The 141,706-nt window shown below is 37.5% G+C and overlaps 3 protein-coding genes across 6 annotated transcripts; 1 reads left to right on the forward strand and 2 right to left on the reverse strand.

Moving 5' to 3' along the window:
* Positions 1–19,188: 19,188 nt before the first annotated feature.
* On the reverse strand, positions 19,189–97,627 carry UMAD1 (UBAP1-MVB12-associated (UMA) domain containing 1). 4 transcript variants are annotated; one of them, XM_032703396.1, is made up of 6 exons: positions 97,477–97,627; positions 97,221–97,310; positions 95,692–95,796; positions 90,111–90,229; positions 38,166–38,251; positions 19,189–21,307 (listed from the first exon to the last, which is right to left on the reverse strand). In XM_032703396.1, the coding sequence occupies exons 4-6, from the start codon at positions 90,190–90,192 to the stop codon at positions 21,065–21,067; spliced, it is 411 nt and encodes a 136-aa protein (XP_032559287.1). In that variant the 5' UTR covers positions 90,193–90,229; positions 95,692–95,796; positions 97,221–97,310; positions 97,477–97,627; the 3' UTR covers positions 19,189–21,064. The 4 variants fall into 4 exon arrangements, with proteins under 4 accessions (XP_032559287.1, XP_032559294.1, XP_032559279.1 ...); XM_032703403.1 differs by lacking the exon at positions 95,692–95,796 and having other exon boundaries at positions 97,477–97,544; XM_032703388.1 differs by lacking the exon at positions 97,477–97,627 and having other exon boundaries at positions 97,221–97,448.
* RPA3 (replication protein A3) lies at positions 97,498–100,690 on the forward strand. The gene is made up of 4 exons (XM_032703424.1): positions 97,498–97,684; positions 97,957–98,031; positions 99,564–99,672; positions 100,167–100,690. Exons 1-4 carry the CDS (start codon positions 97,586–97,588, stop codon positions 100,247–100,249), a joined length of 366 nt encoding a protein of 121 aa, XP_032559315.1. The 5' UTR covers positions 97,498–97,585; the 3' UTR covers positions 100,250–100,690.
* Positions 100,691–103,150: 2,460 nt separating this feature from the next.
* Positions 103,151–116,552, reverse strand: MIOS (meiosis regulator for oocyte development). The gene is made up of 11 exons (XM_032700582.1): positions 116,425–116,552; positions 114,159–115,525; positions 113,856–113,954; positions 112,672–112,929; positions 111,301–111,470; positions 109,382–109,447; positions 108,605–108,763; positions 107,733–107,885; positions 106,353–106,557; positions 105,168–105,297; positions 103,151–104,952 (listed from the first exon to the last, which is right to left on the reverse strand). Exons 2-11 carry the CDS (start codon positions 115,453–115,455, stop codon positions 104,856–104,858), a joined length of 2,634 nt encoding a protein of 877 aa, XP_032556473.1. The 5' UTR covers positions 115,456–115,525; positions 116,425–116,552; the 3' UTR covers positions 103,151–104,855.
* Between the last annotated feature and the right edge of the window lie 25,154 nt (positions 116,553–141,706).

Below are 141,706 nucleotides of genomic sequence, written 5' to 3' on the forward strand. Positions count from 1 at the left end.
GGGAAAAACCCAAAACAAATAGAAAATTACAAGATTACTGGTAAAGGAGGAGGACTAAACTGAAAATCTTACAGGAATTGCCAGAAAAAGGGATTGGGAGTGAGAGAAAACAGTGTGAGAGTGAATGAAAGGCAAAAGAACATGGATTTGTTGATTAGATCTTCTCTTGAAAATGAAAGAACTGATAACATGGATAAGAAGAGGCAGAGGTGTGTGAAGCTGATTTCAGGAGAGCGTTATTTAAATTAAGTGTTTGTGTTTACGGATTAAATATCTTTTTGGCTTATAAACATGGAGAACCCATTACATAATTTGAATCAATGTTACAGATACGTAAAAAAAAAAATTTAAATATTTTCTTCAATTTGTGTGGGAACTGATTATTTTTCAAGCAAGCATCAGAGAGTCAATTTTTGTCTTCTGCCACTCAGGAAACAGGTGTAGATGTGTAGATGAAAACAAGAAGACATTTTCAAAATTGTTACTCCCTAGTAGTCTCTTTCAAGCGGCAAACTTTCCAAAGCAGAGTTCTTATTTACAAGCTCCGCTCAAACATTTCATTACATTTAAATTTCTGTATTTTGTTGCTATTTAGCATATATAGCTGTAGCATATATTTAGCATATCTGTAACAAACGTGGATAGAGCCTTCCTAAATCTTCGTTCGTGAAGCCTAGCCATGATATTTAGCATATATAGCATAGCATATATTTCACTATGCTAAATAACACTAAAAATATCCCACTTTAATATATGCAAATAAAGAATTTTAATTGGCATTAGTTTCATAGAAACATTCAACAACTTGAATAGGTGTACAGGAGGGATGAGACATTATGTAAAGAATAACTGTAAAGTTTGAGAGCAAAGATCCCATTGGCTGAGCTTTTGCAGTAGGGTTTCAAGTAATTAGAAACTATAATACTTACACCAGTGTGATCACTTTGATCCTTTGATCCACACATTGGATTTGGTACATGGAATGGACATAGCTGTGACATCTGAGCACCATGTTAATACACTCCTCTCACTTTCAAACGTTTACAGTAGGCAGGTAGGCTCTTGGTATTGGTGTATCGGCTTTAAGTGTGCCCATTGTCCAACACCAATTTTATGAGGATGTCTTAGTGTTTGGAAAATCCCCAGTTTTCCCAGAGCTAGCACAACCCTTGGCAGCCCAGCTGTATCCCCCAGCTTGCGTGGGCTCTTGGAGCCGCTGGCATGCAGCTCCACAGCCACAGAAATAAAATATCACTTTGCTTCCCTCCCACTGCCTTTCTACTCTGGTGCAGGGGGAAGATATTTAGTATTGAAACTAGAGAGAGTTCAGGTAATAATAGCATTTTAGGAATAAATTATGAAGATACACGTATTTCAGGCAGTTCCAACCTGCTCCTAAATTACAGCCTGTAGTGCATCACTCCCCTACACACTTAGTAGAAATGTACTGGGCTGAGCCTATGTATAAACTAAAATGTAACATGTTCAAAGAGTAGCATAAATTAAAAGTACAGAACAAGCTGTTAAAGCCATTTAAGTTTAACTTGAAACCACCATTTTCTTTCACGATGTGCAGCATACTCACAAGCATGAAGCAGCAGCTCCAAAAAACATCGTTCTCCAACATTCCAGCGTTTATGGGTGTGCCTTAATTAAAAGGATTCTGCAGGAAAAGGAAACCTGAATCTTTAGGAGAAAAGCATTGATTATATAAGGACACTATTCCAAATTCATACAGATTCAGAAAGAAAGGGAGTTGCTTATTGTAATTACATGACAGACTTTGAAGAAAATCAAGGAAGTTAGTTGATATGCCAAATTCTGTTATATATCAGTAGTTTGGAAAGAGAAACCTTGATTTCAATCAACTGTTATCCTATCTCTAAATATTAATGGTACATCAAAAGTCTGATACAGTCCATGGTTTATTTGAGGAACAAACTTCTACAAGAAATGAATTAGATGATGAGAGTCAGAATTATGAGTTAAGTTTTATATTCACATTTCTTAATTTCATCCTGAGTTACTTGAGCGTATGACATACACAGAGAAATTGTGTAACTATTTGCACCAATAAAACATGCCGATGGATTTCTATGAGATGCTTTTTCATGCTTTCCCAAATCAATCCTAAATGGCTCAAATTCTATATGATTTCTTTGAACATGTCTTTCGTACTGGTTACAGCACATTTACTCTGGAAAGGCAAACAAGCCCTATCTAAGGCAGTTCTGCCCTTTGAAGTGTTTATTTGTGAGCATCCTTGTTGCTAATAGTACATACATCAGTCCTTTTGCCAGTTTTTCTTCTGAACAGATATTTCCTGTCTCTCAGTCTATATTGAGATTATCTTGCGCTTCTTGTGCAGGACTAATACTGCTCTACACACAGTGGACCTGCATGGATTATCAATGGAAAAGTGTCTGCTGCACCTTGAATAAGTCATCTCTCACTTCATTGGTCTTTTAAAATCACATCTAGAAGATCACAGAGAGCTTTCAGCATGGTCCCTTTCTTGCCTTGGAACAAATCCTTCGGAGGTCCACCCACCTGGCCTCACTCCTATACTACTTGTCCTGGAATAGTTTTTCAGTCTTGAAATAAAACACTTTGCACAAAATTATTTGCTTACAACACACATGGCATATGGGGGTTGACACACTTGGAGCCACAGCTGCAAGATGAGATTAGACCTCATTGCATGGAAACTATCAAGGTTGATTTCAAAGGAGTGTTGCTAGAGGCAAAAGTTTGCTTTTCTAGTATAGGAAAATCAGAACAAAATTCATCTTTACAATGGGGCTTACTCCATAAACACTTGTTAAAATTGAGATGGCCTTTTTCTAAGGAATTTCTTGATGAAGTTGCATCTCCTCTTCACAATTAAGTGTCTCTCAAATAAGTTGGTTAGATCATAAATACAGAATCTATACATTGTAAGTGACAAAATAATCTATGACACTACCTGAATAACAGTGAAACCGAAGGATTAACCTGCTCCTTAGTTTTGGTAAATGCATCATGGGTGTGAAATTCAAGCACAGCATGAACCCTTTGCACAGCACATAACACACAGTGGTCCAGCTCACTGCTTGATCATCAGGATGGATTCCTGGAGGACAGGCATAGGGATCAAGTGCTTGGGCTTCTCCCTCTCCCTACTGGAGAATTTGGTTCCCCCTCACCAACTAAAGAACTGTCTGGGCTGGTACATAAGGGCAGACTGCAATGGAAAGGACTATTTCTGGAAAGAGGAGGAAGCCAGAAAGGATTCCTCCGAGCAGTACAGCTCACCCAGCCAATGCAGCGCCAATCTGCCACCTTTCGCAATGGGATTCAACCCAAAAATTCTTTCCTACCTCTCTGGCAGTACCTTTTACCCGAGAGGAACAGCTGCATATCACCTGTTATCAAGAGAGTTGTTGCTGGCCAGGAGACGTGTTACTCCTTTCTGGTTTTCAGTTTTAATTTTCACCTGCTGCAGAGAGATAAAATGAATTCCAGTTTAGCTTGACAGTCCTGCCTGCACAGGTGTGCTGTAAGAACACCACTGTGGTGTTCAGCTGGGTGAATGTTTTAGATGACTACAGTAATTATCAAAAGTACCGGGTTTAGTTTCCCCCCACTTTAATCAACATCAGATTTGCCAAATAGTTTCAGCTGGCTCTTTTCCCCCTGGATAAATAAAGCTGGAAGAGGAACCAAAAAGGCTCATTTGATGTAATACCTGGTAGTTGAATGATGCAGAACATGGGAGCTGTACAGCCAAGACCTTCCTTTTCATGAGATTTTTTTGAACTGAAATTGTTAATTTCCTACCTAAACTAGTCCTCTAACTACTATGTTATATTCCTTTTCTAGGTGAGGTCCTCAGTACCTGCTCCTGATACTGATGTATTTTGTATATGTAAGTAAATATCCAGGGTGGAGCAGCACCTCTACAGGCAGGGCAGGGTGAAGGCCATCACCTTGAAGGTGTCCATCTGCACACTTCTCTGTCCTCCTCACTGGGGAAGGGAGGCAAGAGCCAGTGCCTCTCCTTCTCTGTCATCCTTCTTTCCATCCCTTTGTTCCTTCAGCAGAGAGAAAAAAAAAACAAACCACGTGAGGACCAGAAGTATGGAGTTTGTGTCTTACAGGGTTGGGCTCTGACTGACTCACTCACGCATTTTATGTAGAGGGAGGATGGAAGAGTTGCAGCAGGGGAGACTGAGGGAGATTCAGCTCTAAATATCCCATCTTCTGAGACTGGAGGATCCCTCCAAATTTAACCCAGGTTCTCACATCTCAGTGGGTGAAGCAGCACAACCATGCAGCTGTTTAGCAGGGGGAACACCCAGCTCCAGATTTCTGTGAGCTGAGTGCTTTGATTCCTCTTGTTCTAGCTACTTCTAAATGAAATAAGCAATTTCCTGTCAAAAGGATCAACTTATTCAAATTGGGATTTCTCCAGGTTTTTTTCATCACAAAAAAAAGAGAAAAGGAAATATTTTGGGTCAGTCTAAACAAATTTAATCTACTTTTTCTGTTTGGCAACTGATAAAAAAAATTGCACAGTTCTAGTTCCACTGATATCACTCAACAATTTTTATAAATATAGCATTTAATTTGAACTCTAGAAAGCATTAGCACAGAAAAAAAAAATCCCTAAGATACAAAAGTATGCCTAGATGTTTTCTCTCTGTTAGTACCAGCTGTGTCAGTCAAATTAGGCCATCTGTAACGTCCTTGTAACCTACAATTTCTAAATTCCCATCCAGCTACACCTAAGCCACTCCTTTGTTTCCAGTAGCATTAGATAGGATTAGATGAAGAAGGAATCAAGTCTTCAAAGTTAATTAAAATATTGTTGATGATGACTAGAAAGGCATACTTTGAAACTGTAGGTAAAGAGATTTAGGTGCTCAGTGTGGGGCAGTGGTGCTCTGGCTTTCAAGCTGCTGACCTATGGAAGAAAAATGCCTCGGGTTTCTCATGGCAGTGAACCTGTGAGCTAAACAGAGAGTGAAGTATGGTTGCTTCAGCTTCCCCTGGAGACTCTCAGCCTCTCTTTTCTCTGGAGGCCCCATCTTCTCAGTCTGGTGCTGTTACATCTTTAATAAGATCAATAATCTTTCTCGGCTTTAGCAGCTTCATGAATTCTGATTAAGCCCTGGGACAGTGGCTGTGTATTAAGAATAATAGGCAAGAAGAAGACACTAGTGTCTCAGTCCATGAGACATGATAGTTTCTTCTTTAGGCAAACTGTTATTGATGTGATCTTGGGTTTTCTCAGCATGGCCTCTGTAAATAAAGTGCTAGCACACAGTACACTTACTGTTTGGCTCCTTTTCCCTGCAGACCAATTTTTTCTGTGGAAGATTTACTCTAATTGTTCCATGACTACTAATGTGTTTAATTAAGGCTCACGTGGTTAAGTCTTCAATGAGAAAATTAGACGTGCTTACAAGAATTAATATAGTAAGAAATCACAAAGCTACAGTCAGGAACAAAAAATTGGACTGGTCTCTAGCACTGCTTTTCAACCATAAAACCAGTGTGTGAGCTTCTGCATGTAATTAAAATTCAATTAAGTATTTTGGAGAAAAAAGCCTGGCACTGACAGGATACGTCATCTGACCACAGGAAGCTGTGCTGACAAAAATTCATAAAGTGGAAATTGGAAACCCATACTCTGAAGCTTTCCTATATTAACAGTTTAATGTCCAACTATGTAATATATAATTTATGAGAATTCTCTATTGTGATCTAGACTTCCATATTTTGCAATTTATTATTCTTATTTAGGAAGAAGTGAAGACCAAACTATTCTCTCTGATTTCTGAAGCCATTTTTTCTCATTTTTAATATATACATCTCGTGGTAATTTTCCAAAAACCCCACTTTGCAAAACCCAATTTTCAGTTCTCACTAGTGGGTTCACTCGGGCTCAATTCTTGGCCACAGTTTTCCTTTTGAAGTAGATAGAATTATATTGTTGCTTCACTGTTTTTTGAGAAACTGTCATCTAACTACAGTTCTGGAATGATTCCTATTGTCAACTTTTGAGATTTTATGTAGCCAAAAACATCCACAAATCTTGTTTCCATATGCCGAATGTTTTGTTTTCTACAGGGTCATATATACTTCGTGTCCTTCTGTGACTACAGTAGTACTTAAGCATCTTCGTTTAACAACTTTATGGGGTTTATGTATTTAAACACTTTCATTTCTGCTACTTTTTCTGAAATGGGCTATGTGGAAGAATATTCTTTGTAAATCCCGCTTTAGTTTTCTAATATCTACAACTAGCTGTAAGTATCCTCTCCACTAGGAGCCTTGAGAGATATAATACATGCCCAAAATACTATATTTGGGAGTAAACCTATGATGGAACAAGAATAAAAAAAATCTTTATTTGGGTAGGAATCTGTGCCTTTTAAGAAATAGAAAGGAAGGAGAGTGGCCAGAGAGTATTAAAGCATTGACTAGGCTAACAGGCAGTACCTTACTGTTTGAAAATATGCAGGAATGCAAGGAGAAGGAGCAGCCAGTGAGCCCTCTGGTAGCTGCCATGGAGAAGGTGACCGTGTCCTTCAAAGCAGTTACCTCTACAGTTAGATTGGAAAGCAGATATCCACAGCCTTGGGGAATAGCTTGCAGCAGGATAAATATTCCACAGAGATGAAGCTAAGGGAAATTGAATTCAGAAACAGGGGAACTAAAAGTAGATGGAGAAGAGTCTGATAAGGAAAGGTGAAAGAATAATCAGTGTGTAGTGACTAATAAAGATATTTGTTTTCAAGTTATTTCAATCAAGATGCAAAACCTTCCTCCGTTAATTTCTATTTGCATTTTAAAGTAGTTAGGCAGCTTGGACTCTAGGTATCTGGAAGAGGACTAACCTGCTTCTGGTCAGTTCAAAGGTGACACAGAAGTGTATTCAAAACACGTTTGTTAAAAAAGTAAACTCCATTGAAATTTACTTTAAACTTTTCTGCACTGTTTTTCCAAGAACTGTCTGAGTTTTCTGTAACTGAAAAATAGAGGTTGGTGGTGTGGGAAAGCTGAATTTTAGGGTACTTAGTATTTTATATGTAAGTGTTTTTATGTTGCCTTTTTTTTCTTTTAATAATAACAATAACACTCCTATTGATTGTCTGGGTCTTTCATACAGCAAGAAGAAAAAAAAATGTTTAAAAACTTCATTGTACAAGCCTGAGTGCTTACCACTACTTTAAAGTCACATTAGAAGAGAATGACTCTTGAGCTGGTGGTATTCTTACAGATCCCAGTATGACAACAGGTGAGAAGTACCAGAAAGGTTTATAACAACACCAAGGACAAAGATGAGGACCTAAATCTGACCAGCACACCATTAACTTCAGTGGACTCTTACCTCTTACTTGCAAGAATTCAGTTTATGGTGTTTGAGCACAGCTGCTTTTTTCTCACCAGTTCCACACACAGAGACAAAACAACTTTGCCAGTGGTACAAAATAAAGGAAGTTTCCCTCTTTGTCCTTTGTAAAGATTCCTGTTTCCAGCTTAATTTAGCTTATGCTGCTTTACATGTGCAACAAGGTTTAATTACATAGAAGCCAAGATGAAACGAGGAGCCCAGTAACCATGGAGATTAGAGATCAATAATATAATACAATACTATTTGTTTATAAATTATCCATAGCCTGCATATGCTTTTGTAAAAGGGGAATAGGGAAGTGAGATCCAGGCAGCATGCTCAATTTATTATTTTTTTCTAAAATGAAATGTGATTATGCTTTCGGGGGTTGACCACCTTCCCATTAATAATGTTATTTTCAAATTGTTCAATACAGTATGGATTAGGGGAGATGACTGTTTAGAGGAGAAATATAAAGCTCCTCAATATAGAAGCCATATAAATATATGAGTCATACAAAGCTACATCTGAAGGCTGTATAGTGAAAAGTGCTTCTTCTTTGGACCTTAGTAGGCACTAGCAGGCTGTGTTATGTCTCATGGTGTGATTAGGGAAAAGTTATGAAAGCATGTGTACAAGATACAAAACACAATTCACAGTCCTGATTCTTTTCTCATCTTGAAGCTCACAAATGGTGGCAGTCATAATTTAAAGGCTATCTCAGATAGTGATGGTGAAGAACCTGGAGGAGATTTCAAAAGTTTATAGTTACTTTTCCTTTTAGATAGCTAAGACATTTTTTGACTAAATATTGCTTATCTTCCTCCTTGCTTTAAATGAAGCAACTAATCAGTTTTACTGAGAATATTTTCCACTGGTAATTCAATAGTCATCAAAATTTAAACTCTTCACAAGCTTTACTATTCTGGTAACTTTCAACTTGTAGAGAAAAAAATTGTTTGTCATTAAAATAGCTTTCAGTGTTTTGTTGTAGTTTGTTTTCAAAATTACTTTGCCAAAAATGAATATTAAAAGTGGAAAAGACATTTTACATTATTTTACAGTTTTAAGTAATGCAAGCCCAGAAGTGTTTCACTCCATGTTGAGTTTGTTTTCTTTCAATTTGGAATAGTAATTTTAAAAAATCTTCCAAAAATGCAACATCTCTCTCCACAACATTTACACGTATAAAAGGCAAAGTCTGGAGAAATAAGAGCAATTTCAGAATAATTTATTTTAGTGTTTCAGTATACCCAGAGAGCAAATGAATGTAGGAAACTAGATAATTCTTGAATAGAAGTATTGTTATCTGATCTGCATCAAGAAGCTAAGAGGATAACTGATTTTATGACAAATCCCACTTTTGTAGCAATTATATAATTATTATGTAATTGCTATAACAAATCCCTGGTTTATGATTTCACAAGAATATTCAGCATCTCCTCACCTCGAGTCTGTGCTTGCTGTGCTCTTGCGGTGAAGTCCTATTTAGACACAAGGGGTACATGTTAGCATTTCAACTCAGGACTCTGTCTCTAGAAAATTCCAGCGTACCGTGTTTCCATCTGAATCACAAAGCCATCTCAGAGCATGCAAACTGGTTTCCCATTGAAGGAAACTAAACCAGAATACGTGCTGTGGAATTCAAGGGACATTCAGCCTGTAGGGTTAGAGCAACAGCAGTCTTAAGCAGAAATGCATGTAAGAGCAAGTGTTAAGCCTTCAGCCTTGCTTTTTTTCACTCTACAGATCCACTTCACTTGGCAGCATTACTTGCTGTAGTGTGGACATGGCTAATTAGAAGCGTTACTACTCTTACGTATGAACAAAGCATAGTGCTATATGACCCTGAGTGTCATCTTAAACTGATGTCCATTTAAGAGGGTGGATAGGGCTCAGGATTTTCTGAAAACCTCCCATCCTCCAAAGATGGAACCATCCTATGTGAATTTCAAACCCAGCTATTCCATTGCTTGCTGCTCCCTCTGCATGCTTGCTCACCATGTTAAGAAACTGCCATTACACTATGTCCACCCTGAGACAGCTTACATGCTCCCTTAGTAAGCAGCAGATTGATTTTAAGTTGGCTCTATTGGATATCAAAGTGCCTAAAGGCATTGGTCCTAGTGGGATGTGAATGTTTGCCCAAGGACCTCCGGCCAAGGAGAGGTACTTCCATCACATGCAGGGATTGCACTGCTCTGCCTGAGGCGTGGAGGGAACTGCAGTGTTGCTGTGGTGAACCCAAGCGTGTAGAACTTGTTTGCCCATGCCATCAGGCTTATTTCATCCTTCACTCTGAGCCAACACCTGGAAACATTGTTTTTCAATGGTATTTGATGATGAACAGACTGTACTCGAATGATCTTTCTCAGGGTGTTTTTTTTTCTTAAAACCATTATAACCAGCCTCTAAAGGTAGAATACGTACTCTTTTGCTTCAAACAGAGGAGGAGGGCAAGGATTTAAGCCTGAGTAAGAAGATCTTTCATTGATAGCCATCAAACTTCTGCTGAATGTGAACTTTGGGAAGAGATGCTCTGGGATACAGAAAGCTGTGTCCTGAAGGCATGGACCTCTGATGGTCCAGGGGGGGATTTGCTGAAATGCAGCACAGCTCCTCCTCTACCTGCCCAAATTCTTTTCAATTGAAGGCGAAATGGGGTAAAAAACAGCAGATGCCTTGACCTTATCTTGATGTGCACTCAGGATACAATTTGAGTGTGTATTGGAGGCAGGAAGTAAGTCTTTCTGACCCCTGAATTAGATGTATAATTTCTAGCAACTGTGAGGTAGGAGTCCGTGTCCATGAGAAGCAGAGTTCAGATCTGGCAGGAGCTTGGAAATGCGAGCAACAACCAGTCATGGGAGCAAAGTTTTGCCTTCATAATAAAAAAAAGCTCCTGTCTCCCAGTTGATCTCCTTGCTTCCACTGAGATCAGTGATCACTCTGTCTCCAGGATCAGCAGGTGAACCCAGTGAGGGGCTGCAGGCTCCTGTGGCAGCAAAGCAGGCAGCTGGTGAAACATGCTGGCCTACAAAGCACAGCTCCTACATTGGCTACCTTTTAGGAACAGCCACTTTGCTGAGCTTCTGGAAGTACTCCAGGTGTAGACTATTCCCCTCCAAAGCAGCAGAACTCCCATGCGATGCTTAGCATTGTGATCTTAATCCTCTTTTAGATTAGAATGAAATGGATTTAATTGTCTAGATTTAAAAAAGAACCTTAGGACAACGTGAATCCAGCTCTTGCCCCAAAATTCATTATGTCGGCTTGATCTGCAGCCCCACCTTGGCTATCAACAGCACAGGGGTTCAGCTGCCCCAGCAGTCTGAGAGCTGAAACCATTGTGAAAAAGGTACAGATGATTGTACCAGCATAATTCTCAGATATTTGCTAAGAGCAGAGAAAAGGTGAGACGGAGTTGCCCAAAAATGGAGATGAGATACAATTGCAGGGCATGCACTGTTGACTGGAACACACAAGATGCAGACGGACTCTTTGGCAGGCATTGCACACATAAACAGCACATTTTTAAGAAGCATGGAAGGCAGCCACATTTTAATAGACTTTCTCCCTGTCCTTTTTTAAATCCCACTTCAAAGAAGAGGTCAGCACAATTCCTTTTGCCTGAGCCTTGTTCTTGGAAATATCTAAGTAATTTAGACTAAAAAAAAAAGTAGGAAAATGTAGACTACAAAAAAAGACCTGGATGTGATCCCCTACTAAGAGAGATCACTGTTTTTGACTAGATTTTGCCAGCAATTTCATTATGACAATTTTCTCCTCATTCGACACTTGAAGTCAGTCACAGGCAGAGGGATAGAGAAGGGGAGTGAAGAAAAGACAGTGATCAAAATAATAAAAAATTTGGTACCACCAGTGCCTCTCTTAAATGACAAGAAAAAGATAGTAATATGTTTTCACACTAAGTCAGTACTGACATTTTAAGAAAGCTTTAAAACATACAATCAGGTTTTGTAGTTAAGATGGGAAAACATTTTAAATTGGAAATGTGAATTTAATCCCCTCAATTAAATATAAAATATTTAAATACTTAACCTGATTGCTGCCAACTGCAATTTCCTATAATAAGAAATTATGAGGATAAAGAGCAGTTCTTAAAGGCACATGCTTCACCTGAAACCAGCAAAGATTCAGGTCTGGAAACTGCAGCTTTGTTTGTGTATATAGCCTCTTCCTCCCTTCACACAAATTACAATTGGGAAAAGTTCAAGTACTATTTTTTTTACATGGCATTAAAAAACAAAACCAAAACCAACCCACTCTTTTTTTAATTCATGTGGACTGTCTGGTAGCTGTATTATTAACAGCAGATATGGCAAAATGACAGAGATTTTCAGCAGTAGAGTCATATGAAGCATCTGACATTTGAATTAAAGTACATGAGAAAATTCTTCTGCTGAAGACCAATCTCACTCAATGTAGAATTCACTCTTTGTGAATAATCACCTTATGTATCTATCTATATCTACATATATACACACATATATAATATGCATCCACATTCCCTGTCTATGTACCTTTCACATCAATTTCAGTATAATCTTTAGGACAAATCCTGTTCTTAGTTGTGGTGGTGTAAAATATAACTTTGCTGAAATACAAGTTCATGCAAACATCTCTTTTTCCTTTCACAACTCTTTTCTTGTCTGTGCATAAAATATCTCTGTGCTGAGGACAAGATGTAGGCACCAACTGGCAACTGAGCAGTTATATGAACTCAGAAGTCTATTTTCTTACACATTTGGAGAAAGCAGCAGATTGAAAGGCTCTGGTTGCTGGCCTACAACTGAGCACTATATTCTGAATTCCACCTCAATCCATTCAAGGATATGTGGTCATTATAAATTAACTTCCTCTACATCTCTCTTCTGTGAACTGCAGTTCAATTCATGAGTAAAACTGTATTGACAGAATTAAGTTTTATTTTTATCTGACTTTTTCCTTAAATGCTGCATATTCTAATTTCCTCCTCCTCCCTCCTCCATGGTTGGCAACAGACCAGCTCTTTCATTATATTTGGAGCGAAGAAACAGCCCACTGAATCTTCCCCAGACCACATCATCAGGTCTTAAAACACTTTTAACAAATCAAAATACTTATTGAAAAATAAATGAATTCCCATTTGTAATACAGCTTTCCACTGCTAATGACAGGTCTGATCTCTGCAGACTGAATTCATCGGGAGAGAAGAAGGACAGAAAAGCTGAGATAGATAACTTTGGCCTGTTCCAGACATGTTGCTGGAGCTGTCTCTGGCAGCAGCTGGCTCCCTGCATAGACAGCCAAAGAAAGAGAGGACAAACCAGAGGGTTATTCTCATCTTAATATTGGACAAAGAGCTCCTCTTTCCCTTCTCTCCTCCCAGCAGATGGAAACTAAGATGACTGGGATTGTAATTAAGCATATCAGCATGGAGGAAACAGAGAAGAGAGATTTGTGTCTGAGAAATTCCCCACTCAGACTTTCTGGCCTGAGCCACCATACCATCAGGCACTTAGGAAAGGCACCTATGAGGCCAGATTGGATGTATCTGGGACAAAAGGCCCAAGGTAGGAAATCCTCAGATAAGAATCATCCCTCTTCTCTGTTTACCTCAAATTTCATCACCTTCATAATGTAATAAACACTGTGGAAGAGGCTTTCTCTAGGTCAGAGGAGTTTAAGATCAATAGATATATATAAGGGGAAAAGGTAAACAGGGCAAGCCAAGTGTTTGCTGAATTACTGTGCTCTCAAAAACATTTCTCTCAGCTATTGCAAAGTAGACCCTCAGTATTTTTAAAAATAAGAGCAGAGTGCCAAACTGCCACCTTTTTTCTTTTTCCTGATGAAAAGCATAGGACATTTCCAAAAGCATAAACATTTCAATGTCACCAGTGCTCTACATTAAATCTCACTGTGGGCATTTTCTATTGCTCTGGCAATGCCAACACTGATCTGGTTTGCTGAGAGAGTTTTGCACAGATCACCTGTTCTGATACCAGATTCGGAGTAAGTTCTATAAGAGAGTGGACTGTTCTCTTGGAGACTGACAAATTACTGGGTCATGATCTCCAGACTACAGTGATATATCAGAAATGGATGGTATTTCACAGGATAACTTTTTCAGTGTTATCTTCATAGTTTGTTTCTTCGGGGAAGCAGAATATTAGTTTGTGTATGAGCCAAAATAACTCTTTGAAGCAAGATGAGGCAGTAGGTGCCAGAAAAGCCCTGTTCACTTAATTGCAATTTATCTAAAAACAAAATAACCTATTTGCAAATTTCCAAGTAAGATTTTATCCTTTGCTTGAATTAGCTCAACTGTTTAAGAAGGGTGGCTTTTATTCTTCCTAACAATTATTTTTATATTGGAGAAAATAATCTTTGTACAGCTAAATTGCTGTTGCCAAGGACACAGTGGGAACACTTTCCCTGCTCTATGCCATGAAGACAAGACTATATAAACCAATCTAATACCAAAAAGAGACACTGTGCATGTATTCTTATAAAGAGCCAGAGACTTCCATTGCTACAAGAGATCCTTGCAGAGCAAGTCTTATCTGATTTCTTTTTGATGTCTGTGGTGAACAAATCAGTCTTGGGATGACTTCTTCTTCTAGGAAGTAACCTTTAGCATCATGTCTGAAATCTCCCCTTTTGGTTTAGCAGGGTGAAATGGCACAGGCAACCTCCTAATACTGGCAGATCACCAGAAGATGAATTTGCTCAGATTAAAAAAAGGCAAGTTTTTTCCCAAGAAGACAGAGCAGGACTTCAGCACCACCGTGCATGCTTAGAGGAGCTGTGTCAGGTATTTGTCATCATGTGGCTGGTCATGTAGGAGATAGGAGTGGAAGTCAGTCAAGTCTGCATTGTTTTTACCCACAGGGTATTTATTTACAACATCCTTTTTTTTTTTTAAAAGCTACCACCCTGGAGATGCTCGTCTACCAGGATATGCCCCATGCCAGAAACCATCTGTCCTCCCAGTTGGATGGAGCAGAGTATCTCCCAGGAGGCAATGAACTGATGTTTCTAAAATAGGACACAGCTTTCATCTGAAGAAGAGGCAGCCATTGGAGGTGGCAGTGAAGAGGGCTAGTTTGAAGAATCAGAAGTCGTAAATATGAAGGTGAACAGTTTTGGACAAACATGGTATCACAGAAAATGGCTTTTTCTTAGAATTTCTCTCAGATTTGTACAAATCAATAGCTAGAACAACAGTCTGCTACACAAAATTTCTTACGGGATTAACTGTAATATGCAATAACTTATCTAGCTGGCCTCTAAGTAAACAAAACTACATCAACCATCTTTGTTCATTTGCTCACTCTATTTTTTAGAGCTGTCCTAAGATTTAAAATTTGCCTTCAATTTAATTTATGGCATTAAGATTCAAGATGAATTGAATCTTGAAGATTTAAGATGAAAATACTGATGAATCTTAATACTGATTTCTACCTTAAAGCATTTGAGAGATCTACAGCAAAACACTACATTTCCATTTCTCAATCAACAGCCTCTTAATTGATGCAATTTAAAAACCTGATGGCAACTTCTAGCTTTGGAGCAGTTACTTTAACTTGATCACTGTGTGGATGCATATATTGCAAACTACATGTGGTAAAAAGGAAGTATATATAAAAAAGAAGTAATTTTGAACCCCTCTATTAATTAAATATCAGTTGCCAATGGGACAACTTCTTACTTTGTCTACCCCCAAAATACAAGTTAAATTACAACATGAGTTGAACTACTTAAAAAAATAGAGAACATTAACTCTTTGTGTCCAATTTTAGCCATAATTATACTATGACTGATATGTAATATCTGGAAGTACTGTAATGCTACTTGAGATAAAATTTGACAGTCCTTTCTGGGAAAAATTTAATTCACATTCTATTCCACCCTATCAAGTAGAGGGAGAAGTGTAAATGTTTTTTATTTGAGAAACAACTGAAGGAGAACTAGCCAAACTATAGAAGACATAAAAGTCAAATAATAACAAGATGATACTTTGAATCAATTGGTAAGACAAATATTAAGTCTTTGACACAATCCCTATTTAAACATAACATAGACAAAATTGGAGTTGCAGTAATCTAAAAATATCTTTAAGAGCAGAATAAGCCAAGCAGATGCACCAGTAGTTTCTAAAAACAGCTGAGAAAGGAAATTACACTACAGTTCTCAAAACATCATGCGTTACTTCATTTCTTAAGGAAAATAGATTAATAGCAGAATGCTTCATAAAAAGGCTGACACACAGGTCAGATTGAAGTTCTAACAAGTATCAGTTGCTTTAAATAAGTAATTCCCTTCTCACTGTGATGGGCTATTTCACCTGAGTCTTTGTTTTCTGAGTCCATTTGCTTCTTCTTCAGTGAGATTTAGATGGATGCCCAAAGCTGACCTCCCAGAACAGTTACATGAACATTCGGATGCACGTGGCTACTCTAACCATAATGCTGATAGCCACAAAGAGCTGGATGAAGGATGTATATAATCAAGGCTCATCTTTTTTTTTGTTTGCTTGTGAGCAGTTTCTTTCATGCTCTGTTATTGAAGTACATGTGTCAACTGACGAGAGGACAGCCTTGTAAATTAGATCTTTGATCTCAAGAGTTTATTTTATCTTTGCAGCAAGGAAAAGTGAATTGAATTGGCTGACAGAACTAAGCCCTCTCTTGTCTCTGCTCTACAGCTGCTGCATCGTTCTGGGGTCACCATAACTTCCACTTCCATCACTAGATACTCTCTTTTGCTACAGAATTAAAAAAAGGCTTCTTCAATATCTCATCATAACCTGCTGAAAGCTTTACAACTTCTGGTTTATTTTATGAACCATGCAGCTGGCTCAGACTTTTGCTTCTGCAGAAGGGATGCATTTGACAAAACACTGAGCTGTGATACAGCAAAGCTCTTCAAGCTACTCTGATACTGTGTCAGAAAATAAACTTTAATGAAATATTCACTGACTGGTTTTTGGAGTACAACACTGTTTAGAAAGGCTATTACGTGGAAAGCTGCAGACTAAAAAGAAGTATTTTCTCTGAAATGTTGAAAAGAGTATGTGATCTATCATTACTCTCCCATTACTTTTATTAATGAACAGAGGCTTCAAGCATTAGGGACCACTGTGCTGTCTACTACATGTACACAAAAAAGACTAAGGGGCATAATACTGATTTACGTCCAGGATTAGTCAAGGTCTATTGCAATCCCCCAAAATGTAGAAAAACTCTCCATTAATATGCTTCAGAAAACAAAGTTTAAAGCGTTTGTTTTTTAGGAGCTGTTAATGCTTAAAAATATTTATACATGGAGGAAAAAAATTCTCCACACAGAGGTCAAAGTAGTGCTTTGGATCTTACTCCTTTTTAGATCATTCAGCCAGCCCGGCAGCACATGCTGGAGAATTAGACCAGTCTTACTCACTAGCATCAGGTAGTGTCAAGAAAAACTTCATGTGCCTGTACGTAGAATCTAAATTGTGTGCTCCAGAACTAAACAGACAGCAAGATGCCATGCCTAGAAGATCAAGTTTACTTCTTACACTCTTGGTATCTGAAATTACTGAAATTATGAATTGACAGAAATCTCAGTTTCTTTCTATGGGCAGTAATGCTTCCAAGTTAACTGACTGTCAGCATAACAGGAACAAGGGAGCGATTTTTCTCTCCTTCCAATAAGCATGAATACTTACACTTCTTCTTCTGGATAGCTGTGATTCCGACAGGAGAGGTAAGAAACTGTCTGTGGGAATTCATCTCTCAGAAGAAGGATGCTGAAAAGAAAGAGGTAGTTCTCTAGGAGACTCAAAGAACATAAATATCTATCTCTGGTAGAGAAAGAACATGGTCTCAGTGGAGCATACAGGCAGATCAACAATTTTGCTTAGTTTAAGGAATTTGCCATATTGATGGGAAGAAATCAGGCCTAACATACTTGCTTTCTAAGTTTGCAAGCTTGTTACAGAATGCCAAGCTTAATGCTGATGAAGAGTTGCAGCATAGCAGGTGGCCTGAATGAACTTGGCTACTAAACCTTTGTCTTCTACAGCACCAAACGGGAGTGTACCTTTGGAATTTTAGGAGGATACTCTGCCTCTTTCTTGCTGTACGGAAAGTCTCTGTCTTCAAAAATGAATCTGGTTAATCTGGAATTGCCCTGTCATCCGCAGAAGAGTTGCAGTTACTTACCTCTAGGAGTTGCATTTCTGGTTCCTCTCCATACTCACTAGGCTGAGCAGAGAAAACACAAAGCAAGATGAATTACTGTGTCATAAAAAAGGGTGGTTGTGGGGATGAGGACAGTTTCTCAAGCTCAAGTTTTATGCTATTGTTCAGAACAACTTGCTCATCTTGCCCAAGAGGCTGCTATAGTGCTTTTGTGAACATAACAGGTTCTCCAGCTAAAAATGCAAAAACCTGTGTGTTATTTTGAGATACTGTAATTGCTGTGGTGAATGTGCTCTTTGCCTTTTTCCTTTAGTTGCTTTAGGTCAAAGCCTCTCCTCTGTGACCGCGCAAGTGTATATTTGCTGACTGTCATATCAGGGTTTGGATCATACTTTAGAGAAAAGAGCAGAAACTGGATCTGTAATCACTGCCTGACCTGCCAGACATGGCATTGTCTGGTTCCATTGCTGCATTTGTCACTGGGGAGTTCTCTGTAGGGACCAGCTCCCACTAAGCCTTCTGTCAGGCTGTTCTGGATGCAATTATTCTTTGATTTACCTTTGAACATGTGAGCTTCACTCCCCTTTTTCTACATTTCAAATTACACTTTTCCAGAGCCTGTATTTACAACTTTTCCAGAGAAAATAATAAGAGTCTTTTTAGATTTGACTTATTAAAAAGTTCAATAAGAAAACTATCACACAACACAGAGTACATCTTTTGCAAGGAAAATGTAGAGAATGGCAAATGAAGCTCAAATTCTCCCATGAACTAAAGTAACTCTAAATATTTAACAAAGGAGGCACAGGAACACACCTCAATTTTTCATTATTAGTCCTAGAGTTGGCAGTCTGTTGTAATTCTGATGTTAATGACATTAGCTATTAAATTTCTTTCTGTTCTGTCAAAAAAATTTACATATATATGCATAACACAAAGCAAAGAGTTCTATTCATGTTCTGATTATTATATACAGGACATACAGAAAGGAGAGCCAAGGTGGTTTACTGTTTTGATATAGATTTTATTAATAGTTTTTAATTATTTTTTAAAATTAACTATATTCCTTCATCAGTAGTCAACGGTTTGAATAACAATACAAAGAACCATCCAGTATTTGTTGGTAGTGAGAGATAAATATTCACACATATGCTATGCAATAATCAGAGTATGATGTCAAACATATCCTACACAAGCAATTAACATCTTTTGTGAACTGAGACTCTTTGAAATCTTTAATGTTTTGAAGATTTTGTGCCATCTTCACGTTATTAGTGAACAAATAGTAGTAGCCACAAATCTTACTAATTTATAACAGTTTAAATGTATTCTTTTTCTTGTCCCAGTGGGAAGAAATTCACCTTCACTGTCTGGATGCAATAAGACTTCAATTGACTTTTAGGGATGATCTCAGGCAAGGGAGGTGTTTGAGCCTCAGCTCTTGCTAAAGAGCAGTCAGAAGACACATTCCCAGTACCCTTGGCCATTACTGGTGCCCTTGCTACTCTTACCCTTTATGGAAGATGATGAAGGGTGAAGGCCAAGTTTTAATCTACTGCCCACATTTCTCCTCCTGCTGAATACAACCTTCTACTACTCTCCTTTGTCTCTCTTTTCCTTTTGAAGGGGTACTTGTGAGTGTAACAGAGCTCAAATCTGACAAGTTGTAATTATTTAGATAAATCATCTAACTTTAGGCAAACAAAAAATTACATGCCAAGTCAGCTAGCAAAGAAAGAACAAGTATTGTGAGTTTGTTTGGTCTTCAACAGTGCTTTACAATTCTGCTTCTAGACCAGCTGTGCTGCATAAACATTTCAGATTCAAAATAGATAACTTGAATGGAAACATGCTATTTGCAGAATGAGCCATTTTTTAACTATTAGATATAAAATAATAATTAAAATTAGTGCTTCAGGTATGCATTAACTAGAAAATTGAGCACACAAGACAGTTCTGAATAACAATCCGTCAGATGAAAGTGTGACATAATTTATTAGAAGGACCCCAATTTTTAAATGACACTGAAAAGATTTTCAAGAATTTTCAAGTTCAAGTTCCCATGAAAGCTGAATGGTCATGGCTGTAGTAAACAATACAGATGAAACCACATGGTAACTCTCGCACATAAAAAATAACTCACTATTTTTTAGCATCTTTTTATTGTAGTGCAGCACAGATACACTCCCGGAAACAATATCTTCAAAACATTTAAGAACATAGCTGTCAAAAATATTAAATACATACATTAAAAAAAATCTAAACCATGAATATTTAACAACCTAAGATATATTCACAATGTAATTTCTTCATCATTTACAGTACTTATCTCAAATACTGTAAGAGGATGCAAGTCTGAAAATATATGTACTTTAAGCTACCACAAAGCATAGAAAATATAAGAAAATATCCACTAACATTTGGCACAATATAAATATTGCACCCCAAGAGAGAAAACCAGTGTAGTCTTTTGTGCGCCACAGATCATTCTTCATCACAAACTGTGACGTTACATCACAGAGCTGTTGCTCGTGAAACAGCAACTCTGGTGTTAGTCAGGAAAAACATGCTCAAAGCTTGCGAGCAGGGACACAGTGGTCTGTGAGAACGCATGTTTAGGTACTTAGCAGTTTAATTTAGTTGGATAAGAAACAATGTAATGTTTTCCTGTTGTTAAACATTGCCATCTGTATCTCTGGCACACAAATTAAAAAAAGAAGGGTGTGACCATTAAAAGTACGTGTCCTGAGATTTCCTTCTTCAGGGGGCAAAGAGGTTAAAATGGAAAAGCTGATCTGTATATAAATCAGGAACACATGTGGTAATGAGAACAAACAGCAGCCAACAGGCAGGCGGGGAGGACTTCTCCAGGCAGGCACAAAATGAGATGGACAAAATACCATCTACTGGAAAAGGGAAGGAAGCAACTGATTTTCATTTTAAAATTGGTAAGTTTAACCAATTTTAACTAATTTTTAAGTTTAATCCTATTAAGTCTTCAAGATTATTTAAGGACTCATAATTAACTCTGAGCTTTAAAATTTGGTTTCACAGAAAAGTTGTCTGTCCAGTACTGCAAAGCAGCATTGCTTTAGCGTTAATATTAGTTTCTATCTGTACAAAATCAGAGCTGATCTCAACACATGTAACAGGATCTATGTGTTTGGTAACTGACTGAAGTAACAAAACAGTGCTAGCCTTCCTCCTAAAGTTATGAAATGTTTGTGTCTGCAGCCTACCTATTGGAAGTAGATACCAATAGCCAATCTCCTACTCAGGCTGAAACAGTCGCTTGATTTCTTTGGGGATAAATAGAATATTTAACATATTAAGTTACAGATCATTTAAAGCTAAAAAATATATCACAGTTGTGAATAACAATCCATTTGACACACCAGTGGCAGGCCCCCAAAATATTAAGTCGATCCAAATAAGTCTTGATCTTCCCTTTAAGACTTATTCCTTGACAGAGGCAGAGAAAATAAAGAAAACATTATGGATCACAAAGCACTGAATTTTCAAGGGTAAAGTCATACCAAAATCTTGATAAATTATCATTGATGTCGTAGGTGAGCAATCGGTCAGGAACGTCACTCTGGGTGCCCTGCACTGCTAACACGTGTGGTGCTAGGGCAAAGGGTACGTCGCTCAGCAGGTCTGACATGAAAGGGCTGCTTTCCAAATTTTGACTCCTTTGATTTCCCACCTCTGCACTTGGTACAGTCAACTGCGATCTCTGAAGAGAACAGAAGAACAGACATTTAGACACCACAAATCAGGCAACTACGGCTTTGTACTTAGAACCACAATGACCTATTAATAAAGGGAAACAAAACAAACAAAAAATAAATAAAAGCACATTCAGAGTTCAGGTAGATCTAAAATAGCAGTTCCCAATACACGTTGATATAATTCTTTGGCTCAGGTTGGCCTGAATTAAGGCTAAACCAACAATAGATCTTTTGGACTGATTACTGAGGTATCTCCACCTAATGTTACTCTGCATTTATGAAACCCATATGGCTGGTGGACTTTTTGTCATTATGTTCAGTCTGGTTTAGGGGAAATTACTTCATATAATTCCTTTCATAACTGATGAAGCTCCATCTTTTGTTCCCCCCGTGCCTTTTCAGAAGTTGTCCAACAAAGGCACGACTTTCATGATAAAAACACTGCTATCTCAGTTATTTCAAAATATTAATGATGTTGCTTTCCAATCTGAAATAGAATTGCACAACTGGCTGTCCATTATATGGCAATGCATTGCCAAGTATGTTCTTTACAGAAAAACACAGTTGAAACTTCAAAAAAAGCCAACAGCAACCCCTGAACCAAAAACCAACAATGAAATAAAGAAACCCTGCCATACAGAAGAAGTCAACACAATTTACAGAAAATTGCAGCTGATCAGATGCTGGACCCAATAGAGTTGTAAGCTTTGATACTGACCTGTCAATAGGACCATATTATGTGTTTATCCTAAAACTTTTACCATTTTAAAAACACAGAAAAGACTGTTTACTCTGCCTCTGGAAATCAAATCCAACTTGTTTTACTATTTATAGCAATAAAATGCTAAACAAAGTCATAGCTCTCACATCAGGCACCTATAATGACATTCCTGACCAATAACAAGCTCTGAGCAACCTGATCTAGTGAAAGGAGGTCCTGCCCACAGCAGGGGGGCTGGAACTAGATGATATTTAAGATGCCTTCCAACCCAAACCATTCTATGATTCTTTGATCTCTAGGAGTAAGTATATCAGAAATACAGAAATGTAAACATACAGAAATATTTAGTAATTTGTTCAAAAGTGCTTAACAAGTCATGTCAGAGGCACAAACATAGAAATTAATTTCTGATCTCAGTCCTGTTTTCTTCCTTTCAACCCACCACACTAAACACACAGAAAAATCCAAAGCTTATACTGTTATTAGGGAAGGAAGAGCACCGAAAGCTTTAAACACTAATGTGGTGTTCAGCAGATCGTAAGAGTTAAACGGATCTAGTTGTATGGAGATTGGATTAATCCTAAATTATTCCATGATTTTTAGGGGAGTTGTGCTGCTCAACATCTGACCTATGCTAGAGTTGAATGTCACAGATCATGGCTGTTACAGAGAACAGGTTGTTGCTGTTTGACAGAAGGACAGTTTGGGTGGTGGGATGGCAGCGGGTACTGTGTTTTCTAGCCTGGAGTATGTAACAGGTAAGCATTTAGCCAGGGAAAAGACACTCCATCTCCTTCCCAAAGGAAGGACTGGATTTGATTTGAACATAACCTGCGTACTAGTAATTCCTTACACAACCCAAGGTTTCATCTAGTAGGACAGATAAACCAACGCTAAACCTTCTATTAACGTGCCAACAATGAAACAGATACTCTTGCCAATCTAAGCCTGTTCAGAGCCAGTACTTATCTTGGGTGTCGGAGGAAGCACACTCCTCCACGAGCTGATGGGACAGAAGGGGTTAGTGGTGCTGCACACTCTGAACTCATCTGGAAGCTTTTGTTCACACTTGCAATGATTTGAAACCTAAAGCATATGATAAACTTCCCAAGATCTGTCACTATCATATCACAGGATAATAATTTAAATTTTCTGAAGGTTAAGAAGTTTATTAAAAGGAATGACTGCTACACGACTGCTACTAACCTTACTGGTTATGATCCAAGACGAAAGAGGAGCAATATTCTCTAAAGCTACTTTAATACCAGCATGTCTGTACTACATAATTCCTACAGCTATAGTTTACAGATGTTTCTTCATGTTCTTTATTTCCCCTTGCTTTCCTTTTCTCAGTTCTCTGTTCTTAGGAGTAGCTAACAGCTCTTCATAAAGCTACATGCAACAGCAGAGGCAAGAGTTGATAAAGTTGATAAAGTTGAAAAGTTTTGGCTTTCCTTACTGATTTTGGGCAGGGAAAATAGGAAAGCTAGCAGGGAAGTCAGGAAGATAGCCCGTAGCTACTACTACAGCTTTCAAAGCTTGGAGCGAAAAAACCATGGGCAACAGCACCATAAGTCTGTAAGTTCAGGAAAAACCCTAAAATCTCTTGCATTTTTCTAATGAGCCCAGTTATCTCCAAATGAAGATGAGCAGCTCTTGCATTAAAAGAGATATTAGCTTCTCTAGCTGCTCATTGGTAACACTTACAGGGAAGTCTTCCTTCTTCTCAGGGCCAAACAGGCTCAAGGTATGCAACATAACAAAATTCACAAATATCTTCCACTACAGACATATTCTATTGCAAAAAGCACTGCCAAACACACAGAACGTTTATTTATGTTGATGATATTTATCTGAAAGAACACCCCACGACACTTCAAAGAAGTACTTAAATTTGTAGCTACTGTAAACTTAAATACTTCTCTTAATTCCTACTGTGCATGAATTAATCTGAGGGGGAGCCAGCAAGCCCCAAAGGAAAAACAGGGTTACATCGAGGAATCAATTAAACAAGATCTTCAAAGACCCTTCAGCCTCCCTCCGTTCCTGCATTCCAGGCAAACATGATCCTTCCCTCACTGTCCTCTCTATTCCCATCGCTCAGATGATAATCAGAAATCCCTAGAATCTAATGTTTATTTTGATTGGCAAATTATACTTTTATGAACACCCGTTTATATTTTAATTGTCTCACAAGCCAGATGAACATGATTTACAATAAGAATTAAGACTATCATGTGGTAAAACTAACTTGAAAAAGAGAAAAAAAAATCAGAGAGAGAGCAAAGCATCTTGGATCTTCTGTTTTCTTCCAGAAACCTTACTTTTGTTAGAATAGTGCTAAAGGGGCAGCTCTAGAAATTAAAACCCTTTCTGTACACAGTAGATACATGTATTGACAGTGACAGAGCAAGAACCAGCTTTTCTTGTTCCCAAGTCCCACTCCATATTTGAAAGCAAGACTGCAGTAAGGAAGGATGAATTACATTAGAATTATTTTACTGTTCAAGTATCATTTTACCATACTCCATCTCTGCTTACTATCAGTGAGGTTCTTAATAGTCTACTATTTGAATACTATCATAAACAAAGCCTGAAATGGCTGGAAGCAACATTGTACAGATAAGTCAAGAACAAAGAAAAGTGTCAGGTCAGTATAACAAATGCCCTAATCTGATCTTAGATCAAATGGTCTTTGCATCTCACTTTACCCAACCCCTCATGAGAAGGTCTTGGACCCAATATGACAAGATCACTTTACTGCATAAATGGAAAAGGCCTCAAGATTTCCTGTTTTAGTTTCACATGTAAACCACTACTGTCTCTCCCATGAAAAATGTTATTTTTCATTACCTAAAAAAGTTGAAATTCACTTTTTAATTTTTAACAAGTCACATTTTATATTATTTTCATGGATTGATATCCCAACAAATTATGCAATGGGAAAAATACAAAACCTAGGGAAGACGATCTGTTAGTCCAGTATGAAAAACCCAAACCTGGGTTAACCAAAGTTAACCTGGAAAGTTAACTGAAAATAGGCTGCTGCAGACTTGTTGCATTTTCAATTTAATTCCTTGTATACTGTGGAGCCCATCCCTTTATCTAGTACACAGTGTGTCATATGTGTTACGGCATATATTATATTATCTATTAGGTATCTATATACAAATAAAAGAGTTTAATTCCTGAAGAATTCAGGTTTCAAGAAGTAATTTTTCAGTTCTGCCTACTGCAGTCATTACAGGCAGTAATGAATCTTTAGCCCTTGGCTATGCAGGGCTATTTGTGAGCACTCCTGCAGTGATATCTAGACATTTGCTTCATGTGCAAGATTCTACCAAACAACACATATTTTTGTGCTTCCAAACCATAAAGATATTCTTTAAATGAGCTAAGACATATTTCATTTATATGCTGGAGAAGCCACATGAGTGAAAAGACCTCGATGAAGCAGGCTTTCATAGCACCTGTGGTAACGTAACGAAGAACTGGACACTCCAAGAGAGAACATCAGTCACCCCTTGGTGCTGAGGTCGCCCAAGCTGCTTCCAGTGCAAACACCAGCACAAAGCAATGTGATGCAACCAAAGTCAAGGTTATGAAATGGCTTATGCTTTCACGCATGCATTCTTCAAGCATATACAGAACTGCAAGACCTAGAGAATTTGATATCCCACATTAGTCACACTGGTTTCTACTTAAATGTCTAACTTACTTATCCAGAATACAATCCATTCAGAGCATATTATCTGGACATTAGCTAAACTAAGCACTGGCAAATGGTATGACACACAATCCTGTTATGAGAAATATTAATTGAATGGACTGAGAAGATCCACCGGTTTACGTTTCACCAAACACCAGGGAGTTAAAAGAATCAGTTAAAATTACATAAGGTATGGCAATAAAATTTAATTCAAATAAGCAAGGTGTCTTCTTCATTCCTGGTTTACAATCCAAATGAACAGGGATAAAAGAAACACAATGTAAATATATATGGTAGCTGGCCACCAGATACTAATTGCAGTCTGGCAGCAAGGGTGTTAGATGCTATTTTGAAACTAACAAAGTATAAAATTATACTCTAAAGGAAGTTATTCCTTTTTGCTCTTTTTTAAAAAAGATGTTTCTCAGCTTCCTTTAAAAAACATCTAATTTGCTGCATGTCTTTGTATTAACCATAAAGTCTGCCAAGATTCTTGTAAAGATGAAAAAATGCATAGTTTACAATGTACTGAGAAGCTGGATTTATAGTGCTCTGAAGGAGAATCAAAGATCATTATTATCATCAAAACCACTGAACAAGGTTTTCTATCAACAAGTGATTAATAAAAAAAAATTGTACTTTATGTAAAAAAGGGTGGTCTTTTTACCAGAAACAGACCCATTTTTCTTTAAAAAAGAACCTTGAGAAACAAAGAGTACCTTCAGTCTTCCAGAATATTTAGTAAATATCCAGCAACATCATAATTATGACAGAGATCCGCCATGCCACTGGTGACATAGAAGAATTATCCTTATTTCAGGCAATTTCATGGTATTACAGGAAATATTGCACCATAAGATATCTCAGAATTTATTTAGCATTCTGCAGTAATTTTTTGATGTATCTAGAAATGGAAATTGCCTTATGGGATTGTTCTTCCAATTGTGTTTCAGTTCATGCTTTTTAGGGTATTCAATGGACCTTCTTAGAAAATCTGTAGGAATTCCAGAGTCAGTATCTCCATTGATGACAATGATTCACTTTTCAAATGAGAATGGTAATGGCAAAGATGAACAGAGGGAAAAAGAAAAATTACTCACAAGGTTTGTATCCAAAAATTTAAGCTGAGAGAAGAGAATCACAGAATCATTTAGGTTGGAAAAGGCCTCCAAGATCATTGAGTCCAACCTTTGAATTTTCACCACATTGTCAACTAGACCATGGCACTAAGTGCCATATCCAGTCATTTCCTCCAAACCTCCAGGGATGGTGACTCCACTACCTCCCTGGGCCATCCATTCCAATGTCTAATCACCCTTTCCATGAAAAAATTCCTTCTGATGTCCAAGTAGGATCAATAAAACCTTGCTGGAGGTGGTGAAAGTGCATGACATGACAGGTTTTAAGTGCCACAAAAAAACCCCAGACCAAAACATTAGCAGTAAAACACCCTAAGACACCAATAAGTATGTGACCTACATCCTTACCAAACTGTAAGAAGGGAAGAAAACCACCTTGACAAGCACAATACAGATGCCTCTGAGATGGTTCAGAAAACCACACGTGAATAATGAGAGCGGCTCTTCTTTTGAGGCTCATTCAAAAGTTTAGTCAGCATCTCCTCCAGAGACTCAAGAAAAAAGTTACTCCTTGCTGGGAGAGCAAAATCAGATGTAAGAAGTGCTGGAGATCTTGCAGTAGATTGTTGCTATATCCAAATACCTTCTGGTCACTTGCTTTCTTAACAGAAATGCAATGGCTGGGACTGTTATACTGGCCAAAGACTGGTGGTGTCAGGGTTTGCAATAGAGCACACCTACAGACCGAAAGCTTCAGGCTAAGACTGAGACCTTGGAGAGGCTTTCAGAAGCAAAGAATGGTTATCAATGGCAATCAGCTTTCCCATTTGCTTTGGGCTCTTGTTTCCAAGCTTCTTATGCCTCTCGTTCTGTAATACAGCAGTGATTTGTCTTTCTTAAAGAGCTCTTGCTACCTGTACAAATTTATTTTATTGCTGTTCAGAGCAAAACAGAATCAGATTTTAAAATAAGCATTTAAGAACATTTTTACTGATTTGGGACATACATTTTAGACATTTTTCTTTCTCCTCTAAAGCATGCTTTTCAGCTCTTTGTTAGATTAGAATGGAATCAAGGTCAGGTTAATGTCACTGAAATCTTAAAGAAAAAATTCTAAAGAAATGATGAAAAGTATTTCTGACATTCTACAGTTTTTTGTTATTACAGCAAAGCTCCTGACGGAGTATCCTGGCCTGCAAAGAACAGTAGTGGAATCTTTGCTAAACCACACTTTAAGTATCAATAACGATGTATATTTGTACATCCTTATTGACATTAAAGCAATTAGAAAAGTGTAATTATAGGAACAATTCTATAATTTGAATGTAGAATAAACTTGCTGTAATTACTATGTGCTTCTTGCCCTTTCAAACAGCTATAAAACTGTTACTCTCTGCAGAGGGTAAGAACTGCAAAGTTGTCATTTGAACTCTGGATACTCTGAGTGTTCCACAGTTAAAGTGTGTTAGTTAAATTATCCTAGTAAATACTAGAGATGCCTGTGAGTTTTATTTGTGAACTTACAGAATGTAATTCTACCCTGAAAAGTATTCTTAAGTACCACAAAAGACTTCATATCTAATGTCTAAACCAACTATCTCGTTTGTTCATCCTAGAAGAAAAACACTGGGATTTTTTTGTTAACAATTTTGTAATCTCAAGCCAGTACAAGATGAAGGTTCTATTTTTACTCAATCCCCTATAAGAACAATTTGGCACAGGAAATATTTGGAGGGGGGGGGGCTAGTGATAAATTTAGCAAATATATTGAACTTAATATAACCAAAACTGTATAATGATATTTTTATTTCAAATTCCTACTTTTACTCCTTTATTCCTAACTCCTATTATTTATTTCATTCAATAATTGTTTGAAGACAGAGAACCAGAACATCTCAAATGTGGGCATCTATAATGAGAAACTATAAAACTGTAAACAAAAAGGGATAAGATGAAACATGAAAAAAAGACTGCAAACCTAAGAGAAAGCAGAAATAAGAAGAAAGCAGAAAAGGATTCTAAATCTTTATTAAAAATGCTAAGTCTTAATTTCTCACCATTAACTAATTATGCTCTTATCTCCTTCTATCCCAACCAATTTCAGCACTTTTGAGTATGATAATCGAAAAGCTGTATCAGCATTTATGCTCCCTCAGTAACAGGGTTCCTCTTGTTGCTGCCTCCCTGTCCCTCTCTGGAGGCCCCTGAGCTTTACAGGTGAATTTTGGACAACATTCCCCTCTGCAACATGAATATTGTGATAAGAATTATTTCATAAGAAAGAGAGAGGTGTGGGTTCAGTAAGGAACAGTTTAGTTCCTCTGTTCCTTCAAAGTACTACGCAAGCTATTCATAGCAAAGATCTCATACATTATAATAAGTAACATGAACAATATTCAGCACATTGTGCTTCTGCCAGTGCCAGGAAATGGTACTAACTAGGCCAGATTTCTTTTTCTGTTTTTTCTGTAGCATGTATGCTGGAAGATTAAAAAGTTCATGAAAATTACTATAGCAAGTGAACTGCAAGCCAGAAGAATTGTAATTGAAAATGCAGGCAGCTCTAGCCATCCAGAAGTGCATTCCACACCATCAAAAATGAGAAGTGAAGGACAAGTCAATATATTGCAAAATGAACAGACAAGTCTGATAAATGCTGATAATGGATTTGTTTTGTAACATCACTGTCATCCAGAAACAAAAAGTACTTACATTTATTTTGCTGCTGCCTTCACGATGTACTACAAAACTCAGATAACTGGGTTTCAATATAACCATAGAATATACTAGGAAATTAATTTAATATAAAGCTTTAATTGCATATTGAAATAAACAGTATTTAAATAATCTGTTTTAATTTAGCAGCTACATTTGGTTGATGTAGTTAGTGACAGCAAGATTTGAGATTGTCTCTACTGCTTCAAGCAAAAAATATCCTGAAGACTTTTTGGGAAGCTGATGTCCTGAACAGCAGGAGCTTAGACAAACTGGGTCTCAGCATCCATGTCTCTCTACCTCTTGTTCCCAACCCCTGCTACTGTAAAAGCTCCAACAGGGTAACCTGCTATGGCAGGACAAAGATGACAGCTTCTCTGAGATGGTAGATGCCCATGAAGCAGAAGCTCTATAATGAGTGTTAATATTGCATTGTCTCGTTATTCTACTACATGTATGAAAATCCAAGGATTTGAATGTGAAAGAAAGGTGTCCACCAAAAAAAAAGAACTTAGACAATTAAACATAAAATAGTAAGAAAATATTTAATAAACATGGTTTCACACAAAAATAGAATCGATAAATTTTTCAGCAAATTAGAACAACTGGCAAAAGTATAATCTGGAAATCTCTCCTTGAGTAACTGAGGGAGTCAGCAACATCAGTGAAATGTCTCCCTAGAATGTCAATATCAATGACAGGAAAAAGAGGAATAACAATTCCCATCAGAGGAAAGGAAAAGGAAATTATCTTGGATTTGGTTTTCAGAAAAGAAGCAGAGTGAACAAAAAAGAATTACTAGTCTGAACCCAGGTGAAGCTGCCTAGAGCAATACCTGGGAACAACATCCTCAGCCATTTCAGGAGTTCTGTTAAGTAACTAAACCCTTGGATCTTCCTAACAGTCTCTCTCCTCAGTCTTGAAGAATATAAATGAACTAACACAGATGTGTGAATAAAAATTGCTGTACTAAATGATATGTTCTGAGATTTTTACTGTGCTGCTTAAATGGCAACCGTGTGGCAAGACTAGAAGTATGTTCAGTTTACAAATTTAAAATATTCTAATCCCAGAAAAGTGAATTAGGCAAGTATCTCCTAACACAACTTTCCACCTGCTCTCTCCATAGAGATTTGAGTCAGTAAGGAAAAGGAAGGATGGATATTTGACTTTCATTTACTCCATACACAGTCTGTAGCTGGAGCACTTGTCAACACCACCTTCAATAAAAAGGTTACCAGGAACCAGAGTTTGTAAAGCTTCAGTCTGCAAACAGCAACAAGACTGAGTTGTCCTTAGCATTTACTGCTCAGGCTTTTGAGATTCAGGAATAAAAGTGGGAGGACTCTTAAAGCAGTAAAGGGCAAAATAATTAATTAAATAAATAAAAGGAAACAAATATTGGTCATTTCTTTCAAATAAGGTGGTCTCTTTAACCCTCCTTGTTCTCTATGGCTGGAAAATAATTGGACCACGATGAAGAGGAAGAAGGGTGCTTTTTGTTTTTTTAACATAGATCTGTTTTTATCAAGCAGGACTACTAATCACATTACAACACTAGAAACACATTCTTAACATTTGTAACACTGTGGAAGCAAAGAAAAGAAAACTGCAAACAATAAACTTACATTTTATCTTGTCTTTTTAAAAAGTGCTTTAGAACAAAATTTGACTATGTGCTTCCCTATGCACAGTCTTTCACAGGGAGGACAAGAGTTGTGAAGGTCTGGTTTGGTTTTTTTAAGGCAAAAATTACATCACTAGTCCATTGTGGTGACAGGATCAAACCACACTGATGGAAAGTACAGAGAAACATATTCCTGTCTTATCAATACTAGCATTCTGGGCTGAAATGGGGCAGTTTTCATGTCATGCTTCCTTTCCATTAAAATGGACTGCCCACTGCTGTTTGTGGTGAGTTTTGTGTTTGGTTATTCTTTTTCCCCTGGAAGTGGCAGTGCAACTAATCTAAAGACCTTGTTATTTTCCTTACTTGGTTTTAGAGTAATTATTAATAAGCTATCCTATACTACAGTCTTTCACCCACCGTTTTATGCTAATGCATCACATTGTAAATGTCACTGTACCATCAGGCTATATGCGCACACGATCTCATCAAGTGATGCATGATCTACATTGCATTTTAGATCAATTTTAATATTTGAAAAGCCCAGAAGGGTTGCTCTGAGAGGCAGGATGACTCGCCGATCAATTTGTTGACAGCAGCAAAGTGAACCAGCATTACTGGCTTTTAGTCTGACCACACGTATGTGGGCAAGAGACACACGATAATCAGTACTTTTATCTGGGGATTAAGCTATTCAGAAGATCCCGAAATTAGAGAAAGGCTAAAAAACGTGATGGGAACATCTGGGCACCCAGTTTGAGCATCTCCTGCTACAAATAACTAACCATTGTAACTGAATAAGCACGTGATTAAGTCAGGCATATAGTGAGTGCCTGCCCAAGCTAAATAGGGAGGTATGCAAACTGTGCTTCTGGATACATGTGCCTTCATCACCATTTGGTGTGTAAGTTACTTTACTAAAGCCTAGCTCTCAGTGTAAAGAGGCTGCAAATCAGGCCAATTATACTACTTTATGAATTTATTACCTGTGGGTATATACACTGCTATTTATAGACACTAAGTTATGAAAATATACCACAGTTGTGTGTCTGTTATTCTTTCCCCAGAGGATGTGATTTTTGTCTTCCGTTGCTCAAACCTCACAAATTGTACAAACTGGCTTCAGCATTGACTCCAGACTCCACAGGCAGGGCTGTGGGAGGGATGGATGCTCCAATCCATTTATTGTGTTTACATGTATTTGGTGGCCAGACAGAACATTCATATCCCACTTTAAAAGACTCTAAGGCTTCAGCAATTCTTATAATGATTTCTCAACTGAAGTTAAACAAAGGGTTTAAGAGTATTTTGCACTTCCAAAGTGCTATAGAAAAGTGCTTTATAAGACAGCACTGCACTACTTTTTTGAAAATGAACTGTTTTCTAAGTTCAGAGAGGAAGTTGGTGACAACCACATCAATTCACCTCTCCCAATTCTCACTCAAGTTCCCTATATCTAAAAATATAGTTTTCCTTTAAGAAAAAGACAATGGACATTGCATCTTGATGCTATTGTCATTGCTAAGTATCAGAAATAATCCCAGATGTGCGTCATGTTACACAGCTAACAAGCCTAACTATTCACTTCAGAATTGAGAAAAACCCTACAAGATTATAGTCTTACAAGACACTCCCAGGTCTTACTGGTTGACCCTGGGTCAATAGATAGCACAAATCAGAGTTTATAAAATGCTGTTTGTGAGGCCACTTCAACTAATCCTTTGTGACATGAGAAGGAGACTTTCTCATGGATGATCACGTTGCTTAAATTTTACATGTGTATGTACATATACCTAATATTTTTATACATAGTATATATATAAACCCTGCCCTTCTCCCTGCCTTGCCCAACTGTTGAGGGCAGACAGAAGTCCACTGGTCCATATGTTCTGGAGATCTTCCTATTATGAAAAGGCCTCTTAAATATTTTGGTCAATTATCAAACAGAGAGCAATATAAACATTACAACATAATGAAGCTTCACAAAGTAAATATGCTATTACATAGTGATAGTTGTAATAGTTGTTCTTTTTTTTAGCTGAATGGGCTATTTACCTTCATTCTCAATAAGATCACAACCATATACTGTGCCTTTCTTGTCATATGGCAGCTCTACTTCGTACATAATTTCCATCTGTGGCTGCACATGGATCCTCCCAAAAAACTGCCAGATATTTACTATATGTGCAAAGGATGAAGGAAGCTAAGAAAGATCATGTCCATTGCAGCTGCCTACACTAAACACAAGTCATCCTTCTTCAAAGTAATGTTAAAACTTCACTTCTTATAGCTTGTGATCATGCATGATAGTTGAGTAAAACACAAGATCTTTCTTCTGATGGTACCAGCATTCAGGGAAAAGTACATGCTTGATGACTTGCTGCAGACAGTCTTATTCCAGTCCCTTTTAAGAGTGCATTATTTCATTAAGTGATTACTGCTTTACATACGCAATTAAGAAGAGAGAAAATATGGACCAACATGCTTTAAGAACTTTATCTGTAAAAAAGAACGTCTTAGAGTTAATATGACATATGACAAGCAATTAATCTAACCAGGCCATGACTAGAATTCTACCTTATGAGACTGTTAAAAAAAAAAAAAAGCTGAACTAAGCAGCAACATTTTGACAAAACTGGATTTTGTCAAAAAAGAGCAAACTAATCACAAACGATGTGGTCACAATAATTTTGAAATACAAATACTTTCTCTAAGGTAAATGCAGGGAATTTAAACTGATGCAACAAATCTAGCCCAGAACACCCCTCTTCAGAGTTTAAATATGAGACTCCCTGAACCGCAACCTAAGAGTTGGGTGACTGAACAGAGACAGGATCAGTAATACCTCCTTTTCCAGTAACTTGTAAAAATAATCCAGACACCCAAGCTTTAGTTAAAACCAGGCAATAATAGCTCAGATAGAATCAACTAATTTTAATAATAATAATAATAAAAAATTAAAAACAAGATAACATTAATATATTCATGCTCTGAATTATACCATCTCGTCTGCTCTAAAAGATATCTTAAAAGTCTATCAAATTCAGCAACACTTGTTAATTTCACTAGAAAGGTAAAAAAAAATTAAATTATTTTTCCCCTATTCTGTACATTCACAACTCTCATTATCTCTTCCTTGGTATTTTATATCTCATAGTATTTCTGTCTTTTCAATTGACTCATATGTCTCCTGACCAGATGTCTAGGAAAATATTATTTACCTCCATTTAGAATCCTTACATAGCAGCTTTACAAAGGATGACTTTAATGAGGAGGATATCTGCCAATTCAGACATAAAAATATTTTTTCTAATTTATTTAGATTCTTGCCCAAAATGGTGCACACCATTATTGATATGCAGAAAACCATAGATAAATTTAAATTTCAATCAGGAAACACGGGCTTTCTATCTGCTATGTTCTCAGCTTTCAGTAGCAAATTATGAAAAGAAAGGGCACAAGAACCGTAACACAACTAATACAATTCATAAAGAAAACGAAGTCCTAAGATGATAAGTATCACAGCAAGGTATATAATTAAGAGTGGCTATAACAACAACATATAAATTAGATAATTATGGATTAAGCAATCCCTTGGGGGATTCTCTCTTGCCCTAGAAAACATATAACAAGCTCCTTAGATAGAAGGCAATGGCTTTTAAGTATCTGAGGGAGAATTAGGACCACAAAGAAAAACAAAAAAAGAACATACAGCAAGATAAAAATCTTAATTTACAATCTAAAGACGGCTCTTGTTTTTGGTAGTTTATTTTAATACATTTATTGGTACAATTTTCACCCATTAAATCTGCTGACATCTGTTGGCTAAAGAGCACATGTCAGATTATCAAGAAGTGCAATATCAAATGAACATGAGCTGCTTCTTAAGGTGACAGTAGGGAGATACAAAACACTGCAGTGATTACCAGAAATGTAATTTTTTTGTTGTTGTTGTGTCTTACATCAATGTAATAATCCCAGGTGTCCTGGACACCAGACATACAATAATCTTCATAAATCCTAATTCACAGCCATACCATCTGTCAAAAATATTTTTTATGTCTCCTAATAGATATGCTACATAATTGTACTCACAGTAGGGCAAAAATACATGGTCGCACTAATTTGCTTTACCAATAGAATAGCTCCTTCTCAAAAATGATTGGATAATCAAAAATGGAGTTTCTAGCACTCTTCATATATCAAAACTAACCCTTCCATTCTGTTATTTTCTATAACCTTTCCAGTGAAAGCAGATAAAGATTGAATTATCTGAAAATTGTATTAAAATAATGGAAAAATCACAAGCATAAAAAATAAAAACAGAGTATCTCTTTCCATTATGATGGTGTTGCAGTTAAAATTAGAAGCTTTGTATTTCGCAGTCACAAAGAGACTAATTTAAGTTCTTGGCCCTGCAGAGCACTAACCCTTTTGGACCCAATCCAGAAATGCACTTAAATGTGTGTATGACTTTTAGTTCATGAGCCTGAAGCAACTTCAGTGGGATCAGACATGCTTGATTAGGCCCAGAGCACTCATTATCCTGCTGGACAACATGTCCCTCTAGGACTGACTCGGCATTGGGAGATGACCCTCCCAAACCTCCGTCCCTACTCACGGAGATGGAGATGCCATGAGCTTCTGTTCCTACTGTCTGAAGCAGAAGATGAAATGTTCGGGCTAAAGTTGGCCTTTGAGAACACCCTTCTTCCAACAAGTTTCTAAATATCTGCAGTTCCTCTAACATGAATGCAATATTGAAACATCTAAAAATAACGCCGACTGCAGGTATGGCAATTGTTACAAGAGATTCTGTAACAAGTTCCTAGTTCCAGCAAGACGATTTTGGTGTGAATCTTTATTTGTACATTAGTTTAAATTATCTGTACAAGATTATACATAAATATGTACCTGAAAATTCAGTAATTGTACAGTGAACAAATACAATAGTACCTAAGTAAATGGGAAATTCCAAAGATGACAGGAGTTACCAAAAAATACTCCAGAAAATACTTTCTTCAAAAAATCAAACTCAACCTTCATTTCCCTTTTGAATAAGGAAGTGATCCATGAACAAAGTATTATTTCATTCTTCTTTAAATCACACTTCCAAAAGCACTTTCCATGTTCCATAAAGTTTATATTTAATAAGTTGTTAAATAGTTTATATTTAAAAATAAAAGCAAATTTCCAGCAATTGAAACATGCAGTTGATGAACTAAATATGCTATTGTTCAGTTCTGCACTACAAATATCTGATGCTACTTTGTAGTCTAATAAGTATCTTATAATATACTGTTCTACGTTTATCAAGTATTCGTGTTTTAATGCTAACAAAGTTATTATTTAAATTGATGTTCTGTGTCTCAATGATATATTGAATATGTAATACAATGTTTTTCCAGTTTCTCTAAATTGGTACAGTTCTCCCACAAATTTATAAAAATATACGTACCACTGAAAATGGGGATATTCCTTTCCTAAAGGCCAGAATTATCCATTTAATTGCTATGATCCTTAGTTACTCTACTTAATTTGAGAACTTGAGAATTCCTTTGAGTAAATGTGAAGTCCAAAAACTATCTAGACTGGAATGAATAGCCTAGATACTACCAAGTGCTGTATCTTAATTTAACTGATGCTGATGCAAGCCAGTTCATACAAGTAGTTTTGTGACATATAAGTCTTTTAATAGAAAGGTGAAAACAAATTTTTATTTTCACTGTAATATCTACTATTTTACTTTGAAAACTTTTCTTCTTCCCTCTAACCGATACAGCTCAGAATCTACACAAGTTCCTCTATTCCTAAAATTCTACAGAATTGAACAAACGACCAATGCTGCAATAACTGGCAGTTCACCATACCCAGCAAGAAAATCACATAGAAGGAAACTATGTCTGTACAGTAGGTAACTACAACACCTATCAATTATACTGCCCAAATTGACAGGACTTCAGCTGCAAAACACCCTGGCTCAGATGTGCATGGATCCAAAAGTCAGACCAAAAACTTTGTGATTAATTGGAACTTATTCATACTTCCACAAAGCCACTCATTACTTACAATGAATTAAAGATTTTGGTATAGAACACAGTTTTTAATTTTAAATTAAAAAAGAAGACTACAGATCTCACATACATATTGACCACTCTTGAAGGTGTAACATTGTCACACACACCTCTGATATACCAAGGGACTTAGCAATAATAGATATTGAATGGCACTGAGAAGAGACAGACTGACAAACACTGTTAGTTCAAAGGCTAGATATAGAAAAGACAGACAGCATAGGTTAAGCAAAAAAATGAACCACCACAAAAGCACAAAAACTCCAAGCCAAATGTCTCTCAGTTATCTTGAAAATATCTAAAACTATATGGCAATGGAAAACAGGCTCATATTTAGTGCAAAAATATTTTCGGAGGAGGAGGAGGAAAAAGTACGTGTACATCATATGCAGAAATATTCTGAAAAATATTTCTTCAGTAAACATGTATCAAATATTTAATAAATGAAAGAAAAAGAAGTCCAGATTTACAGCCACATATAGTGAAACAGAAAGGAAACACACAATAAGGACAGTCTAATTATACTCACACATTTACAGCACCTTACTTATAATGGTAGTTGTGGAAATAAATGACTTACGTAAATGTGTGCCATTTTCCATCACTACTCACCACACTAATGCTTCTATGCAATTCATTAACATTCTAGATACAGTTTCATGCTTGCACAACCCAAGTATAAAAATAAGATACTCAGCAAAACCATACAGCCCAGCCTTCTACTATTTCTTTTTCAAATCGATAGTGGTGGGCTTGATATTTATTGCCATCTAATCAATACAGTGCTGCTTTTAGGACAGATGACAAGGAAGGCTGAGTAGTCAGCCTATGATGGAAGATGAGAATATGGTGACACCATCTCCTGCAGGACATTCACGCTTCTTAAATGAGCTGCTACGGAAATTTTATCATGTATACGAAAGGAAATAGTCCCCTACCTGTGGAGGTTGGTTATATGTTGGTCTGGTCTCCGGAAATGAAGTTTTATCCTTTGACTCTCTACTTTGATCATCAACTGTGTCACCTAGAGAAGTAAAAAAAACACCTATTAAATCACTGAAATCATTCATCTTTTATACAGAATAAGAAAAAATCTTCAGTCTTCCTAAAATCAAATTATATGATTCCCTGAGAAAGGGAGAACTCTGTTACCATGTCTGTATTTTACAAATTTGAACGCAAGTAAAGAGAAAAAAATTGAGAAGTGGTCTGCAAAACCTGGAAACAATTATTTAAATTACTTAACTCCTTAAACAGTCTGGCAACAACAATTCTAAATGAAAGGGTTCAAGTTACTGTAGTTCAACTTCTTTGCTGGTTTTGGCTGTCCTGTTCCATTTTGTCCAGAGGTTTAGTCAGAGCCAATGCACCTGGCAGAAGCCTTTGGCAAAAGCAGCCAGCTTCTGCCCATGCCCAGTTAGCCTGGAAAGCCAATGACACCCAGGTCCATGTATGTTTGCTCCAGACTGTCATCAGTCCCCCAGGTCTGACTGGTCACATCCCCCAAGTACAATGCAATATTTGGTAAAGCTTTTTATGAAAACAAGCCATAATCTCTGGTCATCGTGCCTGCTTTTTAATACCCCAGTATTATTCCTAAAGCACGCAGGATCACCCTTGAGGAGAAAAGGCAACGCAGAAAGAATTGTGCCTTGCAGAATTTACCACCTAAGGAGTCTTTCTGCTGTGCCTTTTGCAATCAGACATGCCTGTCTCGTATTGGCCTTTTTAGCCACCAGCGCACTTGTGACAAACGTGGGTAGAGACCTTTCCCAAATCTTCGTTTGCGAAGCCCAGCCATGATTATTCCTAACAGTGTATGCTGAGAAGCATCATCATCTTTGTCACAGGTCTTTAATGCCTATTAATTCCATTAATGTCTACACTTTCCAAGACCTTTTCTGGAGTTGAAAAATGCTTCTCAGGAAACTAGTAATTCTCTGCATAATAATCCAAAGCACTTGAACTCACAACAGCTCTTAAAAAAGGAAAGGGGGAGGAGAGGAACCAAAGGAGGTGGGGCATCAGTCATTCTTCAATTCCACACCCACTATTCGAAAAAACCACAATTTTTAAGCACCTGTAGACAATAAGATAAATAACAACCATGAAAAGAAATAACGTTAAACCATTAGTTTATGTTTGCAATGAAGTAGAGTCCTACAAATAAAAATTATTATGGGCCTTGTAAACACATCCACCTCGGGCAGGTGTAGAAATGGTTAACAGATGATATGAAGAGGACAGTAAGCCATATTTTTGATACATTTGCCGTGGATGAGAGTGCAAACAAGTTTAAATTGTACCAGATTTAGGCTAGACCAGTTTCTCCAGGAGTAAGGCTACTTAAGAACTTTGAACAACCTAAGGAAGTGGTTTCTCTAAACAGTGGTCCATCTCCAAAGGATTTCAGAGGTAGGCTGAAGAAATATCTGTCATGAATGGTTTCAATCCTGGCAAGACAAAAAAGATGAATGACCTTTTTGTGTTCTGTTACAGTCCTACATTCCATGAACGATGCAGGAGGAAAGACTCCACAGGAGACCCTTCCCTGAAATCAAGATTTATCACGGGAACTTATGCTGGCTGCCTGGAGACTTGTGAGGATGTAAGTAGACTGCAGTGAGTTGGACAACAACCCCCCAAGTGTGCAGGGGCAGAGTTGCGTAGCCAGTCAGTAGCAAAGGGACATATTGGGTAAAGTTGGGTGTATGTATAAACATACTAAAATAGTTACACCAGAGATTTAAGAAACAAAGGAACCAATACCATTCCTGAGAAAGCACTCAAAAGTTTTTATATGAAAAAAACAGTAACAAAAAAATGTCATGTGTGTTAATGCTAACTTTTCCCTGTGACTAGTTTTCCTAAAGATGAAAAGACATCTTGGTTTGAAATCAGGACCAAAGGTCAAAAATGTTCACAGGAAAGGAAGAATAGGAACAGCTCATTCGGAGAGAAATGACTTTTTTTTACTTAGAACTTCGACATCCAATTCCCAGAGTTCGTAAGCTCTTAAGAAGGCTAAAATGTAGCGATACCTACAGTGTTTCACAATTCAAATTGCCTTTAAACACACTGAGAAAAAAACCCACAAACAAACACAAACAATTCCTCTTACACAATCTTGATGTAAATAGGTATATAATTACAGTTTTGCCAAACTAAGCAACTGAAACCTTGCTCTGGAAAAAGATCACAAATACATGACCTTAGTAAGAAGTGCTACCAGATATCTGCCAACGCTCCCCCAAAATGTCTTTCATCAGAGCTGAACTGCAAATATATTCATAGATAAGGCCAGAGGGACCACCCTAATCATCTAGCCTAACCTCCTGTAAAAATATAGGCCATAAGATTTCTTGAATTAATTTGTTTGAACTAGAGCAAGTCTAAAGCTGTATTTTAATCAAGAGATAAAACACAAAATTATTCATTTTACAAAACAATTAGATTCTGGCTCACATATCCTTTAGTTTAAGCATTATGCAAAGGTTTAGTCATAAAACTCCTACAGAAAATAAATCTATGTCATATATCAAAAAATCTCATATACTGTTTAAAGTCTGTAAGAATTAGAAATGAAGGGCACTTCATTCAGTGTAATTAGGTTTAAACATCAGAAGCATAATCTATAACATGCAGATCACTGGGAAAATTTATCAGGAAGAAAATAATCATGTTTATTACTGTAAAATATTCCCTTACTTACCAGTGGAAAAATATTTTAAGTTTGAAAGGAAAGCAGTAGGTATATTTATCCTACTGTCCAGATAAGCTCGTATTTCAAATCCTTAGTCTTGGGAGGCTGTTTTTAAGTTATTTTATGCCTTTTCCAGGCCCAAATAATCAGTGTTGCACTGAAAGGTCAGACATGCGTTTCTCCTTTCACTGAGCTGGTGCTGGATTTATACCAACATTCTCCAAGTTCCATTGGTATCTTCTTTTTCCAAGAACCGCAGCCAGGTGTTCCACAGGAAAGAAATGCCCAGCCCAGTCTTTAGTATGTACTATGTACATCCTCCTTGAGAACGCAGAATTGTTGGTGTCTTCAGAAATCTGCATTCAGCTGCCTATCCGGACCTCAGCAAACTCTCATATAGAAAGGTTCAACCACAAGTTTGGCTTCTACTCAACAAGGAAGTGGTGCTTCTATTTATACTCTTTCCTCTTCCAGCATTTTGTAAACCTCAAGCTGTGTAGTCTCTTGATCAACAGACAGCATTTAAAAGTCTAGCCCACCCTCAGTTTAATAAATTAAAACCAATTGTAAATATATTTTAGAGTCTTCTATAATGTAGATTGCCATGATTTATCCTGGTCTATGCAAGAATCCTGTGAGACAGTGAAGCACGTACAACACAGCAAGCAGTAACTAGCTACCAAACACATGGATTTTCAAATGTCACCTTCAGCTTCAAAAGGAAGACAGCTATTTTCCATTATACTTCAGTTAGTTGCTTAACTCTTTGTTGCCTGTTATTATCCTGCATAGACATGGCAAGAATAAAGAGTATTCTGGCTTCTACTTGGCAGCAAAAAGACAAAAAGTTCTAAGAGAGGATTAGTAGGATCTGAAAATAGGAGAGAATGACTCTGTGGAAGCATCAAGGTTTTACTGCAGTTTCTTCCCTCTTTCTTACTCATAAATCTTCCCCTCTCTGAGATAAGGAAGAAAGGCTAGGCACACCAATTTTAAGTCACCCTGCTCCAGGATAAACTAATAGAACTTCAGGCTTTAGTCCATCAATAGTGGCAGCGCTTTCAATCTAGGGAGGTGTTTCACAAGTGCTGTAATTCACTCTGCCCTATGAACATCTGAGTCTCAGGAGTCCCTGTGATTGCCCTTCCATGTAAAGGGGTTTGATGGTACCACTTTTCTGAGTCCTGCCCTTCTCTCAGCCTCATTTAAGTAGCCTCCAGCTCCTTCAGCCGGGATGAAATACATTTCTGCTCAGCCTCTTCCAGCCCTTCTTAGTTCTCCAGCACACACTGCCAGGGTCTCACAGCTTCCATTTACCAGCCAATTCCCACCCAATGAGTGAGCTGGAGACTGCAGTAGGGTGATACCAGGAAGCCTTGACAGAAGTACCCAGAACACAGAATTGTGATGGTTTTATGTGATCAAGACAATAGAAGACAGGACAGAGGGAAGACCTTTAGAAATTTTTGCTAATAAGCATAGAATCACAAAATTATTTGGGCTGGAAAAGAACTTTAAAGATCATCTATTCCACCTGCCCTGAATAGATTGTACACAATAAACTGTAAGGAATTTAACCGTTTCCATTGGTGATCAACAGACCACTCAATGATCCATCTGAATCAAATAAGGCACTGGCCAGTTGCTGTCCTTTTCAATGGGCCAGATGGGACACTGATGAATAGTTAGTTCTTCTATTTTCTTAAAAGTGGGACTATCATTCTGTCTAGTATTAGTGCTATAAAACCTACCATATTAATCCTCATTAACTTCCATATGCACATGGCCAAGACATAATAGCCTTATAAGAATATATATAGTTGGCAAAACAATGAAGTCATCCTAGTTCCAGGTCACCTCATCCTGGTTTCATATTAAAGCTTTTCATATCAACAGCAGTTTCATTTCAACAAGCTAATAATATCCCCTAAAAAAACCCAGTATATCAGCAAAAAGATGCTCCACAGCTGCAGCTTCCAGCAAAACAAAAGTTTAAGAGCTTATGCAGCAAAAGGATGAATGAGAAGGAAGTCTGTGTAAGTCCATGCTAAGGCAGAGGTCTGGTAAGTATTTGGTAGCCTTATATTGAGTTTCAACAGTGTATTAAGGGGTCCTACAAATAGATCTTTGATTGGAAGTAGAACTTAACCTGTATCTTCTCTAATTCTCCTGACTTACCATGAGAAAAATCTATATAAACCCTGCAGTGAAAATCCTAAAACACTGATTTCTTCAAACTTGTAAAAGGCAGGAGGGAAACGCTTAACAAGGTAAACATTATCATGAATGTTTCTACATTTACAGACATGAAGCAACAAGGTTCAGTCCTTTCCCAATTAAGAGGAATAGCAAATCCAACTACAACACATGCCATTGAAGATTATGGGAGTGGCACTCCAAATTGCCACCCAGTCTGATTTTGGTATCCCATCCTTCTGCAGGCAATCTTAATGTAGAGTCTTGATTTTCCCAAATAATTCTGTCAGGGTCTTCTCAACCCGCATCCCACTATCAAGATCACAGTGAAACCAAAAACTCCCCTACAGAAATTTTTTTTCCCCAAACAAAACCTTTTAGGAAGATAGCAATAGAAAAACAATATGAGATGGTTAGAGGCTCCTGTACAGTTTCCATATCCCAGATCTACATATTTTTCAGTTTGCAAAAAGTGTTTTATTTCTGTGCTTTTCTGTATTTCCAATTTATTAAAAGTTTGACTACTTTCAAAGCTTTACTGAATCCCAAAACAAAGACCCTTAGAGTTTAAATCCATTTCCAACCACGTCACTGAGGCTAAATCGTTCCAACTCCTCCACCCCCATATTTATATGTCTCTCTTTTAAGAGGTGCCCAACTCTTTCAGAAAGCTGATGAATCCAAAGCCAAAGCTTCATAGCAAAATTTTGGTTGGAAGGAATCCTGGAGATCACACTAGTTCAACCTCCAGTTCAGTGCAGGTATAACTTCGAAAGAAACTATGTTCCCTGGGTTGTCCAGCTGAATTTTGAAGCTCCAAAGATGGAGATTCCACAGCATCTCTCAGTTATATCTATCCCACTACTATTTGTTAGTTCCATGTCCACAGTCACATTCAAAGCAAGCTGTAGAATTAATTCATCCATGAGCCAGGATCCCCCATGATAAAATGTTATTTTACTTTGGTTTTAACTTGTGAGAATTTCGTGTCAAACATAAAGAAATGCCTAGAATTAATCTCATTCTGATTTACTGGTGTGATGCATCCATGTAAGTTCTGTCTCCTCCATTATACGTGCATGCCAGTCTTTCTCAGTAGTCCACAAAAACACTGAGCCCACTCACCACAGCATATCTTTCCACAGATCTCACTTTTCCATCTTGCTATTTGGAAATCCCATTCTGGAGTTCATTACTGTAGATGCTGCCACACCTTTCTTATCTAGTTGTGCTATCAGAATGAGCATGTGATGTGATTTACCAGCTACTCAATATATCCTTAGGACTGAAGCAATCAACAGTATAGATCCAAGTAAGAGCTTATAACACGTTCAATCATTTTATAAGGGAAAAAAAAAGCTACACACGAGAAATGTATGTCCTCTAATTCTTCTGACCAAACAATTGTGCTTATCTGGGCATGTGTGCCAGTGCCTCAGGGAAAAACCTCAAAACGATTCACTGCTGTTCCCATGTTCACCTGATACTGTTCTGCAGATAAATCCTCACCATATCTATAGCATGTTCGCATTTATCACGAACGTTGGCCCTAAAAACAAAAAAAAAAAGCAAAACTGCCTAGAAGGCATAGATTAGATGCCATAGGCCAGCCTCTACATGCACTAAATCACAATTCTTGACATTCCTAGAGAACCTTTAAATCTTCCTCATTCACTTCATCTGTCAGTTAAGCCACTCCTCTTCACAGCAAAACAAATCCAAGCTCAAGTGAATCACACTTTTCTGGGGAAACAAACCAATTAATCTACTTTTTTGAAAGGAGAAGTTTTAGAAGCTGATTAGCTCTCTCTTTTTTTTTTTTAGACATAATCACTGAGTGATAGATGATTGTTGTGGTCATCTAGACCAGCTCGTTATCTCACAGAATAAATACATTGTTTAAAGGTTAAAAATAAAGCATAAAGTCTCTTAAATTTTTAGACTTAAGAGCAGTTTAATGTTAATTTATTAGATTTTTTTCTACTTCACTCTCAAATCTGCTTCCTGCGTAGTGGAAGATGTCTACACTTCACATAATCCAAGTTCATTGTATGGACAGGCTGGCATGCAACAAGTGCAAAAGAAGCATCAGTTTGCAAGCTGGATTTTCTTCTATGATTACAGTCTCCCACTAGATCCTTTTTGCTTTTCCAAGGGAGGGGGATAAAGACAACTCATTTGCCTTTATTTGTTCTGTTTCTCTTGCCTAACTTTCTCTTCTTTACCTTTGATGAGAATATGACCCTCATGATCTTCACAATATGACCTAAGTTTTCTTATTTTGCTTGTATGGATGATAAAAACTTTACTCTTAAAACAATAAAATTCTTTACATCTTCAGTTCCTGATGAACGGTAAAAGGTCTTTGGAAAATGTCAGTAATAACAACAAACTCAGACAAACGCAAAATACAGCTCACACAGAGTAGTGCTGGCAAGCAACATCCCCTTTAAAACATTTTAGCAATATCATTTTCTTGTCACTAGTTATCCAAACTATAAAACCTGACTCAGATTACAGGCTCAGTTGTGGTTCAAAAGGTAGATATTTATTGTAACATTCAACTTTTCACTATGAAATTAAGATTATTTCACTATCCTTACTTAACTATGACATTAGGACTCCCTTCCTCCTGTTTTATTTGTGAAGTGGTTCTAAAGGTAATCCTCTCCAGAAAACAAACAGCACACTGAAGCCCGTAGATGAGGACAAGGATTTTTCCTAGCACTTAAAAACTTGATGTGTGGTTTTCCTGTTCAGTCTTTTGGTTACACTGTGTAACTTGCATGTCAGTAGGTCCAGCATGCATTAAAATTATTTGCCAGTCAAAATCCGAGGTGCTGATAGCCTGATATTTGCATGTGAAGCTTGCTACGTAAATGTAAATTATGTCAGGAAACAAACAATGCAAATTTAAGCTGGTTTCCTAAGGAATTAGATTTCCATGGCCAATCATCTTTCCTTGATAATGCAGGAAAACATTGTCCAATGTGATTGAAACTGGCACAGAGGTAGAAGACTTGGAGATATTTACAGAATATAACCATCTGCAGCTGGGTAGTAAAAAGAGACCAAAGTAAGGCCCCAGCAGAAGGAAAAACTCATTGCTCTGTTATTCCTGGCTTGCTTGGTCAACTGGCAAATACTGCTGTGGTTGGTCACTAGCAATGAAGGCAAGGGAGGCCACTGCAATAATGCAGGGAAACTTCCAGGGCCATTCTAGTAGGGTAGAAGGACTAGGAGATCCTCAAGATGATCGTTGAGAAAATGTTCCAGGGAACACTGTGTGTTTTACTCCCTCTTGATAGCATTTCAGCTATGTTGAAACAAGAAATATTTCTTTTATAATGAAGAAGAGGGGAAAATCCCACTGCAAAATTTGTAAATCAGTCACTCAGTCTACCCATATTAGGGTCACTTGCATCTTTGTCCCACTATCTGCTGTGGGAATGCACTGTGATAAGCAGATGATCACATACAATCTCATCTCAATAACTAGACTGTAAGTCAGCAGCTGCCTACAACATTCATATTAGTTACTACAAACTCATTTATTGTCATATCTTCTAGAAACTCTGAAAGTATCAGAAAGCTGAGCTAATACTTTGTGGGAGAAGAATTAATGCATAGGACAGAAGACTCATTTAAGATAACTTTTATGCAGCACAGTTATGAGAAATCTCCAAATACTCATTTCATACTTAGGAGTACTATGATGCTCTCAGAGGCATGGAAACCCTCACTAATTCTGAAACAAAGTTAAGGATAATTCATTTAAAACATAAAGACCATGCACACTGATACACACGTTTGCGAGACATACAGGCACAATACACCTGATGCAGAAAGTTAAATCACAATAATCACAATATTTAAGATTCCATCAGAAGGCTTACAAATACTGTGGTTTAAATAAGATTCCCTCTCCGCTTTTTTTTTGGAAGTTATCTTCTAGACAGCAGCCTGGCAATATTGTGTCACTGTGACTGTGTCATGCCAATTCTGAGCAGAAAACCTTATCCACTGCTGCTTTTGCATTTCTGACACATGCATGCAGAGTATTTCTGGACACAACATGCTTTGCTTTCCTATAAAAAGAAGTATAAACTCTCCAGATTTTTGTAGTAACAAGCATGAGTTTATAAACATACCTAAAAATTGGTACCCAGAGGTTATGAATATTTTAAACCAGGAAAACCTACATCCAAAAGCAATCTCAACAAAGTATTCAATAAAACAAAGAAGTATCTCTGCTTTCATAACTCCTTGAAAAACTATTTTTGATTTACACAATATAATTCCATTATATTAGTACCATCTTCTGATCTCAGATTTACAAAAGGTATCTAAAACCAAGTTAAGAAGTAGGTAGTTCCCTCAAAACTAAAACATAAATCCATTTAACCTGTACCAGAAATGGCAAAAACCAGCACAGTAGCTGATCTTTGGATCAAAGCTCTCTCATGAATAACTAGCTCCACACAGATGGTTTAAGGACTACATAATTTTATTATTTATTTATTTATTTATTTATTTATTTATTTATTATTTATAGCACATAGGTCAATAATGTGGATTAACTAGGATTAAAGTGTTATTTTTCCGATTACTTTTGTGCTTTAAGCTGGTTTAGTATGTCTAGGAACTTTAAAGTCAGCTTTGTAAAAGAAACTACACTATGGAACTTGTGGTTTACTTTTGACTTGTGTGTAAGCAACATGAAAGTGTTCATTTCAACATATTATGCCTAGATTCCTTAATTTTAAAGGCAATGACATAAGTAGTATTAAATATTCACAGATTTTTAATATTTATGGCTTCAGTACTTTAAAACCTTGCTATCCATTTAATTGCATTTTCATGTTACACAAACATAGTAGTGGATATCTGTCAGGAAAAAAAAGTATCAGCACAAAAAAGCACTAGAATAACTCTTTAAAAGTATTCAAAAAGTAGGGCAGAACTTATTTTGGAGGGGGAAAAGGAGATGAATAAAAATTTCTGAACAGAGGAATTTGGTTTAAAAAGTCTAAAAAAGCCCCACCACGTCAAAATATCCATTTACAAAGGCACGAGAGCAACAGATGTAAAAGCCCAGCTGACATGTTTTTGGCTGTATCTTTCAATGAAATGCCCAAGTGTTTGCACGTACACCAAAAAGTGACATTAACGCTGCCCACAAAGCAAAGGGACAAACCACAGCAATTTAATACTTGAGTAATTTGTTTAAAATTTGTTTTAGAAAAATCTGCCAGGACTTTGTACCATATTCTTATCAGACATGGACAAAATGAAGAAAGGTCAGAGCAGCTGTAAATTTTATCATCAGCTGTTCCTGATGTGAAACCATCTGAGGGCTGTGAACGCTTATGTTAAGTTATACCTACACTTTACATCAGTCCCTTCCCTAAACTCTGCACAGAAATAGCATTTCTCAACTGAAAATAAAGCATTTCAGTTTGTTAAAACAACAACAAAACACCCACGTAGGATCATGCCAGCTTGAAGAGCACAAAGGCAGATGGGCAGTTTTTGAAAAAGAGTATTTCCTGTCTCCTGAGATGGCAACTACCCACTTCCACACAGGCCCTGGGAAGCCACCACGGTGGATTTCAAACTCTGCAGCTAAGTTTTCAAGGGGACTCCAGGCTTATGGGTACATCACATGGTGATGTGTAAGGTGCATTAACAGGGGCTACCAGATCTCCCAATCAAAACTCCTAATGTTTAAAGACGAAGGACCATGCTTTGGCTCAGGTTTTCAAGTCTGCAACATTCAGCAGACTTGAAGTACAAAGGTTTCTGAGTTTCCCCAAATTCAACAGGCGAGTCCCAGAAGCTAAAGTGCAAATTTTTCCAGGTTCTGTGGCTCCTTACCCACTTGCTCAACATCAAGTTCCCAGGCAGGTCTGCCCTGCATATGTAATTTTTCTGCAGAATGTTTTCATGCAATAACACAATTAGAATAGAATAAGTATCTGTTTCAAAACACAACACACTGAAAACAGACAAGGCTACCCTACAAAAACAAACTACGTACAGCTGGTAACTCCCTTCTGGCTACTATTTGAAGAACTGTCAGTCAACCTGTAGCATGAACATTATTACCTAAGGGTGAGCTTTCACAACGCCACTGAGTCAGGCTAACAGCTTGGTACTGCCAAAAGGAGCAGTCCTGCCTCTCCTCCCAGCACCAGCGCTCCTGCTGTTTCCTTGGTGGTGGCCCTCAAATTCTCCTGAGTGCTTGTGAGCCACCTGAGCTCACTAAACTGGCTAGAAAAACGATAAATACATACTCCCTTTCTCGCTGGGTTAGTTTTCTGCCAGTTTAGTGAGCTAAACCAGAGATGTCAAATGAGCTGGCAGGGCTGGTACAAGGGTAATGGAAAGAAACCCTGCTTCTAGGAGTAAGAAACAAGAAGCAAGATGACCCTTTCTTCAGACAGTTAAGTGGCTCAGCTGTTCTATGGAAACATACCCTGTCAGAACCAGTCTTGCTTTCCACTGTGAAAAACCAGAAGGCAATATTTTGGATCTATATGTGGTCTCCACTCCAGACATTATACAAATCAATGTGGAAAGTTTTAAAGGTGTGATAGGACTCACATATCAAAAACATGATGAAGTCTTAAACATACCAAAAAAACCCCAAACAAATTATTACATTAGGAAATATTCATTTTTGTTATTACTGGTAGGCTGTAGAAAACTAGAGATTATTACCTATTTTTTGTTTTCTTCCTTTTATCCCTAAGCGTTCAAAATTACAACTAGTTTTCCGTCTTTTGCTTCTTCCTCATGAGAAAATTGCCTTTGTTTTCATTTTGTCAACTCCAGGGAATCAGACAAGTGAACCCTCACTACACAATGCTAATTGCTGTGTTCAAGGAGCCCTCTCTGGATGCAAACAGTCTGGATGACAGCTCTTTCAGGACTTCCATAAAAAGGTTTTAAAAAATAACTATGGGCAAAGTAATTTTATGAAAAATCTGAAATCTTACTCAGTTAATGCAAAGAATCCATCCAAGTATTTTAGTTTCTTGTGGGTATGAAAAAAGTAGGTAAGGTCATGCAATTTTTGTAAATTCTGCTTAAGGTACTTTGACCTGAACTCTGAACATGAGGAATTTTGTGAAGAGGAGACCTGAGACAGTCTTGATTGGTATTCTTTCCCATTTCTAGCCATACTCCTTTCCCATTTCTAGCCATACTCCTTTCCCATTTCTAGCCATACTCCTTACCACATCCATTTTGAACTCAGTACTCGGATAAAAGTTCAGACCAACAACGTCACCCCGCTGCCTCCCTACAAAACAAGCCAATGAAGCAACCCATCCCACACACAAAGGGCTGTGTTACCAGATACCTATTCAACTGGCTGCAAATTGGCAGATGAAATTCTAGGTCACAAAGACCTGTACACCTGTATCTGATAGGCAGACGCTACAGTAGATTAATGATTTTTCAGAAAACAAGAGAGAATTAAGTTTCCATTATGCAGTTACTGCTTTACCTGTGCTCTACTCAGGAACATGTCCTATATTCAGATCACACTGCAATCTGCCCACAATCATTATACAGCCTGATGTGTAGAAAAACTAGACGGAAAAGAAAATACAGGGCGATGAACACAACACGACACACTTTTCTTTGCCAAAGACATGGCCTCTGTCTAGAAGACAATTGATTTCATATTTCCTTTAAAAAGAGGTGAGGACAACAGATTTAGTGCCTAGAGTTTTACACACAAAAGCACTGCAACAGGACAGAAAATGTACACAGTTGACAAATGCTGCCAAAATTTGTACCTGTCTTTCCTCTTCACTCTGAGCTGTTTGCTCCTGCCATTCCCTTCATCCTTTCTGAGGGTAGTCTGGCTCCTTAGGCTGTCCACTCAGCTCATTAATCCAAAAGAACTGTTTCTGCTGGTTGAATTTGCCCTCACCTTAGTCCTGGTTCAGACCTCGTTCCAGACCTGGGTCCCTATCAGGTAATCTGAGCAACTGAGCAGTACACCAATGCCCAAGGATGCATTTCCATTCATACCTCCCATTTCTGTTTTCCCTCTTGCCTTACCTGTTCCATCACTCAACCCCTTCAAACCAATTCACCTTGCCAGAACAGCAGAACACTAACTCAGATGAAAGTTCACAACATTGCAGAAAAATTAAACAGCAGGAGAGCAGAATCTGAAGCAGAATGAAGGGACTGGCCTGTCTTCAGGGCAACAAAAGATCAGCCCAGCTATATACAGAGCTAGCCTGAGACAGGGTGATTTTCTCAACAGAGCAACTATTTCTGCATGCAATATGATCAGTCATGTTTAACTGTTGCCTGAATAAAGGTGATGTTGTGCGAGACCACGAGAGCTCATCTAATCACTCACCACCACTACGGATGAGTGTCTGTTCCCCTCACTCAAGGCCCTGCCCTTGCTCAGACTCTGACAAACAACAAACTTTCTGCTTATTAACCCATCTTCTTCTGGGAATTGAGCCAACTGGCAAAGTCCAGCAAACAGCAGAGCTGGAGCAAAGTAAGATTCACCTGAAGTGGAGGAAAGTAGCACCTTTGCTTTTGAGTGCCAGTGAGCTGATAAAATCAGATTATCTTCACTTGCAAAACCACTACCAGCCAAACAACTCTTAAATGAGTAAGATCGGAAATAGGAGAAGACAGCATACAGGATTTTGCCTTTGAGATATCCCACAATATTTAACTTCAAAACTTTTGTGGTTAGAAAAAATTCCTTCGCATTACTGTCCTGCCCCAAAGGCATTAAATAGGAACAAAGGCCTCAAAACTAAACAGTCTCAAACTTTCTAATCAACTTGGAGGTTAGAAGACCGTGCCTGTTGTTTATCAAAATGCAGGTGTAGTGTACAAATGCACAGAATGTTTTGGGGCTAATTTACTGGGGAAGGGGAATAGCTGCAACATAGATCCCTAAATTAGGAGATCTGGCTCCCCACGCAGGTATTACTAACAGGCTTTCCCAAAAGGTGCCCAGGAAGCTCCTATGTTAAACACCTGCTCTAGATGCAGGGAAGCATCTTTCCATCCAGTGACTAAATTGGAAGAATTGCTCCTAAATGAAAACATCTGAAGTCAAATACTCCTATAAGCAACCTAATCCACGATTGCTACATCATCCTCCAACAAGGGTAGTCCAAACCTAGGCAGCTGTTCCGAAAAGGTTGCGATCAGAAGACAAGCTCTGTTATAGTAAAAAGTTTCAGATATGTGATGTGAGCATGCCTCTGAGACCATCCCAGCAACTGGAGAGATTTGAGAAGGAAGAAGAGGCTCTGGCACCTTTTGAATGTAAGTGTAAGAGAAGGATTCTGAGCTTTCTTGCTGGAATTTTTTTCTAAATTAGTAAAAAACATTGTAAAAAGTAACTGGACTACAAGTGTGTCCTGAAGCATGATTTCCTTCTCCCCATCTGCATTTTTAATCAATTTACAGTTCTAGTTGCAATCAAAAGTAATGAAAATACACTACATCTTAGAATTAGTGTCTCTTTATTACTATCCCAGAATCTCAAATTAAAAGCTCAGGATAGACCACAGAAACATTACCACTGTATTAATACTCAATCAAACCTTTTCAAAACTTTGTCACAAGTGGTCTTGGATTTAAGAGAGGGGTTCTCAGTTGCACAGACATGCAAATAATTGCTTTCTTTCACCATCTCACTTTTAATGCATGGGTGTCAGGTGAGTATATCCAAAGCTCAAATCCCCAGCAGCACACTTAAGAATGGAGTTCAGAAAACAACCTGCCCACCTTTTGATCTATCACGTGTGAGCTTAAAATATCTGAGCCCTATCACCACTCTCAGTGTTCTCAGGGGTCCAGCAAGAAAACAGGATTATTTTCTTATCTCAACCCACATGGCCTGGATTTATTTACCTGTGTTAACCTGAGACTAGGCTGTTCTCATCTGAGGTCTGCATTACCTACCATCCTCACAGCTTGCTTCCCAGAAAACTAAGTGTCATTTGTGCTAATTGGTGCTAAGTGAACCAGAAGGGAGAGAATGGCAGGGATCCAGCTGACTCATTAATACCAGTGCAACGGATTAACCCTTTTACATTGTCTTCCCACCCCCCCCAATTAGTCAGCATCAAAGAGGTTTAAGGCTGCACACACTGGAAACATAAAATGGGACAGAGTGTTTGAAAACAAAGGAGAACATCTAGGAGCAACATCATATTCTGCCACAAGGACTGTTATCTTCCTATTATTTAGGAGCAGTATTTTTTTAAAAGTTAACCTAAACTTTATTTAAAAAGCAGCAAGGGAATGAAATAGCCTGTCTGGAGAAAGTGAAACATTCTGTTCTGTATAATAAATCCATAGCAAAGTTGTCACATATATGAAAAATGTATAGTTCAGCAGGAGACATATAACTAGCCGCTCCAAGTTCAAAATAGTTATTAACTGTGACTATAAAATTACTACAAAATGTTAAAAGTCAATCTTTTTTTTTATAACATATGGGCAGCACTTTTTGATTTGTGATGCGAAACAAGATATTTTTGACTTAGTCAAACCGCTATTCAGAAAAATCCCTTCTAAAACAAACTGTCAGTCTGAGGTTTTACTTTATACAAGATGGAGCAGTTATTTTCACAATACTTACCTGCTTGAACAAGTTTTTCTAAATATGTAACTGCCATAGCTGCCACCAAAGATTAATGACTCCTCTCGGTGCCTCCAGTGGCCTCCTATTCCATTTGATAAAATACAAGCATCTTTATTCCTTAAAATAAGTATCTGTATGAATGTGTGATGTATATACCTCCAAAAATAACACATCCCAGACAATTTAAAAAAGATACTTCAACCATATTTGCAATAATGGTTTTGGAAAAGTGGGGCATTTCTCATTATGCAGTTACATACAGACTTTACAAAAACTTGGATTATTGTACTTGTATAACTTGAAGGCTAATGTTGAAGACTTAAACTCTGGTTTATGCAATATATGCAAGAACATCACTATACATAAAATGTTTTATTGTGCAGTAAATTCTTTGCTGTATAAAAGCTTCTCATCCTTTTAAAAATTCAGTTACAGTTTAGCGAATATTCTGATTTTAAGACATCCATTCAGCATTTATATTTTCTTCACATAGTCTGTCTCAATTATACTACAGCTGTCTCACAGGGCAGAGCTGGCCATCTCCATCATGAGCAAACACCACAGAATCTGAAGTTCTCGATTAAAAAGCAAAAGGTTTTGTGAGCCAAGCTAAAACTACCGCAGCTGCTCCATTTCACAAACCAAGCGCCATTCAGCTGGGAAGAATGGCACCGACTCTGAATTGTTCTTCCTGAGAGTTTTCACAATAAAAACAAACCACACTACTTCCAAATTTTAAAAGACTTGGGGGGGGGGGGGCATGGGGGGGAAAGTCTTCACTATTCTGGAAACAAGTGTTTTCTTTTTACTCTGAGCTTTTGATTTCTACATCAATGTTCCTCTATGAATAAAAAACCACAAAACTAAAGCCAACCCTTCCCCCAAGCATGCACACTCCACACGGGTTCCTGTAGATGCTTTTAATGGCCATCTACAGCAAGTTTGCAGATGTATTAAATAGGAACTGCAATGCTGAACTTTAAAAAAAGACAAAACCAACAAACCAAGATACTGCTAATTAATTGATCACTCCTGAAGCTGTTAAATATCATACTCAGTGAGAGTATGATGGAAATAATAATAATTATTATTATTGATATGCATTAACACAATGATAAAAAATTGTAATTTCTTTCATGAAGACAAAATATCAATCAACTTCTGATCACTTCCTCTCCAAGAATGTACATTTCTCCACAAAATATGAAATAAAACAATCTCATTACAGAGAAGGTGCAGCAAATTAAGTTGCAATATTTTGAATAAAAGTCATGTTTAGTACAACTTGCAATGCACGACTTCCATATGTCACCTCATTTTTTAAATAACCACAACAAAATGTGTCAATAACAATAAAAACAATAAGACACCCCAAACATACTTACAAAAATGCTGAAATGGAATTTTTTTCTACTTTATTGATAAACTTCTTTAATGAACATATCAGAATCAAAACCATACATAAGTTTCCTACAATATCCTAATAATACTTTCTTTGTGGTCAGGCTGGGAAACACTTTACACCTCAGTTAAATTTTATACTTCATAAATGGTTAGGCAGATTTTTGTTTTTTAGTTACTTGGCTACATTAAAGTTATTTAATGTCCTAACCAGAAACAAATTTGATGTAGCTGAAAACACTTTCCATTTTTTTATTCAAATGAAAATAATCAGGAGTTTTCTCCAAGCTAATGTTGACTGATGCAAAAATAAGAACCAACTCCTTCAAGGTGTTTAAATTAATTAATTTCCCAGTAATGGGGGGAAAAAAAAAGATGAGTTACATTAAGGATTTTTCTTTAAAATATTGTCCATAGCTTTCCTGCCACTATTTCATTTATTTTGCCTTTATCATCCCTATTGTACTTGAGCCAGATTAGAAACACCAGGTTAAGGATAGACCAGACATTACACAAGGCTTCAGGATAATACAATTTTTAGCATATAAACCAAAATTTAGTCTACCTTTTCATTCTACCTTTAGAAGTTGAAAAAGGTTTGATTTTCTGTTGCAAATTAATGAGGGCTTTAGGGTTAATGAGGGTTTTAGGCTACACATATCACTGCAGCATTTTTAGAATGTTTACAAGCAAATTTTACATATTCGTTGAATTTTTTTTAATGCAGTCTGAAAGTAATCATTCAGGATAACAATAGGACAACACTGAATAACTCTCAAGTATTTCTTTTATAAATATCTCAATATTTTAAGAACTACTTAGTAGATTTGACTTCACAAATCAACACACTCCATATGAAAAGGTGAACAGATTTGTAAATTGTTTTTACAGGATGTTTTTTAGTTGGTTCTGTAAACAAAAAAACACACTCTGAAAGATGAAAGTAAATGTTTATCTGCAAATTATAATTTCAGATGTCAATGGGAACACTACTTTCACTTTCAAAACCTTATATTTCATAGTACAGAACTGATTTGTTTGGGGCTTTTTGCTTGTTTGTGGTTTTTTGTTTGTGGCTTTCATTGTTTTGTTTATTTGGTTTTGTTTTGTTTTTATATAGACAAGCTCTAGCTCCCATCACAAAGTTATTGAGCTGATTCCAAACTGTTTGGGTTTTGGGTTTGTTTTGTTTTCCTTTTTTTTTTTTTTTTATGTCTTTGAGGCAGTTAAATTCAGCACAACTCTCAAAGCAAAACTACTCATTTCATTTTATAAATTACTCTATTAACTGACAATCTGTATGTTCACTTTGGTAAGATTGCATAAAAGATACTGTAAGCATTGAAAATTCATCCTCCTAGGGGCAAAAGTTAACAACTTGAATCTACATTTGATTTTTAGTCTAGTATATGCATGTATCCAAAGGAAGAATCCTTCCCTACTTCCAGTTTTCAATTTTGTTACTTGAGAAAAGGGACTTTGCAGGCTGTCTGGAAGGCACCCAAAATGGCAAGGAAAAGTCTTCAATTTGTTACGGCATCCACCAAATCCAGGCCAATGGATCTGATGCACCGGTGTTCCCCAGCTCTGTCTCTAATACAAATAATGTTTCTGGAATTCACCTATTTGGAGAATTATTATGCACTTCTCTAAACATTAGCCTGGTTGAGAGACAGAGAATGTTCAAAATTTTCTCCAAAGTGCAGTTTCCTGCAATTTTCAGGCCAGACTAAGAATGAGAAAAGTGAACCAAACCATGTTCAACACAATGCACGCAACTGCCCCTCTTTCAGTCTGATCTTCTAAGAGGAACAAGTAACATGTTTAAAGCAAATGACACTAGGATATAAGTCTCAAAAATTATTATATCTTCACAGATTTCATGAACAAGGCAGCTGTGCAGACAGAAATTAATGTTCCAACTGAAGAAAAGCCAGATTTTGTAGTAAATCATAAGAAAAATACCTACGAGTTGTGAATTTTCCAATATAATTCCAGTATAATTCCTACCCCACTAGAAACAGCAGTGTAGTTCTTATGCTCAATAATTTTTTTGTGTGTGCGTGTTTTCAGGATAACTAGCCTACAAGGAGAGGGATTGGGCATAGGGGGTGGGGAGGAGGGAATGTGGGAATGTATTGAGTCTACATTCACTCCCTTTTCTTTAGTTCCTTCAAAAAGTAATTTGTCATTGTACTAGATATCCTAATAATGCCTACTTGAAAAGTTCTAGGATCCTTGTCTCCTCCAAGCTCTCCACTGCTTTTAAAAAGAGGCAAAGTTACTTATTTGCTGGCCGTTCCCCTATTTCGAATCCTTATTACACTCTGGTTGAGCCTAGACCTTGAGCAGGAAAAAGGCTCATTTGAATTCATTGGGGAGAGGCTGCAGGGGAGAAAACTATTACAAGTTTTTAATGAAAAATATATTTGATACATATTATGTGTGCATATCACATGTGACCATTTTCATATAGCAACTGAATATTTCTAGATGGAAAATAAGCAACTGAAAAGAAACTCTAACCTTTAATAATCTAATAAATGTTTCATCAAGAACATTATCTAGTCCAGAGGTTTTGAATTAGAAGAAATGCAGAATCAGTTTTAGGGTGCAAATTAAAGGAAGTTGTTTCAACCATAACAGAGTACTATGCAACTTCAAAAGTAGTTTTTACTTTTGGTAACAGTTTCTAATTCCCTCAGATAGAAGACTTGCTACTACAGCAATGTTAGCATGATAAATCAGGTGATGTTCCTTAAGAGTTCAAAAGAATGCTAGTAAGGAGCAGGTAAACTAAAGTCAAAAATCTAAGTGACACCTCAAAACCCTTTTGAAACAACATTTTCAAATATCTAGCCTTCATAATAGTTGTAAGGTAAACACAGACATTTAGATATGTAAAATAAAACCGAATACACGTGAATATACTTTCAGAAACATCAAAATGTATTCTACATCTACAGTAATCATTGTGAGGCATTCAGCAGGTCTGAAAAGTTGTCCTGGGTATCATAAGGCCATAAAATACTTGTTTTGAAATCCCAACTATTTAAGATTGACACGGATTTTGTGACAAAGTGCAAGGCACAACCTCCAAGGTCTAGATCAAAAATAAGATCAGAATGAAAAATAAGCAGGTCTAACAGTATTTCAGGAGGAAAGGAGTGTTTGGGTTAAATTCTCACTTTGATAAAAATATCCCGGTATTAATGGAACCAACTGGATACTATCATGACCTTTGTTAATAAGTAAATCTTGATAAATGCTTTAAACAAGTTAAATCATTTACTATGAAAAGCAGTAAAATCCCAAGCATTTCCCTCCCACTTAGTATTACTATATTTTAAGGTTGAGTTCTGTCTGAAATAATCCAGGATTAAAACCATTTAAATCACATGAGCCCTTTGTTCTCAATCATTTGCACTTCCATTAATTTGAAAGTGGCAGTGCTGATACTGATATTAGAAAGAGTATAATACCACCACATTCAAAGGCTATGACATGGTTTTCCATTACAAAACTCTTAGTAAAAAAGAACTTTTTAGTGTGGACAACTGAAAGAAAGAGATAATTTCAAGAGGCAATAGATAAGCTTCAGTAGTACCACACTAATATAATCAATAAATGGATATATACAGCAAAGGATCACCAATTTCTTCTAAGTGAGGTGGAACATTTTCCATATTGCACAATGGTAAGGTGATAGAATTGTGGGATTTTTCTATGTGGTATCTACACATTTGTTCTGAAAAGGTAATTAACTCTAGAAATAGGCCCTGTGAGTGGGAGCTAAAGAGCTGAAGACCAGACTGAGAGGCTGAACTCTCTGACATACTGGGGAAGTGGAAGAAAGCAAAAGCACAGTGCCTTTGCAATCCAGCTTGCATGTGAAGACTTTGGTTGGTTTATGTTATGTGAGTCATCACTCTGGACAGGCCTTCACTTCCAAATATCACAAAGACACTCATCACTCAGTTTGCACAGTGACCTCCTTTCTCCAGCATTAGATTAGTGGCCAAGTTGCTTCTGCACTTTGGTTTATATTTCTCACTAAATCTGCAGCATTTCAGAGAACTGGCAAGGGCTGGTTTTACCACATCCATATCTTAAAAATTAGAGAAGTTAAAGTAACTAGTACATAGAAACAGCAACATACTGCCTGCCAGGTCCCATATAACTAATAAAAAATGTTCAGTGATCAATTTATGCTTCAAGTCTCCTCAGTCATTAATGAAGTAATGCAAACATGAAGCTACTAGATTTGAAAGGGCTAAATTTTTTTTTAAATGTTTCTATATTTATCATGCAGCAGAAAAATGTACAGCATTGCTGCTTAGTCCCATGCAAAAGTTAAGGCAAATGAGAATGAACGTTTGCAAAGACCATGTTCCTTTGGACTTCAGCTTCTCTTGATGGTAACATTTGTCTTTGACGGCTGTTGTTAGTGGGACAAAAAAGCCACCCTCTCATTCAATACCTTCTGTCTTATTTTGCTCTTCATTGATCCTCCCTGTGTGTTTTTATCTCCCAGTTATGCCACTTCCTTTTTACGCTCTCGTTAGTACTTTCCACCTTTGCTCAAGTATTTGCTCAACAGCAGTAGAAAGTCTGCGTTTTTACCGCAACTCAACACACATGACCTCTGAGTGGTATCTCCACTGGTTTTACAGAATATTTACCTGAAGTAACATGATTCTGTTTCTTATAAATTATGTACCATGCAGTCATCCCTAGCCTGTAGTTTTGAGACAGCTACAGCACGGTAAGACTTCACTAAGGGAGCTGGTCCTTCAAACTGTCTCTGCTGTTCATCTGATACTTCAGTGAGACAGTTCAGGTTCTTAAGCAGGCAGGAAATCCCAAAGCACGTGTGTGTCTGCGTGGATGGGTGACTTGTTTTTCACAAGCTTAGTGAAATGAATCAAATCATCAAGAAATCAGACAAATGGCTAGACTGACTCAGGTGCAGAGGAGAAGCAGCCAGCCCCTTGCAGTGACAGAGATCTGTTAAATGAACTCATCAGTCCTATCTGAACCTTAAATGGAAGCCTCTTGGGCAAAGCCCCATGAGATTATTCTCCCATTAATCATAAATTATCTCTCCCCTTTTTTTTTAACAGAGGGGTGTTATAAGAATGGCCTTTGAAGCTAGTACTAGACTGTGCCTCAGAACATGGGGGTGTGAACACTGATTGACATTTATTGCAGATCAACTAAAAATCAGCAATTCACTGAGCTCTAAAATTTCATCATTTATCACACAGAATGCAATACTGTTTATAGCAGAAAGTTTTAATATGCAAATATACCAATCAAGAAGCACCATGTCTTTGGCAGTGGAAGTCAGCTATTTTATATGCAATATTTGTGATGGGTATTTCCAGGGGCATATATGAAGGGTTGTTTTCAAATTCTCCAAATTCATCCACAAGTACAATGTTTCTTTAAAATTGTCTGCAGCAGAAGCTGCTGGCATTTTAAAACTGCCATGGCACAGTAGTATCCCCACAGAGAAAAAAACCCCAGTATTAGAGCTCTGCTGAAAATGAAGTAGGGAAAAAAAAACATTTTATGCATGTCCAATAGAATCCAGATTACTTTTTAAAATTGCAGTCTGGGATTTAGTACAAAATGTCACATTGTGTATACCCTAAATTTCATTTGCCTTTGACTCCACAGTGTCTCAGGATACTAGTACTTTTTCAGCCTCTATGCTGAACCAAGTGTTTTGGGGCATTCTCTGTTTCAAAGATGTTGCCATTGCTTATCACTATTACACCTAAAGTACTTCTACAGCGGACAAATGTTTTAAACACTGCAGAAGAAAAAAGACACGGAGACATGCAAACCAAAGACAAACCAGTGAAGTTAAACATTAACTGCTGGACAACATCTGTATGCACATATCGGACCGCAGCCTCACTACATTAAGCACATTACACCCCATATATGACTGTTGGACTGGATTGCCGTGTCTAATGAATATGGTGTTGCTGCATTGGCCCAGAAGCAGATATAAAAAACCTTGAAAAAAAACACCAACTAAGACATTCATTTTGCTTTTTTTTGTGCTCTGGGTAGGATCACTTTATTTAATTTCCAACAAGTCCATATTCTTGTTGGCAACATTGCTCTGTGGGTAAAAGAGGCAAAGCAGAGTCAAGTTGTTCTCCCCTTTCCCCGTTCCCCCCTTATCCACTGTTTCTGGAATTGATTTTCATTAGCCTTCTTCTCTCTATTTTAAATGAGGGTAAATAGTTTCCTTCTTTTTTTTCTTTTTTTTCTCTTTTTACTTTTTGGGTGGGGAAAGAGAAGAGGGAAGGATTTGAGGGTTTTTTCCCAAATAACCAGGGGTGTAACATCAAGTTTGTAATAGGGCATTCAAAATACTAAGTAAACAAGAGTAAAAGCAGACCATCAAAACTCACAGTATCACTAGTCAACACAGCACAGCTATTAGAAGTCTACTGAATGTCTATTTGGCATCAGCCTCTCTCAAAATAACCCCAATTCAAAAAATGGCCAAGCAGATCCCTACATGCTTGGGAACTAAATGGAAAGTTGTACCTTTCCCAACTGCCCTGACATGTGATGTTTGGAAAAGCTGCAGAGACGTGAGCCAGAAATTCCAGATAACAGAACATTTCCAGATAATGTTATTTCTTCCCTTCATTGTGTTACCCTTAAAATATCCTTGTATCCTCTCATGGGGATTGATCCTGATCCTATGAAAAGTAGTTACCTTTAGTGATGCAAGATCAAGGCTACTATAGGAGGAGAAAGCTTCTACTGTCTATATACTGAAAATTGGCTTATTACTGACATCCACATGATCCAATACAAAAAATTCAATGGAAGTACCTGAATTGGAGCCTAGTGAGTTTACATGGTTACCAAAGCTTTCTGGGGGCACTTCAAGGTATTTAAGCAGAAGTGCTAAATGGTTTGGCACAAGATACGACTTTATTACAAGAGCTTGAGCTCTCGATTTGGTTAGAACTACTTTATCTTTGCATCTAACACAATGCTGCTGCGCCCCTCTGTTTATCCAACTTAGATCACTTCCATTATTCTGGTACTGAGGAAAAGGAAGGGAAGAAACATTAATCATATCCTTACTAGCTAACTTTGAACTGATAATTTGAGTTTTGTACAGTTAGTTTGAATAATGTTCAAGCTGTGCTTTGGTTATCAAGCCTACAATTACAATGTACGTGTTATTTACATACCAAGCTGTGCTTTGCATATGTGCTTGTTTCATATAAAAGAACATCATTCATATCTTGTTTAAAAAATTAAATCCATCAATTATTAAAATGTACAGAGACAGATTTCTTTGCAAAGAAATATAAAGTCAGTCCCTTCTATTTTTTTTATTCGTGACTTATGAACTATTAATTGCCTCAGTTTTGTGATTCTTTGTATAGACTTTATGCCGGAAAAGCAGATGATGTTTCTTTGTTAAATGCTTTGCAGTTTCCCGTTGTGAGAAATTAATTGACTGTTACTATTCAAGTCCTAACAAAACAGCATTTCTACTGTCCTTTGCTAATTATGCCATGCCTGCATTTTACATAGCATTTCACACTACATTTGTTTTTCTACTTTATATTTTAGGGCAGCTTATTTGTAAGAATGTGCATTTATGTTCATATTATCTTGACCTAACAGACCAGATCTGATTGCTTTTTAAATGTATGCGAATAATTGGCTTGGAAACAACACAAAAACAAGTGCTGCATTTAGTGTGAGTGCAAGAAAAGTTAAATTGGGCTGGCACTTTAAATAAGCTCAACTTGCCAGTGTAAGGACACGCTTTGCTTTGGGCCCAGTAACAATACAATGGACTCGTAGTTGGGATAATAACAATTATGTCTATTTATCTCACCAAAAAAAGGAGGCTAACCTACTGGAGAACCCAAGTAGTAGATTGTGTTAAATGTAAAATGGTGGTCAAGAAGGAGCGAAGGGGGAAATAGCCAACATGCCCTCTTAATATTCCCATATACAGTTTCATACAACTACCAGAATAAATAGTCTATGTTTTGTCTAACAATACTCATGGTTAGTAGGAGGTATTACCTCTGTGTACAAAAGTTGTTCCACCTAAAGGCATTTTACCAAACAAGCATACAAAGTATGTAAAATAAAACATAAATGAATAAAAAATAATTCTGAAAGACAAACTACACCAGTTACTGAGATCAAGTTATCTCAGAGTAACAACTGTTCAACATTTCCTTTGAGAGGCAGAGGAGAAATACAGAAGCTTTCAATATAATATGCAATGTTCCCATACACTGTTGTTTAGAGAGAGAAAATCTGAACTAAAAATTCAAAGACAAGTCTGCTTTTGAAACACGAGGCAAATTCAATTAAATTTCTGCAATTTTAAGTTCAAAGACATTAGAGTAAAGAATCCAGAGCATAAGGCAAAGATAATTTTTAAAATAGGCTGTTGTCATTAGTTAGAGCCGTTAATATGTGTATGGATAAACAGTTAACACAGTGTAACCAAGCCTTAACTTCTGTATTTCCTGACTTTGCTTCTTGGTTCCATAACTGACACCACCTGGTCAAACCTCAAATAGAGTCTTGCATGTTATCGTAGTAAGGATATGTGACACCAGTTGGGGCAGCTCAAGCAGCCCCTTCCCCACACAGCTGCTTCACCAACCCTGAGGAGGAGCCAGTAGAAGAGACCATACTGATGTTCTTCATCTCTTTTCAAAGCAAAATGCCAGGGCTATTTACACTAGGAAATACTGTGACTGTGACTTGCTGAAAAATTAACAACAATTCTTGCTACTAAATGAGTTTCCTGTGCTTTAAAAGGTAACGAATTGAGTTTGCTGTACTTTAAAAGGTAGTAATGGCCTGAATACAATGGATGACTAGAAAAAACAGTATTCAAAACTCAAGCATATTCTCACCTGGGGCATGATAATATAAAGCCAGGGCAATGGACAGGTCTCAAACCTTTTGCTGAGATGACAGTCAGGTTGATGAAACTGGTCTTAAACCCGTGATGGCTGGGAACTCACTGCATCAGTTAATACAGTAATGCTATAATTAAAAGGTCTCTCTGTAATGCACAAAAATCTGTAGCTACCGCCAGTCTCTAAAAGTTGTCCCTGTGTGTGGAGTGGGCATCGTTTTAGCTACAACCACAAAGATTTGCTCCAGATAACTACATTGCCAAATTACTGCTGAAAAATCATTCTGAGCTCTTTTTAATTCTACACCTCACTACAACTCTTTCCACATTAGCTCCTTCACAATCTGTGTTGCCGCTATTTTTCTTTTCCAATGTACCCATAAAGATAACATCAGATGGTTTCTCTGATGAACCCCCAGATGCCATTAGTCATGTGTGGGAAAAATTGCAAAACAATTCATAAGAGTTTTCAAGACAATCCCCAAAATTCTGCTCCCTGGAACATGTGCACCAGGTTGCCATTTTGCAACAACCACCCAAATTTTATTTTCAGAAAAGAAAAAAACCTTTCAAAATCTTCCATATTTTTTTGATTTGTGCAACTCTTATCTATCTGTCAGATGACAAATTTTTGGGACAGGGACATTTTCCATAATACTGCATCATAAAGTTGGTTACTAAACAAAACAAAGTTATTACCAAACAGGAATTATGCACTTTACTATTTAAATCAGAGGTGAAATGTAGCTTTTATTACAAAGACTAAAGGGACAGGATGAAAAAGAATAAGTAACTGCAGCTGCAATTTTCTGAAAGCAATGTATAACTTTTTTTATTTTATCCCTAAAGTGAAAAATGTCTTGCTTTGGCCTTTAACATGGTTATGTCCAAAGGAGAAATTAAGCCAGCTTTTACCTTGTATTTCCCTTTAATGGAATGTTTTCTTTTCAAGCTATAGTCCCTGTACTAACACAATAAAACCCTCGCTCCCCTTCCACCCAAAACACCCCTATGTTGTTTCAGCAGGGACTTCAGAACTAGATGCTTAGGAAATAATCCAATGTCCCTTCCTCTAATGACCAGCCAGGAGTGATCCGGCATAGTGTAATCACTCCTCCACCATACCCAGCACTATTACATTAAACTGTAATTTAGTTGATCTACTTCTGGGAGTCATTTATTACATTCCAGGTTCTGTGGATAGTCATAGGGCCATAAATGGAGCTATAAAAAACAAACTCTGATCAGCTGGACATCTATTTCTGTTACATGGAAGTTTGGTAAATACGAAGACTTATTACTTGAGTAATGCTCTATGAGAAAATTGTTTATTCAGTAAAGTGGAGTTGATTTTTCTTTCATTCTGCAGTTTCCTTCATTTGAAAGTGTTCACTGTTTGAAAGTGGAACTGGTTACAGACTTCTCATGTACATGTATTTCTCAAAGTGAGATTTAATTCTTGACATACTAATATAGTCTTGTAAGCATGTCTGAGCCAGATTAAAGCTACAGTGTCAGTATCTGCATGATTTCTTTAGGTTAGTGAGCAATGACAACACATGAAAAATGCTATTTTCCATGCACCTAGTCCCATGCTCTGTGATCACATGCTTTGTGAACACTGACATCTCATATGTAAGGCTATATCAAAGCCCAAATCTTTATATCATTCAGTTAAAACTGTACTTTTTGTATCTGTCAAACAGATAGAAAAAAAATCTGAATTTCAAGTTTTAAGGAATAAATTATTTTTGCTGTGTTTAAAAGAACTTTTTGGTAAAAACAGACTTGTAAACTATCTATCATTTAGCAGGAAGTTACGATCAACTAACTAGACAACTGAGACAATATTTTGCTTTTTGAAAAAAATCCCCAAATACTTATTTAACGTTCTTCAAAACATGCCAACTATCACTGCAAAAAGAGGTATAATACCAGGCATATAAAAAGTGTGTTAACACATACATCTTCATTGATGTTTAAGAATCTGCTCCATTTGCGTTATTTCAAACAAAGTTGTGAAATACAGAATTTTTCACCCACAGAAAACTCTGACTAAGCCTCTGATGGACTCAAAAATCTCTGAGAAATGTGCATATAGATGTACCATGGTCTCTACCTCCTCCCTGATATAACCTGATACATCTAGCTGGGTAATACCAAAACAAAGAAATTCACTATGAGCAGCAGGCCAGATCATTAAGAGAGCTAACTACCGAATAACTACGTTAGTGGAATCAATACAGTCATTATACACTAACTTAAACTGATTTTTCATTTATGTTAAGTATATTGTCCACTTAATTCTAACATATCTCTAGTTGCTTTTTTTTAATGCTATTTTAAAAGTGACTCATTTTCAGAAAAAGGACTACTACTGAAAATAAGTCTCCCTTGCACTGCCTACACACATTTTCTGATTCATACTTGTGAAAAAGAGCAACTTTGACTACGGAAATTCACAGAACTGTAATAATTATAAGAAGCACTAGATTTTCTTCATTGCATGTTTGTTTATAAAAATGTAGTAAGTATGGTCTATAGGTTTACCTTAAAGGCAGGTTTCACAATCAATCTCACCAACATTAAGTGCAAGTTGCAGCTGAAATCCCCTCTCTCTCTCTCCACCTGCATCCCTATCCCAGCCAGACTACATCATCACCCTCAGGCCAGACACTCAGTGTCTAGCTGATCAGTTCCCTGATCCAACTTGTGTGCAGCCACACCAGCAACACAGGCAAATGGAATATATGTGGCTGCCACTTTTCAGAGGATACACACAGAGGAACCATGGAACCATGGACTAACAAAAACTATCTGCCAACTTATCCCAAAATAGCATGCAAGACAGCAAATGTCATGGAGAAAAGTAAATGCTATATAGAAATTTATATCAATTGTCATATATGTTATTTGGCAAATGATGTATTGATTTTCTCTATATAAACTCTCTATTCTCTATATAACCCCTCTATCAGCCCTACAATCCTTTTACAGAAAGTTTATTACTGCATGCACAAAAATCTTATTTAAAAAACCCCACAGGTCTTATAACAGGTCTCTCATTTGCTTCATTTGAAATTAATTAGCTGAAGTCTAGATTCTAGATGCCCAATTCTCATAAAGTACCAAAAGTGTCCCTAATTGTCATACAACAGTGACAATTCCTGTTTAGTCTATTACAAAGTCTGTATGGGGTCGCTGAAACCATCCATGTTATTGCTGATATGAATGTTGAGCTTTTACTGTGATAAGAATGCACTGTAGCTGAGCCCTGATATATTGAGACAACAGACAGCTACTAAGTTTAATATTTTACAGAGATTTGGACTTCAGTAAATTGATATGACAGAAATCAGAATTTTCAACATTCAACTACTTGTTTTCAAGAGTACACCACATGGATGCATGATTAAAAGCCAAAATAGATCTTAAACATATAGCAACACACTACAATGACTCACTGAATATAAATGTCAACAAACGACATCAGTAAAGTTAGTTTATTTTTAGTATGTTATTCAGGGGCAGCTGAACACAAAAGTGAAAGAAAAAGATCAAGGATGAAGATCTTCACTAGCTAAACATGCTTATCACAGGATGTAGTGGAAAACTAATGTGGCTTACCATATAAACTAACAATAAAAATTCCCCAAAACATCAAACTCACTAATCAGCATACAAATGTAAGAGGGAAATAAATAACCATTGGCAAGAGCCTGGATTCCTCCATACCTTCCAAACTGATAATGTGGTCCTTGATATCAAATAAACAGTAAAGAATCAGACAAGATATTTAGCAAACACACATTTAACTATTACAGATAAACTGGAGCAGATCTGTGCTATTTGTCAAAGAACACATCTCTTAAGCAAACAAAGAAAAAAAAAATTCAAATCCCAAAGAAGTCTTTCAAAATATTCCACATCTGCAATTTTACAGGCTTTCCTAAAGTCAGCAGCTGAGCAGAAATGCCATGGCAAAAATCAAATGTAAATACACCTGACAACTATTTATGACATGTTTTATACAACTTTAATTATTTTACCTTTAAAGTTGACATCTACAAGACTTTCCAGTTAATGGAAAACTTCTCATAAGTTTTCTACATCAAGCCCTGACAACCTGGCTAATTTTGCTGTGCTATGTTAAACACTATGTAGTGGTGGGGGAAACACTGTCCTCCCTCAAACCTGAATTTTTTTTGTTGTTGTCAGTTACTAATATGAAACACTTTTAGATCAATATAAAATGGAAATCACTTAGTCTTAATGTTAACACTGTTAAAAATATGCTTTAAAGAACATGACAGCATCTATGGTGAAATATTCCTAGGTACCCCACAATCAGCTTGTATTTTGAACACCATAGACACATCCGTAAAAATCAAATATAGTTGTACCCTGGTATCAGAATCACACAGCAGGAGAAACACAGTCTTTTCAAGGAAGTTTCCATACCCAGTACATTCAGCCATAAAATATAAATGTGACTTTTTTTTTTAAGGAAGTGCTGAACATATCCTTGAAGAAAAATCAAGGCAAGTCTGTACATCATCAGATGTTAATTTCTATTCTATTCTATTCTGGACAATCTATTTATCTGGAGACGTTGACATGGTTAAAATAAAACAAGAGGATTCCAGGTAAGCAAATAAGAATGGGAAGAGACACACAGATACACTGCTCTGCAAGACACTATAGTGTGCCTTGATAATGTGCAGGATCTACCATTAAAAATAGAGATCTATAATGAGTTAGAATCTACATCTAAATTTTTTGCCCATTTCTTCAGTTTACTAATGCACAGGAAAAGAAATGGTACATGATAAAAATCAAACTATGTGTTCTAATAATTTGATTAATGATAAGATGCAATAAAAAACTCACTTAAAAAGCACAACTATGGAACACATAACTAAAGGAAAAAAGTTTATCACGACATATGCCATTTAAGAATGACAAACTCTTAAAATTGTTTGAATTAGATATTAAACTTTAAGGAAAATTTCCAATTTCAATTCAAATGCTTGACTAAAAACAGTCATTCCTGGGAAAATGATACCAGTTGACAAGAGATTTAAGAAAACTTAATAAGCTAACATGTTTGGAACAAGACTGATGCCCAAAAAAGGCATTTAATAGGACTTACATGCTCAAAAGACTGTAAAACATATGACCTTAGTTCAACTATAGCCTCTCTGTGTTACATTTTACTGGATTGACACTGTAAAGAAAGTTACAGTATAATTTCTGTAGCAGCCACTAGTCAAAAATTAAGTATTTTTCAGTTCTATTTGGCTCTTGAACCTAAAGAACCACCTCATCTCAAGAAACTTTTATATCAATCAGTTTCCAGGCAGGAATGAGTAACACACTTGCCCTTGAGACTTAAGATGTGCCTATCCAGCTATATGCTGACAGGCAAACTCCTTTGCCAACCCTTGTAACACAGGCAGCAGTTGAGGCAGCTCCAGCCCAGACAATGTAGCTCCATTACCGAGTCACTTGTATCACGGTAATCAAACCTTTCCCCTCAGTGGGTCATCAGCTCAGGCACAGATCAACACTGTGGCATATTAAAAATTACAAAAGTCCCATGTCCAGATAACCTACCAAATTCAGGTAAAATAACTAGGAAACTGTCTGGACTCATCCATACAGATCAGACATACTGAAGATATAACTTAAAGTTAAATCAATCACAAAATCCAAAGGTCATCAGGCAGGAAGTTTAAGAAAACCCATAGGAGTATCACTTCCATTCTCTTTCCTACACAGTTTTACTGAGGCAACAGTATCGTAGCAAAAAGTTAAAAATACCGTGATGGCCTTGGTTCAAGAGTACAAGAAACAACCCACCACTCCAGTCTTGATTCTGACACACAAGGGTGTCAACACAGTTTTGTACTCTCAGGTGCAAAAGGCTGGCCTAGCCAAAACTCTGCTGCACTCCTCTTCCTGCAAATTTTGGTGTTCATCTCCCTCTGGTGGACTGTGTACAGAGAGGGGAAACTGCTCCACCTAGAAATTCACCATCTAGAATATTAACATGACTCCATTCATCTTCCAGTTATTAGGAAACCCTCACTGCAGATGCACCAGCAGGAAAAACCAGCATGACCACCCAGAGTAAGTGGTTTCTGAGACATCAGTGTGACCAGCATGTGGCCAAACTGGCAGGTGTAACTTGCTCTGGTACTCATTAACACTTAAACCCCCCAATTTTAACACATATGCACAGATTTCTCTGCACTTACCTGCTGTGCAATGGAAAACAGAATGAGACTTCCTTTTGTACTTGGCAAGGATGAAATGGAACAAGGTATGAAAGACTATCTGTAATTATTAGAGACCTATGATACGCAATCTGGATCAATAACGCATGAGAGCATACAGACCCAGCACGCCTCACAGACTTTCTCACACTCTCTAAAAGATGCCAAAACACCACCCTATTGCCATAGTTACTATCAACTGAAATGCATAACGACAGTGAAAGACAACTCAATCAACCTTTCCTGGCTGACACCAAAATTAAGCTTCAGCCAGCAGAGCCAAGAGAAGCTCTCAATGCCAGACCCACACTCAGCCTTCTAGACCTACTTGACACAAGCCATCTCATGGATTACTGCAGCTCCCTCACTTTTATACTGGGCGTTTCCTTGAATTGCTTTGCCTCCAAATTCTGTACAAAGATTTCAGGACACGGACAATTGTTTGGCATTTGCTTTGCACTTACTCAGCTACTTCCAAAAATCTGCTTTCAAAGTGTGGGTGGCACACTTGATATTAAGTCTCAACTACAGGCACATTTTAACTTACAGGAGAAATATCTACGTGCTTCTATTCTATATTTTCTAGGTCTCTCAAATTTAGCATTGTTTACACAGTAAAAAGGAATACAGCAATAAAGACAAAGTACATGGATGAACTATTTCAGTGTCAAACCAGTTCTACCAACTGCCCTGTTTCGTTCTCACAAGTCACCATTGTGAACAGAAACTAAAAGGTATGTCTGCTCCCCAGTCTGAGTTAGTGCAAGCTAAAACTTGCCACTGTAAACTTTCAGGGTGACAACTGCTTTGTTCAGCACTTGGGAATTCTTAAGTACTTACATTTTACTAAAATTAACTTTGAAGGTACTATCTATAGGAAATATTAAACAACTTATCTCAACATGTTGAATATACAAAATTGTTTCACATTCTAAAACCACTTAATCATATCAAGAGTTCGTAATTCTTAGTGAAAGCTACCTTGGTCAACACAGAGGAAGGAGCAAAAAGATGAGTCTGCCCATGAAGCAGAAGTACAGATGATGACTACTTTTTTTTTGGAGACTGACAGATTTTTTTTGCAGCCTTATACAATGTTCTAACTTTATCTGAGTCTGCTGATAATGAGACATCTTTTGTACTGGCACCGGAGTAAGTTTCTCAACCTTCACCAATCTGAATTCACTGTGGGACACAGCACATGTACTAAATTAATTGTGGAAAAATGCATTTGTATACTTAAAGGTATTATGTCAGTATTTTCTCCAACAATGCTCATCAATTTAGGGATCTACTTTCTTTGGATGATGTTTGGCTTTAATAGTTAGGTGGCTCTGAAGCTATCAAAAAATACCTCTGCAGACTTGACTTCTTTCTTCTACTATGTATCATACTTTATTAATCTATTCTCAATCACCTTCACTACAATTCCAAGTAGTAACATTTGTTCTCAGGAACCATGCAGTAGCATCCTTCTCATAATTTATGGGATTCCTAAAAACCCATGCTTTTTGGTTTGGTTTTTAAAATTTATTTATTTAATGTTTCTCTTATATACTTGTCTTTCCTCCTATTTAAAGGATCGTCATTTGAGATATCCAACCATCCAGGTATGTAGTTAGCATAGATATTTGCAAAGTTAAGCAACTTAGCAGCTTTTTTTTATGGTAAGATGCATTTGTGAAACATCATCGGCTTATCAGACCCTTAGGTCAGTTTCTGGCATATGGTTGTTCTCAGACAGGTTGCCTATAGTTGGTTCTACTCAAACCTAATAAGATGTTTTTAGGGACAGCAAAGTTCATAGCTTTATTTCAGCAGAGAGTCACCCTGATCAATATACATTCCAGCACATTTATTTCAGTGCCTACCCTCTTGTTCCATTGTTCTCGATGCCCTGCACACATTCTCATCTACTTTGAATTTGGGGATTGCAGCAAGTTTCACAACAGGAAGGCACATCCCTTAACACCCAGCTTTTATATGGCTAGATGGCTTGTCATCTTTCCCTGGCACAGGCACAAATGATGGAAAACCTACTTGCCATGTAGAACCGGGAAAATCAAGTCCCTGGGAACAATTAGTGCTAATTTTTTCCACAAAATCAGTGCTAATGTTTTCCACAAGAATAACCTTTTTGCAGCTCTCCTGAAAGTTACTTTCTTAGTAACAAGGCAAGTGTAGATTTGACTACCCTTTATTTAGTAAAACCAAGAAAATCACACAGAACAAAACAACAAACTAAGTTTGGAGTAAAACTCAGAAGAGTTTAGACAGTAATGTGAAATAATTCCAAATAAAGGATAAAAATAGTATAAATCAAAAAACCCAAAATAATTAGTATCAATCCAGTATCACAATATTTTGGTTGTCTTTGTGAAACAAACTAAGCTACAGCTACTTGAGATTTTGTAAACGTAAAACCAATCTACCAAGTTTTGTACACATACATGCTACTGTTATACCAATAAAAGAATTCCTTGCTGAACTACCCAATTTTGAAAGCAAAGATAGCAGCAAGTTGGCATGAAATTCTAAGACTTTTCCAACTTTTAATAAAGTTTTATATAATAGTTACAACAGAGGAAAAGAGTTTTGAAAGATTGAAAAATGTTTCTAAAAGAAAAAGTTAGTTTATAATAACAACACCTACCTTTTCACAGCTAAAGGGCAGAAAAAACTAATTTTTAAATCTTCAAGCAGTACACTGCTAAGACTTAAAAAAAAAGGCTTCTGCAGTTGGATGGCATGTGGGTTTCCCTTTGTTATTCATTAATAACTTTCGTGATCATTGATCTGTGTCAATTAAGCTTCCACCAAGTCCTTAAAACAGAGCTGCTAAACCAGATCAGCTCAACCAAGGGCTTCAGGGCTGTGAGCAGCCTCTCAAGTCAGCTGTCACCCACCAGCAGCCCAGAGCCAAGTGCTCCATGAGGCTGATCTGAGGGTGGCCACCATCCTGTGTCCTGGCTACATGGCTTTGGACCAGCACACCAGCGAGTCTCAGAAGTGCCATTCCTTGCCAAACCCCACGAAATGAGAGATCTGTGGGAGAAGGGATGGGACTGAAGGAGGGTAAGGGAGAGGGGCTAAGGCTAGTGAACAGTAGTAAAGCCATAGGAGAGCAGGTGGTATGGGGTTTGCTCCTAATGGAATGAGTTCTTTTGAAAGGTGCTTTTCCTTTCAGATACCTTATGCATTGTGTGTTCCTTTCAGATACCTTATGCATTGTGTGTTATTGCAGCCTGCGCTTATCTGATTAATAAAATATATAATTTTCATGCCTAGTTAGAAGTGGGCAAGCCATACTAGTTTAGCAGATGGTGATACTCATAGAAAGCATAATTAACCTATTTAAAATTTCAACTTTTTCATCTAGAAATGAATATTTACTAATATTGTAAAATAATTTTTATCTAATTAGTTTCTACTAGAAGGACAAAAAGGAGGACTGAAATCTATAATTTTTCCTCTTAACTCAGAAATGTACTACTTGGTTGTCAACATAACTTTTAATGGGTTTAGCACAAAAACATATTGCATTCTTGCTTTCATCACTGTTACCTGCAATAATTAAATTTTTTACCTCCAAAAAAAAATGAGAAAAACATGCCCAAAACATTTTTATAAGATGGGCTCTATTTTATTGTTTTGTTTCTCATATATGGACACTGCTCTGTGTTTTAACTTTGCATTTTTTAAATAGAAATACAAAATATTTTTAAATAGAAATACAGTCAGTAAGGCATATGACAAAAATAAATATGCAGAGGAAATGAAGGCATCTTTTAGAACTATTTATAGTAATTCAGCTTTGCTGAACTGATTGTATTTCCTCCTATATTGAAAATGCACAGACAGCTACATCCAAAATACGTCATCAACTTTCAGCTTTCATCCAGTGTAAAAAATAACAGGTAAACATACTCCTAAGTAGACTAACATTGCTTTCAGTTTACACACAGAAAGAAAACTTCACTGTGGCCAAACCTTGAAAACAAGAATTTGAATAGATAATCATATATCTCTGTGAAATATATTCACATATAAGAATTCCTACAGATTAGACTCACTTCCTTAAGAACTAAATTTTCACATTGGTACAATATTTATTTTAATGAAAACACTTAGACACAAGTAAATTGCAGTCAACATTTTGCGATTTTTTTTAATTAAAAGAAGCTCTAAAGCATAGTTATAACCTATGGTTTCCCCCAAGTGTCTGGAAATGGGCCAAGAACTATTGGTTTCTGTAAGATATTAGTCTTATGAACAACAGAAGCTGGATTTTGAACAGGGAGAGCTAATACTTTGTATCATGTCTTTGGTGAGTTATGCTTTTTTTATCTGTCTACCTCTTCATTTTAAAATTTGTTAGCTTTGGGGTCAAAAGGGCACTCTAATTTACATGGACAAACAAACCTACTAGACAGGCCACCTGAAATCAGTTAGTTCAAAGGTAAATCAAAGACATATTTGGTGCCTCTCCCATTTCCTCTCATGTTCTAAGCCATTAACAGAGGATTTAGTCGCAGCGGTTCCATCATCTGCAATGTTTAACATCCTGAAATTCCTCTTTGTCAAGAGGGCATAATCATGGGAGATACTAACATACCTGACTCTATCCTGGTATTTTCTCAGTGAAGAAGAATAGCAGGATACAAGAATTGAATGGTGTTATGAGATCAAACCAGTTATTCAGTCTTTTTTCAGCCCTTTTTTACTCTGCATACCTGTTATTGGACTGCTTGAAGATCCCCCCTGGAAGATATCACAGGAAAAATTCAGGAACTGTGGAGCTCAGCTTTACTTATTAACTCCACATTTAGCTTTGAATCTTTTCAACTTTAATACTATACTGAATTTATCTCCAATGTACACACTTATTTGAATTGAGGCTATTCTTTCAATCCACTGTTCAGAAGTAATTCATTGTCAATAGAAAAGCATATACATATGGATTGCTAGAAATATTTTGTTCAAAAGCAGCTGGTGCACATGCAGTGAAGTTTCAGTAGTGTTCCATAAGCATCAGTTCCACAGTGTAGTATTTCTGCTACTTTGTGTAAGCCAGGGAAAAAAAGGCAAGAGTTAACCCTCCCATACTAAAAGAGGGACAGAACTTAAAGGGAAAAACAAGGTAACCAGACATTCGGTTTATAATAAACTAAAACCCTATAACTAAGCCCCCTCACCATCTGCAATGCTGTTTCTTCAAACTGTATTTATTTGATCTATTTACAAAGTTTACATCAAGATCTAAAACCTCCAAACACTTCCACCATGACTATAGCATGAATTATGCTCACTGGCAAAAACCTTAGTTTTATCAACAAAAACAACTACACATAAATCCACCTCGGGAAAGTAGGAAGGCTGCAGACACGACCCCAAACAAAAGGTTTCAAGGGAATCTACAAACTGTTCCTGAGTTGCTTCACCACATCTTTAGAAAGACTTCGCCACAGTTAGCTTTTGGGTTTAATACTAATATGTACAAATAACATTTTTTCATTTAAGAAGAAAAATAACTTTGTACTAGAATATGGGGAGTGTAAGAATATAGAAAGCTCTTCCATTTGACATCTTTTTGCCCATCAAATCTATAAGCTGAGAGTCTTCTATCTGTCTTGATAATAAATATATCAGAGGTGAGAAATATCTAAAGCCAGACAGGATTTTAAAAACTGGCAAAAGTAAATGGACTTCAGGATATTTCTGCCTCTGTTTGACTAGCATTTCAGCATGTTTCCAGAGGGTCACATTACTTATCCTGATTAGCTGCACACTACTTCACAACTAGGTTTCATACACATAATTGAATTTATAATTCAGAATACGAGTTTGCAGCTAGAAGTTATTGTTTTGCAGGGAAGAAAGAAGGACAAAGGACCATGCAACATTATGTTCTGACTTTCAGATAATTTCTGAAAGTCAGTTTATATAGTATTTATCTATTTAGTTATCTTAAAAAATAGACTTAAAATCCTGACCTCTCAAAAACTGCCTGCTTTTTTCAACACTGGTTCTGTTTTTCTGGGTGGTTTCATGATAATAAAAAGCGTACCAGCCAAAAAGTAAAGCTAAATGGAAAAATCAAACAATACCCCCACAGTACACCAGCTATCATCTTCTGCTTGCAGCATGTCAGCATAGCACATGGTTCAATCCCATCAAAAGGGCAGAATAGACTGGACTCCTAAAACACTACATCAATCAACTGCTCCTTAACACTGCAGGTATCACATCAGAGCACTTAGGCTACTTTAAGTCACACAGACAGACAACAAAATTAAGTGTTGGTTGCTCTCCAGCGGGCAAAGTTAACAGAGGGTCTACATGAGGAAAGTCATCAGTAGTAGAATGAAAATAGAGGGTTTAAAACAAGAGCCTCTCAGAGTGCTTTCATTTGCACCCCATGTTAAGCCTGATCTCCAGAGTCAAGATCAAAAGTGCCTAGACATGTTCTCACCAGAAATGTCTTAACTTCATAATTCATTCCCCGCACAAGAAGTTCATTGACTTTAGCTACAGAATGTAAGCAAACAGATGGCTTATGCTGACAGGAATGTGCTGAAGACTTAAAGAAATATAAACCCAGAGGATTCAGAAGTTTCACTGACCCAAGGGAGAGGGTAGAAAAAAAGAGAGAAAGGAAGTAGTAGACAAGACCACTTACACACATCACATCTTCTGAAATAAGAACACAAAAAATAACATAGACATCCTTAGCTTTACATCTGATTCATCAAACAAAAGTTAGAAAGGAAAGCATTTCTTCCTCAAGAGTATCTGTTACGAAGGTCAGTGTGTAAGATGTGCAGCTGAAAGATACCTGCTGACATTAAGCAGGTATGAGCCTGTATTGCTTAACCTGTAAAAGATATAATGAGAAATTGGAGGGGAGGGGAGTCTTTAAAAAATAAAAAAAAAATAGCTTTGCCTTTTTGTTTTAAAACAGAAGACTGTAAAAAACCCTAAACACTGCAAGACAAATTAGCTCAGGAGTATAAGGATGAAGAGAAGACAAACACTGTGGCACTATGGCCCTGAACAAACTTAAACCAACTTCCTCGGCACTACTGAGGGCTTCAGGTTTTAAAAAAAGTAATATGCAGGCAAATAAAATTTATAGAACATTTTCTAATCTGAATTTCTCAATAACTTTTTATAGTCAAATCTAAAATCAGGGTGTGCTGGTCAGCTTTTACTAAAGTTTTGCTTTTTTTCTATAAGGTTTTACTTTATCTAGTTCATCAAGGGAAGCCAGTTGATGTAATCTTTTTGGATTTCAGTAAAGCTTTCAATCCAGTCTCTCACAGTATCCATCTGGACAAAATGTCCAGCATACAGATGGATAAACACATCATGTGGTGGGTGAGCAATTGGCTTATGGATCAAGCCCAGAGGGTAACAGCGAATGGGGTGGCATCAGACTGGGAACCTGTCACTAGTGGGGTTCCACAGGGTTCCATGCTCTTCAACATCTTCATAAATTACTTGGAAGCAGGACTGGAAGGGATAGGAAGCAAGTTTGCAGATGATACAAAACTGGGAGGAGCTGTTGACTTCCTGGAAGGCAGGGAGGCTCTGCAGAGGGATCTCAACAAATTAGAGGGCTGGGCAGTCACCAACCATATGAAATTCAACTGCACTGGTACAGCTTCACCTTGAATACTGTGTGCAGTTTTGGTCACCACAATATAAGAAAGATATTAAGCTGTTAGAGAGTGTCCAAAGGAGGGCAGTACAGATGGTGAAAGGCCTTGAGGGGAAGACATGTGAGGAGCAGCTGAGGTCACTTGGTCTGTTCATCCTAGAGGAGACTGAGGGGAGACCTCACTGCAGTCTACAACTTCCTCATAAGGGGAAGAAGAGGGACAGGCACTGATCTCTTCTCTGTGGTAACCAGCGACAGGATCCAAGGGAATGGCCTGAAGCTGTGTGAGGGGAGGTTTAGGTTGGATATTAGAAAAAGGTTCTTCACCCAGAGGGTGGTTAGGCACTGGAACAGGCTCCCCAGGGAAGTGGTCACAGCACCAAACCTAACAGAGTTCAAGGAACATTTGGATGATACTCTCAGGCACATCGTGTGACTCTTGGGGATGATTCTGTGCAGGACTAAGAGTTGGGCTTGATGAACTTTGTTGAGATCCTTCCAACTCAACATATTCTGTGATCCTGATATTTCACATAGAAGAAGATCACATTTGTTTTACCAGCCAGCACTGCCAGCCTCCTGGGGGGCTGGGGGTCCATGCCCACTGGATCACTAAGCTGGCAGAAGGAACACGCACAAACAAAATGCACCCTCTTCCACCAAACAGCTGTTCCTGCAACACAACACCTAGCAACACAGTAGCGCTTTTTTAACTCAAATTTTGATGGACAGTGAATGCACTCACAGCTGTGACAAGTTGAATATCACTCAAAAGTATGATGCTCAATTATTTTGCTTGAGTTTCCTCCCTTCTTTCTTTTAACGGTTTCTTAATCCTCTGAAAAAGGTAATTTACTCTAATAGCAAAGACTTGCAAGTATAGAATTTGACTGCTGCTTATGCTATTTAAAATGAAAAGCATATTATAACAAAGCACGACTCATCATCTTCACGCAGCATGCATAGTTTGCTATCAACAAGATTAGAATGGGTAGGAGGCCTGGAAAGGCATACTCGAAGCAATAATCTAAGAAAGCAGCTGTCTTAGAAGCCACAAAATGCATTAGGGATCTAAATTCATTAGCTGTCACTTCTGCAGCAGTGTTCTGGATCTGATTGGGAAGCAGTTTAATTCCCATTTCCCCTCATATCTCCCACTGCATGTTCCAGGCACAATGGGCACATTCCCCTTGTTTTAATTTCCAGGGAAAAGGAGAGCAGATCTTGCTTTTAACCTCATCCTTTAACTGGCCCACTCAAGAAACAATGGATCTGAGATCTGGTCCCTGTAGTCTGATGGTATTTTGGCTCCTGGCTCCCACAGAGAGGTCTCCCAGTCAACTACACATTATTTGCTTGGGGTACCTTTCTCCCCCTCCTTTTGAAGCTGGACCTGGTTCACCCGAAAACGAAAGGTTGCCTGGGACTGAGGTAAAACAAATCAGAACGAGTCTGAGCCTGATGCCTGAAAGTTGGCAACACACTCTGTCTCTTCATGCTGCTTTGTTTTTTAAACCTTTAGTCATTTCGTTTTAGGAAAAAAAAAGCACAAACCCACAACACATACAGGCTAGGGAGTAGAGATCAGTATTCCTATTTTCTTACTCTCAGGCCACCAAAGTTCAATGACTAATGCAGTGTCTGAGAAGCTCCTACATCTTGCATTATTAAAGTAGCACCGCTGTGCAGCCAATATAAACACTGTAAGTCCTCTCACTGGACTTTTAGATTTCCATGCTGGAAGAGGTGCATCTGACAGCACTAAGCCTATGCAGAACTAAATTTGAGGTCTCCTGCTTTTTGGATGAATGCTTTAATAAGCACAAGTACACACCAAACATATTTCAAGAAGAACATGTTGTAACTTCAGCTGCTGGTTTTGAATCAAGTGGACAGAGTGCTTGAAGTATGGTGCTTTGATTCAGACACTTCAGCTCCAGAGCATACCAAGAATTCAAGCTTATTGCTGGTCTCTGCTTTTGCAGTGGGTCATTTTAGGCAAATATGATTTTGTAACTTGAATTTCAGAGATGCTTAATTCTACTTCTTGGTTCACTCTTTGCTAGTTTTAAAAACCACAGTGCATGAGTTGGAAAATACTACTTGTTCTTTCCTGAGTCTCATCTCTGGTTCACTCAGTGGCAAAGTAGAAGTAAATTTTCAGAAGAGCTGGTAAACCCAACTGAAGTTTATGTTCAACTGGATGAATCTAATATAAGCTCTTTGTGCATCTCTTTATAACAGTATTGACATAACCTGTGCGGTAGTAAAAGAAAAGAGTTTCAGCAAAAAAAAAAAATCCTCCCCACAATTTTGCCTCTTAATGAAGGGTGCATTGGTATGTGTATTTAATATCCATGTTTTAAAGATAATATTGGCTGCTTTCTGCTACAATAGCTTTTCTAATGCTTTTGTAGTCATAGCCCTGCCCTTCTGCAAGACCTAAGGATGAAATAATTCATAAGAAATTATGTAGGTAAGTTCCCATTGAAAAATAAAATAGCCATAAAGTTCCATTCCCTCCCTCTTAAAAAACCTGAAGTTTCATACAAGCTGAAAGAAGGGCAAAAATGAATCTCGTGGGTTTTAAATTGTTGCTCTCCCTCATTCACCCTAGAATAGGAAAACTATGAGCTAAACTCCTGAACAACTGCATTACACTGCTGGTCCAGACAGCTCTCAGTGGAAAGAGATTTAGAACTATATGGTCTAACGGTAAAAATAATTTTGTTTTGTTTTGTTCAAGGAAAGGTCTGGGACTTCGGATCATTTTAAAGAAGCTTGCTCAATTTAACTGAAAAAAACAGTATATTGCACATGTTTAATAGCAGTTACATGCTCCAACCTCATCTTTAATCTGGGAGGAATTGAAAGAGAAAAACAAACAAACAAAAACCCACAAAAAAACCAACCAACCAAACCACCAAAACAAATGAGCCTCACCACCGATAACTTAATACTTCCAATTATGAGAGCTCTCTCCACAGTTTGTACTTGTATTCTTACAGACAAAATACCAAATCCATATTTACCTAATTCATATTCCCCTACTTTCACCTAGACACCCTGACAAAAACAAGAAGGAAATGAAGAGACTGTATACACCTGCTGAACGAATTTGAAGTCTCATATTTATCTCCACTTCTGGGAAGAGGAAAGACAGAGAAATGTGCACACTGTACCAATATTCCTCAGTTAAACCAACTTAAGGTTTTAAGTGACTTTCCATCCATTATAATTTTTGCCCTATACACAGTTTTTGTAACAAACAACTGTGTGTAAATTGAGGAAACAATAAACGGAATTAAGGCTGGGATTACAGCCTGTGATGTATATGGGTAACTGTACTAACAGCAAGGTGTGTGTGCTAACAGATAAACAAACTGCATAAATGAAACAGCCCACTACTTCTAGGAGGTCTTTGCATTCTTCTTTATTCTTTACTATCACGTAGGACATCCCCAAGAAAATGCAAATAGTGCTAGATCACTTACTAAAATATATAAAAAGCACAAAGTGATGTGATCATGGTCACAAATAATGATTACTGTATAATATCCCTAGCAAGATATGGTCAATGCTGTGAACAAATGCTTCTTTTGGACTGAAGGAAGAGAGTTAATTTCAGAACTGAGTCCACATAACCCTCATTTGTGGGGGAAAAGCACCATGTAAAAGCTGAAGATCATTCAGCTGTGTGAGCAGAGATCAGAAAGCACGTTACATTTTTGGCAGGCTCCAAAGATGTGTTATGGCAGAAACAGATGAAATAACACTGAAGTGTAAAACAAGTGACTGGATAAATCCCCTATATCCTTTAATTTCTTTGTCCTGACTGAAAGGTACTTAACTAGTATACCAAGAAGGAGCAGCTAAAGAAAACACATCTTTATGCACAAGGTGACAAGCCATCCTTCATTTTATAAGGAAAAGCCTTACACTTACATTACTATTTCACATTGAGGCCTATGACATGACTGACTTGAAGCACTTGTGAAACATAAAACATAATCTCCTTGAGTTTCTTTATAATATCTAATTAAAAATAAATAAGACAATGTATCTTTGCTAATTTTTCTTCTTCCACTGAAAAAAAAGTACAAAAACATTTATTTGGTGGAGATAGGGAGGGGTGTGTGCAAAATCAATTCGACATAACATTTCCTTCAGAGAAAATTACCACTGAGTAACATCTGTAGACGTCTGAGTGACTCCAACCAGAGAGGCAGTGATTGCATGAACTAGTGACTAGGGCTCTCTTTGCAAGGAATGATCATCTAAGTATGCTGTAAATTGCTGAAGGAGGGACTTCAACCTGAATCTATCACTTGCTAGAATAGCAACTTGCACTCCTGCAACACATTTTTCACCTCTTCTTTTTCAGTTGGCTCTAGCTGTAAGTCCACCATATATAGATAAATCAGACTTGGGCTAAAAATATGTTGTCACATTTCAAACTACTTTCTTTGCATCAAAAAGCAAAAGAAACTTTTAATTCTAAAAGAGACTTAATGACCAGCATATTCTGGGAAACGAAGTTTACAACCAGTACTTGAAAATCCATACTTTTATACCACATTTTGGTATTTTTCCTCTGTTTTACAATAAGCGATAGATATTTTCCTTTCTTATATTTCAACTTCAAATTGTTTAAAGAATGCTCTATAGACCAATAGACTACGGCACTGCTACTAGAGAGTGAACTTCTATGTATGGGAGCAAAACTGTCAGAACCCAGGTGCCAAAAGTGATCATCCTACCATAAGAAAGGTTAAAGAATACTATATCAACAATGTAAATACATCATTGCAGAATAGTCACATCCAAGAAATGTGTTCATCTTTTCTGAGAATAAATTTCTAGCAAAAAAAGGATTTTCTTACTTGAGCACATTCTACTTCCGTCAGTATTTGCAAGACTTAAAATCAGTAAGACCAAACCTCTCAGGAGCACTTTGGGGACTGGGATATGTAGAAAGTGACCATTATACATCAAGTCAGAAAGCAGTTAATATGAAAAACAGGAGTGCAACTCCAACCAACATTTTCTTAGAGGGCTGGCAGCAAACTGCCAGATGCATGTGTGACCTCAAAACAACCCTTTGCCAGATGCCTCTTTAACCTCTTACAATTGCATCAACGTCTAAGAAGACAAGTACATTTTACCATTTTCTTCCTTTGGTTATGAAAATTAAGAAGATGTTCTTAATCAAGAGATTTAAAGTGTTTGGTTCTATGCATTTTTGTCTCCTAAAGCCCCAAGCTCTCTAATACAGCAGCACATACTTCTTTTTTTCTTGCCAGGATTAAAACTGCTGTACAAGTTAAACAAGAAGTCTTCATCTTCTTTCTTTTCTCCTTCCTTGAGTCCATGTTCAAAACCAGGTAACTTTTTGAGAAAGTTGTGAGCTAAGGGCAAGATAATATTCAGCCAAAGCAAACAATAAATCACTTTTGATACTACATACCATTTTTAAGTAAATAACCTTTTCTTTCATAAAAAGTATGGTATACATATTATGTTGCAATCAACACAAGCCAACACAACCACTCATATTATTCAGGTTCAAAAATGGCCTGTATGCTAACATTTTGAGAAGGGCATTTCTGCAAATTTAAAAATAATCAAATTCATAGCATGGAAGCATCATGAATATATTCCAGGGGCTCAAGCCCTAGAAAGAAAAAAAAAAGAGAGAAATTATGTGGAATGAAAACTAAGTAGGTCATGTATATTAAAGTGTTAAATATACTAACATCTGATTTGCGGATGAAAGGACTGTTTTTAAAATCTAGAGTACAAGTAAATGAAGAAATGCACAGTCATTTGTCAACAAAAATATACTCTGATGAGGCATTAAAAAGCAAGATTCTCTGTGCTGTACAGAATCCAAGGGAAATAAAAGCATTTCCTTTAAGAAATATACCTCTTTATACAGCAAAACAATGAATTTCAGTTGTTCTGTAACCCAGATCCTTTAATCTGCATAAGAGATGCTGAGTTCACTCAACCAAATCACTACTGGCTTTCAGAATACAATCAACACATGCTTTTCAACAGTATTAATATAGCATGAAGCTTGTGCTCCTAATTATTCATGTTTCTGCATTCTGTTTTTTCCCCCTGCTGTAAAATATGCAAATTTACTTCTTTGTGTTATTTAGGTCCCACATGGGCCTCAACAGATCTGTTTGGAAGGAATTACAAGCCAACATCTAGATACATGCTGTCAACATTTCAAGCTTCATTGTTTTTATTAGGTTGGAATGTCATTATAGATTTGATATTAGGCTTTAAAAAGCTTTTTATAAATCCGTTGAAAACCTACAGTCTAATCAAATGGTGTACTGATAATTACTACTGCACTTTTGTGTGTGAAAGGGGGAGAGCAAAGCCCTTCAGGCCCTGAATCCGAGGGAAATCCCCATCTAGTGGCACCACTGAAAACCGCAGGTTGTTTTTGTGCGAAATTAGTCCCCAAGAGGATTAGTTTGACTTCATCACTGAATGAAGGGGAGACATTACCTCCTTATGCAACTAAGAATCGGTAACAGGAGGGGACTGTTTCTCCTGAATTCCTCGTCCTCCCTTTTCAATCAGCTCTGGCTGTAAAATTCAATGCCCAAATGAGCTACTAACAATTTTTAAGTATAAAACCCATAAAGCAGCACTTCAGGAAACAGGTCACTTTAACTACAGTAACTTCTCAGTGTGCATCAAAAGTGTTCACTTACAGTGGCACATGCTGATCCATATAAAGTATTCTTTACACAAAAATATTAAAAGATATCCCCAAATCTCAGATTACTATAAAGTTAGTATTAAATATTTTAACCTCAAACAATATAATGAAATAGTAGCTTGGTTATTTGAAAATTGCAAGGTTGGAAGTAACTACACAAGCTCTTACTGTTATATAAAAAAATACATATTATAAGTCCATTGACGTAGAAAGTGAGAGAACATTGAGACACTGCTTTTTTTCCAACTGGCACAAAGCCTTGTGCATTTCTTTAATGTAATAGTATATTTTAAAACACTGCAGTAGCCCAACCTTCCATAGTAGCACCACTAAACACTCCTTAAATATTAAAGAAAAAACAATATAGAGATTCACAGGGATCTACTACACATTACTACTGACTCCTAGAAAACAAACAGCAGCAGTAATGCTACGATTTTACAAATCTCTTAATGCATTTAATCTTCGAGGTGTGTATGCAGAGGGGAGAAACCAGAAAACCATTTGATTTGCTGTAATAAACTAGAACGGGGGTAGTCCTTTGATTTGGGAGTCTCAGTATATTAAATTTCCTTTTCATAACAGACTCACTCTGGAAAATTTATAAAATTGCACATTTCCCTCAGAAGCAAATATTTAAGAAGTTTTAAAAATATATGGAGAGATCTATAGTACTAAGACCAGTATGGAAACAGTAAGGATCTTCTTGCCTTTTTACACGTTGGGTGACAGTAGGGGTGTCCCTTAATTCAAATATGCAATTTATCCAGTTCTTCCTTCCACAATACAAAGCACCCCAAAAACTATGTGCATACAGAATAAATTCATGGCAAAACAGAAACGGTAAGTTGGAGAGGAATGTATGTAAAATGTATGTAAAACATGTAAAATTGGTCTTTGGAAAAACAGTCCAGATTTCCAGAAGTAAAGGCTGACTTGGGTTGATCATTTTACCTTTTTGTATCCTCAGTATAAAACACTTCCCATTTGTTAAGGATGCTCTTCTGCAATATAACTGCAGTTAACAAAGGGAAACATTGAGTTGGATGTAAAGCATACTTTTCACAGCCTCATAGATGAGTGAGGATGCTCCTGCCTACAGATGAGGATGATCCCATAAGAAGGAATTATAATACTGAATTAACTAAGTAATATAGATACTGAATACATCAGAAGAAGGTTCGAGTACCTCATTTAAAATAAAGCCAAAGTTCAAATGGCTTACATCTAAAAAAATGAAACAGAAAGCTGTCCTAAGCCTAAGAAAGAAAGAGAAGTTAAATGTTTCAAAATCAGATTTGTCAGCATCTGCAACTGAGCTTTTCTCCAAATAATTTACTCCATTCCAATATACAAAAGATCCCTGAGAGAAAACGAAACAAAACAAAACCAAAACCCAAGAAGTCTTAAATTCATGACAGTGAACTCAGGCATGGTCAAAGGATCAGACCAAGAGGTCCTCATAGAACTGTGCTGTCTTCAGACTCGTGAGAGACAACCCAACCATCCTGGCTGCTGGGCCCTGAGTGCACTGGGGGACTCAGCAGCCCCTTCCCGAGCCCAGGCCTTTGGTTGTCTGTGCCCACAGCCAGCACAGAACATAGCACAGCCTGAGCACCTCCATCAGAGCAAAGAGCTGCAGGAGAAACCTCAATTTTTGGTCCTTGGCAAAGGCACCCTACAGGGATGCCTGTGGACTTTGATGACCGCAACCCTCTGACCAGACTTCCCGGCCTGGCCTCAGATCTGCCTAATCCCTGCGGACTTGTCTGGCAATCACTGGACTCTAGGCTGACCCTGGTCACTGTCACCAGATGTGCTCTGTTGTCCTTGCTCAGGTAGTGTGGGACTGCAGTGCTCGTCAGTGCTCGACAGCTTCTGCCCTCTTGGCACCCTCGCTTGGCTGCAGACTCACCTGCCTGGTGGAGCCATCAGCACTTACTGCTCCCTCATACTGGCTTACTTCAAATCTTTCTGGAAAAAAACAAGACCCTGCACATCAGGATCTTAAATTAAACCTAAAAGCAAAATTAACTTCTATCAGTATTTTTTAAAGAGGACATACAGAACAGTTCTAAGTAATTTTAGTTATTTATCTAACTTTTTTATGATGAGGGTGATGAGACACTGGAACAGGCTGCCCGGAAATGTTGTGTTCAAAGTCAGGCTGCACAGGGCTTTGAACAACATGGAGGCAGGTGGGACTAGATGATCTTTAAAGATCCCTTCCAACTCAAATCATTCTATGATTCTATGATCTTTCAGTTGTTTCAAGCAAAAACCACTCACTACCCAGCCCAGTGGAACCATCAGCACCATGGGGATGTTTGCAGAGTTTCTGACCATCTTGCCAAACACACATGGGAAGCAGCACTGCTATCTCAGTTTTTCAGTTCCTGAACTTAGATTGCAATTTTGACTACCAGTCGCATAGATCTTTGAGATCAATGGGAGATTTTTAGCTGTGTGCCAAACCAAAAAGCTAGTATTAAACTCATATTTTTCTCTGTGGCTAGCAACAGTAGGAATGAATGGTAGGTTGGAATTTATTTTACATTACAAAAGACACAAAAAATGACAAATTCCTTGAGAAATACTACTCTCTAAGATGCCCAAGCTAACTGAAAACTTACTTGTTTTCTTAATTCTGGCATTCAGAATGTTAAAATAAAGACAATTTGTGAAGATCAGGAAAACCTTTGAAACATTTTTTCATATTTTTCCACTTGATCAAAAACAACTACATGTGTTTTGCTTATTTCATGAGCCTCTTTTCCCTTTCAGAATAATAGTTCTGCTTGTTACAGAACAAGTACCACTTTTACATCTTCATGAAGACATCAGATGGCCAATAACCAGAAAATAAGTGAATTGATAGTTAGACATAAAAATGCTTTAATCCCTGGTAAAAAATTATATTTTATATTTATTTTGTAGAGAGAGAATTATGAATTATTTTTTCTTGACTCCCCCACATGCAATATTTGCCCCAAAAGCTAATATAGAGAATTTCTTTCAGCTACTACACTGTAAAGTTGGTTTTGTTGCTTCCATTGTTTTTATGACTCATCTTTCTAGTCAGATATTGAATTTCCAATTGCACTGATACTTTACATGGAAAGGTAGATTTAAAATATAGCAATATATAACAAGACTTGGAGAAGTTATGAAAAAAAAGAAAAAACCCCAGATCTTCAGGATGTGACAGAGCAATGGCTCTGGTGGATCTTTCTCAGTAAAGCATTGAACTTGCTTCCTTCTTTTTCAAATATCACATGATGCAGAAAAATTAAAATAATTAAATATTGTTAGGTAAATCACACAATCATCTACATTTAATTTTGATGATCAGTAGTCTCACTACATTCATTACTGAATAGACTTCATTCATACTTTAATGAAAAAGGCATTTTATTCTTTCTTGATTACTCCCATTCAAACTTGCAGTAAGAGTCCTGGATGCCCTTATCAGTAGTGCATGATGTGAAGAATCTTGCAAGGGATTTGTGATAGACAAGCTCTCCTGACTACAACCGTGGGAATCAGGAGCAGGTGTCTCCTCAGGATGTATTTTTCCTCTTCTTTCTCCAGGAAAAAAGGCAAAGCACTTCCTCTCATGTCCACAGAATACCAGTGAACTAGGCTTTTTGTTCTTATATGTTCTGAAAGTTCATATAAGTATTCTAGAATATTTGACACCAAAGTTTAAAAAAGCTTTAGAACATTCCCTCTGAGTAATAAAGTAGTAACTAACAGAATAGCTAAGTGATGTGGTTTGGGTTTTTTTTTTCTACTGACACTATTCCTAGACAAAAACACCCCTTCTACATAAGTATCTACTTAAGTGCTGACCCACAATTCTGCAGCTACATCCGTCTTGCAAGACAGTGATATGTTCCACTGATAAGGTTGATGGCAGCTCTTTTGCCCAGTAAAAGTTAGTTAAGATGAAACTTACAGTCCATTTGATTGCAGATTGCTAAATTAACTTCTGTCTGAGCAAAAAAATAACAGTAAATAGAAAAAAATAAGAGAAGACTCTAGCAAAGTTGATAATTCTTAAGTTTATATTTAACAGATTAATTTAATGTGAATTTTGTGAACAAAGTTTAAATAGTCACTGACAGCATTTCAGGAAAAAGGAATGAAGCTAAATTGAATGCAGAATCAGAAGCAGCAATTGTGGGACTTAGAAACATTAGAGTACAGAACTCTGCCTATCACAGAAACTGAAATGCTAAATAGTCTCTGGACTTTTGGGGGATGACAATGCGACTCCTTTGACCCTTACACGATGCAAGTGTTGGAGTGACTTGATGTAGCCAGTGCAGGTGAACAAAATCTAGCAGAAGCCATTAAGCATGACAACACAGTCAGAGATATGAAAACAGATTTGTTTTAACAGAGAACTATCACAAAAAAATATAAGTTCTCCTCAGAAGGAGTTCCAATAGTCTCTCGTATTGTTAGACTTTGATAATCTAGAGGGTTTTGTGACTTGAAAATGCTCAAGAAGTAACACTTTATTGGAGAAACACTGTAAGATTCCTGATAAGAACAAGTCAGTAAATAAGAGCAGCAGAAGTTGAATATTGATGATGACAGATTCCCAAGAATGAAAACAAATTTTCAAAAGAGGAAAAAGAACAGGATCAGTTTCAGTATGACAGCAATAAATTTTTTCTCTTCTACACATGAGCCATCCTGCAAAACTGTGAAAGAGCTTGATCAAAGCTGCAAATTTAGCCAATTCTCAGGTGACTACACTCCAGATTAGTTTCTGAATAACAAGAAGACTTTGAAAACTCTAAACTGCTTAATTTTTATCAAACAAGTCAGATTCTGAGACAGAACATCTACATCTGCCATGACCCGAAGTTCCCAGATGATTCTTGGCTTCTAATATAGAAAGTCTGAGGGTAAAATGAAATGGAAGGAACCTGAAAAAAGCCAGTCCTTTAACAACTGCAGTAAGATATTCTCTTCCCACAACTCTAATCATAAAGCTGGAAGCCTAAACTTTAACCTTTCTTGTTTTGTAAGGACGTAAATTCTCCTTGCTCAGAGTATGAGAAGAAAACAAGAAACAACATTTTCAATGCTCTTGAATGTAGTTCGGATCTATGTAAATAAAACTTCAGCTATTTAGTCCAAATGAGGAGACCACGAAAATTAACTTCTTCAGGAAAAATAAGAATACTGAACAATTTTTATCATAGCTTCTCTTAACATTTCATTTGGTCTAAGCATCTCAGAGAAACTTCGACATTTTAAAGATGAAAGAATTATTTTAGACAGAAGCACCACTTACCCACAATAACAAATCCATCTGCTTCTCTCTCTGGCACTGTAACCTTCTTTGAATCTTGACTTTTTCGGAAGAAGCTGAACATAGTCTCTTGGGGGGTTTTCTGTCTTCTAAGATGCTACCTAAATGAAGACAAAATATGTTAAATAAATATAACAGAATTAATCATGAAAAGTTCATACCATTCCAAAGGCCACATACCTGATATTACAGCTTAATCTTTATTATCGGATTTGAAATATCAGGCATTTGTATGTCAGACAGATCGCCTTGTTGATGCAGCAATTTACTTCAATAGGCAAGAAGAGAGTGAAGTACAAAAGGCTTTTCTACAAAGTTAGGAGTGGAGTGGAATCATTAAAAAACCCCACAACTTCGACCTTACTAAAGGAAAATGGAAGAAGGAAACCTCCTTCAGCCTTCATCCAGCATGTTTCCATATTTTTCTTCCATTTCTAATTGTTGTTACACAAACTTTCTCATCAGAGATAGTTCTAAAGCATCTAAAATTTTAAGCCCAAACCACGATATTATAGAAAATGCAAGTTTACAACGCAGGAATAATTGAATGACACAAATTGCACTAGATATTTTCAGTTGTAAATGTCTGTGCATCAATTAAAAAGAGCAACCACCCACCCCTACAATATTAGCGTAGTAACTGTTTTCATTTTCCCCAACTGCAATCTTAAAGACAGCCTAACATTTGTGTATATTTGATTAACAGTTACCACTGATTCTCTAAAAAGAAACTACAACAAAATAATTTTTTGCTAATTTTTTGCAACAATAATTCACTAAAAGAATACTCCAAAGCAGCTAAGAACTCCATTGCTAGAACAAAACAAGGAACATATTGGGATAAAAATGTGGACTGCAAAAGAAAATCCTCAGTATATCCTCTCTCTCTCAAGACTGGAAGACTACACAGAAGTAATTCTGAGTAGCTTAAAAGAGACAAATTAATATTAAAAACCCATGAAGGGTCCTGTGGAGGTGCTCTCATCTCCAGCCCCCGAGGGCTGAACTGGAACGCCTGGACAATGCCAACTATGGAGCAGCCTGTGGTCTGGCTGAAACACATTATGTGCTGGACACAAAGAGGAAGGTTTAAATAAAGGCATGTGAAGATCTTCTCTACTAATATACCCATATAAAATTCAGAAAAGTGGAATAATGTTGTTTCGGCTTTGAAGTAGAGTTTGAGGAGCAGAATCCTGATTTATTTTGCAGACATCAACAGGCTAAGGAGAAGGTACTGACAAACCAATAGCAACATCTAATATACACCTCCAACAGTAGGAAGGAGTCCAAGGTAAAGAATTAAAGAGGCATAAAGTGTCCAGTTTCAGTAACATAATTTCACACTAAATGTAACAAAAAAGAATCTTTAGAAGGTGGAAAAGAGGGAAGAGTGCTACTGTGAACTGTGTGAATTAAAAAAAAAAATAAAAGAAAGAACGATAAAAATCTTGGATTAATTATTTGCTTGAATTCTTCACTCCCCACCTAAATATTCATGGTACCATAAATAAGACTTTTTTTGCCCTAGCCAGCGACCTGCAGCAATTAACTGCACAATCAGCACTGACTATTCATATAAACTACCTCAAACTCTGCTGTTACAATCAATGGCAAATAGTTCCATACTCCATAAAGTCCTATGTGAAGTGTAAGCACTGGCTTTCAGGAGCAGTGTATAAATAGCTCATGGTAAAAGCAGCAACGATTCAAACTGTGGTCTGATACCTGAGACTTGCAGGCTGAATACCCTGCAGCTTGGCCAGCTACTGCTTGCTTATGCTGACACAGTGCAGTTTCTAGCAACCAAATGTACTACACTGATGTACACAAGAACAGAACAAACTATTCTGTGATCCAATCCCAGGTATATAGTAATTTAAAAAAAAAAAAGTTACTTATCTGCATTTCATTCCCTTTTGCTTGTTTTCCTACCTCAGCAAGTGAAATACTGATATTTCCAGTTCCATGGAGATTACAGAGTAGAAACTCCTAATTATCTCATTTATTCCTTACCTTCCCCCACACCCAGGCTCAACACATGGCGCCAGCAGCATATTCCTTTTTCAGCCCTCAGGGAATAAGTCTTCTCCTGCTACCAATTAGGGTTGTCAGTCCCATAGCTCAAGTGGTAAAAACCTGTGCTGTAATGCTCAAGAGTCAGGTTTCTGCTCCAATGATGTATGAAGGAGAGGCAGTTGCGGAACAGTTTAAAATGCAATTTTACCTTCATTCTAAGTGTTCAACAACAAGAAGCAAAATCAACTAGATGTGTAAAATCTTAAAGATAGCTTTGGTAATGGCTCAGATTCCAGTCAGCCACTTCAGGTGCCAGAGGCTGTAGTTGCTCCAATCACCTTTTTTTTCTCTTTTGAGATCTGGATTATTCTAAAGTGTTCAGCTCTGTCACATAACGTCCCCCTTCCCTTCTTTCTTGCACAAAGAAAAGCATCTTAATCAGTATATACATGGCACAAAAGACTTGTATAGGGAACCGTGCACTTGTAGTCTTTTAAATCCTGCATACTTAATATACATAAACTTCACTGCTTAAAAGACAATACCCATTTAAATTCAGAGTAAATTAGCAATCAGGACAATTTGATCTAACCAAATTAATGTTACAAACACTTTCACATACTAGATTTTATCCTTTCATTTACAGGAGACAGCCTGAGTATCCCAACTTTTCCTGAACCCCACAAAATTCACCTTATACATAAGTGTTGATCTTTACTTTGTAATTTTCAGTTTCTGCAGTAGCTTTAGCTTAATTCCACTACCATCAGTATTTCTCTAACAGAAAACAAAACAAAACAAAAACCTAAAACCATACCAAAACCCACACATACTTTTGCTTGGCGCAGAAAACCAAACAAAGCTAACAAAAGTACTCCCTAAGCTCAGGCCTCAAGTGTTAAAACCACTGGCCCAGCACTAAGAAAACGGTACATGTTGTATTTTGTGATTGTCAATTTGGGGAGGAGGTACGGAATCCACATATTAAAAAGACTAACGTGAAGCTGTTTCTTTCTCAAGGTGTTCACCTCTTAGAAACAAAAGTTGTGCTTGTAGATCTCAGGTCTGTGTAACGTATGTGAAGGAAAGAGCTCACCAACTACCACTTCCAGCATTTCAGCAGCTTTGCTGAACACAATATTAAGTGTTATAAATAAATAACAAAGAATTACTAACAAAATAGAAGGGGGGCCCAGAAACAAAAATTAGAGCTGCATACGGTACAGCGTAGGTAAAGGAAAAGCTGTGGACAGGCAATGCTGCGGCATTTGAGATATTTGCTCTTTTAAGAATTTTATCAACTGTGGTACTTCAGAAGTAAACATAAATCTCTCCAGCAACGGGAAATGCAACCACTAAATTTCTTGAATTACATGTTAAAACAGAACAAAGCCCCTGTCCAACGAAGAAACACAGAGCTGAATGGAAACACTCGTGCTCTTTAAGATAAGAACACAGTTTAAGCACTTGCAGAGTCAGGCTGGAGTTTTACTACTTGTAGATAAGATGAGGTTTCAGGTAATGAAAGCTCAAAACAACCAGTTTCCATACAATTTTCATTTCAGAGTAAAAATTAAATTTGAAGTCTGGGGACTTGGATGCATGGTCACACAGACTTGACGAAAAAAAAGCACTTAGTTGTGGGGTGTTTTTAAAAGCTGTCAGCACAAAATCACAGAAAATACACCCACCATTCAGAGATAGTACTACATTCCTGCAGTCATTTATCCTATATAGCATAGCACTTTTCCCTTCCAGATGGGATTAATTTTATTTCTATAGGAGACCTGAAATTGAATTCACTGCCTAAAGATAAAAATCTCCCTTGGTAGGAATATATTATTCTCTTCTACTCATGTTTCCCCCTCCCCCCCCCCAAAAAAGTGAACACAATCACTGATAGTTAAGAATGCTTTTGGCACCGCTTCAGTCATTAGCAAGTAATAAGCTGTGAACTATAGCAATTCTGTGAGGCTGCAAAAAATATGTTGTCTTTCTGTGAGTCTCTGAGAACATACGTGGCACTGGACAAAGATGAGTTACAGAGCTGCACAAAGGGGTTAATTTATTCCTCCTGCATTTTGTCAGCCTCCTTTGACAAGAACTATGTGTGACCTTTGAGCCAAACCAATACATTAAATCCAATAAAATTTTTCAATGCAATGAAGATCCTAGTATATTTAGCATTACTTTTCAGCCTTTCCTGAATGTTCACAATACTGGAGGAGAATCGTAATTTAATATTAAAAATACCAAAGATGTAGACTAAGGTAAAGAGAGGATGCCCAGGACTACAGCAAAGCAGAATTGCAGTGGCACTGTCAGTAATTACATAAATGATGAAACGAGGACAGAACAAGATACAAAACTGACCGTAAAGAAAGAACCAGAATAATTTCACATCTAGCAGCTTAAGCTATATAATCTATGGAAGAAGGAAACAGAGCATCAGAGCAATTCTCACTTCCATATTACCATCTGCTGTGATTCACCAATAAAGCAGCAATCAGAAAAAGAGCAAGATGTTTACAGCCCTGTACAGTCCTGCTTATCATGAAAACAACCAATTTAAGAGTCAAGAACACGCATGTTGAAAAGATTTCTCTGTGACACCAAAAGAACAGCTTAAAAGCTTTTGGTCTAATGTAAATTATTATGTGAAGAATAAGAAAAAAAAAGACATATAATTTCTTTTCTCTGGCATTAACATTAGTTATAGTCCTTTAATTTGTATTTCTTGAAAACAGAAGAATGGAAACACAAATACAAAAAAAAATGGATATACATATAGCAAAACATTAACAATTTTTTTTGTACTACATAAAATGTTAATATTTATTTTTAAAGTTTTTATAAAATATAAGGAAAGTAGAAATACTAAGAACTATGCAACCCAAATTACCATAGTATAAAAACACTTGAAGAGGCTGAATCATAAAAAATCAGCCACAATCAAGTCAGACAATAAAAGCATAGGTGACAAAGGCAAAGCCAGGACTATTTGTATTAAGTACATCAGTATTAAGACTGATGCAAACATTCAAACCCCTGATAGAAAATGCTAAAAGAGAAAGCTAGGTGTTTATTAGACACAACTCAGTAGGTTGAAATGTACTTCTTTCCCTGCAGTTCTCTTTTGACTGCAAACTTTCAGCAGCTGCTAAATATGATACAGACACAAAATAGTAAGATCTTGTACAGCATTTTTCTAGCAGCTGACCCTTCAAATCTTTCAGCCCTAGAAGAGCCACTGTGCAGCAGCCTGCTGCATCTTGCTCCAATAGCTACATTTATGAGACCTCTCAAGACTCTGAAGATATGCTAAGGAGATGAGGATATTCTCTTGCAGGTAAAATACTGAAAAGGTGAATGGCATAGTGACACTGAGAAGATGACAACCAGCTAAATGTCCTCAAAGATATAACTCTGAGCACTCCCCATAACTTGTTTCCTTGGCAAGCTGACCCAAGCTACTGCCATATAACAACACTAACTCAGCCAACTAACAAAACCCACTTTGCACTGGTTAGCAATATGAACTGACCTGTGGCTGGTTAGGAGAGACAGTCGGCACATGAGCGGTGTTGTGACTGCCCTTTTAAGCCAGAGCAGAGTAAGATTTTCCCAAGTACTTCCTGAAACACCAGTCCTGGAAATGGAAAGAAAATCACAGAACCACAGAATGGCTGCAGTTGGAAGGGACCTCCAGAGGCAACCTTCTCCAACCCTCTGCTAAAGTAGAGCCTTCTTAGGGCTGATTGTCCAGGATCATGTCCAGATGGCTGTTGACTATCTGCAAGGATGGAAAGCACAACCTCTCTGGGCAACCTGTACCAGTGCTTAGTCACTGTGACAGTGACAAAAGTGTTCCCTGATATTCAGGGGGAACCTCTTGTGTTTCAGTTTGTGCCCATTGCCTCAGGTCCTGTTACTGGGCATGACTGAAAAGCGATTGTCTTCATCCTCTTCGCACTCTCCTTTCAGGTATTTACATTCATTAATAAGAGCCCCCTGAGCCTTCTCTTCTCTAGGCTAAGCAGTCCCAGCTCTCTCAGCCTTTCCTCATATGTAAGGTGCTCCAGTCCCTCTCACTGCTGTGACCCTTCTTTGGCCTCACTCCAGTAAGTCCACGTGCCTGCTTGTACCCAGCACTCCAGGCATGGCCCCACCAGTGCTGAGTAGAGGGAAAGTAGCAGCTCCCTCTACCTGCTGGCAACACTATGTCAAATACAGACCAGGATATCATAGTCACCTTTGCCCCAAGACCAACTGGAAGGAACCTCTCCACACAAGGGACAGACAGGGAGAACACATGGATAAAGGCAAGATGTGTGGCAAGTGCCACATCCAGATGCCAGCTCTGTCTTACATCAGTTGCTCTAACCCTGGGGATTGCGCATAAGCTCTTTAATGGTGAAACGAAATGAAATTAACAGAACAGAACAGCTCAGTTGGAAGGGACCTACAGTGATCATCTGGTCCAACTGCCCGACCAGATCAGGGAGGATCAAAAGCTAATGCATGTTATTAAGGGCATTGTCCAAATGCCTCTTAAGCAGTGACAGGCTCAGGGCATTGACCACCTCTCCAGGAAGCATGTTCCAGTGTTGCCTCTTAGTAAAGAAATGCTTCCTAATGTCCTGTCTAAACCTCTCCTGGTGCAGCTTTGAATCATTCCCATATATCCATAGCTCTGAGCAACCTGGTCTAGTGGAAGGTGTCCCTGCCCACAGCAGGGCAATTGGAACTACATGATCTTTAAGGTCCCTTCCAATCCAAATCATTCTGCGATCCAGAGATAGCTACTGACAGCTACTGAGATAGCTACTGGACATCAGGGAGATGAGATCAGCATCCCCCTCTCCACATCCCCTCCAGAGGAAGCTAAAGATAGCAATGAGAGCAATCAGCCTTCTTTTCTCCACACTAGAGAAACCCTAACTCTTTAGCTGTTCTTACAGGACATTCCTTTCCCCAGCTTTGACTCCCTCCTCTGGATGCAGCTGCAGTGCCTATAACTACACAACACTCCAAATGAGGCCACACTAACGATGAATACAGCGGGATAATCACCTCTGCTTGTGCCTGATGCACCCGAGGATGCCTTTCGCCCTCTTGGCTGCGAGTCCACGGTGCTGACTTACACCAGAGGGGAGCCAGCATCTAAAGCGAGAGGGAAAACGGCGGGTAGGGTAAATATGGGCTGTTTACAAGGATTAAGTGCCAGGATACGGGTAAAAGCGGACGGCCGCGTTCCCCGGGTCCCCGCCGCCCTCCCCGCGGCAGCACCGACACCATCGACGCCCGCCCGCCGCCGCCGCTCACCAACCTCCGCCTCCGCTTCCGGGTCGCCTCGGGGAAGGGAAGTCCCGCCCCGCCCGCCCCGTTCCCGGTGCCTCGGTCCCTCCCTCCGCGGAAGGCGGGAAGCGGCGCCGGCGATGGGCGACATCCACGAGGTGCCGCGGCCGCGCATCGCCACCGGGCAGCTGGCGCAGCACATCGGGCAGCCCGTCTGCTTCGTGGGCCGCGTCGAGAAGGTCCGCGACGCGCCCGGCGGGGTGTCGGGGCGGGGATGTGGCTGCCCCGTCGCCCTGGGCAGGGCTGGGGCTCTGTCCGGAGAGTCCGGCGCCTTCCTTGGGGCAGCCCGGCGGCTGCAGCCGGGCCGGGAGCAGGGCGGGGGGCCGACGGATCCTCGGGGGAAGGTCCCGCTGCGCGCTTCGGGATGAGGCGGCCAAACCTGTGGCGCTTCCAGCTGCCTTGAGAGCGCACGGGCCTAATGTCTTATGTAGATTTTAATGTTCTTTTGTAGATTCATCCTACTGGAAAGCTTCTCGTGCTTTCGGATGGCGTAGGGAAGCATACGACCGTGGAGCTGAGCGAACCTGTAAGTTAGGGAATGCTTTCGAAGTACTTAATGTCGCCTCTTGTGGATACCGGAGGGTTTGTCTCTTCTGAAACCTCTGCATGCCTTCCATGTGTTGAGTTTTTAGTCGGGAAAAAAAATATCTCTGTTTCCATTTTCCACCTGTATTTCATTGCCTCTGCTTCTTGCATCTTTCAGCTAGCTTGCAGTCTTACCCATGAACTGCCTTGGTCTTCATTTATTTTCAACTAGTGTTAAGAGACAGAACTCATTCCTTGTCAGACACATCCCTGCCTGGCTGTTTTCTCTTACTCTATTAGTTGTTTACAGTGTAATATATATTCCACTAAATGTGTTTGCTTTATTGTAATTTCACTTTTTCCTCCCATTTTCATATTGTTTTTATAATGAAAAAGACCCAAGAATATGGTATTCCTAAGAATTTTTTGAGTTGACATTGCTACATCCTCTTAGAACACTTGTCATAGCATTCCAGTAAACTTCAGAGATACCTTGAAGCACCTTTCTTAGCAAAAAAAACCCCAAAAAAACAAAAAAAAAAAAAAAACAAAAAAAAAAAAACCAAAAAAAAAACCCCTCCAAGCAATTATTGCAGTGGGTATAAGATATAATGAGAACTACTGAACAAAAATACTGCTTTTCACGTATCACTGAAAGAATAACACCCTGACACTCTCTTCTGTCTCTAAGTATTTTTTTTTCTCTAGCAAATGTTGTAATTAAATATTATTTTTGTTGTGATGGCAAATGCTCTAGCTTGTCTAAGAGCATGTGTATATTTACATCTTTTTCTCAGAATGAATTGATAAATGCTGAGAAATCTTGCCATTTTCCTGTGAAATAATTGTATATGGTCCTCTTAGACTTTCAAGACAGGATTCTCTCCTTGTTGATGAAAAATGCATTTTAATCTGGCACGTTTTTGTCTTATAAATGTGAAGCTTGCTGACTTTAACTTCCAGCTGCAAGAAAATAGCCTTTTTTTCCCCTGTTCAACCAAAGGCTTGCTAGTGTCTTTGTGTTTTGAATACTTACTGACAGATTACTTTAGAAATAATTTCCAAATATATCTCCTGAATCTGGAACACTGGAACTGCTCTCTGGCATGTATGATACCTCCTTAGTTCTTACAGAGTTCTATAATTGACTCAGGATTTAATGCAGTGCATTCAAATCTGGATTCTTCTGCTTTCTGTGTCCTAGATTACTCTCTGTTCAGTGTTTAATTGATACAGTTTTATATACTTATAAACTGTTATCTTCCTTCTGATGCCTCTTCATATGTTTTTTTTTTGTTGGTACTGAATTGGCTATTACAAAACCTGTAAATCTGTAAGTGGGTCAAGGCTTTTGTGGTTTTTTGGGGGGAGGGCAACAGGACCATCCAGTAGTACTCTATTGTTTGACATTAAGCAGAATCTGTCACGAACAAACCATCAGCTGTGGAGAGTTCCTAGCTTAAGTGCTGTGCTCTTAAGTAGAGATAGCAGCTAATTTAGTGTTGCTAATTTCATCTTTGGTATGTTTTCTAGCTAGATGAGGAGATCTCAGGAATTATTGAAGTAGTGGGAAGAGTAACAAATCAGGCAACCATCATGTGTGTGTCATACGTCCAGTTCAGAGAAGATAAAAGTCCATTTGGTAAGTAAGAATACACATTATAACAAGTCCATTTTGAGATCTGAACTCTTCTTCAGTAAATACAAAGGGAGAGCCTGATTACCTTTTCTTACAGACAAGGTCTCTCTTCAAGCTGCCAGATATGGAGCTGGGTGTAGAAAAGGAGTGTCATGAGAAAAGTTCTGTACCAAATGTAGTGGTTTATGGTTAAACTGTAGGGAGTAACTCAAAGCCAAAGCCAGTCTTGATCATTGCCATGCTCTGATTTTTCTCCCACTCCTGACAGTGCAGTTCTCACCTTGGCCTAAACTTACTGTGATTGTGCAGCCACCAGGCCTAAAAATAACCCTCCAGAAAACAAGCAATAAGTGTTGCTGCCTTGGGGAAAATGGGAATTGAGGAAGACTAGGATCACTCAGCTATACTGCTTTAAAATAAGAAGTGCTTTAATGTTGTCATTGACTTCTGGGGAATTTAGCTTATGCATCATAACCATTTTCTTTGCCCTCTTTCAGATCTGGAACTCTACAATGAAGCATTAAAAATTATTCATGAATTCCCTGAATACTTCCCATTTGGTACTGGGAGGAACACTTGATTTTTCTTAGCATATATTTATTGCTTCAGGGGTGACAACAGTACCTGACAGCATGGTAACAGTTGCATTTATTTTCAACAAATATACTGAAAAGATGCTGTTACGTGTGCTAAGTATTGCCAATGAAGATTATTTTCTTTGCAAATGTATTTATTCAGCAAGGAGAATACTTCTGTGGATGTCTTGCTCACTGTGTATATCTAACCCTTTTGCATCCATGAGAAGTGTTCTCTTACAGGATTAGATGTGGCAGAAACAGAAGTTTTGTAAGAATCCTTTTGTTATTAGGAGAGGTTCTAGGATATTTTACTGAAGTAATTTGGTGGGGTTTTACTATAAAGATTTTTAATTTCAGTTGCTTTGATACAAATTTATTGAACAGGGGGCAGTATTTTGGATCTTGAAAATGGTCTCAACCAATAAAAAAGATCTCACACTTAACTATTTGTGTCAGTATTGCTTGTCAGAGTGCTGTTTTCAGTAATATATGGTGACTCCTGTTCTACTTTACCTGAAACTGTTAAATATAACAAAGTGGAATACAAGGTACTTGCCTTTTGCACTGATGTTAAACACTTGGAATATGTCTAGTTTTGGGGATTTCAAGCACAGTTGACTGCCCATCACAACCTTAATTCTTGGTGGGAATCTAAGCAGCAGTACCAGTATTCTGCCAGCCTGTCATGATGACTTTAACAATAGGAACTTCCACACAGTTCCCAATTTTGTTACTATCCAAGCTACTTACACAACTCATAGCAGAATTTTTAACGTCTCTTAAGGTGGCACAATCAAAGTAAAATCAAGCTTTGGATATACGTTCTGTGAATTACTGAAATATTTCAAAGTATTTTAAATAAACCTTAGCCATGTTCATTAAACTTTCATACAAACAGGTTTCAGGTTTAGTAGCTAGATTTAGTGCCTTAATAGGATTGCTAGCTTTGCACTTATTTATAGACGTCTTTTTTCAGTCAAGGAATTTGTTTCAAAGACTTATTAATCAAAATTACTACAAATTGGGGAGATGATCATTTTAACAGGGGATCTATTTTTTAATGCCTCTCTACCTAGAGGACAGACAGTGACACAGTCACTGTCACTAGGAAGGAGGAGGCTTTCTGAAGTAGGAGTCAATCTCATATAGCAAACAAGAACACAAGGTCCATGTGGCACAATACCACACTCTGTCCTGTAGCGCTATCACCACCACTTTTTAGTGCTCAGCAGAATGCAATGTCATTCTTAATAACTGTATGCATGTTTTCCTAGCATTTAGAACTATTTTATTCTATTCTGCTTTAGAAAATTGCTATTTTGTGCATGTACCCAGTCTGTAAATAAAGCAGCCTACCACTAGCTGGCTTTAGTATTTTAGAGGGACCATCCTTGGGTATGAGGTCTTGTGAGTAAATGTTTGAACGTGGCTCCATTGAGTGTGAAATGCCAGTTTCCCTTTGTCAGTCAAGACTCTTCTTGTTCATGCAGTCCCACAGCAGTGAAGGGTGGCTGAGCAAGCGGGACATAAATGAAAAGTAGGGGAAACTTTTAGTTATCTGCTTCTCTACAGACTATCAGGCTGTGGGAATAAATGGCCTACCCTGGCTATGTGGCTGTACTAACCAGACAGCAATGCAAGGAATTGTAAAATATTCTTGGTATTAGAGTAATGCTCAGGTCATATATGCATTTACCAGCATAATTTTCCACTGCCAGCTATTCCAAATACCAAAGGAAAGGCATAACCATGGGGCCTGCTACCTGTCAGCTAGGACTGATGGTTAGCAGGGCCCCAGGCATCACACACACGAAGAAGGTGAGAGAAACTGCCACACTCATAGATAATAAAATGGGAAGTAGTGGCAGCAGGGGTCTCTGACCAAAGGGGAGTCACCAGGGCAACTGCATCATAAACACCAGAGAGGGATGTCACCAAAGCCAGGGCCAGCAGCAGGACCAGTAACGGAAGGTGTGAATAGCTAGTGGCTTCTCTAGGAGGACATGAGGCTGCTAAAAGGCAGGAATCTGGGAGAGGAGAGAGGGGTATGAAATTAATTATGTAATCAGAGCTGACTGAGAAGATCATGTCATTTGGGACAGGACTGCTCCCACCACGTTCCTGAGTGACTTCTGAGATCTGGCACCTTTTTTCAGGGTTCTTGGCTGACCCTGCTCACCTGCTCTGCTGTCCCTGCTTGGGACACGGGCACAACTCGTGTGGTGCTCATGTGTAAACAGCCTGTGCATATGATGATAAAGTGTTTTTACTCAATGAAGGAAGGGAGGGCAGGCTGGAGCATCTAAGGAAATGGAAACAATGAAATGTAATCGGCCTGAGCCACAGGGACAAAACACGTTAGCATGCAAGGCCACCTTCAGCAGATACCAGGGAACAGTAAATATAAAACTGCAGCTAATAAAATGAGTGTAGCTATAGTTTTTGTTAGAAGACAACAAATCACCCCCAAAAGCACAGCTTTATTAATTTAAAAGCAAATCAAGGAAAAAAAATTGGATCATTAAAAAACATACAGCTCTTGCTCTGTAAATTTTGCAAATAGTGTAATTACTAGCCTAAAAGCCTGATTACTATTTAACAGCCAAAGCTGATAGCAAGGCTGTGCCAGAATATGCAACCTCCATAATCCAAAACATTTCAGAGACATGATGAGTATCGAAGTGAGCATGTAATTTAATCTAATGCAACGACAGAATTTGACACAAACAGGTCTATACCTGTTGAGTCAAGCTGAAGATGTTATAGATGAATTTTCTTTCCATAAGAAAGCGAGACATGGCATGGTGGTAGACTCATTCAACCAGAATGGAAATTATCAGGAAAATTTACTAAATTTTCTGTTACTGCAGAAGAATAAAAACACACGTGACACTTAAAAATCCTCATTTCCATAAAACAAAAGCTTTATTGCCTATATTTATATAAATAGGGTACCATACAGTAAGCCCCAGTTTACATTTATAAATGGAGAACATTTTGAAGAGCTCTTCAACAGCAAAATGAAGTGTGCAAAAATACTGGAAAAAGAAATAAATATTCTAACAAGAAAAAAAAAGAATTGCTCTCCTATACCTAAAAGTATCAAGTACCTCTTAGATTTTTAACTTAAAAAAGATTGTTTTCAATTAGGCAAGAATTTTGGATCAGAAAAAATGCAGCAGATTTATTACAACATTAATGCTAAATCAGAAAATGTAGCCCAAAGTCCTGAATGTAATCTTGTATATCCACAAAAAACACTTCCACATTCTATCTTCTTGAAACTACATTGAGCATGTAAAACTAGTGGTATATTACAATATATTCTCTTAAAACATCAATTTTCACAGTCCTGGCAATATAGTACCAGTTTATTGCTAGCATTCCATTTAGTATTTTATAGCACACAAGTGTTAAGTAACTCATATACTATAAATAAACACACACCAAGTAAACTGATGTTATTATCATATACCTTAAAACAGGTTTGGGTTTTTTCCCTAATTTGTGTGAGTTTTGTTGCCTACAAAATCAAGGACAACAATACCAATTAGCTCCTAGCACAAAATACCATTGATGCTCTCTCAAGTTAATAAATAATCTTAATTCCAGCTGGTTACTCATCTAGAACTAGTCTGATCAATTACTTAAAATTGTGCAGCCTTTTGGGAGCAGACTAGTGTCTGCTGGTGACAAGAAGCAGGATTTATATAGGTTGATTCCACACTTTCCAGTATATTTCAGAAGTACGATGAAATCCTGATTATCTCAGAGTCTTCAAATATTTTTGTAGTCAAAACTCAGCATGTAGTTTAAAATAAATATTTACAAGTCTCCAGTCCTTGAGATTTCAGGTCTCCACAGTACTAAATTAATCACTCAACTAAAAACCTCCTATAGTTTATCTGCACTCTGCAGTGAAACGGACACATGACTTCTCACTCAGGGAACTCCTCTCTACAGACTTCGCTAGGAGAGCAAACCCCCAAATTCTTTAGCTGTATAATTCACATCAGCTAGGTATGTAGGCAAATTAAATAAGAGCTTGAATGCAAAGACATTGCTTTACTATGAATAAAACTTGGGGACAGGAAGAAATGGATTTTTCTTTAAAATAAAAACCTTTACAATACAGTTAACAGTAGCATTTTAAATGAAGTTATGAGGAAACCATCATTTGCATACAAGAAAGCGTGATCAAACAATGAACAGAGGAATCCACAGCATCACTTTGTCATCTTCTGAAGGACACTTTCCAAGTGTTTATTTTGAGGGTCCACTTTCACAGCATATAAACACAGCTTTGGGGCTGATCAGCATTATCCTGAAAACTTTACTCAAAAAGGTCTTTGGATTTCAGTAAATCCAAAGAGTCCACAAATCCAGGAGTGCTTTTCTTCAGTCCTCTGAATAAGGACCACACACTACAGAGGCTCACTTCAGGAATACCTGTTTCTACCAAGCACACTCATACACACATAATTTTACTAATTTGATAGCATTTTATTTTTTTTTTCCAGTCAGTAAGTCACAAATGACCTTTGTCTAAAATATATGCTTGGACTACGATGGACATCCATTGGACAGCCACATATTTTCAAACAATATTTATGCCTGGACAGTCTCTGCTGGAATGAGATTCCCTGTTGTATCCAGCTGCATACACTTACAAGAGCAGGCCGAAACTGGGCACTCAGTATGGTCCCTAAGTAGCAATAACAGAAAAAAGAAAAAACAGGTAAAATAATTTGGCAATCTACACATTTAACTATGTGCAGGGGCATAGTATCTCAGAAAAACTCAGCATCATAGTTCAGTTTTATCATTTAAACATTATAATGATAGATACAGCAAAGGAGGAATGTCCTACTCAGTGCAGCACACACATGTGAAATAACTAAGATTTTAACATCAACTTACCTGAACCAGCTCAGCATATGTCCAGCATGTCCACCATGCCTACAGTTGTGACACCAAGTAAACCAGTTGCTGAACTGGGCTAACTTCTTGTCTTTGCTAAGATCCACTTTTTCATCTGACTTGGATCCTCCTGTGCAGAAGCAAACCCACCCCCACAAATACAGCTGTAAATCATTACACTTCATTTATATTTCAGCCCCAGCAACACTATTAAAATAAATTTGAAATTAGGAACATTATGTGAAGAAGCAGCCTGATTTTAAAAGGGAAGTCAGTAAAATTATTAAGAACTGGTGGAATGCCAACACAAGAATTATATTACTGAGCTGTTGTTTCACACCGTACGGACATGCTAAACTTGCCTATTAAGCAAATATTACAGACAAAATGTCTTTCAGAGGTGATTTATGTTTCAGTGGTTGATTTATGTTCCAGTGAATTATGGGCCTGTTCTGCTGCACATGAAATGTTCTGCTTTAGAAAAAAATCAACAAAATCTAACACAGATCAGTGAAAGAATGAGAAGAGATATAAACAGATAACAATTGCACAGCTGTTCATGGCTCTCTAACAAGACTGACTTAAAAATATGGACAAAATCAGTTTCATTTAGATCTTACATAATGCTGAGCCCAAGACATTTAGAACCAAAAAAATTCTAGTTGTAATATTTCTTAGCTGTGACAGCATGACCTATACTGTCTTTCATACTTAGTGACAGAAAGTACACATCAGATTTATTCTCTCTTCCTCTTGCAGCTAAAAATTAATTCATTTACCTTGTAAGATTTATGTAGCATCCCTACAATTCATCTCAAGAAAACACATTCTCCATTTCTTTCAATTCTAAAGCTCACAATACTGACCTCCAGAATACTTGAATCTTTACATCAGTCTAACTATGGAATTTCACTGATGATCTCATTGGGAAAACTGTCAGAACCAAGTAACTGTGCATATTGTCTGACCCCAAAGAACTGAAACAAAGGTTTCATCACAAAATCAGATGGGATATAAACAAGTTCTTAATTATGGTCTTTCTCCCTTCAAAATGATGAATATGAATACTTACAGTATGAGCAAAACTAGAAAAAAAAAGTGCAACAGAAGATCTTCCAACAGGAACTGCTAATGAGGCCTCTAACTACTACTGCAGCTGAGTAACTAAAACCCACTGTGTCATACCTGGACAGCTGGAAACTGGTGTTCCCATATTTATCAAGCAAAGTGCACAGCGAGGAAGGGGCTTACGGCAACCAGGACAGCTTGTAACTTTTGACTTAGTTGGAGAACCACTGACTCCATATTGGCTAAAACCTCGCCCCTGATGAGGAATAGCTGAACAGCTGTAAGAGATTGACTTTCCACAGAAATTGCAACTCACAAACACCTAAAGAGAACAAAAGCCCATTAATTTTTTTGTTTGGTTCCACTTTTGCTACACCTGTGAGTGAACCCATTCAAACTAGTAAACATTTATTTACCAGATATTCTAGCCAAGGAAAGCCAAGGCTACTTGTGAAGGAGTTCTTAACATCTTGGTTTATAGATGTGGCACACAGCTCTGCAGAGTATGCCTTAACAATGTTCATATGTACTTCAAAAGCACATAAAAACATGCACAACTCCTAAAACTTCGAAAGGTATTATTTAAGATAATAAAAAGCTACATCTGCAGTAATGGAAGAAATTAAGTTTACTTACTATATAATTGTCTGGTCTCTCCCTCCTTATAGCAATGTGACTCACTCTACAGTCCCCATCTTAAGGATTATCCTAATATTACTTATCTGCACCCCTCAGGCCGTAAGTTGTGACTTGATACCAAGGAGCACATATCTTAAACTCTTTAGGGGCTATTTGTGTTAACCACATAAGGAAGAAACAATAAACTCAACTCCCTTCCACTTGGAGCAGCACAGATGCAGCTCTCCCCAAACAGTTGTGATGGATACATGAATTAAAAAAACAGCCTTCCTGAGAAATCCTCAGGCCCTAGAACTTGTAATGAAGATACTTAGAAGACATGAGAGAGTAAAAGGTGCTGTGAGTAAAACCATTTTGGCTAAAAATGCCACCAGATGTTAAGAAGATAGCATTTGGGCAGGACGTTAGTTTTTGGGTCAGCTTATGTTCAGAACTGATAATGAAAGTTGTTGCTGTTCACTTTTAGTTCCAGGTTCAAGGGCTTCAAAATAGCTTTGAGGTTTGTTTCAATTAAAACAGAGCAATTTGAGCTAGTTCCCTGGTTTCAGCATCATTTTTACTGACACTGAATTCAGCTTGATGATACATCTCTGATTTTGTTTTTCAACATGTAAGGAAAAAAACTGAAGAGTTTCCAGTTTCCCCAGAAAAAAAGGTGTTGATAAGTCATAAGTTCTGAAAGACCTGTTACTTAAAAGAAGTGACAGGTCCTTGTTTTAGGGCAGCCTTAGCTGAAATCTTTCTTTTGCACACAAACTGTCCTGAAAGCCAAGGTGCAGCCAGCAACTTTTTTTTACGGAAGTGCCATGCCACGTTTCTTTCTGGACTGGTCATACTTCATACAAGAATTACATTTACCTGGGCTAAAGGCTTTGAACTGGGATCCAGCTTACTCCTATGGATATCAAATTCTGCACGTTTATGCCAAAATCTCCAAGCATCTAAGAGATTCCTGTAGTTCTCAATCCAGTACTGAACTCTTTCATCCTTAAGTACATCTGATGGAGAACCCTAAAGCAGGCAGGAAAAAATGTCAGACACACAATACATATTATTCACTTTTTCAAAAGGCTTTACAAAATGCACAAGACACGCGAAACAATACAGTGTAATTTGTCTTGAAGAAGATGAATTTTCTGTGAGTTTGATAAAGGTTTTCTTTGCTCTGCCTCTCTGGTTGAAAATACTTGTGCTGCCACATCCTCCCAAGAACTTGTGTCAGTGAGATGAAGGATTTGAAAGTTTTGTCATATATCACAATCCATATCACTGTTAAGATTACATATGCATTTAAATACTGTGCTGGCAATAGCTGCTACTGTGTAAGGGCCAAGATAAGTCCATCATTAAAAAAACCCAAACCCAGTGCTTACAGACAAACAAAAAACCTCATCTTTGTTCTCCATCAAAATCCTGGAAGGAAAAAAAATAACGAACCTGTCAGGAAACACACCAGCAATGAGGAGGGAAATGAGTATTCCCAGTTTAACTAGTGAAAAGGACAATGATTTCCTTTTGTCTCTTTACCATCTCAACCAGAAGGTGTAAAGACACGTGCTTGTCATTAACACTCAGTGTTTCAGATGACTCCACATAACAGGCCCAATATATATTGTCCCAATTTAACACAGAAAATACTTTTTAGTTCACAAGATTCGGTACTACACTGATAAAGAAACTATGGGGTTTTTTCTCCTCTGTAAAGCTTTATTTTCGAGTGAAACACTAACCTGTAGCATGCAATAGCTTGCTGTCTGGACATCTCCAGTTCTGTCAACATAACTTTCCATCAAGTCAACCCCATCTTTTGTCAGACCTGTTAACAGTATTCCCTCCAAATTCCCAGCCTCCTTCATTTCATTCGTCAGCTTTTCAATAAACCTGTTCAGCTATAAAAAAAATACTTAATTAAATATATAAATATATATGAAAAGAGTGTCTTCTGCTAACAGAATATGCTGCTTGCTGGATGTTACACAGAAAATGTTAAATTATTATACTGTACTGCACTGCATGAAATCAAGTATTTATAATGAACTTTAAGCTTCCTGATAGGAAGTGCAAAGAGGGAAGTTATGTAATCTTTAAATACTTTGGTGAATTTAAAATAAAATGTTCCTGCTGTAAAACCAAACTTTAACTTGAGAGAACATAAGCATCTGGAAATAACTACTGAATAAGTACAAACACTCTGCAGTAAAACAGGTCTACAGGTAATGTAATAGTACTTAAACTACCATGTAATGAATACTAATAGAAAAAACCCAAAACAACAACAAAACCAAACCAAAAAAAATTCCCCGAACCAACCTAGCAAAAACCAAACCAAAAACCAAGCTGAAGGTACAAACTAAAAACCAGCTTATACCATACCTTATAACTACTGTGATGACAAAAGCCAAATCACACATGACTCTACTTCCAGTGTTCGCCCCTCCACCCCAGAGTTTCTTCTCTGAATAAAGACCAGCTTAAAAGTTTGCTTAGAAGTGCAACCACAAACTCACCTGAGCATCATTGAGAAACTTGCAAGCAAATGCCACTCTGTCTCGTACAGCCACATTATTTTCATACTTCAGAGAGAAAAATGGGAACATTAACATCACGTGCAAGTTTCCACTTTTTCAATACATCGTAAAAATCAGAGCATTTCCACTACTGTGTAACTAATACAATGAAACCAACTGTGTAAAAAGAAAACATGGCATCTGAAGAAAGCTGACACTAAGTATATCACCATAATCTTATACTCAGATAGAGGTATCAGAGGAAGACTGGAGCTACTGGAACAGTCTGTACAAATGGCAGGAAGGCCTCCTACAACACATCCTCCATGGTTTACGAAACTCTACAAAAAGAAACTTTGCAAGTCATGTAGAGCTGGGCTTAGTGCTTGTAGCACAAATAGCCAAGAGTCTCACCAAATCACAGGCAGAAGAAAAACAAACCACTTTCATATTTACAAAATCTCCTGCTAATTCCTCTCTTCCTTTTCACCCTACTCCTTTATCCAAAACCCACAGCTGTGTGCTTATATAGTCGATCAGGGACTAACATATCAATTTCCACGCCAACTCTGTAATTTACTAATAAAACTTTTTGACTGTGAACCCTCTGACTTTTATTGTTCCTTTTGACCAATAAGCATTTATGAATCTTAGGTGCCTTCCTTCCCTTAAGGGTGAGTAGTCACATTTATCATATTTGCAAAATAACTAGCCTAACCACTCAATTCCTTCCTAAAATTGCAAATAAAAATTAACAAAGTAAACAAAACACCCCATGCAAACAAAAACTAACTCCAAACACCCAGAACATGAATTTCTCAGAAGTATATTGACACTCGAGGTGCAATATTTTCTGCTTTTTAAGCCTTTTACTAGATGAGATACTGAAGAAAAAAAGTACTGGACTAGATTAATTCTGGTACTTAGCTATGTCCACACTTTTCCCTCTTGATATCCCCAGAACAGAAACTGTGATTGACATTGCCAAAACAAGATGTGCTTGACAAAAGTCTCTTTCATGCAAATTTCAACAAGTCTTACTGAAGGAAAAATTAAAATAAAAACAAACAAATAACACCTTATGATCAGTGAGTTTCCAATTCATCAATAAAAAACTAGAAAATTACTACCAGAGAACAAGAATACTCTCTTTTAAAGAGAGAAAAAAAGACTGAGGTTTCTCTCCTCTGGGATTCTAATCTTTTATTTATTTTATTACTGTAAAAGCATCATATTATGGCAACTTTGTTTTCAACAGCTTTGGGCCAATTATTCTGTTGCATTACAGGAGTCCTCCCTTGGGCTAAATAATTCCTGCTGATTCAAGTACTTCTGTTGTTCGCTAACCAAGAATCAAGTATGTTACTCCTCCAAAGATTCAAAGTATCTCATGATTAAAGATTTAGTTTGCTCTTCACATGGCAATTCTGTATCAATTTCAGATGTGAAACTGCTCTGCTTACCTTCCTACACAGTGAAATTATTTTAACAAGTAAATAAGGAAAAATAAAATACAATTCAGTGCAAATATAGCTTGATGAAAGTTCTGCAAACTCCCCTGCATTTATTCAGCTTTTTGCAATTCCATTATTAACCTCTCTCCCCTTTTAACCCACTGTTTAAATTATTTTGATAATGTATTTCTAGTAATTTAATAACTCCATGCCAAAGATAAAATCCCTCTAAAAAATGTGTGAACTATAATGGATATTTTGGCTGGTTATGCATGATTTGTTCACTAACGCAACATTCGCTAATATGAGATGTCTGTTTAGAAGAAACAAATGCTATTTGCCAGCATCAGGATAAAAGAATATATTCTAATCTGATTAATTCATGGAGTATACAGCACTTCCCCTACATGTTTCTATAAGCACCTATTACACAGAGGAATTTTAACCTAACAGAAATTTACTCACCAGAACACCGTCATATGAACCAGATTCACTTGTCAGGAAAGCAAACATTGCACACAAGTAGGGATTGTTCAACTGCAGTCTCAGAGTACTGCACATTTCTCTCCAAAGTGAGTTCTTCTCATCTGTGTAGCCTGACAGAGCCATTGCTACTACGTTAAGGTTCAGATCACCTGATTAATGAAAAGCAATCAGTGAAACAATATTATTCAAGTTAAGGACTTAAAAAAATCCAGTTAAAACTGTAATTGAAAGCATCCATTTAAAATGCAATGTTTTGTCAGGATACAAGACAAAATGCAGTAGAATTAACACTAAAATAAATGTGCATACTCTAGCATGTATGTACTTGTTTCTGCATTAAATGCCTCTGTTCAGGTAAGTTAACATCTCTAAAAGTCACAAGCCCACACGCACAACAGCCTCATTACATTTCAAACAACATCACACTGGTTCTGGTATTACGAAATAGCTATCAAAAAAGATTGTCATTATCATAATTCATATCCAGAAGAAGTGAAAACCAGGATTGTATATCCAGCCATCTCTTAACAGATCTAGCTGGAGGACGACAATGTTATATAGCAGTTTCAAGTTAAGAAGTTTCCTAAAACATGAAACTATTTCATCTAAATATTCATTCTGTCAGAAAGTTCAATTTTATTCCTGAATTTGAAGATAACATGTCTTCAATCTGAACCCCTCCATGAAAAGCAGAGACAGATACTCATACCCCCACTAAAAGGGGAAATATTAAATATAAAGGAATCTTTAGAGCTTGTCTTGTCTTACCTACCCACTTTAGTGGCATGATAGTCTTTCTGATTTAATAGAGAACACAGATGCAAAGCAGTGCTGTAGGAGGAATACTGGTAAGAAAACAGAACAAAGCCACTTCCATCTCCTGGCTCCAGTATCTTAACTTTTCCATCACACACCGCAACTCTTAACAGATATTACCCCAAAACAAATGTTTTCTGCAGATCCCAAACATTATGTTTTAATTATTCCACAGCCATTGCACTGGCAATACAGCCCAACAGAAGCAGATTTACATGACATCCAGCCAAGAAGCAAATCCATTAAAGTAAAAGAATCCCACTAGTTCTGAATGTATGTCTCTCTGGGGTTTGTATCAGTAAGAAATTCTGAAACATCTGATCTATTTTAATTAGACAGTATGACATATGGTAGTCTGAGGAGCGAAATACCAGGATTGTCAGATTCTCAAGATCCAATACAACTGCTTCAAGTAACAACTTTATAAGGCAACAGGCATCTCTTCCATACTATCTTCCATAATTCTGTTAATAGAAAAAAAATCTACTACTCTGATATAGTGCCAAAATAGAAGACACTAAACACAATACGCACCTTTTCCTGAGATAGCCCCTTTATGTAGAATTTGTATTGCTCGCCGTATGTCCAAGTTGAAAAGTGCTACAGCAGCAGCTCGTTCCCAGTCTCCTTCCTGTTCCAATGAATTTAGAAAAGGTTCCACATCTAAGTCTGTTCCCTTCTTTATCCACCCACAGAGCTGCAAAGCCAAGTATCGCTCCTCACTCAGATATTGAATAATATCTGCCTGTCTATCAGATCCACTCCTGCTGTGCCTGAGGTTCTCTGTTGTTCCTAGAAATGGGAAATAAGTTAAATTATGCTTAAATCACAATTTACATTGCAATCACAAGACGAGGCTTTCATTTCAATCATAATGCAGAGTGCAAAAGCTGAGTGTTATTTTTCAGTACTTTAAATTAACAGTGCTTACAACTCCACAATAAGGAGCAGCATACACAAAATTATTTTGATCTGCTAAAAAAAAAATGTACCTAAACTTGACACACATTCCTCACTAAGATTTTTTTTGTTTCCTCTACCTCTTGTTACAGTTGACAGGGCTTTTCAGTATGTTCAAAATGAAAATACATAATACACAGTCAAGCACCTGCTCTACCAGTTTTCTTCTTAGCCAGCATCAATGTGCTAGAAGCTTTCCCACCACTGAAGACTTATTTTTTGCTCCAAGGAGCATATATATTAAAAAGACATATAATGAATAGAGAAGACTCAAATAATAGATTATACTAACAAAAACTTCAGTGAGCATGAGAGGCAGAATGTGATACACCAGGGGCAATTACCACTTCAGAACAGGACAGCTTATCTAAACACAGTTGTGCAAACGTACTTAATACATTAGCAGTAACTACAGTAAAGTCACATTCCTAGAATTATATCCAGATGTAGAGCTTTAGAAAATAAAATAGTCTTGTGGGGAGCAAGAATTCTCAGTGCCATAGCCAAAACTCACTATGTTTGAAATAGTTCAAAGATTTATCTCTGAGGATATTATGCTTTTATGATTACTGAACACTGAAAATTCTGGAAATTACTGTAATATAAACTGTTAACTGACATTATTAATACAAAAACAGAAATACTTTGTTTCAATATTTTTAAATAGCCTTTTTGGACAATTATTAAAGATAGACCAATGAGTGCATCATTCTGCAAACATACTACAACAGAACTTAGCAAAATTAGAACATTCTTACCCAAAGATGACTTCACAATTGATTTAATGCCAGCATAAACTAAGGGACCTTTGTTTCCTGTAAGTTTTTGATCCATATCTTCAGTATACTGCTTCATAAGTATTTTCATGTATAGGAAGCTTAATTTTTCTCAAGTGTTTGAAAAATTGTTTTTAAAAATTTAAGGTCACATCCTGTTAACATGCAAAGCATTTACAGGATGTTACATTATATTTAAAGATTTTAATGCATTTCATATAAGTGATTTACATACAAAGGTATATTACTTCTTTAGGACAGAAACTACAGTAAAATAAAGGATATAATGCAGAGTGTACCAAAGTGATTTCAGCTGAGGATCTTCATTTCCAGCTAGGAGGTGATTTCTCCAAACTTGTTCAGTATCAAGACCATACCTTGACAGAGCTCTGAGCCGCATTTTGGTTGCTATGTCTTTTTCCAAGGAACTAGCCTTTCCTTCTTCTGTACACTCATATAAATGTCGTCCACAAGCCCACATTAAGGATGTCACTGGACTCCATGCAAGAGAAATTCTTTCAAAAACTGTGAAGTCAGACATAGTCCTGTTGGGGGTCACTACTACCATTCGATTTTGACTTGTGGGATGCCAGGCAAAGGAAGCAATGTAATTTTCACAAGGTTGGACACTTCTTTCAATTATTGTTGGCTCAGTTTCATCTCCAATAGGGGTGGGAGTATGCTGCATGTCATACAGCCTAATGATATTACTATCCCTTGTCAAAGTAGCTAACAGTCCAGTTCTTGTTGGACACCATGCAACTTTCGTTAAGGGTTTTGGTTGCTCTGTCAAGGTTAAAACAGGTTTTTCAAACTTTCTTAAATCCCATATGGCAACCTGACCTTCATAGAAGGAAGCTACACGATCATGGAAATACGGATCAACAGTCACTCCCTGGACAGCCTTAGTGTTTACAAATATTTTTTGGCTTGTGTTCCTTAGATCGAAGATAGCCAGATTTCGATGCATTCCAGCTAACAGCAGCTTCTGATCCCGTGGAAGCCAACAGAGAGAGAGACAAGCATCATTCTGTCCTAATTCATACAGTGGCTTTGTTACTACCAGTCCTGATTCCGTATCGCCTGCTGAAAGTCTTACTTTCTCTGTAGCAACTGCAGTCTCTGGGGCATATTTGCTACTGATATCCCAGATCAGCACTGAAAAGTCAGCCCGATGTTTATCTAAGCCAGCAGCCAGCCAATTGCTATCCAGTGGATTCCACGCCAGGGTATTACACTGCCGCGCGTGCTTGGGAACAAACTCTTTGCCGATCAAATCTTTAGATTTTGAGTTGTGATCCTGACCAAGGCTGGTAAGTACCACTCGGCCATTGGCCTGTCCAACAGCAAGGAGACATTCGGGATCGTACTTGGGATACCAGGCCACACATTTCATGTAGGGCGTATCCGAGTTTATGGACAGCAGCGTAGCCGTAGTTTCTTCTGACAGCCGCAAGGACCCTGCCTTGAGTTCTGAACTCATAGCAGAGTCGATGTGATAAAGGCTCAGTTCCGAGTCACACACAACAAATCTGTCAACATGGTGCGGGGCCCACAGAATATCAGGTTTGGAGCCACTCATGGTTGGGGTAAACTCGTGCACAATCTAAGCTCTGGTAAGAATATTCAGGTGATATCCATGCATATGAAAACTGTTGAGAAAATAATTTGTAGGAACATTATCAAAACCCAAGTTCTTTTGCAATTTGAGTTCATCACTAAACAAATAAAAATATGAATGACTTTTAGCCCAGGGGTTTAAGACGTAACACGTTTCAGGCCAAAACCTTAAGCATTCTCTGCATTACATCATTTTCCTCACAGTACACTTTGCTGGCATGAAGCTACTAAGACAGAACCAACACAGCCACCTACAAACTGATGACAACAGGATTTGCTGTGTTTACAAACTCCACACCAGTGTTAAGCAAGAAGACATTAACCAAGATGGGATGTGGCACAATTCATGGGTGGGATGCTGGGAAGGAGCCACTCCCTCAAACGTCTAGAAGAGAATTTCTCTCCCTAATTGAAGGGCATTAGCTGACAAAAATTACAGTCTGTCTGTTTTATCTGAAGCCTGCTCCACAGCCTAGAAAGGCTTGCTCTCTTTGAAGGTTTCTATAGAAATACAACTTGTCATCTTATTGTATAGCTCCTGATGCCACCTCCTTCCCCAATGTAACCTTGTCTTCCTTCGTATCTGGTCCAGCAACATTCAAAAAGGTTTAACATCACTCTTAAACTCCATCTACACTCTCAGTAGCTTCATGCCCAGAATCACTACGCATGCTCACCTACAAACAAATCCCACAAACGTCTTTTATAACTGGGGAAAGAGACATGCTGGATTGGGAAGTATGAAAAGATAGCGGTATTTACTTTCCCCGGGCCTGTGTGTGCCTGCCCGTCCTCCACACCGCCCGGCTTCTACGAGCTCCGAGGGGCGCAGGGGCCCCTCCGCAGCCCCTTCCCGGCAGGAGCCGGGACGCTGCCACCCTCCTTCTCTCCCTCCTTCCCACCTTCCCGGGCGCGGCAGCTGCTCACCCACCCCGTGGGACCCTTCAGTACCTCCACCGCCGCCGGCGAGAAGGGGTGGGGGAGAAGGCGGGGACCCGGCGGCCCCGCCGCCCAAGGGGAAAGCACGGGAAGCACACGCGGGTTTCCGGCGGCGGGGTCGCTGCGGAAGGAAAAAAGCGGCAGTTCCGGCGCACGCGGCGGCGGGAAACGGGAAGGGGAAAGGGAAGCTCCGCCTGGCGCGGGGCGCGGCCGTGACGCACTTCCGTCCCCCGGCCGCGCTCTCCCATTGGCCGCGGGAGCCCCGCCCTCCCCGCGCGCCTTGGAGCCCCGGGACGGGTCGCCCAGGGAGGGCGCAGAGTGTCCGGACCTCGGGCTGGTCCGGAACCGTCAGGATGCAGTCCTGTGCCATGTGCTCTAGGATGACCCTGCTTGAGCAGGGAGGTTGGACCAGATGACCCGTTGTGGTCCCTTCCAACCTGACCCACCCTGTGATTCTGTGACTTTAAAGATTTCCAATTCCAGCCACCCCCCCGCCTCCCCATGGGCAGGGACACCTTCCCCTGGACCAGCTCCGCAGAGCCCCATCCACCCTGGCCTTTGACACTTCCAGGAATGTGGCGTCCGCAGCTTCTATGGGCAACCTGTGCCAGTGTTTCACCACTCTCACAGTGACGAATTTCTTCCCCATATCCAATCTAACCCTACCCTCTGTTTCTGGGGCTCTACTCAAGTAGCCAAAGCATGGGGCTTTGGGACTCCATTTCATCTCCAGGAAACCTGTTCCAGTATTTGACGGAACTCAGAGTCATAAAGTTTTCTTACTTATAAACTACCTGGAAGGAAAAAAATATATATATTTCCTTGCTCCTATAGTATTAGAATTTCATAACCTGCTTTTCTTCAAGCCGCGGAGATGTGAATTTTAACCTTTTCTCCTTTTGTTTATAATGCTCTTCAAACTTGTCCGAAATAAAAATTACAAGCTGAAGTATTAATTGGACAATTTCAAATTCTCTCTGAATAACTTCCTTCTTCATATTGAAACTAATATTTGGTCTGGAAATATTTAAATATCACATTTGTATTTATTTATCACTGTTAGAGTCAGGATCTTAGTTCCTTATTTTAGCTGCTTCTCTTATTTCTTTCTTTTCTCAGAAAAGAAAGGGAATGCATACTCTTTGGCTTCCTTATTAAATATTTTCCTATTTTTTCTTTTGAATTACAGTAAATAATTTGTAATGGGGTTACCAGTGTTTTTATAGCTTTTCAAAAATTTTTAAGGAAAATGTATGATAAAGTACTGTCTATCCATCTTTTCAATAACCGCCCTGTGTTCAGTGCCTTCAGTTTAAAAAATGTGGATTGAGTGGCTTTTAATATCGTTTGTGTTAATGTCTGTTTTCTGTTTTTTCTTGTCTCTAAACATACTGGAGAATTTGTGTCATCCAAGAAAACTACATTTTGTATGTTAAATTTTCATGGCGTTTATTAATTTAAGCCACAAAGGTGATATAACGGTACAACAACTAGTTGGCTTAGATTTCATTCTAATATTCCTTCAATTTTAAAAGCATTTTCCCCTATAAAACCAGCCTTTTTTTCCCCCCTTAACAGTGGTAATCTTTAGGTACTCAGCAGTTTTTTTGATAAATAAAAAAGGCCAAACACTGTAGAAAAAAATAAGAGTAGTTCAAATAGAGTAGCCTATCATATATCAAAGGCAAAATTGGCAGCCTGTATTTTCATGCTTATCTTTTTCATTTTTCATCATTCCATTTCCTCTGCTACTGTTGAAGTGGGACATAGTGACTTTTTCACATCTGTTTCAAATAATCACCTGCTGGTTCTTTTTATGACAAAGATGAAATTCAGTTTGTATGTTCCTAACATTTTACCATGGGAAAGCATGCAAGTTTAGTTTATGAATTTAGCTAACATTTGCAATAACCACATCATCTAACTTTGATTTTAAGAGTAAGTTCTTTAGGTGCTAATGAATCAGTAGCTGAAGTATCTGAGATCTCATTTCTTGAGTCCTAATGATGGTCTAAATACACTACTAGCATATACACAAACTACAGAAAGGGTGTTTCCTGTGTCTTTGGCACAAGAGAGATTCAGAGAAATTTAAAAATGAAAAATTGTATTTTGAACCAGTAAATGCTGTTACTCCAATGACAGGTACAAAGCAAGTTAGTAGAAACACAAGCTATTTAGTGTTTCAGAATGCACAATATTTTTTGTAGGCACGAAATGGCAACACAACAGATACTTCACTGTCTGCACATGAAAACTTAGGTCGTCTTTGCTTTAGGCTGTCAGTGAAGTAAAAAAATTGCAAAAATTATTCTAAATTGGAATTTTCGGTGTTTTTTTGAGGGGGTTTTATGTGTTTGGCTTTCTTTTAAGGACAACGAGGTGAGCCTGGTCCAAAAAGGAATTGTGGCATTTCAGGAACTGGACTGCCACGAAGTAATGTGAATCTATTTTAAACAATTACTATTTTAATATTTGCTCACTTTTCTGATAAATATAAGTAATAATTTACCTTAAAACTAATGCAAAACATTTCTCAGGTCAGTATTACATGTGTTCCTAAGTGACACAACAAGGCTGTAATTTCAATTCTCTGACAGCTCAGAACTGTACTTATTTCAGCAGATTACACTACCTTGCTGGCACACTCACTAATCACTTTTAACTTCCATTGATTTTGTAGTGCTCAAAAGATCTATGTGTCAGGTACTGGCGTTCCCAATCTGGGTATTCAAAAGAGAGGAATGTATGAAACAAGTATTTAGTTTGTCAGGATCAGGTAAGAACTAAGGAGTAAAACCAGTTTGTTCTTCCAGGAGATATCCTCCCTCCTTGAAGCCTTGTACTGTAGTCTTTTAATATCTTAGTCTCTAGCTTTCACCTTCTATTAGAAGGACAGAAATGTTTTGCCCAGACAGTAGCCTCATTTACCAGGTGTGTACAGATTAAATGCTGAATGAGTCACCCAGTGTGACTATCATTACGTCATTGTGCATTATCATGTAGATACACCAGAGGGCAGGATTTAGATACCATTAATATCTTAATAGCTTACATATTCAGCAATTAAATGATCCTTTTGATACACTTATTGCAATCTGGTTTTAAAAAGGCATGTAATCATGACTCTATTTGCACAGTGTATGAATAACAATGGTGCTGAATTAAGATCTATCTAGTATTAGGAACAGTGATTTTTAAAAACCTTTTTAAATATTTACTTCAAATTGCATCTATTGGTGATGTCTCCTAGCCAGAGGAAAAAAATCTACCATTCTTTGTAGTAATTATTGTCACTCTTATTGAGTGAAGAGCACACTGGGGGAAAAAATATAAATTTAAGGCAGTGAGTTTTGATTGATATCATCAACCAAGCTTATCCATAGTGTAAGTCCTTTGACACTTTACATTTATGTACTCTAGAATAGTCACCTACTTTCATACTTTTATAGATCTGTATCACATGCACATTCAGTTGTGGCTTTTCAAGCAACAGAATCATAATTTACTTTGTCTTCATACACAAGCTATCTTTTTTCTTTATGAACTCTCTCTTTTTATTTCTTCTTTACTATTTTTGAGTTGCAGTAATGAGAATAGCAGGAAATATTCAAGAAGGGCAGGTATGTACCAGGAGAGAAAGCCAATACATGACTTTTTCCAATAGAAGAAGTGACTTAACATGAATACAGGAACTAAAGGCTTTTAACCTGAAATTCACTAGCAACATAAAATGAGTTTTACATATAAAACTTCATACTGCAGACCAGAGCTTTAGTACGGTCATGTAATGGGTGCATTTAGACAGATTCAGTAGTCATGGGAGCTGTAGGTACTGAGCATCTGGTTCAGGGCAACCATTGGAACACTGATGTACTAAAAAGCTTTGCAAGAAGTATTACTGTTAAAAACAATGCTGTAAATTTGGAGTCATAACTTCTGTCGGATTTGATTTCTAAGTGAGTACAAAGCTATGAAAATATATACAGACAAGACTAGTGAAAAAAGAAAGCTTTGAATTGTAAATCAACAATCCTGTAATGGAACTGTCAAGATTCTTACTGTACTTCCAAAGCACAGTAAGTAGTGAAGAAGAGCTTAGGCTGTGGCCGGAGACCAATTACACACAACATGCAACAGATTTAGAGATTTTCTAGCCAGAGAAATAAAACCAAACTTGACCTCATTGCTATCCAAATACTTGATGTTTGTCAGAACTACCAGGTTATATGTGTATTTGACCAGACAAATTGTTATGTCTAAAAATCACAAATATTAACATTTTCTGATCTCTACCAGATGAGAGTCATGTTTGCAGGTCCCCCCCAAAAAAGATTTCCACATCTGGAAATCTATTCACTCGGTTCTGTTTTGGCACATATCAGCAGATAAACCTTGCTGACTGCTGGAAAAAGTATTCTTCCATAGCTGATGATCCGATAGGCTGTCTACAAGTCTTGATCTAAGCATGAAAGAGGGTAAGAATAAGTATGCAGAGAGTATGAGTGATTCATGTGACTAACTTGTTGCTAATGAAATGCTTAATCATCACCATTGTCTCTAATCCAATAGAGGCTGGGTGCTGTCAGTAATTATAACTTATAGCACTAAGATATTTAGTTAAAAATATTGCAGTCCATTGAAACTCTTTAGGCAACGTTTACTTAATGGAGGCAATTAACCTCAATGAAGATGACACGTGTCTGACAGAAGATGATGTAGAGGTTTCTAGGAAGACGTTTTTCAGGAGCGGGCTGCAGCTGCTGGGCCAGTGAACTGGGGAGAGAGTGTGAGCAGTGGTTGCAGGTATTATGTTTCTCTGTTAGCAGCATGTTCCTTCAGTACATTTCATGTTAACAGACCATGCACAGACTGACAGTTCTGTGTAGGAATGGTACTGTGTACAGTCATATGGCAGAGGTACAGCTCTCACATGCAGCTGTCATGACTAAACCCCAGCCAGCAACTAAACACTGCACAACCTCTTCTCATTGCCCACCCCCAACAGGATGAGAGTAAAAGAATTGGAAGGGTAAAAGTGAGAAAACACGTGTTGAGATAAGAACAGTTTAATAACTGAAAAAAAAAACCCAATAATAATAATGTAATGAAAAGGAAAATAACAAAAAGAGAAATAAACCCCAAGAAAACAAGTGATGCAAACCAAAAGAATTGCTCACCACCTCCTGGCACATGCCCTGCCAGTCTTTGAGCAGTGATCCTCCAAACAACCTTCCCCCAGCTTTATATGCTGATCATGATACCATATGGTCTGGGATATCCCTTGGGTCAGTTGGGCCTTTCATTAGAAAGTCTTTTCATAGTCCCTGTGATTAGCATTGTTCCTTAATACTGTCTGCTTACATCTCATGTGTTTTCTGATCATTATGGGTCACATAACCCTCTATTCCTATCAAGAACTCATTTTCATATGAGTGGTTCCACAGACTGGTTTTTACCACTGTGAGGAAGGAATGAAGGATAAAGGCTCTATTTATCTTCAAAATTCTATAAACTAGAGAGGAAAAATTAGTACTCAAATTAAATCAAATCTGTATGAAAGCAATATTTTTATTTTATTTTCAGAAAGACTTGCTACAGAAGCAGGTAGGTTTTTTCAGTTTTGTGTGGTTTGATTACTCTTATTTGTACTAGATTTCCTGATGTCTGCTACTTCTATAATGCAATGATACTCAAGGATTAATCAACCTTCTTTCTCTGAGTAAATTTTCTGATCATGGTTGGTTTTATTTTAATTTTTGTCCATTTCTTCCATCCCTTCTCCTGAGAAATCTACATTTGTTCATTAGTGAGTATTATCAACAATAAGATACCTACCTGAGTGGAATAGGGCTAGTACAACACATGCAAATTCATTTGTGGTCTCATTAGAAAACAATAGCAATGTCAAAATGGTCCGAAATTTATGTAATGTTTCACAGTACTGTGTTCTATTTATATGCTATCTTAAATATTTGTAACTTATTTATTTTTGTTATAAATAAATCAAGAAACTGATTTTTATTGGAAGTTTAATGTTAATTATATGAGAAATAAATATATTAGAACATAATTTATTTCCTTTTACCCCACTTTCATGTTCTCTAGTCTGTGGCTGGGCAAAACCAGAATTTTTGCTTTAAAATTTTGCAATAATACATTTGAAAAACATTCTTCTTTATGTTTCTATTAACCTTGTAGTGTGTGCAGAAGAACTGTGAGTGTGAAAAGGGAGTAAAAGGAGACAAAGGTGACTCTGTAAGTACACATTCATTTGAAAAGGCTCAAGAATTTGAATTTTAATCAAGATCAATATTACTCAGTATTTAATTGGTTTACTATGTCAAGTATGTAAAAAACAAGAGATTAGTTGTGCATGTAATGCAAAAAGATTGATTTATTGTAGCATATCACTGTGAAAGGCCACTATTAAAAGAACTCAGGAAAGAAACCCTATCCATAATCAGATACAGTCTTGAAAATATATTTATATTATTGGGTAATAAAACACTGTAGATAAATAGGTGCATGACTTTTGAGCCCAAATAAAAAAGAATCTTGCAGTGGGGAAGGCAAGGTTCATTAGACAAAGGTTTACTTCCACCAGAAACTTCTATTTCTGGTGTAAGGAGTGTAGGTTGTGTAAGGAGTAAAGGTTCAAAAGATGGAGGGTGATGGGCTAAAGAGGAAAAGTCTGATGTGACACTTAAACATGCAGCTGTTTCTTGGCTCTGGTAAAGTGTGAGCTCAGACAGTGAGTGACCTCTCTGATCCCTTTTATGTCTTTAATAGCTTTCCCAGAGTCAACTAAGGTACATTCAGAGGTTTTCGCCTTTCTCCCTAGACTGGTCAACCATATCTATAGCCAATTATGACACCAGGGCCTATCATTCAGTCCCCTGGTTCTAGACAGTGGTCCCACAAGCCAGGAAGCCAGATGATCTGATCTGCAAGTCATATAGGGTGGAATGTATGTTGTTCTATCCATAGTGAGCACTTGTAGCTTTTGCAGTGTATGACTGCTGCACAAAAATGCATTATCGAACAAGATATAACATCTCTGATTCAGTTCTGTGTATCCACACCAGACATAGTATAGAGTGGACTGGGAAAAAAGAAACTAAATATATAAACTTCTCTTTCCCTGATTTTTTGCTTCTGTTTGCCCATATTACATTTTGAATCCTTAATCTCTACATAACTTCTTGGTAGCAAAGATTCCACAAGGAAAAAGAATTTACCTGAATTGCAAGAATTCCACCAGAACTTAGTTCATAAAATGGACAATCTTCTGGTGTTTTTTCAAATAAAATATAAGTGCACTGGCTACCTCTTATCCCTCCCACATAAAAAAAGTGAATATAAGAACAGCAAAAATCTCTGCATATAAAAAAAGAACATTTATTTGATAAAAGAGACTCATAAATTTACACACTAGTTAATTTGAAATTCCTTTGAGTATCATTATGTAGGAATGTTTCACTCATTTGAATCAGAGCTCTGTTCTCTCTGCTTTCAGAAATGGCTCACATATGTGCACACTGCCAGATGGGAATTTTATATATCAGAGGTCAAATTCACATGAAAACAAAATTGTAACATGTGGGATGCATTCAATCCTGGCAGTGCCCTATTTTCTGTAGCATTAAAACAGAAGCACATAATGTCAGAATACAATAAAAACTTTGATTTAAAAGCACTGTTGCCAGCTAGGAGGTGGGTTACAGACATTCAAGTGCAAGAGCCCAGCACTAGAAATAGAGCAAATAACTAGACAGTAGAAAGATTATTAAAATCCCTAGCACAGTCCCTAGTGCACGAACATTTGGACTGGATCCAGTTGCAATATAAACAACCTTTGCAGCTTGGACCCTGACTATTTGAACTAAAATGTGGAAAGTAGAGATGTAATATCTTTTTTTATAATATTTTTGTCTTACAAGTACTGTTATATCCATTAGCTGTCACTACAGTATTGCAGTGTCTGCTGTAATTTTGAGTATCAAATATCTATGCTTTACAGTAAATGAGGTATATATATTTGGAAGCCAAGATTTACTTTTCAGTGACCATTAGGTCATTTTTCTTGAATAAATGGTACAGAACAGACATAGGAATCCCATACTTTAAACTGTCTTGACTCAGCTCTTTATTTCTTGTTTCAGTGGTGTTTTTCTAGTTCACTGTTTTGCTGATGGTGATAAGCTTGTCTACAAGCACAATGCAAGAAATAAATTAGACCTCATCAAAAAACAGTACTAATCCTTCTTGAAATGAATTCTCTGGAGGACAGTTTAGTGTGACACCTTAGAAAAAAAACTGTTCCACTTCGCAACTCATAAAGCAAATAAAAGTCTTTTTCTTTAAGCCAAGAAATACAGAAACTTTGAGGATTACTATAAAGCTCTACAAAAGAGCTTTTCAGTGAGACATCTGTTATTAACTAAGCATGTGAGGCTAAAATTCTATCCTTCACCTGCAACGACCCTGTGTAAGACTGTGTTACCCATGGGAGGAAGAGTCGGATGAATTCAAGTCACCCTTATGCTCTTTGTGGTCTAGGCTGGTCTAAGAGCAGGTTGTAGGTATATGGAATACTGGACCATAAGGAATCATTTATGTTTGGTAACCTCCCATTCAGCTTCCATCACAGCAGCTCACAGTCTGTTTCTCAGGCCACAGGAGCCCAGGATGTCCTAAAAAGTATTTGTTATGAAAAGTCTTATCTGTATATACCTTTAGGTATTTCTTAGCTCTGGCACCTCTAGCAGGTTTCAGAGGGAGGCTTGGGCAAGGAAAGCTTTGGCTGCTCTGTGCAACTTCTGCTCACAAAGAGTTCCACAAACAGCTTAAGGCTGTATTAGGGTTGTGGGGACATTGAGTACCAATAAATACTCCTTTGATAACAAATGGCTACATTTGCCTAAACTCTCAGTATTTCCTAATAATGAGACAATCTCAAGGAAATTGTAAGAAAATGCATTACACGTTGAATTGAGAAACTGGACATATTTTAAAACGTTAGAAATATCTACCATTCATCCCACTGCAGAGGGGCATTTCACACCACCATGTACCAGATTAAAGAGCTACGATATTTACATACTTAAGATTGTAATCTTTAAGAGCTTATCGATAAAATTTCGGAAAAAAAAGTTCAAGGGCATTGCCAATGTCTTGGCTCTTTGCACTGGCAGGGAAGGTGTGATATAAAAACCTTAGGTCATCTGAGAGAAAAATTTCCTCACATGAACATGGCAGTCAGTTTAACCCAATCAGCCTGACACACCAGTTTAAAGCTAAGAGCATCCATGTACCATGCTTATGTCCAGACTCAAACTGGCCAGTCTCCAGTGCTTTGGAAGAAAGAGTTGAAATGAAATTCCAAAGCCAAGCGTTACATCGACAAGGAAAGCATTATAAGCTCAGGGCAGGCCTTAGCCTTTGTATTCAGAGTTCTCACCTCTCCAAATCCCTCAAACCTGAGCATAGTTTGGGCCCTGGTATATTTGCATAAATAGCATATATGTTGGGACCTAGTATGAGAGTATCATAGCCATACATGAAAAACACAGATAGGAGTGATGTCTTACTAGAGATTGAACCTTGGGAATTTCACCTAAAAGCAGTCACTATAATGGCTGTGCACATTCTTCCCGCAAAGTAAAGAAAGTAAAAGATTCTTTCTCTCCTTCCTTTTTTATCTGTTTGATATGTTGTTTAATTTCACCTATCACAATTTAAGTGACATCTGTGATTTGTGTGATTTATACTTGCACCTCTCTCCTAGATCGAACATTCTCTCTGCAAGGCACAGCCCTTCCTACAGTTTTTCCGACTGCAAAAATAAGTACAATGAAGAGTTTTTATAATTTTTTTTATTATTATGTCAATAAATGCAATTTCTTCTGCTCTGTTTTTAATGTATTGGATGATCAATAGCTTATAAGTAAATTTCTTTCTTTTGCACTTGCCTGTGCAGTCATAGGTTTAGGGATATCAGCCTAAGCCTGATCCAGAATATTCTGCATTTATAACTCATCAGTTAGGAATTTTTTTTTTTTCTTTTCAAACTCATAGGAGTTTTCCAGTGATGATTTGTTGAATGTGAACCTATTCTCTCATTTGTACAATTATGGACTGAGGAAAACAAAACTAACTCTTCTGTCCCTGTGCATTCCCACTATCACCAGTGTCCCTTGACCCTCATCTCCTTTGCTGGGTTTGTCTGCAGCACAAGCCTCCATGTTACCCTCATTTTCCCCTGACTAGACAGCTGCTGCCTTCTCTCTGCCTGGTGGTTAAGGGATGAGTCCCTTCTGGGTTTTCTTTGTTTCTCAGAAAAGCGTAGATTGATTCTACTGCCACTACCCAGCCTTCAACTATCACCAAAACTGTTGAGAATGAATATGCTCAAGGTCCATACATTTCTGATGAATATGGCTGAAATCAACTGATGACTTCTTAATATACTGGAGGAAAAAAAGAGGACCAACATAGACAAGCAGAAGCACAGGCAAAGTATCTTTCAAGCCTCATTTCCTAAAGAAATCAAGCTGAAAGTATTTGTATTAAGGCTTTCTAAGAAAACAAAGGGCTATTCTTTTTATTCTTCTATATTAACTCTATTAAAATTCATTTAGTTTTCATAATTGCCTAAGTTTGACAGTTCTGGAAATTAAATGTTTCTAGTGTCAGAACGTGCACAAAATCAGTAAAGGGCATGATCACTGTTGTGTCCCACTGGGAAGTTTCCTGTCCATCCTGGTAAACCGCTGCAAAATGTGATGGGAAGATGGTATTGTTTCCAAATGGGTTTGCTTTTCTTTTTTTCTGTATCTGATAAGTTTGCAAAGTAGAGTCCTAACTCTGTTGGTGATTTTGATCACATGGACCTTCACGTAGAGCATAAATAATGTTGGTGCTGTATTTTGGGTGCTTTTTTTATACCTATCTATGAAGCCGCTGTTTATTCATGTAGCATTTATTTAGCTTGTTTTTTAAACTCATTAGTTTGACTGCTTCATAAGTAGATGAAAGATGTAATAGTTATTAGGTGATAAATGACTGAGATTTCTGTGACTATTTTCAGGGACACCGTGGAATTAGAGGCTATCCTAGGCCCCCGGGGCCACCAGGAATCGGAACCACTGGTCCCAAGGTTTGTATGATGCTGTGTTGAAGTTTTTGTCCTGTTTTGTGATGCTGGCTGCCAGACTCTGGTCTTTCAGACACCAAAAGATCTTCATTGGTTATTGATTTACATTCGTAAAACTGTAAGAGGAATCAAGCATAAAAACCTGGTCACTGACCATACACTTCTACCAACTGAATTAGGAAGGGATACTAATAGGATAAAAATTGCATTTGCAGCTAAACTTTATGAGATTACAGCTGGAAATTGAACAGAGCCATTAGACTGGTAAATCAGTTAAAAGATGCATTTCTTCTGCCGGTATCTATCCTGTTTCCAATATATTCTTTTGCGGTGGAAAATACATTAAATGTGATTTTTTTCTTACAATTTTTGCTCAATTAAATCAAATCAAATCCAATTATATAATTAGTAAAACCATTAGGAAAGAAACATGAAAACAAATTCCTAATTTTATAAGCAAAAACCATGCAACATGTGGGCAATTTTTTCTCCCTGCACTAAAGTGATTTATAATTCAAAAAAGACATACTGAGAAGAAAAGAAATTCTGTACTTACCTGGATTTTTTTACTGCAGGTGTATTCATCAATTATTTTTACAAAGGCAATGAGGAGAAATATTGTGTATATTTCTCTGCTTTAATTTAATTTAAAAATAGATATGACTTTGTAACTTTTCTAGAATTAGCAGAGTAACAGAAGTCTCCACTGCCCTTTTGTATAAACTGCCCTTTTTGAATTAAGAAACATTGCTATTACCAACCCCTTAAAGAAATGCAATAAGCAACAGAGCATTTTCGAATGTGACTGATTTCCTTTGCAATTGCTGCAGCAATTTCAGTACCTTGGTAAATCATACTGACACAGTCTGTTTAATAATAGTATGTTTGGACTGAGTGTCAAAATGCTACAAATGTGTGACACCCTGTGCTGTTTCCACAAAGCCTTCTTTTTTTGCCTCACTGTTAGAGGGTATTATGGGATGGAAAGGCTTGCCTGGTCCACCTGGACTCCCTGGCAACACCATACAAGGAAGCAAGGTAATACAGCTTAATGTGATATCTGTCCAATTTCTTCTTAAAACTGACTCTTAAGGAGATTGTTTGTCTCTTTTCCTCTTTGTCACTGAGTAAGAGAACACCTGCAATATTTCATTTTACTCTTAAGTTTCTTATTAATAAATTACATACTATTTACTTTATCTGCTGAGTTTTCCATTTTGGTTTCACCCAATTGCTCTCCTATTGTTCTCATCATGACAAATATACTTAACTTGGAAAAATGGGCTCATCTCTGCCATGTCTTACTGATTTACTTAGATTGAAAGGACGCTCCAAAGGAAATAAGCAGGTTTTTCTCTGGAATGCACTTCTAAAAGGCAGTAACAGAGATCTACTATGTTAAAATGAGTTTTAAACAGCACATACAGGAATATAAAAGAAATTAGGCACTCTCCCACATACTCTTAATGAGATTTTTATTCACCCAGTTCAAGACATAACCACAACTTCTCTCCTTTTAAAGAGAAACACAAACATGACAACATATTCTGGACATTCAAAGTTATTAAATTGCCTTGTCATAAATGTGTAGAAAAAAATTATTAAAACTGGAGGCTCTAATGAAGAACAACCCAAGTTTCTCCTGTTTTTATTTAATCAGTGTGCTTAAAATTGAGCATATGATGGAATATGTTCCTGGTCAGGGGTGTTGTGCTCAGGTCTCCCAAGTCTAGGTTGTCAAACCACCAGGAAGTCAGTAACAAGGGCATTGTTCTAGCTGGGCTAGAAAAAGTGCCTCTCTATACTGCGATTGGCTGTAGACACTAAAGCCACTGGGGATTTCGTTGACAAACAGGTCTTCACTGGAAAATAATGACATTCTGGAACAAACAAACAAATTTATGAAAATGTATATGGTTTGAAAAATCATCCAGAGGAGAATCTTTCTTTGGTTCATTGTAGAATTACTTCATACAAGCTTTACCAGAAAAGCACAGATTCCTTTGGAATTTATTTTGTTCAGGACTTGCTTTGATTTCATCTTTAATGTCTTCTGTTTTTATATTTTTGTTCAATCATTTCCCTTTTTATTTTGCAGTGACCTTCCTTTTTTCACTTTTTTCATAGCACAAAAACATACTTTACTATGTTCTTTCTTTTCCCCTTATTGTATAAGTCACTTTTGCGGATTCTGATTTATTTTGTTTCCAGGCTTTTCTAGACAGAGATCTCTATGCAGTTAAGAGTCACGACTGTCTAGACATTGTTTCTGATCCATTTGCAGTTTGCCTCTATATTAATTGCTAACAGTAACCACAAAGCTATTACATATTTTAATGTGAGAACATAAAATACTTCTTATCTTCTTTTGTCTTCTCCCTTTGTTTGTTGAATCTCTGAAGGCTCTTTGCTCTATTGTTTTGAAAACCAGAAAAATTTCTGTCATCTATAGAAAAACTATTTCCTGCCTGTCTTTAATAACCATTTCTGTTGTATTTCCAGAATCTAATATTTGGTATATATCTTTGTTAATTCTATGAGTATGTGAGGTTATTTATAAAAGCATAATCACCATTCTGAACAGAAATGTTTCAGCAAATGCATCGGATGATACATGGAAAAATAATACAAATAATGTAATATCTTTTCTGTTTGTGAGAAAATATAAACATTACCCAAAATATGCTCACATCTCTCTATCTACCTATCTATCTATCTACATACGTTTATCTCTATATATGTGTTTAGATACACACAGATATATGTTTGGATGCTATGTTGGCACTTCTATGAATACATATCTAAAGCATACTTTAGAAGTATAGAGACCTCAGTTTCATTATCAAAGTTTTCCAGTGCCAGAGTACAGTTCACTGACACACAGTCAGACAAATGTATGTTTGTAACGAAAGGATGTGGAATTTAGGGATGTTGGAAAGTAACATGTGTTCTGGTTATGGAAGGTCTTTGTCATTGGGTTTGAAAACAGAACTGTGATGATGTGGTGGATGAAACTCAGCTGGTGTTGTTTCTGTAGCATCTCATGAGTTGTATGGGTACAGTCTTACCGTTTCAATTTTCTTCCCTTAACAAGTGCTTTTAAAAATTATGATTATTTTTATATAATTCTTAGGAATAGCTTATTTCTGAGCAGCTTTGGCAAATTGCTCTAGTGTACCTGTTTCCTCCATATACTGATGCCTGTTGAGCTTCTATCTGTCTATTTTGTCTTTCTATCTCTTCACATGTCAAGATTCATTCTTTTTGGCCACTCTTCATCAGCTTAAAGCTACTATCGTCCTGCATTTGAACTATCAATATCACTCCAAGTATTTTTTTATACACAGTAAGAGATCTCAGTGTGCATATGGTAAGAATGGAATGAGAAGAATGAGATGGTTTTCATGTAACTTTATGTTGATAGCTACATTTACAGGTTTTCTCTTTTTTTATGCTTGGTTTCCTTTCAAAACCGCAGTCTAGACATTCTCAAATCTGCACTCCGTTCATAGAATGACATTTTTGTGTAGAAGACTGATTATTGATCCATAATATAGCAGGATATTAGGGTCAGGAATTCAAGGGTTTGCATTTTTACATACCACTTTTTTTTTTTTTTTATGGTAAAGCTGATGGTCAAGTTTGAATTTAATTAGGTACATGGATTGAACTGACAAAGCTATAAATATTTTCAAATTAATACAGCATACTTTTAGGGTTTTACTAAATGTTCTGTTATGGCATCTATGGTAAATCCTTCTAATGTTGATTGATTGCACAAGTAGTGGAAGCAGGATTTGGTTCTGCAGTTGACATTTTAAAGGATGAAACTCATATGTGTGCTTGTGAGAAATGTCACTTGTAAAGGCATGAATCTGTTTAGAACAGTGGGTCTCATTCAGTTTTCATTATCTGAACACCATCCTAACAATGTCAAATGGGCAGTAACAAACAGCAGCAATAAATCTATAGTTTTATTAGATCTGACATTTATTATTAGTGAAGGACCACTGGAATGCACAGCATATCCTAATTCTAGTTCATATGTATGTGCTCTGCAGACCTGCAAAGGTGTTGGTCAGGAAGCTGTGTGATGGCCCTAGTCAGGAAAGATAGTCAAAGCCACTGCTGAACAGCAAGCCTTGAAACAAGCTGGCACACTGTTTCACTGTGTTTAAAAGCCATTTGCATTAATCCCTAAATGAAGGGCCCAAGAAGCACAGTCCTGCTAAAAAATGACTTAGAGTAAATTAGATTAAATAGTCACTATGAATTCCTACAACAGTGCAAAAGAAATTGCTTTGTGCATCCCATTGCCTTAGGAGTATTTCCTATTTGCAGGAAATTTGTTTTTTGCCCCTGGTGGATCAGCTGTGTAATTTAGTGCACCATAGTTTGTTTTCCAGTCTCCAGAGTCTCCATAATGGTGTCTGAATTTTTGCTGCTGTAAGAAACTGGGGAAAGGGGAACAGGAGAAATTCTGCTTACAGAGGCAAGAGGCTGGCAGTTAGCAGGTCAGTAATATGTAGCCTGTCACAAGCAGAGTGTTTTAGCTCCCTGAGTTAGGGCTAGTGGACCAAGAGGCTCCCACAGGGCAAGGCTGTAAAGGCAGTGCTCCAGTGGAGATGTGAACAGTGGAGTGTAGTGGGGACCTTTCTTTAGCACAGGGCAAGACCACAATGCACCCCTGTGCAAGCAGAAGCTCCCACCTCAGCAGGATCTCAGTCAAATCTGGAATTTGGACAGGGACACCATCCATGGATGTGACTCATAGTACACTGTGTCTTCAAGCAGCTGCATCTCATTGCCTGACTCCTGGTGAACTCCCAAATCATGGGATTCAGAAGCCTTTAATACCAGGAAGAAAAGGTTGACATGGCTGTGCACCGTGCAGCTGCCTCTCTGCCTGCAGAAATCTGTAAACCCCTGTCCAGCACACCAGGAATGGTCAGTGGCCAGTCCTGCTGCAGTAGTGCACCTTTGGTAAAGGCTAGAGTCTTGATACTTGGAAACACTGTTGTAATTCTCTGCCCATTATGAGCAATTCAACCCTTTAGGCTCATCTGTGAGCAGTAATACAAGTATTAGTAATAGATGCTTTAGTGGGACAGTCTGAGAGCTCTTGACTGAAAACCAGAACTGACTAACCTTGGACTTGCATCTCATGGGGTAGGTTTGGTACAGGTGATAACTGCTCCTGATCTCATTGACATTCTCTGGAGTTAGTTTTGGTATCTGCACCAGGCACTGCTGTTATGTGAATTATGTATGTAACATGACTTATGGTGAAGCATTTACATACCAGGGAATATAATCACCTCTAGCTGTACTTAAAAAACACATACAGCAGTTGATCTGAAAAAAAATTTGTGTTACCCTATTAAATAACGCAAGAAAGTTTTGGAAGCCAGATGCTGTGAAGAGTTTTCTCTGTATTTTATATAACAGCTGTGTTTTATAACGTTGTGTGACCACACTGCTACCATGGACATGCTTTTCAAGTCTGTGTGCATGCAGCAGGGCATGTGTAACAATCATTACAAACAAATTTGAGCTTCGTAACTAAACTCATACTGTCTTTTGAAGTATCAGCAGAAAGATGTTCAGCTTAGCATACTGTGAAAAGCAGAGATGTCTTCTTATTTATTTAAGAGCAGAAAAATGAAGTCTGGGTGAGATTCTGGATGTGTATTTCCAGAGAACCTTTGTGTTGGATCTTGTTTTACTGCTTGTAGACAGAATGAATAACTGTCTGAGCCTCAGTGAAGTTACTTTTGTATTTCATCTGTTCTAGTGAAATGACAATTTTCATTTAGTTAATCAGGAATAAATTCTTCACTATATACTTTAAAAGATTTCATGTATGTTCTGAATTATAGCCAATTGCTTATTTCTCCAGTTTCAGACCAATTTTATCTTGAAAATTGTGCGCTTCATTGCACAATACAAATATCTGGCTTTTTCTATGATGCACAATGTTCTAAAGTAAATAGAGACAACATAGATTTTACTTTAATTTTCATTTAAAATTAAATTTCATATTCTGTTCAGGGAGAAAAAGGAAATCAAGGTCTTCAAGGACCGAAGAGATCAAAAGGAATTGGCCTTCCTGGACCAAAGGTAAATCCTAGGTTTGTGGTAAGGAAAAAAAAAGGGGGATTTTCTTCCTTTATTCATCATTTGGTGTGACAGGTCTTTGAGGATAAACAAAAGGCAAGACATTTCCTTGTATAGCTAGCAAGGTAAGTGCCTACTACTCACTGTCAGTTTTGGAGTCCGTGAAAATCCTAATTGCCATTAAGGACCACGCTCCAAGGTAGGATCTAAAGCAAGGTCATACCTGTTAGCAGGAGAATAATTTTAGTCAGATTATTGATTCAGTTATTTTAAATATTTTTCAGGTATTACAAAATGTCCTTTTATTTGCCAGGCTTTGGAAAAAAAAACCAAACCACAAAAACTGCTTTTTGACTGTCTCTTACGACCTTTGTTTTGTTTGATTCCTGTTTTTTCCTACAGTGATTGAAGCCCAAGACTGAATCTTTCCTTACTGAACAACTTTCTTGTTGATATAAAAATTGTGAGAATTTTCTGCACTTACCTATTCACAGCTAACAAATTTTGAGCAAAGAGAATTTAAATACTTCGTTTATTTATTAGTGACTCTCAGATGTGCAGCTTCTAATGGGAGCCGTTTATATTCATCTTGTATATTGATTAGTCTTTGTGATCCAATGTAAATCTCTCCAAATACTCACTTTTCCGTTTGTTATTAATACAGCAGACTTGTCACACATGAAAAAGAATGGTTTAGTTCAGCAGGAATTTCATATATATGCCAAATACCAAAGGGATCAGGTTTTAGTATACTTCTGTGTAAGAGAGTAGCAGCACCACAGCAGTCAGCAGATCGTATTTGCTTTCCTATTGTAATTAATGCTGACATTAACTTTGATGAGGTTAGATTCACGGACAGGTAATGGAAAGTGATATCCTTTGCTTTTGATATTACGATTTTGTGAAATAGAATAGGAACTGCCTTTCAAGAGCTTACTTAGTTGAGACTGGTTTTCTTAAACCAGCTGTGGAGGAGCTATGTACCATTTTCAGGTTTATACCAGTTTGAATAAGATCAGAATCAGACTGAGAGAGTCAAAAGGGTTCCTTAAAATAGGTAACAATCACCACAGTGAAGGCTATAACACAGGAGCTACCTATGTGATTCCATTGGCTGGGTAATAATGAGGAATAATATCAACACGGACAGTAATCTAGATAAATTCCTAAGCTTTAAAGTTTCGAGTGAAATGTAAGCTGGTTAGTAACTGCCAGAGAGAAGTAAAAAAACTGTCCTGAACAATATCCTTCTTGAAAAAATGTCTGATTTAGAACCTGAAACTATTTACAGGATGTTTTATACCTGCATCATGTGAAAACTGTCACATAATATTGAACCCTCCCAGGTTTTGGAAATCAGGAGGTATAGTCAGTTGAGGGGAAAAGTGCAGAATTGCTTCTAAATGTGAAACTATGTATTTTCCAATGGATGTAGCAGTCCAAGCATGCCTTTTCCTTTGTTCTTTGCAAGCTTGCAGTTTTTCATTTGGGTTCTCTACAGAGCTGGTGTGAGTTTCAGCACATTGGCTGATCTGAGGCAGTGACATCTCTCCATAGGTCTGAATCAACATAGGTCCAGTATAAACATTGTTTTAGAGTTCAAGAAAATCAAAGAACAGTAAATATTATATATTCTTGACATTTGCACAAAGATGTCTTTAAGCCCCCCCTGCCAAACTAAGATAATTTTCCATAGAAATTTCTTAAAGGTGTTTTTACTGCCCATCTTGCTTTCTCTGAGAGCCTGCTTTCAGATATTCTCTTCATAATACATGAGAGATAAACCAGCCACACACGCAAAAAATCAGTAAATTCATCTCAAAAGCTTACCTTACCTCCAGCTCTAACAATCAACAAAACTGTAGTTATGACTGAGTTTATGAGTTTAACACGGTTGGTTTAAATTAGGGAGAATATGGAGATAAAGGTGATCCAGGGAGCAAAGTAGCCAAAGGAGAAATTGGAGACCCAGGACCTCCAGGACCAAAGGTAAAACATATTTTCATATTACTTAAATATACACAATAGAAATTAGACAAATTTGGCTTTTGTTAATTTATGTCTCTGTACACATTTTCAGGGAACTTGGGGAAGAAAAGGTGAGCCTGGTCTTGTGGTAAGTATGTAAATGAATTACTTTAACAATTAATTAATTTGAATCAATAGGAGTTTATTTGGGGAAAAATGTTTAAAGGTTATGTGGTCTTACACAAAGTTGTTTGTGGGACAATGTATTCCCTGCATTTTTGTAAATAAATAAATATTTCAGCATTCATAAAACTAAAACACACAACAAATTAATACTCTTTTTCAGAGAGAAGAAGTTATCAGACTTATCAATGAAATATGTGGTAAGCATTCCAGTATGGAAAAAAAATTGTTCTGGTAAAACTAAAACACAATTTTTTTGTGAGACAATATTACTGATAGGATGTAGTCCCCATAACATGAGTTTTGGAAATTTTTGCTGTTCTCAAGTGATTTCACATCTGAAAAGATCTTTGGAAGAGTGTAATGTACATGTGTTTTTCTATCAATCACAAGTACCATGTTCCTCCTGTCAGCCATTTTCCATGTCTTGACAGATTGAAGATGTCAGATCATTTCCAGTGAGTTTACTACATGTTAAGAAGCACTGATTTACCCCAAAATTCCTTCAATTTTTTGTTTTATTTATATTACAGATCAAGTGGTGACTGAAATGTTGGTTAAATTGAATGAATTCAGCTTAGTGACTAAACTGATTGCCTTACTTTGCCTTTTCATTACACTCTCAGCGTCAGAAAATTATGATTTCATACTGAGCAGTCACTAGAAGGAGATCCGAACCAACCTCCTGTTATTCGTATTTTTTCACACATTATTTAACAAAAGTTTCCTTAAAAATTTTATTAATTTTTTTTTCTCATAGCATCTGAGCCCAGACAAAATTTTAAGATTTTGACTCCTTTTGGAGCATAGTCCACCACAGTCCAGATATACTGAGCCACTGCAATCTGCTCAGGACCACACTGTGACCAGCTCTGCTCACAGAGAATCGATACTTCCCACAGTTTATGACATATCTGACATCAGACCTCTGAGTCCAGTTGTGAATCCTTCCTTCAGAGGAACTGCTACTGAAGATCTCCAGCCAACTGTGTTGCAAATATAGGTAGCAACAACCCAGAAAGGTAAGTAATAAACACTGTCCTCAGATACTAAGTAGCAAGTCTACACCAAAAAAGAAAAATGACCAAACCCCACTCCCTCCTCCAATATAGTTTGGATTTTATCTCTTTTTGTTGTTCTGAGTGCTCTGTCTTCAGACATCACACACAGTCAAAGCCAGATTTTCAGCCCCAGATGATACTGTTGCATACCAATTGCATGCTTAGGTATTTAAATAGCACCTTGGTCCTTAAATCAGGATTTAGGCAGTCTTACTTCAAACTGATCCCGTATTTTTCTAGGCCTGTTCAGGTAATTCATTAATAGAAATGGAATTTGGCCAGGCATTACAAGAAAGAAATAAAAAGGGATGCTCTACTTACTGAAGGAGGCACTTTTAAGACAACATAACTTATCCCCAGAATCCAAGCTAACTTTTACTAATGTACTTTCAGATCCAAGGTGCTTGGAATCTATGAAACCAGGGGACTGTCAGGACTATGTGGTGAAATGGTACTATGACAGGAATGGCAATTCTTGTGGCCAGTTCTGGTATGGAGGTTGTAATGGTACCAACAATGGATTTGAAACAGAAGAATGTCGAGAAACCTGCGTTGACTGATGAATAAGTAAGTTGCCTCCTTTAGGTCCTCCTTCTATCACCTCTTTTCCAGGCTAAAATGATTTAGTCTATTTAAAGTCTCCTAAACTATACATACATGTTATATCATGTTTTATACTTTTGGTCAACCTTGGAATGTTTGTCTGAACTTTTTTGAGATGGTGAGACCAGAATTGGAGGTGGCAGTCATGGATTTATACAAGTGAAGTTTTCTAATTTGTTCTCTATTTCTTATCCTCCAGTTTCTAACACTGTATTTGATTTTTTGACCATTACTGATACTGGAAGTGATATTTTCACAGATTATATTACCTACGGAATGAACTGAGAATCCGTCATATTATTTGTGAATTCATGATCATTTCCCTCTTTGTGTTTCATTTTACATTTATTAAAACTCAGTTTTCCTTTTCAACTCACAGTTATGAGGTCAGCATCAGAAGGTCCTTCTGCAATTTCTTGCAGTCACTCATTTTCTTTACTACTTCAGAGGAATACAGCATAGTCACCAACTTTGTCACCTCCCTTTTTACTCCCTTCTCTAGATCACTTAAAACTATATTGAGTAGGACAGACCATAGCATCCATCTTTCAGTGACTCCTCTCCACTAATCCTCTTTCCTTTGTTTTATTCTTTTCACCACTTAGAAGATTGTCCCTCTCAAATCAGTATAACTTTTTTTGGGGGAGGGACCTTAAGTTCTGGAAATCCAATCAGACTATAGCAACTGCCTTAGACTCACATACTTAGTGAGTGAGGGAGGGCCTTCAGAGTGGTTGCTTATCAGTGATGCATAACTTCCTTTACAGAAGCCATATAACTCATCCCCAATAAATTGCATTCAATACTCTATTTCAACTTTCAGAACAGAAAAATTGCAGAGCATGATTTTCAAAAATTTTCAGGAAAATGAAACAATTTATTATTTCTTCTAGAAATGACTGCTGTTGGAAGCCTTTAAAGCTAGAAGTTCATGTGTACTGAAGAAGAACTGACTGAGAAGAATCCAAAATACTGTGTTAACATGAATATATTACTACCACACTTTATTGCTTTTCCCAGTATGGTCTGCAGATTAACCAGATTCCTGTATGATGTATGTTATCTGCAACACCATAGCAATAACTTACCATTACACATACACACACCTTTTCCCTCCAAATTTACATTAACTTGTGCTACTACATGTGGCAGTAATGAGATTCTATTTTTAGGGTTAAAATATCAAAAGTGTTTACAATTAGCTTTTAATGACAGAAATCTCTTGGTCTCATGGAAACATAAAATATGCTCTAGTTTTAAACAAGAGTAAGTGGTTCCTGAAATACACAGCATTTAGAGACATAAATAATGATTTCCATTAATCAGAGCTCTTTCCTGGAAAGCAAATAAGACAGCTATAGGTAATTACAGGTTTGGGGTTCTTTTCCATTATTACAGCACATTTGGATTAACATCAATACAATCTTTTCAATTATAAAGGTTAGACTTGCCTTTAGAACTACATTAAAGCCAGGATTCTTCATGTCCTTTGCGCTAGTCAGTACATTTCAATTTCTCAGGACCTCTGAGTTAAGAAAAAAAGAAGAGTTATTTAAATCTAATGTATGATATTAAATTTAAAAAGGGAAAAGCACTGAAAGATGTATATAAATGTTTACTTATACACTTTCTACTGTTAGCCATAATCCTATGTGAACACCTTGCCAAAACTGAAAATTATGAACATGTGATTAAAATGGAAAGCAACACCTGATAAAAAGTCAAGCATTGTTATCACTGTTATTTCTTTACCAAAAAAAAGACTAGAATCTATACAGGCAGTATGGGAAATTCTTGGTATGTTTCAATGATTCCTTGCACAATTTTTCCCTCCATGCAACCAAATGACAAGCATGTACCTTGCAAAATGAACTTGTTTGCAGCAGATAGGATGCAAACATAATTCTATGGAAAACTGTGCTTGAAGTAGTTTAAAAGTTTTAAATTTTTTTTCCAAAAATCCGGCCTTGTTAAGTGAGTTTTAAATTCGAAAAGAAAAAACTGACAGCAGCCCCAGAAAACATCTTGTTCTTATTATACTTAGAACTATTATGATGCTCACTCAAAGAACACCAGAGGGCACAATTAATTTCTGTGAGACATAGAACAGTAAAACTGAAAGATATCACCTTGTACTATGTGTACTATGATGATCCACTTCATTTTATACCTACCAGGAATATTTTACCTTTAGCTGCACCTGGAAACCACAGTAGCAAAGCCCACTGGAATTGCAAGGAAGTCTAGGAATCTGCAGGATTTTTCAAATCTGTTCTAATCTTCTGTGCCTGGGCAGTTGCTCTGGGGATGGGATTAGCTGTTGTGTTCAGCTACAGATCTCTGGACAGGGACATACATCTGTCTAAGAAATACTGGAGATAATGAGTTTGGGAATAAATATGAAGATGTAAGTTACGGGTTTGCAATATCTTTGATAATATTTACTGAAAACCTTTCTGGTAAAGCTGACAAGCTTTAGTAAGTACTAATAGCAATGGCATTTGCTACTTAACAAGGTTTTTAAAAAAAGTTACTCTTTAACATGCATACAAGGAATCTTCTTAATGCAGTTAAACCAGTGTTATAGAGAAGACCACTGCTTTATTTTCCACTTTCATGCAGAGTTGACTAAATTTTCTGTAGCGAAGAGGTAAAAGCAAAGGCTATAAAGCTATTTAAAAGTTGTATGCTGTTCAAATCAGATTATCTCGAAATAAGCATCCTTTTCTGTTCAGATCTTTCTGTGTATCCCCAGACTGCACACTCTGAATATATGCTCTGATATTTAGTAAATCACGAAAAAGCACATAAGTCCCTGCTGAAAGGACCAGTCTTTAAATCTGCATCAGCAGTGACTGGCAGCATTGGCTCCTGTGTCCCCTCACACAGCTCTGCCTCCTCAAGGGTGTCATGGAGGCAATAAACCAGGAGAGGGCCCTGCTTGCCAAACGTCTGCTTTATTCCCGAGTAGTGTAAAATCATACATCATCATTGCTGAGAGCATTACAGTTTCCACTGGCAAAAAAATCCTTTATTTATGTCAAAGGCGAATTTTAAAAGCCAGAACAGTTTAACCATTAAATCCTTACATCTTCTGCTAGACCAGGCCAAATGGTATAAATCACAAAAGCTAAAAGAAGTGAATAACATAGATTTTCCTATAGAACTGATGATTGTAAGATGAATTCTTTTTTTGACATCCTTGATTCTAAGAGTTCAGAAAAAGACTTGGAAAATTAACAGGAAAATAGTACCTTATCTGCTCATCACGGAACAGCAGCAGCTTTTCACTTTGAGAAGCTGTACCAGTCTCCTGCTAACAACTATCTAATTGAATTCATCTCCCTTAACCCAGTTCAGTCACTATCTGTCCCTAGGGCTCATTCTGACTGTTTTATTAACACTGCCTCTGTATTGACCATCCTGCTGTCTGCACTCCTCTATTTCTTCTACATCTACAAATTTCCTCTGTCAGCCTAAATTGACTGAAGGTATGCAACATTTCCTGCACTGCAGTTTTGAGCATCCTTGGAAAACTGATTACCAAGTTTCCTCATTTGGAAGTGGCTGTCAAGCACATTCTTTGGAGGGGAAAAAAATTAAAAAAAAAAAAAAAAGAAAAAGAAAAATGCTACTGATAGCATGACTGATACCAACACCTACATTTTGAAAGAAAAAAATCTATGGACAATATAGATTTATTGCAGCATTCCTGCACTTTCTTGCGTGGTTTCTTTCTTAACTTTTTTGGTACCATCTGTATATACAGATGGTACTTCTCAAAGTACAGAGTTTAAAGCAAGTTCACACAGGTAACCTGATTAATTTTTTTTTTTTAATTTCTTTTTAAAGCAAACCAAATAACTCCTCTCCCTCCATCCCTCAGTGAAAGGGCCAAAGTCTTCATGGGTAGGTGCGTGTGCTGGGACACTCCAGCTCTACCTGCAAGTTAGAGCAACTTTTCTAAGTTCTCTTGATATGAGATGCTGTAGGTCCAGCACTGAGATCTTTGACATCCCCATTACCTACTGTTGTTCCTCCTGCAGCTACTTAGCAATCATTATTTATAATGATTTCACTCTCCTTGGGCTGACTTGCCTCCTGACAGCCAACCATGTCCTGGGGGACTTCAGGCAAAGCATCGCCAGCTGGTCAAGGGAGAGTTCTGCTCTGCTCTGCACTGG

The sequence above is a fragment of the Chiroxiphia lanceolata genome, chromosome 1, assembly GCF_009829145.1.
Source record: "Chiroxiphia lanceolata isolate bChiLan1 chromosome 1, bChiLan1.pri, whole genome shotgun sequence".
Lineage (NCBI taxonomy): Eukaryota > Metazoa > Chordata > Aves > Passeriformes > Pipridae > Chiroxiphia > Chiroxiphia lanceolata.

Excerpts from the sequence above, each read along its gene's own strand:
- UMAD1 (XM_032703396.1), bottom strand. The coding sequence starts at position 90,192 with ATGTTCAGCTTCTTCCGAAAAAGTCAAGATTCAAAGAAGGTTACAGTG. Across the intron at positions 38,252-90,110 it reads AGATGGATTTGTTATTGTGG|GTGACACAGTTGATGATCAA; the intron begins GTAAGTGGTGCT and ends TTACTTCTCTAG. Across the intron at positions 21,308-38,165 it reads CATATAACCAACCTCCACAG|AGATCGCAGTTGACTGTACC; the intron begins GTAGGGGACTAT and ends TGTTCTCTTCAG.
- RPA3 (XM_032703424.1), top strand. The coding sequence starts at position 97,586 with ATGGGCGACATCCACGAGGTGCCGCGGCCGCGCATCGCCACCGGGCAG. Across the intron at positions 97,685-97,956 it reads TCGTGGGCCGCGTCGAGAAG|ATTCATCCTACTGGAAAGCT; the intron begins GTCCGCGACGCG and ends GTTCTTTTGTAG. Across the intron at positions 99,673-100,166 it reads AGAAGATAAAAGTCCATTTG|ATCTGGAACTCTACAATGAA; the intron begins GTAAGTAAGAAT and ends GCCCTCTTTCAG.
- MIOS (XM_032700582.1), bottom strand. The coding sequence starts at position 115,455 with ATGAGTGGCTCCAAACCTGATATTCTGTGGGCCCCGCACCATGTTGAC. Across the intron at positions 111,471-112,671 it reads AGGGGCTATCTCAGGAAAAG|GTGATCTGAACCTTAACGTA; the intron begins GTGCGTATTGTG and ends TTCATTAATCAG. Across the intron at positions 107,886-108,604 it reads CAAGCTATTGCATGCTACAG|GGTTCTCCATCAGATGTACT; the intron begins GTTAGTGTTTCA and ends TGCCTGCTTTAG.